The sequence below is a fragment of the Staurois parvus genome, unplaced genomic scaffold, assembly GCF_062004578.1.
Source record: "Staurois parvus isolate SC_StPar_1 unplaced genomic scaffold, SC_StPar_1.0 ptg000291l, whole genome shotgun sequence".
In the NCBI taxonomy this organism is placed as follows: domain Eukaryota; kingdom Metazoa; phylum Chordata; class Amphibia; order Anura; family Ranidae; genus Staurois; species Staurois parvus.
Genome location: NW_028318087.1, coordinates 8,626,067 through 8,770,245, shown reverse-complemented (window position 1 = coordinate 8,770,245; position 144,179 = coordinate 8,626,067). Strand labels below are relative to the sequence as shown.

At 42.6% G+C, this 144,179-nt stretch overlaps 2 protein-coding genes across 2 annotated transcripts; one reads left to right on the top strand and one right to left on the bottom strand.

The window, feature by feature from the left end:
- Positions 1–48,667: 48,667 nt before the first annotated feature.
- On the top strand, positions 48,668–81,179 carry VDAC2 (voltage dependent anion channel 2). The gene is made up of 9 exons (XM_089682575.1): positions 48,668–48,778; positions 62,887–62,958; positions 64,643–64,692; positions 71,395–71,547; positions 72,372–72,424; positions 72,527–72,754; positions 74,010–74,160; positions 79,532–79,589; positions 80,564–81,179. Exons 2-9 carry the CDS (start codon positions 62,892–62,894, stop codon positions 80,653–80,655), a joined length of 852 nt encoding a protein of 283 aa, XP_089538701.1. The 5' UTR covers positions 48,668–48,778; positions 62,887–62,891; the 3' UTR covers positions 80,656–81,179.
- A 7,731-nt stretch (positions 81,180–88,910) lies between these two features.
- Positions 88,911–125,342, bottom strand: COMTD1 (catechol-O-methyltransferase domain containing 1). The gene is made up of 7 exons (XM_089682573.1): positions 125,200–125,342; positions 118,699–118,826; positions 112,948–113,047; positions 111,453–111,571; positions 102,021–102,075; positions 100,078–100,214; positions 88,911–93,939 (listed from the first exon to the last, which is right to left on the bottom strand). The coding sequence occupies exons 1-7, from the start codon at positions 125,282–125,284 to the stop codon at positions 93,787–93,789; spliced, it is 777 nt and encodes a 258-aa protein (XP_089538699.1). The 5' UTR covers positions 125,285–125,342; the 3' UTR covers positions 88,911–93,786.
- Between the last annotated feature and the right edge of the window lie 18,837 nt (positions 125,343–144,179).

The following is a 144,179-nucleotide window of genomic DNA, read 5'->3' as shown; positions in this document are numbered from 1 at the left end:
GATTTCTGGCTCTCACAGACCTGCACCTTCTTCTTTAAGAGGCTCCTCTGTCCTGCACTCATTACCTGTATCAATGGCACCTGTTTTAACTTATTAGTATAAAAGACACCTGTCCACAACCTCAAACAGTCACACTCCAAACTCCACTATGGTGAAGATCAAAGAGCTGTTGAAGGACACCAGAAACTAAATTGTAGACCTGCACCAGGCTGGGAAGACTGAATCTGCAATAGGCAAGCAGCTTGGTGTGAACAAATCAACTGTGGGAGCAATAATTAGAAAATGGAAGACATACAAGACCACTGATAATCTCCCTCAATCTGGGGCTCCACGCAAGATCTCACCCCGTGGGGTCAAAATGATCACAAGAACGGTGAGCAAAAATTCCAGGACCACACGGGGGACCTAGTGAATGACCTGCAGAGAGCTGGGACCAAAGTAACAAAGGCTACCATCAGTAACACACTACGCCACCAGGGACTCAGATCCTGCAGTGCCAGACGTGTCCCCCTGCTTAAGCCAGTACATGTCCGGGCCCGTCTGAAGTTTGCTAGAGAGCATTTGGATAATCCAGAAGAGGATTGGGAGAATGTCATATGGTCAGATGAAACCAAAATAGAACTGTTTGGTAGAAACACAACTCGTCGTGTTTGGAGGAGAGAGAATGCTGAGTTGCATCCAAAGAACACCATACCTACTGTGAAGCATGGGGGTGGCAACATCATGCTTTGGGGCTGTTTCTCCACAAAGGGACCAGGACGACTGATCCATTTACAGGACAGAATGAATGGGGCCATGTATCATGAGATTTTGAGTGCAAATCTCCTTCCATCAGCAAGGGCATTGAAGATGAAACGTGGCTGGGTCTTCCAACATGACAATGATCCCAAACATACCGCCTGGGCAATGAAGGAGTGGCTTCGTAAGAAGCATTTCAAGGTCCTGGAGTGGCCTAGCCAGTCTCCAGATCTCAACCCCATAGAAAACCTTTGGAGGGAGTTGAAAGTCTGTGTTGCCCAGCAACAGCCCCAAAACATCATTGCTCTAGAGGAGATCTGCATGGAGGAATGGGCCAACATACCAGCAACAGTGTGTGCCAACCTTGTGAAGACTTGCAGGAAATGTTTGACCTCTGTCATTGCCAACAAAGGATATATAACAAAGTATTGAGATGAACTTTTGATATTGACCAAATACTTATTTTCCACCATAATTTGCAAATAAATTCTTTCCAAATCAGCCAATGTGATTGTCTGGATTTTTTTTCTCCTTTTGTCTCTCATAGTTGAGGTCTACCTATGATGCCAATTACAGGTTCTCTCATCTTTTTAAGTGGGAGAACTTGCACAATTGGTGGCTGACTAAATACTTTTTTGCCCCACTGTATATATATTTCACAATTTTGGAGACAGTATCACAAGGTATATAAAGTTTTTGATATATAGTTTTATATGGGAGCGCGGCACTATTGGTTTAATTATTTTGAGTCACAAAACACTATTTAATGAGTTGGTGTGAGGGCCAGCGAACCACATGTGTGTTTATTTATGTAATAAATTAATTATAGTCACCATTACCATAGTAGCTCACAAGTATATATATAATTTTTTTGAAGGAAGAGAAGAGAGCTGAGCTTAAGATGGGACAGTGCTGGATAAAGGGAGGAGTTGGGAAAATGTTTAGGAAAGGGGGGGCACAAGTGATGGGACGTTTTTTACCTTAAGGTGATACTATGCAGAGAAGTTTTTATTGCCATAATTCATTCACATAAATCATACAGTATAAATCATGCCACTGTTTTTTTTTCTTTTTAAATCCTCTATGTAATTTATTCCTGCAGTGCTGTTATGTTGTCACATGATCTTCCCCTGTTCTTTGGCATCTGCAGGGAAAGATCCTTGGGAGGGCTTCTATTACTACAGTGTGAGTCTGTCTGCACAGCCCTGATTGGTACTGTGCCAATCACAACTAAAAAAAAAAAAAAAAAAAAAAAAAACTTTCAGAAGATTTTAATTTAAATGATAAATATCAAAAACTGTTATATAGCTCACTATAAATCTTTATTGAACATCAAATGTGTATTTTTGTCCATTAACATGGTGTAGGAGGAGTCACAGATGATTGACACTAGCTATCTCTTTGTTCAGACGGTATCTGTATTCAAGGCTCTTTTTTTACTTTGCATGTATTAGCAATTATATGTGATATATTTGTTACTGATTTATATTAAAACTAAGCATTTTTGTGAGTTTCTTAGTGAATGTAATCAATCAGAAAACTATATCCCACCCCCATAGTGTTTAGCAATAGGGGGACATGGAGGAGGGAGGAAGGGGAGTGTCATTTCCACTGTGTATATGCCCAGATGTGTGACTTTATAGTCACATGGGCTGCACAGATAAGAAAAAGGAGAAAATGAACAGCTTCTAACTGAGCATGCTCAGTAGAGGACACTAGCTGGTCTATACAACCTCAGCGTGCAGTGGGGACACAGAGAAGATGGGAGGGACAGCTGAAGGCAGGATCAACCAGGTATATTTCACTGTACACATAACGAATGCTTTAGTGGCTTTGTGAGTATGAACACTCTGTTATATAGCATGTAATGAGAGTTTTTCATAGTCTGGGTTTTATGACACTTTAATGCAGAGAAAAGATTAAGATAAAAAAATGTTTTAACTTTAGAACCACGTTAATAACTATGCCCATAAAGTGAAAAAGTACCAAATAGATCTTCACATAATTTTTTTTTTTGTGTTTGTACACAAGAGACAACCTCCATTTATAAAGCACATACCAGGCCTCTTCGGAGAACATTTTTTCAAGGAAACCTACTTGTCTTTAGCTAGCAGCCTGTTTTGCTGCATATTTGTTCTAGGGGAATTCAATCTAGAAGCTGATTGGCTCCTGTGTACAACAGCTTTTCTTTATGACACTTTTACAATACAAGTCTTACTGTTGTTTCTAAATACCAAACTGGGAGCTGCTGCCGTATATTTTCCAAGACTTTAAATTGCTGCTCTTGGAGTCTTAAGAGAATGTTATATTTTATGGAGCATTAATATACCACTGAAAACCTTTGTTGCCTTTTTTTTTTTTTTTAAGTGTCTAGGGCAGAGGGGAAGTGCTGTCGAGATGTGTATATACTGCTGGGGATGGGGTGGAAAGGCTAACTATATTTTAGCCAATGTTACATGTTAGACCCATATTTAGGGTGTAACATGTTTGCATTGGTTCCCCTGGGCCAGCTGTCACTGTTGAATTTATCACAGCTGTGAAACACTTTGCCTGCATAGCCATATCATTCATTCACAGTCTGTGAATAAACGTCCCATCTGTCATTGCAGTAGATGGTCTTGTAAACCATAATGGAACACACGTACGGTGATTACCGCATTCATAGTCCATTGACACTTCCTCCAGCTCAGTAACTGAAAGTCCATACCTCAGCGTGGACAGGGAATTCGAGGAGCCTATTGTGGTTGGTTGTAATGCTTTGCAGGCTCATTTGCAAAAAAAAAAAAAATTAGCAAAAGGCGAAATTAGCCTTTAAGCGGGCTACACTGAGAGGCTGGGATGCTGCACACAAGCGGCTTTTTTAACATCTGGTTCAGAACACAGAACTGTAAGAACTAGCATTCCTAGGCCAGCACAGAGCTGGGACCGATTGTATTCTGCCTCTCAATGTACCCTAACATCACGTAGCTGTACGCTGGCCACATGAAGTTACATCCTTCTATTAAAAAAAAAACTAATATATATATATATATACACACACACACACACATATAATAACCCTTTACAGCAGCCCTCAAAATTTCCACTTGCCCGATCACATTGGACGAGTGGAAATAAGTTGGGGGCAAGCAGCACCGGGTCTAGGGATATGTGGGAGGAGCAGCAGTGAAAGACATACAGGAGATCGCTGCTTGGCACTGCCCCCACTGCTGCACTGATCGTCTCCAATCATTCCTTTTATTTCCTGTGCCCCCTCCCTCACTGTGTGCTCCTCAGTGCCCAGCCCCTCCCCCATCCTCCACACCAATAGAAGAAGAGGGGAGAGAGGCTGGATCTGCTCTGCTTCCCCCTGTGCCCACCCACACTCCAGGTAAGTTCTGATGCTTCTGACTGAGTATGTGAATCTGAACTACCTTCCTTCCACCCACCCAGCCCTCCCTCCCTTCCACCTTCCTCCCTTCCACCTTCCTTTACACCATACTGGTGTGCAGTGGTGTTATTTTGTTGGTAGCTTTGCCCTGAAAGAGTAAAACACAGTTTTGCTTTAAAGGCCTCAGGAAAGCTTCTTTAAAGTGTATTTCCACTTTTACAGTCCAAATGTGAGAAACCCCCACTATAAATTCCCATATACACAGCATTTTAAAAAATATTTTTTACTTTTATGTTTTTTAGGAGAAGGCCTCCTGGTGAATTGCAAACCTTTCTGGACAGTTTCTCTGTCCCCAACACAGACCAGGGACTTACTGAGCATTTCCTCATTAACATACACTGCGGGAGGCAAGCCCCTTTGATAGGACGGACAGCCCTGGGGGGACCAGAGAAACGCATTAAACTTCAGTTTTAACACCAATCTTTCATCTAACAGTTGAGTCTAATACCACCCCTTCCACCTTCCAAACTTTGTTGGTCAGTCAGGCTAAGCATCATGTTGAAGGCCCAATAGGTAGGTGAAGGGCTAGTCATCTTTTGCTGAAATAAAGCTGTGTTTAAAGGGTTAAAAAAAATAAAAATACCTCTAAAAGCTAAATTATTCTGCCTGTGGGAATGAGGCCTAAATGGAAAAGGTAATATTTGCATATAAATTCAGCTTTGTATATCTCTGGATCTACTAATCATTTTGTCATGCATTTATGCATTTATCACTGAAGTTATTTCTGCTCAGGGCTTTTGTCATCATAATCATCTTATGTACTGTATTTCGCGCTCCATAAGACGCACCTAGATTTTAGAGGTGGAAAACAAGAAAAAAAATATTCTGAACCAATGGACTGCACACATAGTACAAGAAATGACCAGAGACTGCGGACACGGTACGGGGGATGACCCGAGACTGCGGACACGGTACGGGGGATGACCCGAGACTGCGGACACGGTACGGGGGATGACCAGAGACTGCGGACACAGTACGGTGAATGACCAGAGACTGCGGACATAGTACAGGGAAAATACCAGGGACATAGTACAGATGACCAGAGACTGCTGACTTTTGGGAAGGGAGGTGGAGCGGGTACCTGAATTTGACAGGTACCCGCTCCCATTTCTGCGGAGTTGTCCTTCCCTCTTCTTCCCGTTCCGGCTTCTGTGACAGCCGGGTGCCCACTGCGCATGCGATAGAAGCGCTGCGGTTTATGAATGGCCCAGCGCCTTCTGGGACCTGTCATGTGTCCCAGAAGACACCGGATCATTCACAAAGCGCAGCGCTTCTCGCGCATGCGCAGTGGGCCCCCGGCTGTCACAGAAGCCGGCACGGGAAGACTACAGTGCTGGAGCGAGGAACAGGTAAGGTCCTGCAGGAGAGAAGGATTTGGGGTTTTCATGAGCTGTAAGCCATAATCATCACAATTATGACAAATCACGGCTTGAACTATCTTGCTTTGCATGTAATGAGTCCATCTCATATCTCCTAGATTGTAAGCTCGAAAGAGTAGGGCCCTCTAACCCCTTGTGTACTGTTGTTGTTGCTGTTCTGTTTCTTGTATTGTCCCCCCCCCCCTCTATTGTACAGCGCTGAGTAAACCCTTTGGCGCTATATAAACTCGATATAATAATAATAATATATTAGTTTCACCTTTTAAGTTGCATTACTGAAATAAATGAACTTTTGCACGATATTCTAATTTTTTGAGTTTCACCTGTAATATACCAAACAATTTGTATTAAAGTGAGCCGTCCGAATATGTGCTCCATGTTTATGTAGTTATGTCCTATTTAAAGATATAAAATTATATGGAAAAGTGAGTTTTTAAATGTACATCTGTTTTTACGACTACCTGGAATGTCTTTGAGGCTCCGTGAGGGCTTGGTTTATGGTTTTTACGATCGCTTCTCCAGCAAGAGTCTCGCAGACATAGGGGCACCAGCTAGTGAGGTTTATAGCCATGATGCCCTCCCAATGAGTTTGCTGCCTGTGATCTCTGTCATCAAACAGACCACGTCACTCAACAGAGAGGGAGGGGGGATATTGGAGGAATCTGATTTGGGAGAGAGATACAAGATGGAGGAGTTTGTAGCAAAATGGATGACCGCGTCCATCTCTGTGTGCATTATTGCTACAACACCCTATTGTCCGCAATTACAGCGGTCATATTGGTGTGGTTCCGACTTGGTCAGAGCCGCACCGATTTCTAAAGTAGTGCATGCACTACGTTTGGTGCGATTTGCATAGACATCTGTGTCAGATGCCTTGCAAATCACACCTCAAATCGGCATGTCATTCGACTTTGAAATTGTGCGACTTCACTGTAAGTTGCACGATTTCAAAGTCGGGATCAGTGTGACCAGGGTGTTACATAGTTAGTCTGGCTGAAAAAAAACAAAAGTCCATCCAGTTCAACCATTAAAAAAAAAAAGTTAAAATACTATACCCACAGTTGATCCAGAGAAAGGCAAAAAAAACCCAGCAATGCATGATCCAATTTGCTCCTGCTGGGAAAAAAAATCCTTCTTGATCCCCCGAGAGGCAATCGGATATTCCCTGGATCAACTTTACCTATAAATGTTACTATCCAGTTATATTCTGTGGATCCAAGAAAGAATCCAGGACTTTTTTAAAGCAATCCACTGAGCTGGCCAGAACCAACTCTTCAGGGAGTCTATTCCACATTTTCACAGCTCTTACTGTGAAGAAACCTTTCCATGTTTGGAGATTAAATTTATTTTCCTCCAGACGTGTTAGGGAAACGAATCGTTATAGTGCAAAAAGCAACCAATTAACTCTAAAAAACAAAGCCTAGCTAAAAAGTTCATTATATCCTCATTATGTACATCAATGCAGCTAGTTTCAAATTTCTGCAGCTTCTCAGCAGAAAGCAGGAATATCTGTAGTATCACAAAGAAACAAAGGAGGGCGTGATCTAAGTGGAGCAAATTATGTAATTTTATTATTAAAAAAAAAAATTAGGCGTTATAGCTCAAGGCTACAGAAAGAGGCGTTACCACCTCGAAATGCGTAGCCACACCTCCCCACCTTTGATGTCACAAGCTCTGGTCCCATGCTGTCAAATCGGCTGCTCTGTATGTTAGTACTTTGGTGCTGGCAGATGTGTCTGTATATGGACCAGGGGCAGACTGACCATGTGGAAACTCAAGCACTGCCAGAAGGCCCGGGGTCAGTAGGGGGCCCCATGAGATGCCCCTGGTACCTTTTTCATAGGCTTTTTTGAGTTTGGGCAAGGACACAGGGGCCCCATGATCCCCTATTGCCCGGGGGCCCCATGAGTTATCAGTCCGCCCCTGATATGGACTGCACTCTTGTTCCACTACTCGTGATTCAATTGATGACAGCCTTTGAGCATATTACCTGCGCTTTTTACCCTGCTACATGTGAGTACATAATTTAGTTATTACCAGTAAAGTACATAATTTGCTGCACTTTGATTGCACCTGCTTGTGTTTCTTTTTGTTATCTCCACTTGGGTAGCCTGGGTTTGTGACAGATTTGCTTTGGGTCACAAACTAGTAGAATTATTGCACAGCTTTCCCTTCCTGCGTTTCATGCTTGAACAATACATTTCTGTATTAACCACTGGGAAGCCATCTTCTTGTCTTCTTTTATTAAATACTTTTCTGCTTGATTGTTTTGGGTTTGCACAATGCACTCCAGTCCAGGATCAGGCTATAAATGTGATATACACATCCCATTTCAAAGTCCCAGAACTATGGCTCCTTTCGCAAAGGACAGCCAGAAGGCAGTAAAAACAGGTGCTTGATCCCCTTTTTTACCTCCCACCTACAAGCGGACATCATGTCACTCAGATGAGTACACATTTCCGCTGCCATGATGCTTTGCATTACGGTGCGGTGATTTAAATTTTACGTCATGTTTGACAGGTGGCACCACCTGTCAAAATGTAGCACGTAAGTGAATGGGGCCACAGCACAACCAAATGTTTGGCTTACAGTTGTGGCGTAGTTCCACAATACAAAATTTCTGCTCAGCAATAAAAAAGTAAAAGCAAAAAAAGTCATCAGGAGGTGGCAGCATTGCCTCCTGAATGCCTGCAACCTGCCTTTCATAGTTCTAAAGACTGCTGCTAGTGTGAAAGAGAGCCATAGCACAAAGCCCAGGCTTTTGCAGAGGAAGTGTAAATCTCTGGTATTGCTATTGTTTTCCTTTGGCAGAGGCCAAGACCGGGTATATGTCTAAGCACCATGCCATCCCAATTTTATGCACAATTATGCATATGTTTTAAACATTGCTTGGTGGCCTGAACAAGCATGCTGCAGATGCTGAACTGTCAATGTTTGTACAATAATACAAAAAATAGGTGTAGCGCTCTCTAACAAAACAGTGACTAGAATCCCCGGTAGGGAATAATAATGTGAAAAATAATGGAACAACCAACCAAAAAAAAAGTGATCCAATAATGAATAAATAACACAAGTGAATAACCACAATGCAATGTATTGATATATAGTGAAAATACACCTGTGATCCCAGCACTGGGAGATAAATCCTGCACAAAAAAGTGACAAACCAGTGCTCTGTGTCTAAACACTCAAATCAAATAACAAATATAAAAATATAAACCCCTAAAATATAATTGTTCCGATTATTATACAAAATAGTGAAAAAAATGTGTGTATATATATATATAAAATCTAAAAATATATAAATCTATCCTGACAATACGTGACACCAGTGTCCACAAAAATAAGTAGAAAACATGCAGGTGATTCTTGTCCGTTGTAGCCTCTGGTGATGATTCCACATCTATGGATAGACCTTAAAAGAGCAGTGCGTGACAGACAGCCCAGAAATCTCAAAGAACTGGAAGACTTTTGTAAGGAAGAATGGGCAAAGATACCTCAAACAAGAATTGAAAGACTCTTGGCTGGCTACAAAAAGCGTTTACAAGCTGTGATACTTGCCAAAGGGGGCAGTACAAGATATTAACTCTGCAGGGTGCCCAAATTTTTGCAGACGCCATTTTTTTGTTTTCTGTTATTTTGAAAGTGTAAATGATGGAAATAAAATCTAACTTTTGTTGACATATTATAAGAATGTCTAATCTGTAATTTGGTGCCTTTTGGAGATTTTTCCATCTTTCCTTGGCTTCTTTATGCACATTAATACAAATTTTTAGCTGGGGTGCCCAAACTTTCGATCCCCACTGTATATATATATATATATATATATATATACACACACACACACACACACTTTCTCACTATTTTATATAATATTGGAAAAATTATATTTTAGGGGTTTATATTTTTATATTTGTTATTTGATTTTGAGTGTTTAGACACGAAGCACTGGTTTGTCATTTTTTGTGCAGGATTTTTCTCCCAGTGCTGGGATCACAGGTGTGTTTTCACTATATATCAATACATTGCATTGTGGTTATTCACTTGTGTTATTTATTCATTATTGGATCACTTTTTCTTTTGGTTGTTTGTTCCATTATTTTTCACATTATTCCCTACCAAGGATTCTAGTCACTGTTTTGTTGTTTGTTCCACTATTTTTTCACATAATTATTCCCTACCGGGGATTCTAGTCACTGTTTTGTTAGAGAGTGCTACACCTATTTTTTGTATTTTTGCTTTTTTCACTTTTAGGTAATAAGGTGCAGGTGTTAGCAGCCTTTATAGTTATATTAGGTTCTGAGCGCAGGAGGTCCTCTTTACATAATGTTTGTACATTATTATAGGGCAGTAAGGTGGCCATCATGTACAGATTGTAAGCTCCTTAGGGCAGGGACTGATGTAAATGCACAGGATAGAAAGCGTTGCATAAATTGTAGGCACCATATAAATGCCTGAAATAAATCAATAAACAAAATCTGTGGAAAGTAGCTAGCTAGACATCATGATTAATGTACCCATCAGAGATTACTTGTTTCCAATCAGGTTCTAATTTGCAAAATTCAAATAAAAATAAAACTAAATTATACATATAACAGTGGGTGACTCTTCGTTTTGAATTTACTTCCAGTTTGGTAGTTTTGTAATACAAACATTCCTAAATCACTTTGTACAATTTTCCAGTCTGTCACACCCATGGAATTTGAATGAGTCTCTCTCTCTCTCTCTCTCTCTCTCAATTAGGACAGAATGGCACAGCTTTGTGTGAGGGGTAGAAAGTGCCTAGCCAACGATCATCATAAATACGCTTTACAGATTTAAAGGTTGTCATTTCTAGTTATGATATTATGTGATCATTTTGGTGCAAAGATCTTTAGTTATGAATTCCACCATAACATAAAGGTAAATCACATTGCAACGACTCATTGGTTAGATCTATAAATATATTCATCTTATCCCATGAAATCTCCACTCTAGCCAGCTACAAAAGATGCAAAACATATACTGACCAGCTGTAAGTTTATAACTACCTAATATTGAGTAGGCCCCCCCTATTTCCACCAAAGCATCACTGACCCATGGCAGCATGTACACCACTAGACCTCTGAAGCTATGCTGCTGTATCTGGGACCAAGCAGTCAGTAGCAGATCCTTTAGGTCCTGCGAGTGGTGAGGTGGGACCTCCATGCATTGGACTTGTTTTTTCAGCACATCCCACAGTTAATGGCTTGAGATCTGGAGAATTTGGAGGCCACATCATCACCTCAAACTTGTGTTCCTCAAACCATTCTCCAACCATTTTTGCAATGTGGCAGAGCACATCCTCCTGAAATAATCCACTGCTATCAGGGAATAGCATTTCCATGAATGGTGTATTTGGTCACCAACAGTGGTTAGCTAGGTGGTACATGTCAAAGCAACATCCACATGAACGGCAGTAGCCAAGGTTTCCCTACAGAGCATTTCACAAAACATGACACTGCCTCTGCTGGCTTGCCTTCTTCCCATCCAATAATGCATCCTGGTGCAATCTCTTTCCCAGGTAAGACACATATACACACATGATGTAAAAGAAAATGTGATTCATCAGACCAGGCCACCTTTCTCCACTGCTTTGTGGTCCAGTTCTGATGCTCACATGCCCATTGTAGTCACTTTTGGCTGTTGACACGGGTCAGCATGGGCACCCTAACTGGACATCTGCTACGCAGCCCCATACATAAATTGCGATGGCAATTTTTTCAGCTTTCAACACATGAACTCCGGGGACAATATGTTTTCCTGCTGCCTAATATATCCCACCACCTTTCAGATGCCATTGTAACAAGATAATGTGTGTCATACACTTAAGCTGTCCCTGATAAAGTTGTAGCTGGTTGGTGTATACTTGTAATACAACCTTTTTTTTAAATTTTTGAATATGTCGTTCTCTACATGACATGGAGCTGCTCAGATCGGCTCTGTACGTAGTGCCTGTAAACAAAGCTGTCCGAGCACGGCATGGGCAAAACGGCCCGATGGTCTTTTACAAATGGCATTTGGTAAATAACTGCCCACCACTTCGCCATTTTAACATGTACAACTGTACAAAAGTGGATAATTAGACTCAAAAAGGTAACTGTATGTAAACAAGCCAAACTGACAGATGAAATTACAATTAGGTTAAAGCTGAATTCGAGGCTAAACAAATCTTGTTTAAACTACAAAAGCCACATATATTCTTAAGCTGGCTGAACAAATAAAAAATCTAAAAAATTCCTTCATCATTACTATAAAGCATAGATAGTCCAATCGCACCAGCAGCTATCAGAACAGCTGAACAGCAGCTGCGTCTGACTGCATGCAGTCATCAATCTGCCGACATTTTTCCAGTTGGAGGATGTCAGGTGGGAGGATAAAGACCGTGCCACCCATGGAGTGAATTTATTTCTTTCCTTCTATACATCTCATTTTCTTTCTCTCTCTGTCTCTTCCTTCCTTCCTTCCTTCCTTCCTTCCTCTCTCTTTCTCTCCTTTCCTTCCTTCTTTCTCTCCTTCCTTTCTTCTCTCCCACAAAAAAATGTAAAAAAATATAAAATTGTAAAAAATTAAATAAAAAAAAAAACCTCCTGACACTAGTGTGCTGCCAGCAGGTTCGGAGGAAAGGGTCCCCGAGCTTTGGGCTGCTCAGTCAAGGTAGGTGTCAGGGTTAGTGGCAGTGTGTTAGTGTCCGTGCCAGTTAGTGGCAGTGCAAGGGGCAGTTAGTGGTAGCGTTAGTGTCAGCGAGTTTTAGGTAAAAAAAAAAAAAAAAAAAAAAAAAAAAAAGGGGGTCAGTGCTAATGTTAGTGTCAGTGTGCTTAAGTAGGAACAAAAATCTATTGTTTCTTGGCCCTACTATGGGTACAAAGAACAAATTGCACACGTGTGGTATCACGGCAGTTGTCAAAAGTAGGATCATATATTTAGCATTTTTTTGGGTGGTGGTAAGACAGTATTTTCCGGTGTATAAGACGACTGGGCGTATAAGACGACCCCCTACTTTTCCTGTTAAAATATAGGGTTTGGGCTATACTCGCCGTATAAGACTACCCCTCTTCCAACACACACCAAATAAAAATTAAACATCAGATTTGATTTCAATATGGTATGGTATTTCAGTATGGTATTCCAATGATGGGGTGCTATTCCTTGCTCTGACACCAATGATGGGGCACTATTCCTCCCACTGACACCAATGATGGGGCACTATTCCTCCCACTGACATCTATGATGGGACACTATTCCTCCTATTGACACCAATGATGGTGCCCCATCATTAGTGTCAGTGTGTGAGGAATAGTGCCCCATCATTGGTATCAGTGGGAGGAATAGTGCCCCATCATTGGTATCAGTGGGAGGAATAGTGTCCCATCATTGGTGTCAGTGGGAGGAATAGTGTCCCATCATTGGTGTCAGTGGGAAAAATGGTGCCCCATCCAGGGGCGCGCACTGACCATTTGAAAACTGGGCACTGCCGAGGGCCTGGAGTCGGTAGGGGGCCCCATGACATGCCCCTGGTACCTTTTTCATAGGCTTTTTTGAGTTTGGGCAAGGACACAGGGGCCCCATGATCCCCTATTGCCAGGTGGCCCCCATGAGTTGTCAGTCCGCCCCTGGCCCCATCATTGGTGTCAGAGCGAGGAATCGTGCCCCATCATTGGTGTCAGTGGGGGGAATAGTGCCCCATCATTGGTGTCAGTGGGAGGAATAGTGTCCCGTCATTGGTGTCAGAGCGAGGAATCGTGGCCCGTCATTGGTGTCAGTGGGAGGAATAGTGCCCCGTCATTGGTGTCAGTAGGAGGAATAGTGTCCCAACATTGGTGTCAGTGGGAGGAATAGTACCCCATCAGTGGGGGAAGGAATAGTGTTCCATCATTGGTGTAGGTGGGGGGGTAGAATAGTGCCCCATTGTTGGTGTCAGTGGGGGGAGGAATAGTGCCCCATCGTTGGTGTCAGTGGGGGGGGAGGAATAGTGCCCCATCGTTGGTGTCAGTGGGGGGGGGGGATTGGTGCCCCATAGTTGGTGTCAGTGGGGGGGAGGATTGGTGCCTCATCCTTGGTGTCAGTGGGGGGGAGGAATGGTGCCCCATCGTTGGTGTCAGTGGGGGGGAGGTATGGTGCCCCATCGGTGTCAGTGGGGGGGGAGGAATGGTGCCCCATCGGTGTCAGTGGGGGGGAGGAATGGTGCCTCCTTGGTGTCAGTGGGGGGGAGGAATGGTGCCCCATCGTTGGTGTCAGTGGGGGGGAGGAATGGTGCCCCATCGTTGGTGTCACAACTCCGATACCCTTGATCAATGAGAGTAGCAGCATCCACACGACCAAGGTAGGCAATCAGGAGGTAGAAGTTAGGTAATATCATATTGACACATATCAAATTTTAGAAATATAACCAAGATAATTAGGACTATAGCACAATAAATAATAAAGTGCAGTATGAGCAATGTATAGTCCCAAGGAGATGCTAAAAGGTGAAGGTGAAGAGGGGATACAAAGGGGGGACCACCAGGTCAACCCCGGCATAGTCCCTCCTCTTCAAGGAACATAGAAGTCACTCGCCATTCACTTTAATCAAGCACAGTATTATCTCTAGCACTAGTAGTAGAGGGAGAGTCAGATATCCCAGACTTTAAGGAACTTTTGGGGGTGACTCAGGAGAGATATGTCAATTTATACAATGGGACCGCTAAATTGACCAGTTTCTTCCAGCTCTCTAAAGTAGGCGTCCATCTGATTTCCACACCAGAACAATAGTTTTTCTAGCATTGAACAGAAGTAGACCCAAAAGCAGGGGCAGACTGACAACTCATGGGGCCCCTGTGTCCTTGCCCAAACTCAACAAAGCCTATAAAAAAGGTACCAGGGGCATCTCATGGGGCCCCCTACTGACCCTGGGCCCTCGAGTTTCCAAATGGTCAGTCCGCCCCTGCCAAAAAGTGTTCTAGAGGCCCTAAAAAAGGCTAGATTGTTGACCAAGCCCAGGAGACAACTGGCCGGGACTTGGGCTGTTTAACTTCCCTTGGGACCTATCTAGTAAGATGCTGGGTGTAAGCTAGAGGGGACACTGGCTGGTGTACAGAAAAGCAATTGTCCACTAAGTCTGCATATCTACTTTTCTCCATTCTTATACAGTCTGTTACACAGTTCCACTTTGAGAAAACTGTCCTCAATTGTGTATAGTTTGATTTGGAATATCCTACTCTATCCCTACCCTATCCCAGTTCTAAAAAAAAAAATAAAACAACAAAAAACTACAACCCCTAGACTGCTCATTGGAGTAACGAGCAGAAGTTATGTGTACCTGATTGAAAAAATGCAGCGTGTTTGGCTGCAGGAGGAAATCTAGGGGAAGGCCTGGGCAAGACACAAGCGGCTCCTGTGGGGGTGGCGTTACATAAGTATATTTAAATGTGAACATAAATTGTATCTCCAACATGCCTAGAGTATAGTCCAAAAATTATTTCCACCTCTAAGGCCCCTCTCACACGGCCATTCTGATCAGGTCCACCTATCAGTTTTTCAGGCAGACCTGATTAAAAGGTCTGTTCATCCCTATGATCACAAGGCCATTTACTTCTGCCTACCTCCGCTCACCAAAAAAAAAAATGGAAGGGGATCTGCCCCCCTTCCATTTAGGTGGAGTAGATCAGAGGGTAGCTGGGTATAAATGGACAGTGGAGTCTGTTTAGTCCCAGCCACTTGTATAGTTCTATCCATGTTCGTTCTGCAGAAACTGAGTGGACACTGATGTGTTTTCCTCCCGCTCTACTCTGATCAGCAGGTAAACTGTGCTTTTTGGAATGGAATTTGCCCTATGTGAAAGGGACCTTACAAAATTGTTGACTTGAGTGTAACACCCTGCATTATTACTGGTTGTGGGATGTTAAGTGAACACAAGATGGCAGTGCTCTGCGGTTTACTTATGCAAACTCTATTGAAGCATAGCCTTGTTTGCTCATAGCAGGATTTCTGTGCCCAGTCAAGGAGTGAACAGACTATATTTCCCAGAGACCTGGCAAAGAGGTTGGAGCGTGTATGATGAGAAGCCTAGGAACTTTACAGGTAGGAAGTGGATGCTAAGAGGGGAAGGATGGGTGTGTGTGGAAAAGGAGGGGTGGTAAAATGCACCTATAAAGACAGACTCCAGCACTCCATGTACCAGACTCTGTACACAATTCACCCCCTTGTTTCCCTCTATTGCTGGTTTGCCGTCTCTCCTCCCCCACAACTGCGCCACTTCTATTCTGTCGGCCTGCTGTTCCATCACTGTCTGGGCACCAGCTGTGCTAGGGCTCTCTGCAGGATCAGAGCACTCCTGTCAGGACTCCATTCCATCCCCAGCTAGCAGTGGCAGTGAGAACTGGAGGGAAGAGAGTCAGGACAAAGGGCAGCCGGCCAAAAGTGCGGCATGATACAGGGAACCGGGGCTGGTGCAATGGAAGACCTACATGCAAGTCCTTTTCAGATTAACCTCCTTGGCGGTATTCCCGAGTGTAGCTCGGGGTAACATTTCAGTACCAAAAGCGGTAACCCCGAGCTACACTCGGGCTTACCATGCGGCGCTGCTCCGGCATGTGTTCTTCACTTACCTTACCCTGCGCTCCCACGATGTGTCCCCTGCAGCGTCCCCGGCCATCTCCTCCGGCCGATGCCGGCATCCGGCTTCTGTGTCCTGTCCCTGTGACGTCGGGACGTACGGGCGCCGCCGCCGCCGGCGGCGGGAAATTTAAAAATTTTAAAAAATGTCATTTTTTTTTTTTTTTTCATTTTACACAGTAAAACATTGCTGTTTCAACCTATTTCACATACATATTGTCCCTAGTGCTTTGTCCTGCGCCCTGCCTGCATTTTGTCTGTTCTTTCTGCCTGGAAACTGAGAAATGTCCATGGCGTCCAAAAAGTGTCCCTTTAGGTCAAAAGCGGTTTAGACCAGCTAGAGAACAGCGATAGTAAATCAGAACCACTTGCAGAATTGAGTGATAATGATTCGTGGGGGAAATTCGTCATCAGAAACTGAAAACGATTTTGCGACTGAGCTCAGCGATGTGCGAACTTGGCGCTCTATTCACATTTCAGTGTTTTTGGTTTGATTATATTATTGAATTAAATTTTTTATTATTTTTATATTATTTTTATGATTATTTATTAAATTATAATTTATGATTTTGTGTTTCAAATTTTATCATACCCGGGATGTTTACTAGACTCTTGTTCGGACAGATTTCAGTGAGTTTTTCCTAAAAATTACAGCCTACAATAAAAAAAATACATATTTCCATGCAAAAAAATGGTACCGCTTTCAGCACCAAAAATCTGAAATAATCATACCGCCAGGGAGGTTAAAAAAAAAAAAGTGCATTCATTATATTTTTTTATTAGGACCCTGTAAAGCATTGCACCACGATCAGCAGATCACAGGTGCAATCTCATTCTCTTGCAGACTGTCAGTGTAAGCTGTCCGCTCATACTTCTGATACAGGCAGGCAGTTACACAATTACAGGACTTAAGAGTGCCCTGGTAGTTCACTGAGAACTACAAGCTGACAGCTGCAAAGGCTGTTGGTACTTACAGTTCTCACATTCACAGAACTCTTCCTTTTTTTTTTAAATTGTGACAGTGGGTGCGGGGAGAGGATCTTCTGCCCACTGTCACAATGGGGGATCAGGGGGGGTGATAGGCTGCTGCAACAGTAACATGTTACATCCTGAATACGGATGTAACATGTTACAAAAAATTAGCTTATCCTTTAACAAAACTAATCAGTTTTACTTGCCATTATCAGTACAACTATGAGTTCAAGAACTGAAAACAAAAAAATTATATGACTACAGTGCACTATTAATCACGGGCTTGCTGATTGTGTTAGGTTTTAAAAATGGCACCTGATGTGGAAATGTTTGCTGACCCCTGGTCCAGAAACTATGATATATATATATATATATGAAAATTGATCAATTCTGATATACTGTCAGCCGGTCTCATTTCTTGAGCCCCTATAATGCCAGAACAATACAACAACCCCCCCAAATGTCCCCTTTTTGGAAAGTAAACAATCCAAGGTATTTAGTAAGAGGCATGGCAAGTTTCTTAAAGTAATTGTTTGTCAATTTTTGGAATGTAGAAATTAAATTTTAAAAAAACAAAAAAAATAAATAAATTTTGTTTTTTGACAGTGCAGTACAGTGTCATCATATCACTAATGTAGCAGTGATCAGGAATACTAACTTGTGACAGTATGGAAAAATTACTGTTGGCTGGTTGGCAAGTGGTTCAATGTGCAAGAAAATATAAACCAAACACGTATGATAGATACAATGATGGTGAATACAAGTAGATGTCAGCACCAGGTACAGCAGCAGTAGGCGTGGCACGTGTTCGGAGCATGCATGCTCCTTCATCAGGCCATTTTTAGCAAAAAGTATGTAAAACACCAAATAATGCTAACAATAGCTCAATGGGGCTTTCAGGATGCTGCAATAATTACCTTAGACTCCAAAAACATATAGAATAGACTTTGCTATTTGTTAAAAATGCTTAAAAGTATAAAGACGTACAGCCACTTTCTGTCCATTAACCCGGGATGTATCATATATAGTATAATACATTCATAATTACAGTTTCCTCCCTAAAAGAACTTCCCCTGGTGTTTAAGCCCTTATTGTGTACATTATGTATGACCAGTAGTCCAGAGGTTTAAATCTGGCCACCAGTGGAAGTCTATTTTCACTCAAATTTTTGCACATACTATATAGCTTTTTCAGGAAAACAGGTGGAGGAGTGCTGCCAGGTGGAAGCGCTAACCATTTAGCCGCTGTGCGGCAGTTTGAGCAGTGGGGGACACCAGACCAGACCTTTTCCATCTTAAAGAGACCTCCAAGTTACTGAGAGTGTTATCTCTAAATGTGCTCTTTGATTGCGCATCTGGTGAGTGCGCAGTCTTTACATGTTTGGCCACATCACCACCGTACAGGTTAAGATCACCAGATACTGAAGATCATCATGATCTCCTATGCACTTCACTTTGGACTATATGAGGATCATTGATTGATTTCTTGGCACCTTACACACCATTGGTCACTACAAAGTGACGTAATTTATCACTATTCAGTCACTTTATTTCATTGTCAGCACTTTACCACTGGTACTACTTTTATGTATTTATTTGCTTTATTATATGTACATATATGCATATTAATGTTTGAGAGTGACACTATTCTATGATACCACAGTGTCACTTTATTGCAACCAGCACTTTGTCACCGATTATTTTATGATCTCATTATTATGGTCTGCATATGATAACTATTTTAGCGCTACACTCTATTTTTTGTTTATATTACTTTTTTGATTTTGGGAGTTTTGATACGTTTCAAGTGGCATTCTGCAGCAAAGGTTCAATTCTACTGTCAGACCAGTGTTTCCTAGGGTGCCAATTATACTCTTCAGGGATAGCAGTGGGGGTATGTCGGTTTTACCCTTCTGCCTGCGTACACAGTCCCTACATTTTACTGACTAGACATGTGCAAGCCGGAAATTTTTGTTTCGTTACAGATGCACTCATTCATTGAAGAATTTCGTTTCATCATATTCGGTATGTTGAACCAATTTGTTTTTGGCATTCGTTTTGTATCTTCAGCATTCGTTTCGTATTTTCGTTAGTCTGGGTTGATTCAAAAAATTTTGCAGTTTTTCCAAAAGCTTGCCATATATCTGATATATTATCGAATCGGATGAATTTGAAATCGGAAGGATTTAATATTCTCTGACAGTAGTCTAACCCAAGAGAGCATGAGCTGATCGGACAGTATCGACTGGCCTCATGTGCATTCGAATTAACAAAGAGAATTAAATTTGGATCCATTCATTATCAGAATTTTACTTTTAAAACAAATTTGAAAATGTAATTAATTTCCCCCTGGGACCGAACTACTATCGCATCATGTGACATCATCCGAATGAAACTAATGCATTTGTTAATTTCCGTAACTTTTTTTTTTGATTATTTATTTCAGGTGCTTATATAGCGCTGTCAATTTACACAGTGCTTTTACATATATATATTTTGTACATTCACATCAGTCCCTAACCCTCAAGGGGCGTACAATGTATGGTCCCTAATGTGCATTCATACATACACATACTAGGTCCAATTTAGACAGGAACCAATTAAGCTACCAGCATGTCTTGTGGCAGGAAAACGGAGTACCCGGAGGAAACCCATGCAGGCACAGGGAGAACATGCAAACTCCAGGTAGGTGGTGCCGTGGTTGGGATTCAAACCAACGACCCTAGTACTGCCAGGCAGAAGTGCTAACCATTTAGCCACTATGAAATAAAAAAGTCAGCACACGCATAAAAAAATTATTAAATAGTGAATACAATATCCCTTCAAGTCGTGTCACTATCCTTCCCCTGAAGTACCAAAATAATAATATATCAAATGACTTAAATACACTCAAAATCCACAAAAGAAAATAAAAGAAAAAAATTGTCCAAAATCTCAAGCAAAATGTCCAAAAATAAAGTCCAAATCTTGATAGATAAGTGCTCACTAATCCAAAGTGAAGATGAATGCCAGAAGTTCTTCATATACCTCAAAAAAGAAGAAAAAATCCAGACATAGTGTATTATCTTAGGTAACAAAAATAGTGCCACATGTGCAGCATGCAAAAACACTATGGTGTCAAAGCAATCGTGTCAGGATTATACCCAATGTATATCACTGCAAACCATATCCAAAGTGCATAATTACCCTAATTCCAGTATTAACAGCATGTAGACTAAATAGGCATGGAGTATCCTCTTGTTCAGCCACTTCCCTTAGACCTCACAAATAGACCAAGGATCAGTATATGAATCAAAGTAAAAAATAGATTTTATTATATCCACTTACATTAAAAACTAGTACAGCCGGCTTCCTGGTCCTGATGATATGTACACAGCCATTTTGTGGTAAACTGATCTATCCCAGCACTGGTCTTTTAGCTTGAAAAGCACTAGGGGTGCACTAAGAGTCCCAGTACAGCCAAACAACATGCGCTCCAGACTCCAAAATGGCCGCCACGGCACTTCCGGGAACGACAATTCGTCACTTATGTCGCGTGCCCTGGACGCGTTTCGTCACTTCCAGACTTTGTCAACAAGGATACGGATGTATGGTTCCAGCTCCTTAAATACCCACTAATAACCGGGCGGAAAATTCGTAGCGGCCATATTACAAAGTGGAAACTACAATGTACTTCATCATACTCATATACAATACTACATTATAGAAAAGGGCAACAATACTACCCTACACCTATACATCTAAATCTCAGAAAATACAATTTCTGTCCTGAAAAATGAATTGAAACAAAACACACGTCTATTTCTGACTATATATTTAAAGGCTCCATTTTTAAAGAAGAACTCCGGGATAGGCAAACAAAAAAAATCACCCATTAGCACGCCCCCTACACAAAACACTGAACAGTTAATACAATTTTGAAAATCCTTACCATTTAGGAGAAAAGTCTAATTTAATTTTTATGACTTCATCTCTAGAATTCTTCTCTGCTCTGCCAAGGAGGAGGTGTCACAGTGGGGATTACATCATATCATCTCCTCTCTGCAGTAAGAGGAAACTACAGTTCCCATCAAACACAGGCAATTGTAGTGAATGTGGGCGTGTACACTAGGCCTGTACATCTTGAATGTGTTTTGAGAGTCTCGGTCAACCCACCACTGCAAGTGGGGCTGAATTACATCACTGCTTCCTGGAGAAAGAACTACAGAAGGGGTGTGCCAAGACCAGTGGCTGGGGAAATAGGAGGCATAACAGCCACCGGTCTTACAAACAGGAAACCAAAGAGAATTAACAGTTTGATTTGAAAATGAATAGGCTATTTCAGAGCAACTACTGTGATGATGGATGACATATTCAGTGAAGGTAGGAAATCAGCAACAAGGACATGTAAAGTCATTTTTGCTCAGAGTCTTGCTTTAACCTCCCTTGCGGTAATTCCGAGTATGTCTCAGGGTTAATTTTCAGTACCAAATGCGGTAAACCCGAGCCACATTTGGGATTACACTGTGTGTGTGTAGTGTAACTTACCTTGTCCCTATGATCCCCCCGATGTCCTCCCACTGTGTCCTTCAGCCGATGTCCTCCCACTGTGTCCTCCGGCCAATGCCAGCATCCCTCTTCCAGGTTCCCTTCCCTGTGAGCGCCACGATGCAGGGGGGTGGAACCGGCAGGAGATTCAAAGAAGTTCATGAGAACATCCATGGCATCCAAAAAACATCGTTTTAGGTCAAAAGCGGTTTTAGTCCAGCTAGAGAACAGCGATAGTGAATTAGAATCACTTGCAGAATTGAGCGATAATGATTTGTGGGGAAATTTGTCATCAGACACTAAAAGTGACGACAGAGACGATTCTGTGCTCAGTGATGTGTGAACTTGGTGCTCTATTTCAAATTCTGTGTTTTTGGTTTGATTACATTATTGAATTAAATTTATTATTATTATTTTTTAGAATTATTTATTATAATATAATTTATGATTTTGTGTTTCAAACTTTACCATACCCGGGATGTTTACTAGACTCTTGATTGGACATATTTAAGTGAGTTATTCCTAAGAATTACAGGCCTATGATATAAAACAACAAACTTCCATGCAGAACAATGTACCGCTTTGACATTCAAAAATATTATATTATAGGTGACTCCACTCTGGCCACCTCATCTCCACGCAGACAATGTTCTCCTACCTTGAATTCACTTATTACTTCATCTGAGTTGTTTGATGTCTGATACTATTATCACGGATCTGAACGCGATTACACATTTTTTTTGTTGCTCATCACATATACTCCAGGACTAATATGTTCCTCACTGATAAATGGTCCTTACCGCAGATTTACTCATTCACAATAGAAACCATAACATGGTCCGACCATGCACCCATAAGGATCAGTATCGCTGATGTCATTGTTCCCACTCCATCACCTATTTGGAAACTTATTACGTTCTCTCTGATCCTGGCTATGCTCTATAGGCCCAGGAAGAAATACGTACCGTAATTTTTTTTTGGAACAAACGACTCCCCAAATATTAATTGTTATACCCTCACAAACTCTCACAAAGCTTGCATTCAAGGTATTTTTTTTTTTTCAATCTAGCGGCCCATGCTAAAAAACAGCATACAGACAAACCTGATCAACTTCTACATTCTATACACACTAAGGAGAAACGTAATAAACAACAGCCCAATACTAACAAACTTCTCAAAGATAGACACTCCCAATGTCGATTCACTTACCAATATGAAAAATATCTAAAAATCCTTAAATTTGACGCTTATGTACTGCACAGTAAGGCGTGGCCCTATCTGTGAAAAGAGGTAAAAATAGATGAATCAAACACAAAATCCCCTTCCCTAATGACCCTAGTACTGGCAACAAAGTAACTGGCCCTACAAGTATAAACGAGACGTTTAGGAAGTTCTATGCCTCTCTGTATGCCTTCTTACAGCCCCTAACCCTCTGGAAACTAGTTGACCATCATGTAAAGTCACTTCTGAAGAAGCATCCAAGATTATAGATATACTTCCCATGGCCAGATCTCCAGGTTTAGACGGCCTTTCCAGTTAATATTACCAACTCTCTAAAGATACTCTGCTCCCTTACCTAACCAAAGTTTTTAAATAAAGCCATAATGTCAGGATCTTTCAAACAGAAATGCTCCAGGCCATGATAATCACTTTTACAAAACCTGAAAAAGACCCTTCGGCCCTGGGTAATTACAAACTGCTATCCTTATTAAATCCAGGTATCGAAATATATGTGAAGGCCATTTCACAGAGACCTATAGACATAATTCCCCTTCCTGTTGACGTGGACCAAGTGGGTTTTGTCAAAAGGATGCCAGGCACCTGATACTACTAGACATCTCCTCAATATTATCAGATATGTTGAGGACCACAAACTCCCTACCCTCCTACTTTCCCAGTAAGCCGAGCTCTCTCATGTACTAAGCTCAAAGTGGCGATCCATCTCTGTTCCATGGACTCCCTTCTTTAATTTACTTTGCAGCTTTGTTTACAGCCTTGTCTTTTAGTGGATATTCACAATATACATCATCTGATGAGGAATTTGGCTGTTAAATCTTTTTTTCAGCCCTGAGAGAGGAATAAATACATAAACTTCCCCACCACATTTGTTACAGACCCAACCAGGACAGGGGCTTTTGGAGGGGACTAGGGGCTAGCCTTCTACCCACTGATTATAGCCCATGGCGGAGGGATTTTGTCTGCTTCTTCCAGTCAGAGCATGGAAAAGTGCTCTGTTCAGCCTCTGATCCCATGAAGAGAGCAGATCATTCTCTAATGATGGACAACAATGTGCTGAATACTGAGAGCGAGGCTTGGATTAATTCTCTGAATAAAGACAAAAAAGCTTCCCTTCTGGAGTGAATGGAAAGGTGCAATATTAATCTTGTACAGGTTAAATGGTCAGATGAAATATGGTGGCCCTCCTGCAGACTGGGTTGGACAAACTTGTCAACTTGAGACAGAAATATTTATCAACAATCTCCCTCAAGAACTCTATGAAGATAAATTAATTCCATTTTTTTCAGACTACTCGAATATTGTATTAGTTTTGTGTTATAATGACTTTTCCAGTGGACAGATTAAACAAGTGCAAGGCAAACACTTGAAAGACAGCATGTGTAATGTACTTTGTGTATCCAGGGCTGTGGACTTGTCGCCAGACTGTCTGGAGTGGGCTCCCTAACTAATCAAAGCTGGTCTAGGTATCTGGTTGTTGATTAGCTTACTGGTAATTAGATTACTGTTTAATTAGGTTACTGTTAGCTGCTCATTAGGTGTACTGTTAGATGTACTGATGATATTACAGTTTAAAGTTTGCATTGTTTAGGATAATATGATCAAGCTCTTGTGATTTTGTGTGGTATAAATTCTGTGTGAATTTTCAATAAAGTAGTTCCTATTAGCACCTACACTAGTGTCGTTTAATTCTTGGGTGCATTTCCCAGCTATAATATGTTGTTCCTGTGTTCCAGCGGTGAGGAAGTAGTTCTCTGGCAGAAGCACCCATGTGGGGTTCCAAGAGTCCGTCAAAATGTTTATTTTGTGTATCTACAAATTCAGCATCTTCTCCAGTAACACAAACTCCCTCGGTTCTACCAGATTGATGCTGATTTTTTCAAGTTTTACACCTCGCCTTTTACATCTAAGGGAATGTCACTATTTTATAATAAACTAAGTAATAAGACAAAGTTTTCGAAACCTCCCACCATTACAAAATGGGAACGTGACATGGGGAAAACATACACATATCATGTCTGACACCAAGCTATCCAATCTAATAAAGCTACCCATTGTGCAAATCACTGGGAACTCATGCAAAAAAAATCACACACCACTGGTATTTGATTTGTCAACCAGTCTTCTCTATGCTGGAGAGACTGTAGTTCCACTGCTTCCCTAAGTTACATATTCTGCTACTGCAAGTCAATCACATCTGTTTGGACCCAGATTTTCAGGATAATCTCTGATGGTATTAATCAATATATACAGTATCTCACAGAAGTGAGTACACCCCTTACATTTTTGTACATTTTTTTTAGATCTTTTCATGTGACAACACTGAAGAAATTACACTTTGCTACAATGTAAACTAGTGAGTGTACAGCTTGTATAACAATGTAAATTTTCTGTCCCCTGAAAATAACTCAACATGCACAAAGCCATTAATGTCTAAACCACTGGCAACAAAAGTGAGTACACCCCTAAGTGAAAATGTCCAAATTGGGCCCCATTAGCCATTTTCCCTCCCCGGTGTCATGTGACTTGTTGGTGTTACAAGGTCTCAGGTGTGAATGGGGAGCAAGTATGTTAAATTTGGTGTTCTCACTCTCTCATACTGGTCATTGGAAGTTCAACATGGCACCTCATAGCAAAAAAAAACTCTCTGAGGCTATAAAAAGATTGCCAAGACCCTGAAACTGAGCTGTAGCATGGTGGCAAAGACAATACAGCGGTTTAACAGGACAGGTTCCACTCAGAACAGGCCTCGCCATGGTCGAACAAAGAAGTTGAGTGCACGTGCTCAGCGTCATATCCAGAGGTTGTCTTTGGGAAACAGACATATGAGTGCTGTCAGCATTGCTGCAGAGGTTGAAGGGGTGGGGGGTCAGCTTGTCAGTGCTCAGACCTATCGTCCTAGAACGAAGCCTCTTCTAAAGATGATGCACAAGAAAGCTGCAAAGAGTTTGCTGATAACAAGCAGACTAAGTACATGGATTACTGGAACCATGTCCTGTGGTTTTGATGAGACGAAGATAAACTTATTTGGTTCAGATGGTATCAAGCGTGTGTGGAAGCAACCAGGTGATGAGTACAAAGACAAGTGTGTCTTGCCTACAGTCAAGCATGGTGGTGGGAGTATCATGGTCTGGGGCTGCATGAGTGCTGCCGGCACTGGGGAGCTACAGTTCATTGAGGGAACCATGAATGCCAACATGTACTGTGACATACTGAAGCAGAGCATGATCCCCCCCCCCTTCAGAGACTGGGCCGCAGAGCAGTATTCCAACATGATAATGACCCCAAACACACCTCCAAGATGACCACTGCCTTGCAAAAGAAGCAAAGGGTAAAGGTGATGGACTGGCCAAGCATGTCTCCAAACCTAAACCCTATTGAGCATCTGTGGGGCATCATCAAATGGAGGGTGGAGGACCGCAAGGTCTCTAACATCCACCAGCTCTGTGTCATGTCATCATGAAGGAGTGGCAACCTGTGAAGATCTGGTGAACTCCATGCCCAAGAGGGTTAAGGCAGTGCTGGAAAATAATGGTGATCACACAAAATATTGACACTTTGGGCACAATTTGGACATTTTCACTTAGGGATGTACTCACTTTTGTTGCCAACGGTTTAGACATTAATGGCTGTGGAGTTATTTTGAGGGGACAGCAAATTTACAGTTATACAAGCTGTACACTCACTACTTTATATTGCAGAAAAGTGTCATTTCTTCAGTGTTGTCACATGAAAAGTTATAATAAAATATTTACAAAAATGTGAGGGGTGTACTCACTTCTGGGAGATACTGTAACTCCATCTCTTGAATTAGAGATTCTACATCCGGTGAAATATCGCACAATTGTCCTACAAATCCTAATTACAGCCAAATTACATACAGCCTGCAATTGACGTTCACCAGATCCAGTTATTAGAGATGTTAACCGTCATTGCACCTTTGAACGCATTTTTGCACACAAAAGTATTACCCTCCCTAGGTTCCTCCGTTCTTGACAAAAATGGCCTAATCACCCTATATGTTTATTATGATACCCTACCCACACTTATGGTTGAATTGATTTCTTGATTTTAATTGTTTGGCTGGCTACACACTTGTTTATGTCCACAGAGCTAAGTGGCCCCACTTTTTGTCTTTTGGTATAAAATGTAGTACCTTCTCTAAGGCTTATGGTCAGTTATTAAGACGATGTGTAACAGTATGTAACATAAACCAAAAATACCCCAAAATCAAGATGGGACTTTAAAAGGCAACTGAGATATTAGCTGAAGTAAAATCTAAAAACGCTTTATTACAACATTGTAAAACATACAAAAAAAAAATGAAAAAAGACATACAGTGAAGGAAATAAGTATTTGATCTTCTGCTGATTTTGAATGTTTGCCCACTTACAAAGAAATGATCAGTCTAAAAAGCGAATGGTAGGTGTATTGTAACACTGAGAGACAGAATAGCAACAAAAAATTCAAAATAAATGCATGTCTAACAAATTAGGCACTGATTTGCATGTTTATGAGGGAAATAAGTATTTGATCCCCTATCATTCAGCAGGATTTCTGGCTACCAGGTGTCTTTCATACAGGTAACAAGCTGAGATTAGAAGCAGTCTCTTAAAGGGAGTGCTGCTAATCTCATTTTGTTACCTGTGTAAAAGACACCTATCCACAGGAGCAATCAAACAATCAGATTCCAAACTCTCCACCATGGCAAAGACCAAAGAGCTGTCCAAGGATGTTGGACAAGATTGTAGACCTACACAAGGCTACAAGCAGCTTGGTGAGAAGGTGACAACAGTTGGTTCAATCATTCACAAATGGAAGAAACACAAAACAGCTGTCAGTCTCCCTAGGTCTGGTGCACCATGCAAGATCTCACCTCGTGGAGTGTCAATAATCATGAGAACAGTGAGGAATCATCCCAGAACTACACGTGAGGATCTTGTCAATGATCTCCAGGCAGCTGGGACCACAGTCACCAAGAAAACAATTGGTAACACACTACACCCACAAGGTCCCTCTGCTCAAGAAAGCACATGTCCAGGCCCATCTGAAGTTTGCCACTGAACATCTGAATGATGCAGAGGAGGACTGGTTGAAAGTGTTATAGTCAGATGAGACCAAAATCAAGCTCTTTGGCATCAACTCAACTCGCCGTGTTTGGTGGAGGAGGAATGCTGCCTATGACCCCAAGAACACCATCTCAACTGTCAAACATGGTGGTGGAAAAATTCTGCTTTGGGGGTGTTTTTCTGCTAAGGGGACAAGACAACTGCACCACATCAAAGGTATGATGGACAGGGCAATGTACCATCAAATCCCTCATTGAAAATGGGTCATGGATGGGTGTTCCAGCATGACAATAAACCCAAAACACACGGCCACGGAAACAAAGCAGTGGCTCAAGAAGAAGCACATTAAGGTCTTGGAGTGGCCTAGCCAGTCTCCAGACCTTAATGGGATTGAAAATCTGTGGAGGGAGCTGAAAGTTCGAGTTGCAAAACGTCAGTCACCAAACCTTAAGGACTTGGAGAGGATCTGATGCCAAGAGGAGTGGGCCAAAATCCCTCCTGAGATGTGTGCAAACCTGGTGGCCAACTACAGGAAATGTCTGACCTCTGTGATTGCCAACAAGGGATTTGCCAGCAAGTACTAAGTCATGTTTTGTCAAGGGGATCAAATACTTATTTCCCTCATGAACATGCAAATAAGTACATAATTTGTTAGACATGCATTTCTTTTGTATTTTGTTACAATACACCTACCATTCGATTTTTTAACTGATCATTTCTTTGTGAGTGGGCAAACATTCAAAATCAGCAGAGGATCAAATACTTATTTCCTTCACTGTATTATAAAAACAAATAATGACAGCTATGTAATCTGTATGTAAACAAATACTTGGTGTTGTTAGGCATCCTCTTCCTCCTGATAGTGCATGCCAAGAGGGAATGTTTCTTCAGTGGGATACCCAACGCATTTTAGAAAAACAGTTTATTTCATCGAGGTAGACTAAAGTGGAGGATGGCCGGATAGAACTCTACAATGTAATGAGTAACAATGAGAATCTGTACAAACCAAATTATAAACATGGAACATTCTGTATTCAATAAAGTCCATACCATCCAAGGCAAATGCAAATATACTAAGAACAGCCGTATCAAGTTAAAATCAGCTTGTCATCATTTGTTGACACCACCAAATTGACTGCCACCATAAATCCCCCAGGGGGTGGTTCAAAATATCCCACCCTGAGGTCACCCTAACCCAACCACAGCCAGACTGAAAAACTGAACCAAAACTAAAAAAAAAACTAAAAATGTATATTAAAAAAATATTTAAACAAATGATTGAGTAAGTATAAGGGCACCTAAGGCCCCTTTCAGACAGAGCAGACTCTGTCAAACAGATCTTCCTGCTCAGAGGGGGTCTCTCCGATGATCACCGCTGAGCAGGCAGATGACAGGCCCGTGTCTGTTCTGCATAATGCAGGGCAGACACAGACACAGCCCACTGTTCTTTATGGGGCAGTTGGATAGAAACGGACCGCCTGTCCATTTCCATCTGACTGTCATCCGATACGCAAGATGGATAGGGAATGGATCCCCATCTGTCTGTTTTTAGTGAACAGGATCGAATCGAATGCTGGCTGGTGTTAGCGGACACATGTCCGCTGCCATCTGCCACTCCATAGAGAGCTATGGATTGTCTGATCGGGTCCACATAAAAAACTGACAGGTGGACTGGATCAGTCTGTCAGTGTGAAAGGGACCTTAGTGTAGATTGTCAGCAAATTGCCCATAGGGGCTCCATTTTGTTTCAGTTCACCATGGAGGGGAATAATAAATGTATAAATCTAATAACTAAAACCAAGAATATGATAATAACAATAAAAAATACATTTTCACTCTCAATAACAAACCTGGGGTTGATATCGCCTCTGTATATGCTGGAAAAGATAGAGGACTAATAGCTCTGGAGTATTATATACACTGGGTAAACCATGAGGCCTACCCTGAAATACATATAATAAATAGGGGGTAGTCAGTACAAGAATATTCTCAGTCAATCTCCCCACCCAACTGGTCATAAAAATTAAATAACCAAATAGATCCTCACCAAATCTTCAACTCCATTTGCAGAAATGCAACCCCAAACTTGCAAGGAACCTTCACCATGCTTTACTGTTGCCTGTAGACACTCATTATTGTACCGCTCTCCATCCCTTTGGCAAAGAAACTGCTTTGGCACAACATGAAACTCAATAAAGTACAAATATCTATCTGGCCATCATAACCTCTCACTCAAAACTAGTCTCAGACAGGTGACTACAAGACCTCACTTGCAATTCAATTATCAGCCTTCAAACCTGAACTGGGGCTTCCATAACCCTTAACAAAATCTTGGTATTTTGGATCTTGAGAACTATAGTAACTACAGCTAAGAAATTCTTATGACACAAAATTGTATCTTATGAATTCTTTTGTGCCAACTTACCAAGCAGAGTTTAATAGAGCACATAAATACATTCACTTTAGTGCTTCTCCTTTTATATAAAGCTTGCAATCTAAGCCTCCAACTTACTCACATGTACTCTAGAAGTAGTTTGGAAGGCAGCCCGTTGCCTCTCTTGAGTTACACAAACATACCTGTTGATCCTGCCAGAAATCCAGTAAGCTTATAACTTTCTGTGCTCTCTGTTGAGCTACAATCTTAAACAGTGTTATCAGTCATTACAGTAAAATATTTGTGAGCACACACAAAGAAAGAAGCAGCTGTGCACCAGGTAACCAAAAACCTGTAAATAGACAATGTAAAATAGGCAGTGCAGCGCTAAAAAGAAATCACACTATATATACAAATATATAAATATATAGACACCATTAATAGTACAGTTCATTGAGTGACTTGAAGTGCTCTTGTATAACTGTATTCTCCTATGGGTAAAGTGCTGTGAGATTACGTGCGGAAAGAATGCGCACTCACCAGAACACACAATTTAATGAGCGTTTAGAATATATATTCTGATGTCATCTGCCAGATCCGGAGAGTGGCTGCAACCCAGTGAGTTTCCTCCTATGGTCATGAGAGATCCACTGACAGGAACTAGAAACCTGCTGGTGGTACTGTGGTCCCAGACTTTAATGGTGTAGTTCCACTGTCCACCAATGGGTCTTATCAGTCATGCCCAGTCATCCCTATGTTGTAGAGATGAGCAGAGGGTGAGGTGTTCTGCACACCAAATTAGGAGTGAGCAGCCTAAGGTGACAACTCAGCTTCTTCACAGATACAGTACAATGAATGTGTTACTGGCAGGATCAACAGATGAAAGGAAAAGGGAAAAATATCTAATGCAGTGACATCTATGGACTGCTAAGCTAAGTTTCTTCTTGGGTGTAGATAAACTCAGTTGTTCATCTTGTTATGCAATGGAAGCCATAGAAAATTCAAACCCAGAGCTTCAAGGTAAGAGCTCACCCACCATGTACAGTATGCTCTACAGTAGGCAAGAATTTATAGCAAATGTGTGTTACATCAGCATGGGTATTTGGGGTACAAAGGTAAGAGGAAAAAGAACAAAACGTTTACTGAACTTTTTATTTATTTTGCTGAGCATTTCATTTGCAGACCATCAACAAATAAAACACTAGAACCTTTTATTCTTGGGGTGGGAGATGCACATGAATTTGTTCCACTTAAAAAGAGAATTGGAAAAAAAATCCAAAAGATAATGCCTGGTATATTTGGCAAGTTCTGCAAATCTGGTGTATGCCCAGGCATAAAGTTGGTTTGTGAACATTTATTAAAAGGCAGTTTTGGGATCCCCTTTCCCCTCAATCTAGTCCCAAATGTCATTGATTAATCCTATCCTATAAGATTCATATGGTCCTTCCACATACTAAAATTATCAGTAAAAGCACAAACAAATTAAGTCATTTAAATTCTTACTTGTTTTCAATTCCATGTTTTGCTGTCATTCCCTTGCATATGTGCCTTTGAACGTTCTAGAAAATGTGACTCTCTCAGGAAGAGTCAATCCCCTAGTGTTGCCCCAATGTCATAACCCTCTGCTCTTCTAAGAGTGACTAATAACTCTCTGCTGGACCAGCTTTTCCACACCCCTCTAGATCAACTTTTATATAACTGTTGGAAAACAAGAAAACAGGAATGCTATTTGAAGCATCCTTTCTCAGCCTTTTGTTTAATAAGTTTGTATTGCAGATTTCCAATACAGAATGCAATAAACATACAGAAATCTCAGAGTGATCATGTATTAACTGAGTACAGCAAGTAATGCACAGGGCCATAATCGCTTCCCAATCACCCTATAGCAGAAATACTGCTACAGGGAGGCATGGGTGCGCATAATCACATATATATATATACAGTATACTTTATTTTGCATTTCCGGGTAGTGGGCATGTGCGCCCTACCCGCGCCACCGTTCTCGGCTGTCAATCACTGGGACTCGGCTGCAGATTACTCGCCGGCGCCTGGTGATTTCTGAGGATCTCCGACGGGGAGAACAGTTTTGTTTACTAACAGTTCTCCTCCCAGTTAGCTCGGACACACTGCTTTGGATGGCTGTGCACAGCACAGCCATCCAAAGCAGTGTGATTTCAGTGAAGCACAGACACCGACCCCTAGTAAAACACTCTCTGCACACAGTTAACCCTTTGATCACCCCTCATGTTAACCCCTTCCTACCCAGTGCCATGAGTACAGTGTCAGTGCTTTTTTTTTAGCACTGATCACTGTATTGGCATCACTGGGGATGCCAGTGACACCAAGTCAGTTCCCCCTAGTGTCAGAATGTCCGCTGTAGTCCCACTATAAGTCGCTGATCGCTGCCATTACTAGTAAAAATAAAAAATCCCAGTATATATACCGCCATTTGAAAACATTATAACTTTCATGTAAACCAATTAATTTACACATATTGGGATTTTTTTTTAACAAAGATATGTAGAGTCCATTTTGGTGTAAATTTATGATGGAATTTGATTTTCAACTTTTTCTACTGGACATGTTTAATAGCAAAAAGTAAAAAATATAGTCTTTTTTTCTCAGAATTGTCGGCCTTTTTTTTTTTTCAACTTGTTCCTGACCGCGTTATAGCCGAAGGATAGCTACAGTGCGGTCTTGTAATCCCAGGATGACGTTCCTGGATGTCATTTAGGGAACGCACTCCCCGCGCACCACCTGGGGAGCACACATGGGAGTGCCTGTGATCGCTGTGTCCCTTGGACACAGCGCATCACAGATTGAGGTAAAGGGCCAATCACAGCCCTTTACCACATGATCAGTGTCTCTAAAGACACGTGAAAACTATGTGTAAAACATTGCAGGTCATCGGGGGGGTTGACAGCTCTCCTGCCCACACTGCCAAGTATCAGTACTGCCTCATCAGTGCCAACTATCAGTGTTCCCTCATCCATACCAACTATTAGTGCTGTTTATCAGTGCCAACTATCAGTGTTCCCTCAGCAGTGCCAACTATTAGCGCTGTTTATCAGTGCCAACTATCAGTGTTCCCTCACCAGTGCCAACTATCAGTGTTCCCTCACCAGTGCCAACTATCAGTGTTCCCTCACCAGTGCCAACTATCAGTGTTTCCTCATCAATACCAACTATTAGTGCTGTTTATCAGTGCCAACTATCAGTGCTCCCTCACCAGTGCCAACTATCAGTGCTCCCTCACCAGTGCCAACTATCAGTGCTCCCTCACCAGTGCCAACTATTAGTGCTCCCTCACCAGTGCCAACTATCAGTGCTGTTTATCAGTGCCAACTATCAGTGTTCCCTCATCAGTGCCAACTATCAGTGCTGTTTATCAGTGTTCCCTCATCAGTGGCAACTATCAGTGTTCCCTCATCAATGCCAATTATTAGTGCTGTTTATCAGTGGTCCCTCATCAGTGCCAATATTAGTGCTGTTTATCAGTGCCAACTATCAGTGTCCCCTCATCAGTGCCAACTATCAGCGCCAACTATTAGTGCTGCCTCATCAGTACTCTCTCATCAGTGCCAACTATCAGTGCTCCCTCATCAGTGGAACCCATCAGTGCTACCTAATCAGTGCAAGACTTTCTCCTCAGTGCCCCTTAGTGCCGCTTATTAGTGCTGACTGTTCAGTGGAGCCTCATCAGCACCCATCAGTGCACATCAGTATAGCTGAGCAGTGCCACCCCATCTGTGCAGCTGCAACTGTGCAGCTTCATCCGTGCCCATAAGTGCAGCCTGATCAGAATCCATTAGCATCCTTCAGTGCACCCATCTGTGTAGCCGCATCAGCACCCATCTCTGCAGCCACATCAGCACCCATCTGTGCAGCTGCATCACCAACCATCACATCAGTGTAGCTGATCAGTGCCGCCCCATCTGTGCAGTCGCATCAGCACCCATCAGTGCAGCCACATCTCACCGAGTGCCCCCATCACAGAAGTGTGTCACCACAGCCCACAGTCCCCAGTATGGCTAAACAATAATTTGCCTGTGAGGAAGCCTATCAAATTCTATCTTTGACCGATGAGAGCAGCGGGGAGCTCTCTGTGTCAGATTCTGATTACGAGCCAGTGCCAAGTAGTGGAACTGAAATGGAATCAGAGGAGGAAGAAAGTTTGCCCTACAAACAAAGGTGTTCTGGGGAAGAGCAGGCTACCACTAGTCATGCAGCGGTATCCACCAGTAGTGCAGTGGCATCCACCTCTAGCTCAGCGGCATCCACCAGGAACGGAGTACCTCAGCAAGAAAGGCCAGGGATTAGTGGGGTGTCACATCAGCCCCAAAGGGTTAGAGCTCATGCTAATCTACCAGATGCCATTGAAAACCCTTTATGGCTTCCTCCTAAATCAGGAGCAGCTAATATTCTCCCTTTTACTGGTCAGCCTGGAGTCCAGGCCAACACAGAAAATTTTGCAACTATAGATTTTTTCAATTTATTTTTCACGGATGAAATATTACATTCGATTGTGGACCAGTGTAACCTCTACGCCCAACAATTTATAGCTAACAATCCAACTTCCAGTTATTCCCATTCCTATGAATGGAAACCGGTAACAGTGCAGAAGTTCAAGATCTTTTTGGGCCTCATGTTAAATATGGGACTGACAAAAAAAAAATGAAGTCCAATCCTATTGGGCAACCCACTCCCATTTACTCATCAGTTATGTGAAGAACACGATACCTGATGATCATGCGGTTCCTTCACCTTAGTGATAACACTCAGTGCCCCCTACGAAATGACCTCGCATATGAAAAGCTATATAAAATTTGTACCCTTCTCAATTTTTTTTCAGAAAAATTTGCCCAATTATATATCACAGACAAAAACATCTGTGTGGATCAATCACTTGTTCACTTTACTGGCAGGCTGAGCTTCAAGCAGTTCATCCCCAGCAAAAGGGCCTGATATGGGGTGAAACTGTATAAGTTGTGTGAGAGCCACAGGGTATGTGTATTCATTCCGTGTGTATGAAGGAAAGGACACCCAGCTGCATCCCCTTCAATGCCCAGATTATATTGGATTATATTGGAACCAGTGGGAAAATGTTCTTTCCACATTTTCCATAGACTTTTGAAAAAAAAATACATGTTCAAATTACTTATCATGCCTCCTAGAATATACCTTGGGGTGTTTGCTTTCCAAAATGTGGTCAGTATTTCTACTTTCCTGGTATGTTAGGGCCTCCAGAAATGAGGTAGACTGTCAGTACATCAGGTGTGATTAATTTTCATTACCACAGCCTGTAGACTCTGCAGGCCATAGACGGGTCGAAAATCGGCCGATTTTTCAGCTAATAAAAAAAAAAAAAAAAAAAAAAAAAAAAAAATCGGCTGATTTTTGCACCGCTAGTGGGTTAATTGGTCACCCGTTTTTCGGGGTTTTGCCACTTTTTTTTTTACCGGTAAAGTTAGAAAAAAAATCGGCCGATTTTGCTGATCGGCCGATTTTCCCGGCAATGATGGGCAAATCGGCTGATTGTTTTGCCGATAAAAAAAATCTGCGCATGAGCCGTGACCTGGAAAAAGAAAAAAGAAGAAGAATTTATATTTGAGATGAAAAAGTATTGCGGTTGCAACAATGTATGTATTTGTATCCAAATAAAACCATCTGTATCCAAAATGGATACAAATGGATACATTGTTGCAACTACAATACTTTTTCATGTCAAATATAATAGCGGAGCTCTCTGCAAGGGACAGAAGTAATTAAATGCTAGCTGTAGACGGGACAAAAATTGGCTGATACTTCTTTTTACCATTGGTGGTAACGTCGACCTATTGAACAACCGATTTATAAATTTTTTTTTTATAAAACGGATGGTTTTCGACCTGTCTATGGCCTGCATTACTTTCACATAGACTACATAATATGCACTGATTTGGGTTATTTTTTTACCAAGGAAATGTAGCAGTTTAAATTTTGTCCTAAATTTATGTAGAAAAATGAATTATTTGCAAAATGTAAAAATGGAAACGATGAAAAATGCATTTTTTTAAAAAAAAAAAAGACGGTATTTTTAAAATTATATCTAAAAAAATAACCCAGTGGTAAATAAATACCACCAAAAGAAAGCTCTAATTGTGTGAAAAAAATGATAAAAATTTTGTTTGGGTACAATGTGGCATAGTAATCGTAATTTAAAGAGCGAGAGCACTGAAAGCTAAAATTGTCCTGGGCAGGAAGGTATAAGTGCCCTGTATTGAAGTGGTTAATAGCGTAAAAAATTAAAACCGCACAGGAGATCAAATAGCACTGAAAGAAAGCTCAATTTGTGGGAAAATAAGGACGTAAATTTCATTTGGGTGCAGAGTTGCATGACAGCACAATTGTCAGTTAAATTAACGCAGCACTGTAACGCAAAAAATGGCCTGGTCAGGAAGGGAGGTAAATCCTTTAGAGGGAAAGTGGTTAAGCAAAATGCAAAACATGCAGTCTATGTCAACAAGCTGTGGGAAACCCACCAAGATCTCTATTTCACTACATAAATCTAAATATTCATTCAGATACACGTTTATAAAAAGAAAAAGATATATGGTGAAAAAAGAACAGGAAAAGTGGAGGAAAAAAAACATGAGGGAAAACAATACAAGTGGTGAGAAGGATGGGAGAAGGGGAGGGAAATTGATGACAGGTGGTAATGTTCCAACATTGATGTCATAAGAAAAGAGTATGGCATATCTATTTTATGACTTAGGGGGTTAATTCTCTAAAGGTTACTGCATGCGATATGAAGGCCACATGACTCATTTTTGAGATAATAAAAGAGTCAATTTATCAAAGTAAAATATCGAATGTGAGGTAAATACCACACATTTGTTAAAATAGTGAGATAAATACCGCAAAAAAAAACATGCGATAAATCATTAAAAGACACACACATTTGTTATTTATCACCTGGTATTTGCTGGCCGTATTTTAGAAATGTACAAAATAACAATTAGAGGAAGTCTACACAAAGTGAAAAGTATACATTGTATCAATGTGAAAATGTTCTCCTCCGAGCTCAGGAATGAAAATAAATTGTAACATTTCATCAGAGGGAGATCACTTTGAAACTATGAATTAATTGTAGTGTGCTTTCATTCACAAAGTATTGCTGTGTGCATTCTGGTGCAATGTTAGCCTGCAAAAAAAAAAAGTGAAACAACATAAAAAATAATGCAAAATTTAATTGCTAAATATTGCAAAACATAAATATTTAACACATTCGGTAAATAACACATGTTTTTTAGTCAGTTGACTACTTTTGAAATAAATACCGTATGAGTTATTTTAACTAAAAAATTCAAGTGGTATTTATCTCTTAGTGAATTGAGTCATATAAAACAGTTTTAAACTTGAACCAACAGGCCCATATCTTGGTATGATGAGTGACTAATCCTCTAGCAATATGTGTAGGCACTTCCAAGAGGCAGGGACGTACTTACTGCAATGCAAAAAAAAGGTGTTTGCCTTGGGCAGCATTTTCCGGGGGGGGGGGGGTGGGGGGCAGCGTCACCCCCCAGAAGAAGGAACACATGTGGCAGCACACGCTTGTCTCCGGGCTGCACAGGGTCCACAGTCACCAATCTCCTAAATGGTACACTGATTTCTTAGTTGGCCACAATGATATGATCGGCGCTGAGAGTTCAGAAGGCCTGCTGTGCCTGCACACAAGTGAGAAGGGTCAGGAAGGCATAGATGAAGCGGCTGACAGTTGGGGTTCCTCTGTACCTGCCGGAGGTCACTACTAGGCCCCTGTACAGCTGCAGGTGAGATCAGGTCACAGCACTGCTAGACTCAGGAGAGATGAATGCTGGGGGGAAGGGGGGGTCAGGGGCAGTGCAGGTATTCGTGCAGCTGAGAAGAGCTGCCTGCAATGTATACAACCTATAGTCCTCACCCACCCATAATTCACAGGCCTCTCTAACCTCTGTCTCTGGATCCTAGGAGCTCCCAGCACAGTCCACATCCCAACATGCCATCTACTAACACAAAAATCCTTGCACCGGCCCTGAATAGAGATCATTCTGCCTTGGAGTATTAAACTCATAGAGATTGTGTCAAATGACTTTAGTGAATAGGAGTTTCTATGGTACAATTGTAGGGCAATGCTGACAATTCATTTGACATTCATGACATTTGAAATTTTTTCATTACTATCACAAAAAAATTAAAAACCCAGTGGTGATCAAATATCACCAAAAGAAAGCTCTATTTGTGTGAAAATAAGGACATAAATTTTGTTTGGTCACAGCGTTGCATGACCGTGCAATTACCAGTTGAAATAGGGCAGTGCTGAATAGCAAAAAATGGTCTGGTCAGGAAAGAGGGTAAATCTTCCAGAGAGCAAGTGGTTAATAAGATGGCTTCTCCCAAAAGAGCAAGAGTAGAAGATTAGCCCACATGTCCAATTCTTTACCGACCTTATTTATCAATGGTGCGTAATCAAAGCATACAGTGAAGACGTCATCATACCAGTCTATCCCTAGATATGTGATATATTTCTTCGTTACCACAAAAGGAGTATGCTTTTCCTATTTTCAATGGCATATAGTTGTAATTGATAATATCTCATTTTAGTTAACATTTATACGCAAACCTGAAAATCTACTATATTGTTCAATTGTTTTTTGTATCTCTTGAATATCGTGTTCCAGCTATCATGAAAAAATTAACACATCATCTGCAAATAATGCAGTCTCAATTTCTATTTTTTACTATTTTTATTCCCGTCTATGATGACTCAAAATGAGGATATCTAGATATCTAAAGGAAGAGTAAATAAAATTGATGAAAGCAGGCACCCTTGATGGGTGCCCTTCATTGGTTGAATCAGTTGTAATAAATAATTCATTATTATTATACAGGATTTATATAGCGCTAACAGTTTGCGCAGCGCTTTACAATATAAGGGAGACAGTCCAATTACAATACATTTCAGTACAGAAGGAATAGGAGGGTCCTGCTCGTGGAGCTTAAAATCTAAAGGAGGGGGGAGATGATACACAAGGTGATAGCTCCGGGGGATGATCTGGTGGAGGTGATTCAAGTACAGGTCTTAGGTGGAGGTGGGGTAGGCTTCCCTGAAGAAGTGAGTTTTCAAAGATCGCCTAAAGGCAGACAGGGTGGGGGCTGACCGGACATGCTGTGGTAGGGAGTTCCAGAGGATGGGAGAGGCTCTAGAGAAGTCCTGGAGGTGAGCGTGGGAGGAGGTGATGAGGGAGCTAGAAAGGAAGATATGGGAGGAGCGGAGTGGGCGATTTGGGCGGTATCTGTGGATGAGGTTGGCGATGTAGCTAGGGGCAGTGTTGTGGATGGCTTTGTAAGCTGTGGTTAGTATTTTGAATTTTATACGTTGAGTTAGTGGAAGCCAGTGAAGGGATTGGCAGAGAGAGGCAGCAGTCGCTGATCGGTTGGTAAGGTGTGTGTCTAGCAGCAGCATCCATAATAGACTGAAGGGGGTACAGCCTGTGTAACTGTAGACCAGTGAGGAGGGAGTTGTAGTAATCAAGGCGGGATATAATCATGGGATGAATAAGTTTTGTGGTGTCATTGGTCAGAAAGGGGCGGATTTTGGAAATGTTCCGGAGGTTGAGGAGGCAGGATTTAGCCAGTGAGTTGATGTGGGGCCCAAAGGAGAGGTCCGAGTCTAGGATTACGTCTAGCACCCTGGCATGAGGGAAAGGACCAACGGTTGTGCTGTTGATCTTAATGGTAAAGTTGTGAGTGGGGCATCGGGGGAGAGGAAATATTACAAGCTCAGTTTTTGAAAGATTGAGTTTAACCATTAGCCTACAGGGCACTTATACCCCCTTCCTGCCCAGGCCAATTTCCAGCTCTCAACGCTGTCACACTTTGAATGACAATTGCGCGGTCATGCAACACTGTACCCATATGAAATTTTATAATTTTTTTGTGACAGATAGAGCTTTATTTTGGTTGTATTTAATCACCTCTGTTTTTTTTTATTTTTGCTTAAACAAACCAAAAACCACTGAAAATTTTGAAAAATAAAGTTTTTTCTGAGTTTGTGGTATAAAATTTTGTTAATAAGTGATTTTTCTCCTTCACTGATGGACACTAATGAGGCTGTAGTGATGGGCACTGATAGGATGCCCTGATGGACACTGATGGGCATTGACAGGCATCACTGATGGGCACTGAAAGGCAGCACTGATATATAGCACTGATATATGGCACTGAAAGGCGGCACTGACTGGCACTGTTAGGTGGCACTGATAGGCGGCACTGACTGGCACTGATAGGTGGCACTGATTGGCATCACTGATAGGTGGCACTGATGGGTGACAATGAAGGGCAGCTCAGATGGGCACAGATTTTTGGCATTGATGTGCACTGGTATGCACCGATATGTGGCATTGTGGCACTGTTCAGCTGGCACTGATGGACTCTGAGAGGTGGCACTTCTGGGGCCACACTGATCATCAGTGCCCCCGATGATCAGTGTACATGTCCCCTCCGCGGAAAGCCGATTACCGGCTCTCCTCTCCTCGCGAGCTGTCAGCGTGAGGACAGTTCTGAGGATTTGGATCTATATGGGATTCTCCCCCCCTGCATGCTGATGCTGGTCCTGGTGGAATGACTAAGGATGCACCCAGACCGAGGACATCTAGTGGCCGACCTGTAGATGACATCTGCCTGGTTATCACAAGTCCAGAGCACCAGGAGCAGGTCTTAAATGCTCCATGCGCTATATATGCGCTATCTGGTTAGTGCATCGTTTGTACATTTACAAGTACACAAAAGTCACCATTATCTCTGACCGTGGATCGCTGTAACATCTGCACTTAATCACCTCTACACCACTACTCTAAAGACTAAGCTAGCATATGTGTTCACATATGATATTATACCACTTATGGTTTTGATTTACCTGTACTTATCCATATTAGCGCTGCATATTTTATTTGTTTAGTGATGTGAAATCAATGCTGATATGTCGCTTAGTAGATTTGTGATATGTGAGGAGATTGAGGGGGTGAGCTGGGGAGTGGATAGATCTGGGTGTCAGCAGCATAGAGGTGGTTTTGGAAGCCATGGGAGTTAATCAGTTGGCCCAGGGAGGAGGTATAGAGAGAGAAAAGGAGGGGCCCAAGAACAGAACCTTGGGGCACCCCAACAGAAAGAGGAAGAGGGGCAGAGGAGGAGTTGTATGTGACACTGAAAGTGCGCTGAGAAAGGTAAGAGGAGAACCAGGAAAGAGCAGAGTCACAGAGGCCGATGGAGTGGAGTTTACTGAGATGGAGCGGGTGGTCAACTGTGTCAAAGGCAGCAGAAAGGTCAAGGAGTATGAGTATGGAGTAATGGCCGTTGGTTTTAGCAGTTAGTAGGTCATTAGTGAGTTTTAGTAGGGCAGTTTCTGTGGAATGTTGAGGGCGGAAGCCAGACTATCAGGGATCAAGAAGGTTGTTGTCGGTGAGGTAGCAGTTCATACGGTTGTGAACAAGGCGCTCGAGAAGCTTGGAGGCAAATGGAAGCAGGGAGATGGGTCTTAAGTTATTCAAACAGGTGAGGTCCAGCGAGGGTTTTTTGAGAATGGGGGTAACCAGTGCATGTTTGAGTGCGGAGGGAAAGGTGCCCATGGAGAGTGAGAGGTTGAAGATGTGGGTTAGAGAGTTTAGGATAGAGCAGGAAGGAGGCTGCAACAGTCCTGAGGGGACAGGATCCAGGGGACAGGTGGTGAAGTGGGCCTTGGAAAGGAGTTCGGTAACTTCCTTGGTGGTAACAGGATCGAAGGAGGAGAGTGTTGAGTTTGGTGTTGGGCCTGGTATGTTGGTTAGAGGAGGAAGCTTGACACTGGAGATCTCATCACGAATTGTGTCGATCTTCTTCTTGGGGAAAAATAATTCATAGTACAAAATCTAGCTGAGGGGGAATATTACATTTTTGAATAAAATCTAAAAATATACCAGAGAAGCCCATATCAACCAACTTGAAGCAACCATTTAAAAGAAATATTGTCAAAAGCTTTCTCTGTGTCTAAAGATATAACCACTACATCTTCCCTAGGATGAATCTTAGCATATTCTAGGACAGCAATAACTTTACAGATATTCCACAAACCAGAGCTCCCTTTAACAAACTCTGATTGAGGTGACTCTATAAGAGTTTGAAGTAGATCTAACATGCATGCAGCTACATTTCTAAAAGGATTGTAACAACCACATTTAATAATGAGATCCTTTTTTTGGAATACGTCTTATACTGAACCAGAATGGAAATATGAACTTTCTCTCCCACATGGAGCTATACAAAATAGTAAGGTTTTGAACACTATTTTCCTGAGTCATCTTAACCAGTTAAGGACTGCCCTATAGCAGATGTACAGCTCTGTGCAAATTCACGTATATACTGTATGTGCTTTTGTACTTTCAAGTTGGAGGGACCTTCCTGGTTTGTCACAGCAGAAGCCTATCAGTGTGTGTCGGCCAATGGATGACCGCGGGCACATGCTGATTGGCAAGGAGACAGAACACAGCTCCGCCTATGTAAACAAGGCAAAGCTCTGTTCTGTCAGCAGCGATGTGCTGGATTTTGTTTCCCTGCAAAGCAGACGATAAAATCCAGCATGTTACATAGTAAAAACACACATAGTAAACACATACCAATTAGGCACACAGTTAACCCTTTGATCGCCCTGGATGTTTAACCCCTTCCCAGCCAGTGTCATTAGCACAGTGACAGTGTACATTTTTAGCACTGATCACTGTATTAGTGTTACTGGTACCCACAAAGTGTCAGTTAGTGTCAGCTTGTGTGCTGAAATATCGCAGTCCCGCCTTAAGTCTCTGATCACCGCCATTACTAGTATAAAAAATAAAAAAAAATTCCACTATATATATATATATATATATATATAGTGGGGATCGAAAGTTTGGGCACCCCAGCTAAAAATTTGTATTAATATGCATAAAGAAGCCAAGGAAAGATGGAAAAATCTCCAAAAGGCATCAAATTACAGATTAGACATTCTTATAATATGTCAACAAAAGTTAGATTTTGTTTCCATCATTTACACTTTCAAAATAACAGAAAACAAAAAAATGGCGTCTGCAAAAGTTTGGGCACCCTGCAGAATTTATAGCATGCACTGCCCCCTTTGCCAAGCTGAGACCTGCCAGTGTCATGGATTGTTCTCAGTCATCGTCTGGGAAGACCAGGTGATGTCAAGCTCAAAGGTTTTAAATGCCCAGACTCATCTGACCTTGCCCCAACAATCAGCACCATGGGTTCTTCTAAGCAGTTGTCTAGAAAACTGAAACTGAAAATAGTTGACGCTCCCAAAGCTGGAGAAGGCTATAAGAAGATAGCAAAGCGTTTTCAGATGTCAATATCCTCTGTTCGGAATGTAATTAAGAAATGGCAGTCATCAGGAATAGTGGAAGTTAAAGCAAGATCTGGAAGACCAAGAAAAATATCAGACAGAACAGCTCACAGGATTGTGAGAAAAACAATTCAAAACCCACGTTTGACTGCACGATCCCTCCAGAAACATCTGGCAGACACTGGAGTTGTGGTACACTATTCCACTATAAAGAGATACTTGTACAAATATGGTCTTCATGGAAGAGTCATCAGAAGAAAACCTCTTCTACGTCCTCACCACAAAAATCATCGTTTGAACTTTGCAAATGAACATATAGACAAGCCTGATGCATTTTGGAAACAAGTTCTGTGGACCGATGAGGTTAAAATGGAACTTTTTTGCCGGAATGAGCAAAGGTACGTTTGGAGAAGAAGGGGCACAGAGTTTAATGAAAAGAACCTCTGTCCAACTGTTAAGCATGGGGTTGGATCAATCATGCTTTGGGGTTGTGTTGCAGCCAGTGGCACAGGGAACATCTCACGAGTAGAAAGAAAAATGGATTCAATAAAATTTCAACAAATTTTGGATGGTAACTTGATGCCATCTGTGAAAAAGCTGAAGTTAAAGAGAGGATGGCTTCTACAAATGGATAATGATCCTAAACACACCTCGAAATCCACGGGGGATTACATCAAGAGGCGTAAACTGAAGGTTTTGCCATGGCCTTCACAATCTCCTGACCTCAACATAATTGAAAATCTATGGATAGACCTTAAAAGAGCAGTGCGTGACAGACAGCCCAGAAATCTCAAAGAACTGGAAGACTTTTGTAAGGAAGAATGGGCAAAGATACCTCAAACAAGAATTGAAAGACTCTTGGCTGGCTACAAAAAGCGTTTACAAGCTGTGATACTTGCCAAAGGGGGCAGTACCGGCCCCCGTTGCCAGTATCATGTGACCTGCTGTGACCAATCACAGCAGGTCACATGACAGTTGTATACAATGGATGGCTTCATTCATGCCATCCATTGTATACTAGTGCCTAGCTGTGAATGGTCACAGCAGGTCACATGCACATGTCATGTGATTAGCTGTGGCCACATCACAGCTAAGCACAAAAAAAAAAACAAAAAAAAAAAAAAAAACATGAATGAATCGATTTCATTCAGGTAAATGCTTGCTTATAGCAAAGTAATTCTTTGCTATAAGCAAATTGTGTAAAAAAAAAAAAAATACTGATCACTTCCCCAAAGTAGTACAATGTTACTATGGTAACATTGTACTACTTTGGTCATAGTAAAATATGAAAAAAAATCTTAAAAAAAATGTAATAAAAAATTAAAATAAAAAAAATATATATTTTTTTTTCACACTGTCACCAGTCAGTGTCCCTGTTCACCACCATGCCAGTTATATGATGACGCTGTACTGCACTGGTGACAGTATGTAAAAAAAAAAAAGTGAAAATAATTGTTTTAATTTTTTCATTTTCCGAAAAATGACAAAAAAAATACAACTTCAAAAAACTCGCCATGCCTCTTATGAAGTACGTCGGACTGTCTACTCTGCAAAAAGGGGTCATTTGGGGGATATCTGTACTGTTCTGACATTCTTGGACCTCAAGAAATTAGATTGGCCGTCAGTACTTCAGGATTGATCAATATTCAGATATATACCATAGTTTGTGAACTCTATAACTTTCCTACAAACTAAATAATACATCCTAATTTGGGTTATTTTCACCAAAGACATGTAGCAGAATACATTTTGGCCTAAATTTATGAAGAACAATTATTTATTTGTAAACTTTTATAACAGAAACAAAGAAAAACGTGTTTTTTTTTCAACATTTTTGGTCTTTTTTTGTTAATTTAGCAAAAAATAAAAACCCCAGCGGTGATTAAATACCACCAAAAGAAAGCTCTAGTTGTGTGAAGAAAATGATAAAATTTTAGTTTGGGTACAATGTTGTATGACCGCGCAATTGTCATTCAAAGTGTGAGAGCGCTGAAACATGAAAAATGGCCTGGGCAGGAAGGTGTAAAATTGCCCGGTATTGAAATGGTTAACCCCTTATTAACCCTTAGTTTACTCCAACCAGCCCTAATTAACTCTTTATTCCCCATATCCATTCAATTATTAGTTTCCTGCTGATTATTTTTCTTTTCTATTTTATTAACCATTAATATTTAAATTTTTGTTTGTTAATATTTTTACACCTTTGACATATATTTTAAAAAAAGTGCAAAATTAAAAAAAAAAAAAAAAACTATTTCATTTATAAATAACTTTACATTGCTTTGTACCAGAATCATCATTTTAAACAGAACAAAATTACAGAATAGAATGCACACTTTATACCTGCAGTAACTATTTATTTTGAAACTAACACTGCTTTGAAAAAAAGTGCATCCGTTTGCCATTTGTGCCCATTAGGGAGATTCACCCTATTTCATATGTTTACTACTATCAATGAAAGTGAAATAAAATCCCAGATTCTGTGTTGTCACCAGAACAGGACTAGAGGGAAAATCTTCCAATAGAGACACTAGTTCTGGTGACAACCAAGTATTCCCTCACTTTGGAGGGATTTCCTCTCACTTCCTCTTTTGGCTAAGGGACAGGAAGTGAAATCTCCCTAATAGGACAGAGATAGCAGGAAAAAACTTGACGTGGGTCATACCCTCCCTTACACTATCCAAAACTGTTTTACTCTACAACATGGCTTCTCTGCCTTTTGGCTAAGATTAAGTGTAGTGTATATATCTTTTCACTGGCATTTGTTGTCCATCAGTAATTCCTGATGTAATAGGGTGGGTATGGTGGACAGGTTCTTTTCCTCCAGGGTTGAACCTGGCCTGGTTCTCTGGGCTTGTCCCTGGTTGAAGGCAGAGCTCTCCCTAAGTACTAACACCTTTCTGATAGGAATAGTGCTGCATTTCTCTGGCTAGGAACTGGACTGGGAAAAGCCTGCTTGTATGCATGGAGTGGCAGTACATGGGTGGATAAAAGTCATGGTGGGGTGGCTCACTTTGTGTTCAGTATAGTACCTTGGTCACATCACCCATTGCATGCTTTGTTTTCACACCGGCTCCCTGGGTTGGGTCCTTTGGCTGGTATCGGAGGAATTTTTGTACTGATTGGAAGGCCAGCTGTTGCAGTGCACATTGGTACCATGAAATACGTTTCCTTTATCCCCTTCCCTTTTAATGTCTGTATGTTTTTGCACAGCATGATGCAACTTTAACAAATAAATATGGTGGATTTGCCCTGAAAGTCTTGGGGGGGCCCATGGCCTTTTAATCAGGTTCTCCCTATCCTATGGGATCCCCCACCTACTGCTTGGGAAACTTTGACCCAGCAGGTCCCCTGAAAAATCCAGTCAATCTGGTTCTGGCTGGGTGCACCACAAGTACCCCAGTCCCTTTGCCAGTGCACAGCCACCATTTATTTTTCTCCTTCACATTTTGTCACTTTCACTGCTGTGTTTTTCACTGGATGGAGGGTGTGGGTCCTCAGGCCTACCCTGAAGTCTAGGGGGGGGGGGGGGGCATGGCCTCCTCTGAACATGGGGGGGGTCTCTCTTTGGGATAGCTCCTTGACCTAGTACTTGGTGGTTGGCTTTGGGTGACCATGAGGTGAGGGGGGCACTAGATCTTTTGGCTAGGTGGACCAAGTTTGTAACCCTGTGTCTGTCAGGAGCCCTGCACCCTGGGGATTCAGGGTAAGGTCCTACCCACTGGGGGGTGTAGTCTAGGGAAGGGGGGGGAGGCATGGCCATTCAGTTCCTTCCTCCCCTGAACATGGGGGAGGGGTCTCTTCAGATTAGCTCCTTGACCTAGTACTTGGTGGTTGGCTTCGGGTGACCATGAGGTGAGGGGGGCACCAGGCCTTTTGGCTAGGTGGACCAAGTTTGTAACCTTGTCCCTGTCAGAAGCCCTGCACCCCGGGGGTTCATTGTAAGGTCCTACCCACTTGGGGGTGGACAAGGAAGCACATACTTACGTGCACTTTTTTTCCGTTTGCACCTTTATTTTTTACACTTATGAGTTTTTGCGTACCAAAGAGTACCCCAGTCCCTGTCAGGAGCACCCCAGGACAAGGAATACACCCTTCTACTGAGAGTTAGTTGGGAGTGTGACACTGCTCGAGGGGCGGACTGACCATTCGAACACTGCCCGAGGGCCCGGGGTCAGTAGGGGGCCCCATGAAATGCCCCTGGTACCTTTTTTTTTATAGGCTTTTTTGAGCGTGGGCAAGGACACAGGGGCCCCATGAGTTGTCAGTCCGCCCCTACACTGCAGAGCTGAAAGACGGAAACGACCAGCATGGTTCACTACAGGACACCTTCCTTCCGGCCGCAGCTATGATGGAGGGGCTCGGCCACTGAAAAGCCCCATTGTCACCCGTCAGCCCGCCGCCCATACCTCACACACCATGCAGCGCACTGTGGATGGACATATACAATTACATAGCACACAAATCTTCCAGCTACAGGCCTCCTGTATGCCCATAGGCAGCCATGACTCCAGCCCTCACTGAGATTAATGTCTGCTTATCATAAACTAGCATTTCCGCCTGCACATAACAGGTCCTCTTCAGCGTCCTCCTCCCCCCAGATAGCACTCATTGTCTGCGGATAGATGGCGTTCCCTCATCCAGGGGAATTCCAAACTAGTCCCGGCGCCCCCTGCCGGCCCTCCCTCTCAGGTTACCTCCAGTATTACAGGCGCTTGCGCCAGCCGCTCTCCCGCCCTATGAAGGACCCCAACCGTGAGAGGCCGCAACCAACTCTGCCAGCTGGAAAATATCATAGGAATATGCATTGAAAGGCTTATCTATAATGTCGCCGTCAGTCCAAACAGGCTTCCAGCGGACTCTCGTGTGATATGAGTGCTGTACGGCACACTGCGCCGGCTGGAAGGCGCGCTCCTCTGTACAGGCACAATCCAGGCAGCAGGAGGCGGGACTGGGCGGGTCCTGTGGGCGGGGCTGGGTAGTGACAGGCTCTGGGTCTCCTTCACTTCGCCCTCCAGCTGCACGCACCGGCCAGGCCGCACACAGCTCTATACAGGTGAGGAGAGGGGACGTGGCCGGCCTGGGGGAGGGGAGGATGGGGGAGCTGGAGTGGGGGGCTAGGAACCTCATAAAGACCCATTACCTGACCACAGCGGCCTGACAGCCGGCTTCTTCCACTCACATTCGCCGGGGATGGCTCCCCTGCCTCTCCCACACATCCCATCACCAGTACAGGGGGCTTCTTCATTGGGTGGCACCAGCCTGGGGAGACTGCACTCTGGAGGGGTGATGATGAGAGTTGTCTATAATTGGAAGGTCACAGACTGATGGATGCTGGCAGTTGTAGTTTGAGGATTGGTAGGGGATGCTGGGAGTTGTAGTCCCCCCTCACCTGGACGGTCAAAGATTGGGGGATGTTGGAGAATGCTGGGATTTGTAGTCCCCCCTCAGCTGGAAGGTGCAGATTGGTGGCTGGTAGGGAAAACTGAGAGATGTAGACCCCCCCTTAGCTGGAAGATCACAGATGGGGGAAAGCTGGGAGATGTAGACCCCCCTTAGCTGGAAGATCACAGATGGGGGAAAGCTGGGAGATGTAGACCCCCCTTAGCTGGAAGATCACAGATGGGGAAAGCTGGGAGATGTAGACCCCCTTAGCTGGAAGATCACAGATGGGGAAAGCTGGGAGATGTAGACCCCCTTAGCTGGAAGATCACTGATGGGGAATGCTGGGAGATGTAGACCCCGCCCCCCCTCAGCTGGAAGGTGACAGATAGGGAATGCTGGGAGTTGTATCCCCCCCCCCTCAGCTGGAAGGTGACAGATGGGGAATGCTGGGAGTTGTATCCCCCCCCCTCAGCTGGAAGATCACAGATGGGGAATGCTGGGACTTGTAGTCCCCCCTCCTTCAGATGGAAGATGACAGATGGGGAATGCTTGGAGTTGTAGCCCCCCACCCCTAGCTGGAAGATCACATATGGGAAATGCTGGGAGTTGTAGTCCCCCCCCCCCTTCTCAGCTGAAAGATCACAGATGGGGAATGCTGAGAGATGTAGACCCCCAGCTGGAAGATCACAGATGGGGAATGCTGGGAGTTGTAGTTCCCTTTCAGCTGGGCAGAGACTGCAGTAGATGGGTGCCCCCCCCCCCCCGATCTATGTGTGATGTGATGGGCACTCTCCATCCAGACACGAGCAGTCAGTAATCAGGATGGACTTCCCTCCTTTGTCTGACATGACGGCTCCCTATGTATACTCCTGAATTCTGATCCCGGCCTGGAGATCATTCCCTGTGTAGCTGGGTGTACACCAGGATGGGTATTTCAGCCATGTGACTGTATGTTCACCCTTCATTGTCCTCCCCAGAATGAACTGTCACTTGTCTAGTAATGAGGATCATTATTCTGGTGTTCGGAGTCTCTTCTCTGAGATCAGTGTTCCTAGCTTTTCCAGGAATGGAGAGGATGAGACGGCTTTATTCACATGAGAGACGAGCATGCTGGCAAGATGGCCGCCCCCAGCCCCGGCTGCATGCTGTGTAGTCCTTACTATAAATAGGACGCCAGTGTGTGACTTCCAATTCCATTTTGACCTTAGTGTGGATGTCCCGTCTCCGGAGACCCTCTGTGACCTCCTTCTTTACTGCACCTTTATAGCTTTTTCTGCTCAGAACTGGCTGCAGCAAGAATGTGTTTTATGGACTGCATATTTCACATTCACTGACACACGGGACTTACTGAAGTCACTGAGCCTTTGTAAGAAACCCAAACCCGTTATTTCATAACAAAGGGCAATATTGGCCTTCAGTTTAATGGACGGTTTCCTCCAAAGTGCTGCTGGTAGAAAATATTGATGTCATTGAAATGTGCGTCTCACTTCTCCCGATCACATGGTGGGTCAGGGCCAGTGACCTCGCTCTGTGAATGTAATGATAAGGATTCATCACCCATATCTTGTATGCACTGACCAGGGTGGGAATGGCCTTCTACCAGATACATCCTGGACCGTTGTCTTCCTTCATCATATTTCCCTGGGGCCGGGATCACTCTTCCATTGCATGAAAGCATTCCATTCATTAATGTAGTCTTTCTGTCATCCTGATGTTGTACTGCTATGTTATTATTCAGTTTCATTTTATTGTTTTAGGAACCCTAGATTATAATACACCATCAATTTGACGTGGAGAGAAATAAAAATTCTTTTGGCTAGTGCTAATAACCGGGGGCAATTTTACAAAGCTCTCCACGGATCAGATTTCTGTATATAGATCCTTTCGCTTTCAGATACAGTAACCTCTTAGTAGGCGGTTGAGTTGTCTTTGCAGTCAGATGGAGGCTGTAGTTCTGACTCCTGGGCTGCATAGAAATCCTAGGGGGATATAGTGGGACTTGCTGAGCCTTCCAAGAACAAGCATGTATATAGTACCATCAGTGGCTCTTCTCACAGGATTTTTCTGTTGTGAGACTATAGTTGCTATTGTGTAAATGGTGAGTTCCACCTCCTTGCTTGGGGAAGTTATTCAGAAAAAAAACTTGATACCCTAAATTCATTTGTGTCTGCCCACCCCCTCCTACACATCATGCTGGCTGATAGCACAGCTTACATCAGCCTTTCTCAACCTTTTCAACACAGAGGAGCCCTTGAAATAACTTTCTGGTCTTAGGGAACCCCTGCTAAAATGACTATATCTACAACTGATGATACATTAGTGTGATGGTCAATGGAAAGAATGTTCCTTACACTTGGGGTCATTAGGAAGAATTTCCCTTTACAGGTAGTTGGAAAGATCAATGGTGTCAGTGGGAACTTATTTTTAACGCTCGGCAAAGGCCGCAAGTGCGGTTTAGCGGCGGTTGCTAGGCGTTTGCCGAGCGTTAAAAACACCCCACAAATGCCTATAATGAAGTTTGAATGGTGTTACCGCTCCGCAACCGCGTCGCAACGTTTGCAGAACGGCACCATAGAGTAGAATAGGAGGCTTCAACGCCTCCTGATTCGACCAGAGGCGTCCGTTTTGCCGCAATGCTAACACTCCCGTTAGAACAGCACCATGTGCTGCAATGTGCAGAATTGTCCGAGGTGTTTGGGAAGTGGTAAAAAACGCTTCCCAAACGCCTCTCTGCCGCCTGCACACAACACTAGTGTGTACGTAGCCTAAAACCAACCTGATGATTTGCAGGTTCAAAGTGTCTAATACAGCCTTTCTCAACCTTTTCACTCCATAGGATCCCTTTAGGTAATTTTCAGGTCTCGAGGAACCCCTGCTAACAATTCTAACTACATCTTATGGTAAATAAGCATGATTAGTAAGTTGTAGATGCTGTAATTATGACCAAAACAGAAAAACAGGAAATGCAGTCTTACATTGGTGGGTAGTGAAGGCCACCCCCCCTTATATTGGTGGGTAGTGAAGGCCACCCCCCCTTATATTGGTGGGTAGTGATGGCCACCCCCCCTTAGATTGGTGGGTAGTGACGGCCACCCCCCCCCCTTAGATTGGTGGGTAGTGATGGCCACCCCCCCCTTAGATTGGTGGGTATTGACGGCCACCCCCCCCCCCTTAGATTGGTGGGTATTGACAGCCACCCCCCCCCTTAGATTGGTGGGTATTGACGGCCACCCCCCCCTTAGATTGGTGGGTATTGACGGCCACCCCCCCCCCTTAGATTGGTGGGTATTGACGGCCACCCCCCCCCCTTAGATTGGTGGGTATTGACGGCCACCCCCCCCCCCCTTAGATTGGTGGGTATTGACGGCCACCCCCCCCCCTTAGATTGGTGGGTATTGACGGCCACCCCCCCCCCCCTTAGATTGGTGGGTATTGACGGCCACCCCCCCCCCCCTTAGATTGGTGGGTATTGACGGCCACCCCCCCCCTTAGATTGGTGGGTATTGACGGCCACCCCCCCCTTAGATTGGTGGGTATTGACGGCCACCCCCCCCTTAGATTGGTGGGTATTGACGGCCACCCCCCCCCCTTAGATTGGTGGGTAGTGACGGCCACCCCCCCCTAGATTGGTGGGTAGTGAAGGCCACCCCTCCTTAGATTGATGTGTAGAAGGCCACCCCCTTCTGATTGATGTGCAGGACACCCCCCTTAGTTTGATGGGTAGTGAAGGAGGACACCCCCCTTAGTTTGAAGGGTAGTGGAAAAGGACACACCCCTTAGATTGATGGGTAGTGGAAAAGGACACACCCCTTAGATTGATGGGTAGTGAAGGACACACCCCTTAGATTGATGGGTAGTGGAGAAGGACACACCCCTTAGGTTGATGGGTAGTGGAGAAGGACACCCCCCCTTAGGTTGATGGGTAGTGGAGAAGGACACCCCCCCTTAGGTTGATGGGTAGTGGAGAAGGACACCCCCCCTTAGGTTGATGGGTAGTGGAGAAGGACACTCCCCCTTAGGTTGATGGGTAGTGGAGAAGGACACCCCCCCTTAGGTTGATGGGTAGTGGAGAAGGACACCCCCCCTTAGGTTGATGGGTAGTGGAGAAGGACACCCCCCCTTAGGTTGATGGGTAGTGGAGAAGGACACCCCCCCTTAGGTTGATGGGTAGTGGAGAAGGACACCCCCCCTTAGGTTGATGGGTAGTGGAGAAGGACACCCCCCCTTAGGTTGATGGGTAGTGGAGAAGGACACCCCCCCTTAGGTTGATGGGTAGTGGAGAAGGACACCCCCCCTTAGGTTGATGGGTAGTGGAGAAGGACACCCCCCCTTAGGTTGATGGGTAGTGGAGAAGGACACCCCCCCTTAGGTTGATGGGTAGTGGAGAAGGACACCCCCCCTTAGGTTGATGGGTAGTGGAGAAGGACACCCCCCCTTAGGTTGATGGGTAGTGGAGAAGGACACCCCCCCTTAGGTTGATGGGTAGTGGAGAAGGACACCCCCCCTTAGGTTGATGGGTAGTGGAGAAGGACACCCCCCCTTAGGTTGATGGGTAGTGGAGAAGGACACCCCCCCTTAGGTTGATGGGTAGTGGAGAAGGACACCCCCCCCCTTAGGTTGATGGGTAGTGGAGAAGGACACCCCCCCTTAGGTTGATGGGTAGTGGAGAAGGACACCCCCCCTTAGGTTGATGGGTAGTGGAGAAGGACACCCCCCCTTAGGTTGATGGGTAGTGGAGAAGGACACCCCCCCTTAGGTTGATGGGTAGTGGAGAAGGACACCCCCCCTTAGGTTGATGGGTAGTGGAGAAGGACACCCCCCCTTAGGTTGATGGGTAGTGGAGAAGGACACCCCCCCTTAGGTTGATGGGTAGTGGAGAAGGACACCCCCCCTTAGGTTGATGGGTAGTGGAGAAGGACACCCCCCCTTAGGTTGATGGGTAGTGGAGAAGGACACCCCCCCTTAGGTTGATGGGTAGTGGAGAAGGACACCCCCCCTTAGGTTGATGGGTAGTGGAGAAGGACACCCCCCCTTAGGTTGATGGGTAGTGGAGAAGGACACCCCCCCTTAGGTTGATGGGTAGTGGAGAAGGACACCCCCCCTTAGGTTGATGGGTAGTGGAGAAGGACACCCCCCCTTAGGTTGATGGGTAGTGGAGAAGGACACCCCCCCTTAGGTTGATGGGTAGTGAAGGACACCCCCCCTTAGGTTGATGGGTAGTGAAGGACACCCCCCCTTAGGTTGATGGGTAGTGAAGGACACCCCCCCTTAGGTTGATGGGTAGTGAAGGACACCCCCCCTTAGGTTGATGGGTAGTGAAGGACACCCCCCCTTAGGTTGATGGGTAGTGAAGGACACCCCCCCTTAGGTTGATGGGTAGTGAAGGACACCCCCCCTTAGGTTGATGGGTAGTGAAGGACACCCCCCCTTAGGTTGATGGGTAGTGAAGGACACCCCCCCTTAGGTTGATGGGTAGTGGAGAAGGACACCCCCCCTTAGGTTGATGGGTAGTGGAGAAGGACACCCCCCCTTAGGTTGATGGGTAGTGGAGAAGGACACCCCCCCTTAGGTTGATGGGTAGTGGAGAAGGACACCCCCCCTTAGGTTGATGGGTAGTGGAGAAGGACACCCCCCCTTAGGTTGATGGGTAGTGGAGAAGGACACCCCCCCTTAGGTTGATGGGTAGTGGAGAAGGACACCCCCCCTTAGGTTGATGGGTAGTGGAGAAGGACACCCCCCCTTAGGTTGATGGGTAGTGGAGAAGGACACCCCCCCTTAGGTTGATGGGTAGTGGAGAAGGACACCCCCCCTTAGGTTGATGGGTAGTGGAGAAGGACACCCCCCTTAGGTTGATGGGTAGTGGAGAAGGACACCCCCCCTTAGGTTGATGGGTAGTGGAGAAGGACACCCCCCCCCCCTTAGGTTGATGGGTAGTGGAGAAGGACACCCCCCCCCCTTAGGTTGATGGGTAGTGGAGAAGGACACCCCCCCCCCTTAGGTTGATGGGTAGTGGAGAAGGACACCCCCCCCTTAGGTTGATGGGTAGTGGAGAAGGACACCCCCCCCCCTTAGGTTGATGGGTAGTGGAGAAGGACACCCCCCCCCCTTAGGTTGATGGGTAGTGGAGAAGGACACCCCCCCCCTTAGGTTGATGGGTAGTGGAGAAGGACACCCCCCCCCCTTAGGTTGATGGGTAGTGAAGGCCACCCCCCCCCCCCCTTAGGTTGATGGGTAGTGGAGAAGGCCACCCCCCCCTTAGGTTGATGGGTAGTGGAGAAGGCCACCCCCCCCCCCCTTAGGTTGATGGGTAGTGGAGAAGGCCACCCCCCCCCCCCCTTAGGTTGATGGGTAGTGGAGAAGGCCACCCCCCCCTTAGGTTGATGGGTAGTGGAGAAGGCCACCCCCCCCTTAGGTTGATGGGTAGTGGAGAAGGCCACCCCCCCCTTAGGTTGATGGGTAGTGGAGAAGGCCACCCCCCCTTAGGTTGGTGGGTAGTGGAGAAGGCCACCCCCCCTTAGGTTGGTGGGTAGTGGAGAAGGCCACCCCCCTTCAGGTTGGTGGGTAGTGGAGAAGGCCACCTCCCTTAGGTTGATGGGTAGTGGTGGAGAAGGCCACCCCCCACCACCACCACCTTATGTTGGTGGTCAGTAGAAAGTGTCCCCCACGTTGGAGAGGGAAGAAAGGTCTCCCCTACATTTATGGTCAGGGGACAAGAGATAACATTGTGGGCAGTTGACAGAATAATGTCCTTTTATATTAGTGGAGTCATCTCATTGCTCCTTCACATTGGTGGCTAGTGGAGAAGGTCAACTTCTAAAATTGTAAGAAAAATAACGAGAAATGGTAATATGGGATAAATACAAAATTACAAAAAGTTTTTTAGTACTAAAAACAGGATGGATACCCGCAGATTAAAAATTTCCACTGTGTAATTAAAATGACAATGTTGTCAACCCCTTTTAAATATCACACATGGATCCATATACAGTCAGGGAAACACAACAGCGTACGCCACTGTCATAGATTGGTGTATCAACAAAGCATATCATCATGGAACATCCTGAAAGATGTAGTAAATATAGCCCATGTGAGCAGCTATGGAGGAGCAGAGACTAGAACCAGCAGCTGAATGTCTGTATGTAAAGGCAAACCAAACTGATGGAGTAAAGCCAAGTTGATACAATGTTGCCTGAAGGCTGAATCAAGTGCACATGTAGCCTGCAAGACTTGCAGGTCACAAATGTATCCAATGCTGTGCACAAAAGTCCTGTATCTGTCTTTACAAGAATGTAGCTCACTGTGCAAAAATTCAAGCTCTACAATAGGTCTTCAGTAGTAATGTGTACCCCCCATATTGATGGACAGTGAAGAAGGGCCAACTTTAAATTTATGGTCCGGGGACAGAAGATACCCTTGTGGACTGTTGGAGGAAGAATGTCCTTTAGTGATTAGTGGAGTAAGCTCTTGTGTTTTACATTGGTGGTCAGTGGAAAAAGTGGCCCTTTACATTTATAGTTATTGGTACAAGAGCCCTCAGATTGGATACAGACAGTTGGAAGAAGAATGTCCTTTCCTTTAGTGATTAGTGAAGTAAGCTCTCATGTTTTACATTGGTGATCAGTGAGAAAAGTGTCCCTTTACATTTATAGTTATTGGGACACGAGCCCTCAGATTAGATACAGACAGTTGGAAGAAGAATGTCCTTTCCTTTAGTGATTAGTGGAGTAAGCTCTCGTGTTTTACATTGGTGGTCAGTGGAAAAAGTGGCCCTTTACATTTATAGTTGGTGGGACAAGAGCCTTCAGATTTGATACAGACAGTTGGAAGAAGAATGTCCTTTACATTTTCTGGTTATGTTTGTGGTTAGCCAAGGAACCCTAGAGTTCTATTGAGACAGGCTGGTGTAGTAAATGTGGCTGGTCCTTCTGAATTGATAAGTTGTAGCTGTATTTTATTTTATTATTTATTTAGGTAACATGAGGAGTAGCCACAAAAAGCCACAGAGTAAGCCACACATGCTTATTTATAGGAACATGTCCTAACTTCCCAGTGTTCGTTCTGTGTTGCCAGTTTAGGGGCTGATAGCCCTTAGTGGTGGTCTTCTGTGACTGACAGATGTGACCTTCCTGGCCTCTTAGCGGTGAGCTCCTTTTACAGCTCCTTGCAGTTCTTGTAAAGGATATTTCATCAGAGAATGAAGCTGACATATCATCCTCATTGTGACATTTCTCATTCATGGCCCTGCAGTATGGCATGTCGATAATGACTTTCCACATTCATTTTCACATGTGCATGCATTAATTTGTCTAAATTCCTTTTTTTTTTTTTTCCTCTCATGCATTATGCAAAGTGAGAGTGGAGCATTGAAAGGGAAAAAATATTCATAGTTCTGCTGTAATGAGAAATGCCATTTATTTAACTGGGTCTATTGAACGGATATGTTTGAAATTGGGCTATACTGCAGTATAATGGAAGTGAACAAGTTCCCTTGAGCTCTTGTCACCACACCACTTATTTGCACAACTAGTCCATAAGCCTGTATGTGCATTTCACATATTGTAGGCATGTTCTCTACCTTTACAAATTTCCCTTGTGTGGACGTACAAAAGCCTGAGTACTGATGCTGGGTGCCAACATTTTGGATGTGATGTCATCAGCCCCAGCAGACTTGAGCTTTCATTAAAGTGATACTCTAAATCAGGGATAGACAACATTGGCACTCCAGTTGTGGTGAAACTACAAATCCCATCATTCCTCCGGCAGCCAGTCTTGCAGTGTTTTCTGGGACTTGTAGTTACACAACAGCTGGAGTGCCAAGGTTGCTTATTCCTTCTCTATAGTATTTCCCCTTTGTTCCTCCCCATGGGTGCTACTTTAGCCACACGTTCAAATTAATTAGAGATGTGCTTTTGCTGCAAATGACCTTCTGATGCTCTTTGCTGCTCACAAACTGTGAATAAAATGTCACTTTCACCTATTGCTGCTGATTCACTTCTTGCTAGATGACAGTGCCATCTAACCTTTTCATTAGTGGCTTCCCTGGGGGCCATTATTTAGGTGACACTAATGGTGGGCATTACATTGAGCGATCTGAAGAATGGATTAATAACGCCCATTACTTATAATAGACACATGTCCTAGCAGCGAAGAGCCACTGAGTGGTCTGCTGTGACCACTGCTAGGATAGCAGCTCTTAAGAGAGGTATGGCCAAAGCTCCTTTGGCCATACTTCCCCTGCAGATCACAAGAGTGCACTTGTGCTCTCCTGTGATCCAGGATCAGCCAACAGCAGGTTAAGATCCACTGTCAGCTGATGTCAGCATTTCTCCAGGCTCTAGAAGGATCCCAGAAATATTGTCAGGATCCACCCAGATGCGCGATTGTCAGCTGGCTCTGCTAGTCAACACGTGGCTGAGAGCTGGAAGCCAGCTGCTGCTGCTGTTCAGTGCTCCATTGAGTGCTGGAGGGGCAGAGCAGAGAGTAGTGACTGACAGTCATCGCTCTCTTCTCAGAGCTGACGAACTGTGCAATCAGCATTCATGTGATCACTCAGTTCTCAGGCTTAGAGCTAGTGGGGGAAAGCTGCAACATCAGACTGATGCAGCAGCATGGAGGTGAGTATAAAGGTTTATTTTTCTTAACCCCAAATGTCTCCTTTTAATTTTTTTAAAGCATTCTCTGACCAAATGCTTTGAAAATGGCAATTGCCAAAGCAAGGGGAATTACTCCAAGCAGATAATCTGCCCTTGCAAAGTCTATACGTCTGCCCCTCTGCAGCAGCTACTGCAATGAGCACTGAGACACGTACGCCCGGAAGAGCTGAGCAGGTCAGGGTTGCTGCAATGCCCTGCCTACTACCTGACCAGGGTAAAGCTTGCAGTGCAGGAGTTGGTGAGCGGGTCCCTTTAAATGTATTAGTGTGCCCTAAATTCAATCTGCTGCTGTTGGCAGCAGATCTGTCATGTCATGTCATGTCAGGAATGTTCACAATGAGTCTGTCATAGTGTATTCCTACACCCTTTCTAAAACTGCATCATTGTAGAACCGTGGTGGTATAAACTATTAACATTTGTGTGTTGTAGAGACTCTCATATGTGGGTACATGTGACACACGGAGTGCTCGGAATGTAGTTACACACCTTTTAGTGTTTGTCCTTCCTGATACCAAACTGTCAGGGTGTGTTGGGGAGTGGCCAAGGAAGTATGCAGACTATTGGAGCTCTGAAGATTTTTTTTTTCTTTTCTTTGAAATCAAGTGACTATTAATTTTCCAGATGCTAACGCCTAACATTTCCTGTGACATGCTAAGGAGCGTGGATAACCAAACCCATACCATTGTATTTTGAATCCACTTGTAGCAAGCAGTCTGAAATTGCAAGGTAAAAATAGTGCATGCATACTAGCAAAATGGTGTGTCCTGTGACTTTTCCAGAAGGTCCCTCGGCTTCTATGCAGGCAACAGTGCTGGACCTGGAATTCTCTGCCATGTTGGCTTCAGCTAGTAAGATTTACAGCCCAGAGGTCACAGGCTTTCCTCCCTGATATTTGTAGAAGGGGAAGAGACCATCACTGCACAGAACAGGTTGACTGCTCCCAGTCCTGTCCTCTCCCTTCTCATTTAGTGGCAGATGCATTTTTCTTAAAACAAATATCTGGCTTAAAGAGTGGGAGACTGAACTGGTTTGGGATAGAAGTGCCATGTTACATACACAGATCCTGGCAAAGAATAAAAACAATTGTTCCTGCAGAGATCTTCCCTTGAGGGCTTGTTCACACGATATGCTTTGACCTGTGGTTTTCTGCAGAAGAACAAGGCAGGTCTTCATTAGGGTTCCTCCTTCACATCACAACTCAGCAGAGATATGTGGAGTTGTGCAAAAAATGCAGACGTGCTGCATTTTTCCACTGCACAACTCGCTTCACTACGTGTCACTGCAGTTCTGCTTTAAGGAAGTTTCATTTTGTGTGCAACACACCATCAATCCTTCACCACCTGGAAAAACTGACCCCAGCCCACTCACACAAATGCTGCAGGCTGGTGTGAATGCAACATAAGGAAATGGATTAGATCACATCCCTCAGATGGCAGGACCCCTTCATCACCTCACACTAAGACTGATGAACCCTTTTATATACCGTATTTTTCGCTCCATAAGACGCACCTGACCATAAGACGCACCTAGGTTTTAGAGGCAGAAAACAGGAAAAAAAAATTCTGAACTAATGGACTGTGGACATGGTACAGGAGATGACCAGAGACTGTGGACATGGTACAGGAGATGACCAGAGACTGCGGACACGGTACAGGAAACGACCAGAGACTGCGGACACGGTACAGGAAACGACCAGAGACTGCGGACACGGTACAGGAAACGACCAGAGACTGCGGACACGGTACAGGAGACGACCAGAGACTGCGGACACGGTACAGGAGACGACCAGAGACTGCGGACACGGTACAGGAGACGACCAGAGACTGCGGACACGGTACAGGAGACGACCAGAGACTGCGGACACGGTACAGGAGACGACCAGAGACTGCGGACACGGTACAGGAGACGACCAGAGACTGCGGACACGGTACAGGAGACGACCAGAGACTGCGGACACGGTACAGGAGACGACCAGAGACTGCGGACACGGTACAGGAGACGACCAGAGACTGCGGACACGGTACAGGAGATGACTGCTGACCTTTGGGGAGGGAGGGGGAGCGGGTACCTGAATTTGACAGGTACCCGCTCTTACTTCCGCGGAGTTGTTCTTTGACCTTACCTGTTCCTCTATTCAGCCGCGCGCTGTCTACCCGGCTTCTGTAGTGTGGGCACTCGGCGGACAGCCGGATGCCCAGTGTGCATGAGCGAGAAGCGCTGCGCTTTGTGATTGGTTCGGCGGCTTCTGGGATCTGTCATGTGTCCCGGGTACCGCCTTACCATTCACAAAGAGCACCGCTTCTTGCGCATGCGCACTTGGCACCCGGCTGTCAAGCACACTACAGAAGCCGGGAAGACAGCGCGCCGCTGGATAGAGGAACAGGTAAGGTCCCACTGCAGAGCTGAGCGACCGGCCTGGTATTCTGACACTGCGGCGGTGGAAATACCGGAGCGGCTGCTCCATATTCGCTCCATAAGACGCACTGACATTTTTCCTCCCTTTTTTTGGGGGGAAAAAAGTGCGTCTTATGGAGCGAAAAATACGGTACTTTTAATAGTAGTGTCTTGTGTGTTACTCCTTGGGGCACCTCAAAAGTCCATATGTAGAGTTTCTGCACTAATGTTGACCTCTGGTGTCCCAAATAAATGTTTTCTAGGGTTATTTATAAATTCAGCCCCGGGAGCAAAGGTAATGGGTATGGAAGTCATAATTATTGAAAGTACCCAATAATAATCTTTTACAGTGGAAGTTTAAATAAAAAAATAAGCAGCTTTAGTCACATCACTTATTTGTAATGAAGGATGTCTCCCATTGTGCAGGCACCTGGGTCCTGGAGAAATCTTCACTGCAGGGCTGCCTGCCCTCTTCCTGTCTCTTGAACTTCCTGGTCTTCAGGCAGAACCGCAGTAGAGATGTCCAATAAGAGGCACACTCCTACTTCCTCATCCATTGAGAAATTTCTTTAAATGATTACACTGCCTGTAACATGATCTGTGAATAGGGGAGAGAATCCTGTGACTGATCTCACTCTTCCTCCTTCACAAATCATGTCACTGGTAGTGTAATCTGTGAAAGAGGAGGAGTGTCCTTAATGGATCATCTGTACTGCTGTTTTGCCTTAAGAACCAAAGCTTTTAATCCTTGCAGCGCTAGACGTTCAGAGCCAGGAAGAGGACAGGCATTCTTGCAGTGAAGATTTCTCTAGAATCCAGCTGCCTGCACAAGATGGGACATGCTGCATAACAGGTAAATAGTTTAGCTAAACTTATTATTATTTATTTTATTTCAGGTACTTATATAGCACCATCAATTTACATGGCGCTTTACATATATATTGTACATTCACATCAGTCCCTAAGCCTCAAGGGGCGTACCATCTAAGGTCCCTAACTCACATTCATATACAAGGGCCAATTTTGACAAGATCCAGTTAACCTACCAGCATGTCTTTGGAGTGTGGGAGGAAACCAGAGTACCCAGAGGAAACCCATGCCGGCACAGGGAGAACATGCAAACTCCAGGCAGGAAGTGCTGTGGTTGGGATTCGAACCAACAACCCTAGTACCGCCAGGCAGAAGTGCTAACCATTTAGCCACTGTTCAGCTTTAATTGATCTAATTTTATTAAGTCTATATAGTTATGCAAGTGTGGGCTTTGATTTACCAGTTGTATGCTGAAGTCAAATAGATTCAACAGTTATTTAGGTTTTTATAGATTTAGGTAGGCTTTGAACCTCAGATTAGCTGTTGCTATTTGTGTCTTGATTGGGGAGCTTCCCTCCCTGTCTTGGTTACCACTTTCACAGAGAGAGGTAGTGAGTATAAATCTTTCCAATGGGGACACAGCAAAGCAACCTGACCATTCAACACCCTACTAGAAAAGTGTATTTATTACTGCCTGTGTTCCTGTTAACAGGTTTCTTTTCAATTCTGTCATCATCATTTTGAGATGGGAAGTAAAAGAAATCTCTCCCATGGGGGCTCAGTCTGCAATGCAAGTCACAGTGTTTTTGAATGTTGATCAACCTATCTTAAAAAAAAAAATTTTGGGCTGAAGTTTTACTCTGTTTTTGCCATTTAATTTACTATTAACACTTGCTTAAAATATTAACTTTTTTTTTTGCAGTCAAGATGGCCGTTCCTCCTGCCTATGCTGACCTTGGCAAATCTGCTAGAGATATCTTCAACAAAGGATATGGTAAGTCCTTGATGAGCTAAGGGAAATCCATCATTTCGTATGGTTCAAAAAAATGTATATCCATATTTACATTGTGCAGCATTTACTGTATTCTAAAGCGTATCCTTATTGGGAGTAACAGAAGCGGCTGTTGGAATTTTGAGGGCATCCGTATTTACGGAGGATATTGGGCAACCTTGCCCAAAAGTATTGTCATTGTGGCAGCATGTTTGACCTTTTCCCAGCCTTACTGAAATCTTCACATTTCTATGAGGAATACCAACATTGTTATTATTTATTATTATTATTATTATTATTATAATACAGGATTTATATAGCGCCAACAGTTTTCTCAGCGCTTTACCATAGCTTACAAATGGTGTTCAGCTTATTTTCTTGGCGATCTACAAAAAAAAAAATACAGGGTGGGAGAGGTTTTGGTAGTAGAGAGATAACTCTGTGCCCAGCTCCAGCTAAAACAAGAAATTTAATATTTGGTGGAGTATGTATTGTACTATGTTATTCAATATGCATACAGAATTCTAAATAAATAGTTGATATTTGTGTGAATTGTTTACCTGTCTTAAGCAGGCCATACATTTTGAAGGAAAGGAAATTGCTTGATTTCCCCATCAAAAGTCAGTGAGTGTCACTCCTTTACACAATGCTACTGTGTTCTGCTGGTGGGGGAACGGTCCTTGCCGGCAGAACACAATGATCACTGCTGGTGGCTATAGCCACCCTACAGGCTGGTTGATGGATGGATCGACTTAAGTACAACCAGCCTGTCCATGGATTGATCAAATCGCAGCCAGTCCCCGCTGAAGCGGTCAAGATACGCTCCATCTATGGCTGGCTTACATATTTATACTTTTGCTCAACCACAATTGTGACTTGTACTCTCCTGCCATATTGCATTGTCCGGAAGAAGTACTATTCACTCATGCAACTTCCCTTGATGCGCCGCAAAGTCTAAACTGCCCACTAGTCTGATCACCCTTCCCCCAGTGCTCTCATTTTTCTGTAAGCCTGCCCAAACATTTAGAAATATCTGCACCAAAAAAATAAATGTCCAATCAGGTTTGCGGGATATTTTTTTTTTTTCTTTGATCGTCCTCTGGACTGCGTAAAAATAACTTTTTTTTTTTTTTTTTTTTTAACTTGGTTACATATCACAGCTCCTGGTGTTTTGCTTCCAACAGAGGCAATTCCATGGTCAGCCTAAATTGATGTGAGCAGGTGATTGTGGGGAACAGGGCTAAGTATTCACTTGCCAAACTATATACTGGTAGCATTTTCCTGGTGTTTGGTAAGCATTTAGTAAATAGTTTATGTCTGTTGGGTATTCCAAATGCTAACTAAAAACAGAAAATTAAGAAATGTTAGAGGAAGATGGTTTAAAACATGAAAATAATTGATTTCTTCTATTAGGTAAATAGGGGACATTTGAGGTGAACACAAGTGGCAGATGGCCATGAAATGCTACATTCCACTGACTTTCCCATTCATTTGCAATTTTAGACTTGAAGCTGCACGCTCAGCAGCCAGCACCATTCTTTCTTATCCAGAATTAATATGTAGTAAAGATAGACTGCACATGCACATTATTTTTTTTTTCTGCGTACAATGTACCGGTTTGTCAATTTGCGATAAGCTTTAAAAGATGTTTGATATTAATAAAGGCGTGTGCTTTTGTGGTTTTCAGGCTTTGGGCAGGTGAAACTTGATGTCAAGACCAAGTCTGCAAGTGGAGTGGTGAGTTTTGTGCCCTTATACCTGCTTACTATATAAAAAGGTTGACATAACTGGGCTTTATTCCCTCAATGCCTTCAGATAGTGTTAGAACTTGTTTCGTTTGTACAGCTTCACTTTATCTGTCCATCAGCTGTAACTGGCAGGGGAGATAATAGATGATGACACAAGAAGTGAGGTCCATCAGTTCCAGGTCCTATCAAAGCTCAGAATATTTCAGTGGGAGACTTGGTAACAAATGCAAAAGTCTATTCTACTCCTGTATCCTTCTTGGGAAATCCCTATGATAATCATTTCCTTCAGGAATGGAGAAATGTATCAAGTGCCTGGTAGGCCATCAAGCGTTCCACAAAAGGCACTGCTCAGATTTTCATGCAAATTGGATGTGATGTTGGTTAGCCTATTCCTACAAGGACATCAATCCACAGACCAAGTTCTATCTCGAATGTTTCCACTGCCCATAGCCACCTTCAGCCTCTTTCTTTAGTCTTTTCCACTCAGCTTAAAAAAAAAAAAAAAAAAATAATGAAAATTTTAAAGGATGACTGGATGTTGCCCAGATGAGACATAGCTTGTCTTGGGCATTCTTTAATCCCCCCCCCCCCCAAATGCATCACATAAATATTGTCCCATAGACCTAAGAAAACCAAAGTCATTGCTACAAAATAGTGAGTTCAAATACACTCTATGCAGCGCTGTGTGTACAATTTATTATATTTTATCTAATTGTATCAAAGTATAAACCTAAATAAAGTGATACATTCACACCACTCAGTGAAGCGTAATATAAACGTCATAAATTAAATAGTTCAAAAAATTACGACGATAAAAAATTCATAGAACATATAATTGTTCCAATATATGCACAGTTCCCAGTGTCCTCCTGTGAAAACACTCCACAAAGGTCCTCGGTTTGTGCTCCGTGCCTTCCACCTTGCAGATAGACAATCACCAGATAACAATGCCTTTCTTAGAACAGATCAGCATGTAATATTTTAGATCAGTAATGATTCATTCTTCCAGACTCCCTCTCCCTCAGGCTGTGCTTTTCTCCTCCTTTCTCCTCCACAGATAATCCACAAACCAAGCATGGAATAGAGTAATCCAATGGTGTAAATATGTTTAAAATAAAACTTTTAAATAAATATTACTCACAAAAATGGGCATATAGTATGGGCACAGAAGATTACTACATGCAAAACACGCACTGGACTTGTTCCATAGGACATAGCACAGAGCTTGTAGCCGAACGCTCTGCAAACTGCTTGTTTCTCACTAGCTAGGTCAGGATTCACAGCTGTCACACCCACCGCTAAACCATGATCCTACATTTTTGTTTTTGGGGCATTTAGTGTGACAGCAGTGTAGTTTGATTTAAAATTGCAAGTTTGTTACACAGTTTGTGTTTTGTAATTGTTGAGAAGTTCCTAGCTGTTTGGATTAGGGGTTGGTTTGTTACACCAAAGTCATTGTCATAGTATGGAACTTTACCCCACGTTGCTGGTAACCCTAGAACTCATTTTGTAAATTCAAACTGAATAAGTGATGAAAAATGCATAACAGACTTCAAGTCTACAACTTGGTCTGGTGATGGATGGCTAGTTTGAATTTTGATATGTTTTCACTGGTAATAGTGCAGGGGATCAAATACTTATTTGTGTGTGTGTGTGTCTAAAAAGTTAAAATGTCAGGTTTCTGTGATGTAAATAAAATGAGACAAAGAGAAATCCTTGCAGGACTTTTTTCACCTTTAATGTAAACTGTACAACTCAGTTGAACAACAAACTGAAATCTTTTAGGTGGAGGGAAGTAAAAATAAAAACCTAAACTATGGTTGCATAAGTGTGCACACCCTTAAACTAATACTTTGTTGAAGTACCTTTTTGATTTTATTCCAGCACTCAGTCTTTTTGCATATGAGTCTATCAGTATGGCACATCTTGACTGGGCAATATTTGCCCACTCTTCCTTGCAAAAACACTCCAAATCTGTCTGATTGCAAGGGCATCTCCTATGCACAGCCCTCTTCAAATCACCCCACAGATTTTCGATGAGATTCAGGTCTGGGTTCTTCTTCTTCTGGTGAAGCCATTCCTTTGTTGATTTGGATGTATGCTTTGAGTCATTGTCATGCTGATAGACAAAGTTCGTCTTCATGTTTGGCTTTCTAGCAGAAGCCTGAAGGTTTTTTGCCAATATTGATTGGTATTTGGAACTATTCATAATTCCCTCTACCTTGACTAAGGCCCCGGTTCCAGCTGAAGAAAACTGCCCCAAAGCATGATGCTGCCACCACCATGCTTCACTGTGGGTAAGGTGTTCTCTTGGTGGTGTGTAATGTTGTTTTTGCACCAAACATATCTTGAAACTAAGGCTGAACTTTTTGGCCATAATTCCATCAGACCATAACACATTTTCCCACATGCTTTTGGGAGACTTCAGATGTGTTTTTTGCAAAATTTAGCCGAGCTTGGATGTTTTTATTTGCAAGAAAAGGCTTCCATCTTGTCACTCTACCCCATAGCCCAGACATATGCAGAACATGGGAGATTGTTGTCACATGTACCACACAGCCAGTACTTGCCAGATATTCCTGCAGCTCTTTTATTGTTGCTGTAGGCCTCTTGGCAGCCTCCCAGACCAGTTTTCTTCTCGTCTTTTCATCAATTTTGAAGGGACGTCCAGTCCATTTCACTGTTGCACCATAATTTCTTCACTTGATGACGGTCTTCACTGTGTTCCATGGTATACCTAATGCCTTGGAAGCTCTTTTGTACCCTTCTCTTGACTGATACCTTTTAACAATGAGATTGCTCTGATGCTTTGGAAGCTCTCTGTGGACCATGGCTTTTGCTGTAGGATGCAACTAAGAAAATGTCAGGAAAGATCTACTAGAACAGCTGAAGTTTATTTGGGGTTAATCAGAGGCACTTTAAATGATGACACACACACACACACACACACACACACACACACACACACACACACACACACACACACACACACACACACACACACACACACACACACACACACACACACACACACACACACACACACACACACACACACACACACACACACACACACACACACACACACACACACACACACACACACACGGCATCACTAACCTGATCAATCACTGTTTTTGGTAGAAATTATATTTCTACATGGCAAATAATTTACTAGCAGGTATAGTAGAGTAATAGAAACCCAACAGTCATGACATGCATACTGCTGATTCTGTGTAATTGAATCACTAATTGAAAGGGGCTTGTTCAAAATAATAGCAGTGTGGAATTCTATTAGTGAGGTCATTCATTCTTTGAAAAACAGGTGGCAATTATTGCTCTTATTTGAGGAAGGAAGGCAGCAAATGTTGTACATGCTGGTTACAGTGCATTTCTCTCTGAAATTCTGAGGGAAAATAGGTTGTTCCAGACATTGTTCAGAAGAACAGCGTACCTTGATTAAAAAGTTGATTGGAGAGGGGAAAACATATAAATAAGTGCAGAAAAGGATAGGCTGCTCAGCTAAAATGATCGCAGATGCTTTAAAATGGCAACCAAAACCTGAAAGACGTGGAAGAAAGCGAAAAACTACCATTCGAATGGATAGAAGAATAGCCAAAACGGCAAGGACTCAGCCAACAATCAGCTCCAGGAAGATCAAAGAAGGTCTAAAGCAGTGGTTCTTAACCTTGTTGGAGGTACTGAACCCCACCAGTTTCATATGCGCATTCACCGAACCCTTCTTAATTGGAAAAATAAAATATGATTTTTAAAATTCAAAACATAGGTATATATTTATACATAGGTGCACAAAATGAACAAAACCGTAAAGAACAAAACCATTAAAACATGATTTTCACACAAAAACAAAAACATAATAATGAATATTTACTGCACGAATCATATGAGTCAGGTGTGGGTCTTCACCTCTGCCGAACCCGCGAGACTGACTCACTGAACCCCTGGGGTTCGATCGAACCCAGGTTAAGAACCACTGTTTTATAGTAATTCATCCCCCATACAGTAATTCATCCCCCATACAGTAATTCATCCCCCATAGTAATTCATCCCCCATATAGTAATTCATCCCCCATATAGTAATTCATCAGGAGCTGTCAAAAGCGTGTAAAGAGCCGCATGTGGCTCGCGAGCCGCGGCTTGCCGACCACTGGGCTAAGCGATGTTGCGTGACCACCTGCAGCCAATGATGGACAAGCGGGGCATGTCATCACAAATCATATGAGTCAGGTGTGGGTCTTCACCTCCGCCGAACAGGCGAGACTGACTCACCGAACCCCTGGGGTTCGATCGAACCCAGGTTAAGAACCACTGGTCTAAAGTTACCTGTGAGTACTGTTACAATTAGAAGACGCCTATGTGAAGCCAAGCTATCTGCAAGAAGCCCCTGCAAAGTCCCACTGTTGAAAAAAAGACATGCTGAAGAGGTTACAATTTGCCAAAGAGCTCATTGACTGGCCTAAAGAGAAATGGCGCAACATTTTGTGGACTGATGAAAGTAAGATTGTTCTTTTTGGGTCTAGTGGCCGGAGACAGTTTGTCAGACGACCACCAAACACTGAATTCAAGCCACAGTACACTGTAAAGACAGTGAAGCATGGTTGCACAAGCATCATGATATGGGGATGTTTTTCATACTACGGTGTTGGGCCTATTTATCACATACCAGGGATCATGGATCAGTTTGAATACATCAGAATACTTGAAGAGGTCATGCTGCCTTATGCTGAAGAGGAAATGCCCTTGAAATGGGTGTTCGAACAAGACAACGACCCCAAACACACCAGTAAACGTGCAACATCTTGGTTCCAGACCAACAAGATTGACGTTATGGAGTGGCCAGCCCAATCCCCGGATCTTAATCCAATAGAAAACTTGTGGGGTGACATCAAAAATGCAGTTTCTGAGGCAAAACCAAGAAATAGAGAAGAACTGTGGAATGTAGTCCAATCATCCTGGGCTGGAATACCTGTTCACAGGTGCCAGAAGTTGGTTGAATCCATGCAACACAGATGTACAGCAGTTCTCAGAAACAGTGCTTATACAACTAAATATTAAGTGATTCAAAGGAAAGCAAAATCTTCAAACATTTTTCAGTTTATATAGTGAATGTTTGAGTTTGTAAAGAAGAATACAAACACTGCTATTTTTTTAGAGGAACAACACAAATTTGATATATTTTTCTTCATGTTTTGATTTGGAATAGAATGTGTAGTGTTCCCAATGCATTTGTGTGTATGGAAATAAAAGCTATTAGAAGGATTTTGAGCTTTATCCACTTTTTCCAACCCACTGCTATTAGTGTGTGTGTGTGTATTTAATATACCTCTCTCTACTGAATATATACTTTCTTGTTTACAAAATAACTATTCTTACTTGATTCCAAACATCGTAATGAAATTTACAATTGGCAAAGTGAAGGAAATAACGCTTTGGGCCAATCACGCTCCTGAGCTTTCAGATTTCTAGATGATGGGTAGAATAGCCCAGATTAAACTAAATCTCCTTGAGCTGTTGAGATTGTTTTGTTTGTATCATTCTTGGTACATTAGAGTTCTGTGTTATTATGTAGCAATATTGTTACTCGTCTGCTACTGTAAATGATCTGTCAGCAGCGTCCACTGACATTTCCTTGCAGATTGTCTTGCTACAACCCAAATAAGTAAAAATCACAGCTATTGACAGTGTTGTAACATTGCCTTCTAATCATCTGAGCAGAGTCTAATACAGCTGTAGTGTTTATGGATCCAGTCCAACACACATGCAGTATAATCCTGTATCCCAAATTGACATTATGGACTCCATCCAGAGGACGTTCTTTAAAATGTAACATATGGCATTGCATGCAAAATAAACAAGTTCCATGAAAGGAATATATAAGATTGTATATAAATCACATTGTCAATGGTGACAAAAGGTTTTGGATATCAAATCGTATGTGTGGGTTTTTTCTTTTTTTTTTGGTCAGTCATTGAAGTAAGTAAGATTTTATTTTGTCTGATGTCTGAGAAAATCAATCTTCAAACTAACCAGAAAATTCAAGGTCAGCTACAATTCTATAACCACAGATAATTAAAGTGGAACTGAAGGTAAGTAATAAACTGCAAGCAGGCAGCTCTTTATGGCAGAGGCCACGTTCTTGTCTCTTCTGCAATGACACTTGCACATGCACAGCTCAGTGTGTATTCTTTGCACACTCCAGATGTATTGGAAAAATGAACTGTCATTGCATGGATGACATGATTTTGCCAGTGGCCAATAAAAGCTTGAAAACATGGTACTGGGAAATAGCTGGGAAGAAGATGACATGGGGCGCCGAGGGATTTAACTACTACACTGCAGGAAGGAGGAGGTGAGTGAGCATTTCTTTCAGTTTTAGTTCCATTTAAGTTGAAATGTATACTCTTGCTGACAGTGTTATCATTCTCAAAGTATGGCATGCTCTTCCAGCACCAGAAATGTTGGTAACTTGGGATAAGTCAAACTATTTGTTTGAAAAACCTGAGGAATGCATGATCTGAACTCTGTAGCATCCCCTTACCAATGTCCTACTGGCCTTTTAGTAACACCATTGGATTATTGATAACTATGTGCAAGAATTATAGAATGTAAACATGATAATCCGTGTGATAAAAATAATGCTTACCACTAACCTTGTCTGATTTTCTGCCAGGAATTCACTACATCAGGCTCATCAAACACAGATTCTGGCAAAGTAAACGGCAGCTTAGAGACCAAATACAAATGGGGAGAATACGGCCTGACTTTCACAGAGAAATGGAACACTGACAACACCTTGGGGACTGAAATTGCCATTGAAGACCAGGTATTTGTTTATATTTTATATTATACATTTTAATTTGTTTTTTAATTGGTTAACTGACCAATTCTGGGCTCTCAGTGTAGCAGAAATGTGTGATCTCCTATGACAGAGGGAGTCTCACTAAGCCCTTCCCACTATTCGTGGTTTATGAGTCCTTATTACTTTTGTACCGGTGCACCTTAAAGTGTAGGTTCACCTATACTACTCAGAAAATGGGGAAAAATGTTCCATATATGCATGATATTTCAATTTTATTAAATATGTCCATATTTTATATGTTTTTTGTGTCGGGTTAGGGTGGTTCAAGCAGCCATTTTAGCTGCTTTGATAGTGGCTATGAGAATGTACAGATTACCCACTTACAAGAATGAGATAAAGGAGCTATTAATTACAAACCACTTGATGCAGTGTTATAATAAATGGCTCTATTATATCAGGCTGTATCTGTACTATAAACCAGCAATTTGGATCCATAATTGGCTCAGGGGCATAAAATAATAATTTGCATAGCCCCACCCACTATACTAAAGTGAGGAGTAAATCCCTTATTTTTGTATCTCTGATAGAAGGTAGACCTGCATATACTTGCTTTTTAAAAAGGCTTTACTGTGTTTTGCACTGATTAGCTGGGGGCTTTTTGGTTCCATTTAGTACCCTGCATAATCTAGATGTGCAATATGCAGTTTACTGTTAGCTCTACTGTGTTTCAGTTACTGCAGTTCATGGAGTATATTTAGATGTTGGATTGCAGTTTGTATTATAATTAAAACTTTTGGTGATTTAGTAATCTTTTTGAAGGTGGTATAACTTATGCATATCTTCTGCAGATTGCAAAAGGCCTTAAGCTAACATTTGACACAACCTTTTCACCAAACACAGGGTGAGTAACTGTCTTGCGCCCCTCCAAGTCTTCCTTGCTTGTTTAGTGTAAATTGCATAGATCCAAAGCCCACCAATTCCAATGTTTGCTTTCTTTTATTAGCAAGAAGAGTGGTAAGGTTAAGGCTGCTTACAAACGCGAGTATGTAAACCTAGGCTGCGATGTGGACTTTGATTTTGCTGGTCCTGCCATTCATGGCTCAGCGGTAGTAGGTTATGAAGGTTGGCTAGCCGGTTATCAGATGACCTTTGACAGTGCCAAATCCAAGCTGACCAAGAATAACTTTGCAGTTGGTTACAAGACAGGAGACTTCCAGCTGCATACTAATGTGTGAGTATATACTTTCATTTTATATCAATATGTGTAACTTTTTTTTTTTGCCTTTTTTCCTTCACATACTTTCTGACCTTTGATTGTACGCCCCTCGAGGGTTGAATGTACAATATGCATGTAAAGCACTGCGTAAATTGACGGCGCTATAGAAGTACCTGAAATAGATATAGTTCTGCAAGAAAAGTTGTTGATTACGCATTTCACAGGACAAAGGGTTTATAGAGGGTTTAGCGCTGTTTTGTAGTGGCCCTAAAATGAGTGTTTCCATAACTATGCCCACCACTCTGTGCATTCCTATACAACCATACCAGAACAAAAGCACAAAAAAAGTGGAGGTTTGCAGATGCACTGCACCCTGCATAAAAGGCTTACTTGCATCAAAGTGATCTCTTATTACGTATAGTCTCTGTAATTACAAGCAGCCCTTCAGTACTTGTGTGGCCCTTGGACCCCATCAGTTTGCAGTTGAAGAGGGAGCATTGATTTTTAAAGGGCCAATAGCAGTAATCTACCAGCCTTATGTGACATGTTCCCAGTCTCTCACTCTTATGCATCATGTCTACATCCAAACCTGTAGCATGTCCACAGCCTCTGACTATAATTCCTTCAATTTATTTGCAGCCTGACAGCCATTTGAATGTGCAGCCCTTTGGTTATGTCAGGACACCCCAATACCTCCTATAAAGAGATCCTCAGGTTCTCTTTATTAGCCTCTCCAGACTTCTGGTCTAAGACCTGCCATATTACCCCATCAGAATATATTCAGGATGGTAAGATGCTTACACAGTTGAGCCCCCCTCCCCTGTGTGTTGGGGCAATAAAGTAGTTCTCTATTCTGTTTACACATTTTAAAACTGTGAAGCAGATGTAGCAAAATCCCAGGAAAAAACATCTGTGCACCTCTGATTAAGTTTTCACTTTGATACTGGGGCCTGGCTTCTGCCTAAAGCCATTACCCTTTGTCCGGTGAAGGAACTTCAGTGGCCATAGAGGTCTCAGTTATTGGGCAGAATGTACATGACCGTGCTTTAGCCCATTAGTTGCTAGTAGAAAGATTAAACTAAATCAGTAGACCGTGTGTGTGTGAGTGTTTTTCCTGTTATACTGGTATGTGTGTAATAAAATTTATATATATAAAAATATTTTTTTCCCCTTTTTTATAGTGTGTGTGCATGTATATAAGTGTGTGTGCATGTATATTTGATCCTATTTTTTTTTTTTTTTTTTTTTTTTTTATTTTCCCCCCCTTCAGTAATGACGGATCAGAATTTGCTGGCTCTATCTACCAGAAAGTCAGTGACAAACTCGAGACAGCAGTTAACTTGGCCTGGACAGCTGGCAACAATAGCACCCGCTTTGGCATTGCTACCAAATATCAGCTGGATTCTAATGCATCCATCTCTGTGAGTATTACAGGGAAATAAGAAATTGATATCTCCATCGCTTGCTGGATTTACTTTTTTTTTATTTTTTTTCTATCCTCCTAATGTCCAAAAAAACGCTACATATTTGAAAAACTGTGTTTTGCTTTTGAGAGCTATGTGCGGTGAAAAACAACTTGGCACATTAGGTCTCATTAAGAAGCATAGTAGTAGGGATACGGGTTATATCATGGCTGAGCAACCAGTTAGTAACTAGTTTTTACAAGCAAAACCAGCTCTACCTCTTATGTGCTATTGTGCAGGCTTATTTAACCACTTCCAGTCTGGACACTTTTACCCCCTTCCTGACCAGGGCAATTTTTAGCTTTCAGCGCTATCACACTTTGAATGACAATTGCGCGGTCATGCAACACTGTACCTATATGAATTTTTTACCATTTTTTTGAGACAGATAAAACTTTATTTTGGTGGCGTTTATTCACCGCTGGGATTTTTTTTTTTTTTTTTGCTACGTAAATGAAAATGTCCAAAAATTTTGAAAAAAAGTGTTTTTCTTATAAAATTTTGCAAATAAATATTTCATCAAACATTTATTTTATTTTTTTTTTTTTACATACTGGCACCCTAGCAGTACAGTGATTGCTTTTACACCCATATAGGATGTAAAAGCAATCATTTCTCTTTCTCTCTGTCTGCATTCTTGCAGCCATTGAGAACTGCTGAGTGAGATGTGATTGGTCACAGCTTGTCACATGGTACAAAGCTGTTGTGAATAGCCTTGTACCATGTAACCTCTGTGATCATTCACAGATTTCACTCGTAGTAAGCAATGATGTCAGAAGTGACATCTTGCTTACTACTTTGCATGTGATCACTGATTGGCCAATAAGTGATCACATGATCAGGACTTGGTACAGAGGTCCCGTCCGACGATCTGTGTTTCACTGTGTCCGGAGGACACAGCGGGCACCGGATCGCGGTGCTGCACGCTCCAGGGGAGCACCCACAAGCAGGGTGTGGGGAGGCCTTTTATAAACGGCCACCCGACCCTGCAGTGCCACCGTCGGGCCGTTTATATACAATGGCCGGTCGGGAAGTGGTTAAAAATCCTAGTTTTATAAAAAAAAAAATTTTTCTACTTTTGTAGAATATACTATTCTAGTTATACTAATATATGTTGATGGTTACATTTAAGCTGTTGCCCTGATGACAGTAATGCATTACTTTGCATAACGCATAAAAAAATAAACATGCAGCAACATCATGTATTTCTGAATTGTATGTGAGAGGATCCTAAATATGAGTTAGGTGTACTTAATGTCTAGTTTAGAAAACTCAACCAGTCGTGTGCTACTTTGAGATTTGCAGAAAAATTGAGGAACAGGTCTGAATGTTGAAGACATCATTGTCATTCATTTTCCACTTTTGTATTTAATAACCTAAACTAGGCCTACAGTAGAGACTATAGTAGGTGAAGCCTTGGGTGCAATCCCAGGGTGCATACTATCTTTGAGGCTGTGTAGCTGAAACTGAGCTTTGTTGTTGATGCCAGCTCAGGAGTCCAAGAATGTTAGCACCCATCCTAAGGTTTCCCACGGAGGCCTTTTTTTTTTTTTTTTTTTTTTTTTTTTTTTTTTCTCTTTTAGGTTCGTTGAAGTGGGTTACAACTTCTGATACCCTTTTTGGAGATTCATCTTCACTATCTGTTCTGGTGACCATTGTTATAGGGACAGTCGTTTTCATCAGGATAGGCGTGGAGGGAAGATCTTTTAGTGGGAAGAACCATTCCTCTGACTTTTGTCACATATGGGATCTCCACTCATTTTGGGGCAATTCTCTCTTATTCCTGTCCTGGAGCCTTAAAGTGTTATTAAACCCAAAATATATAAAAATGTATTACATTGAAGATTACCAGTTATTAGATGTGATGTATACATTATTTTTTTCTTTACCAGACCAAGCTGTAATAGTTGGTGTTGAGACAAACCATTTAACACTGACCGAGGTGCTGACAATGGTCAGCATTTATTAATTTGTGTAAAACCTTTATTCATCGCTTCATTAAGGCAGCCCATACTTTATTCAATTATTTTTTGTTCAACCAGTGGGCTAAACAAAAAAAAAAAACCTGATTGCTCCATCCACACATTCAGTGTGGATGGGGGAGTTTTGTATTCTGACAGCAGGGAGACTTCGCCACCATCATAATACAACGAATACATACAGCTTTAACCAGCAGCACTCATTCATTGGAAAAAATGTGACAGGGTGGTTGTATAGAAGTCTATTGATAATCTTAATACATGGAATGAAATTCAGCCAGTCCCTGCTGGAACGGCCAAATTTCAATCCATATATTGCTGGCTTAACTGTTTTAAAAAGTGTTAGTTTCATTTGTTAAGTCAAGTCCATCTAAATATACAAGTGCATCTACCAGTACCCTCTTTCCAGACTGAAAATGCTAATGTCCAAAGATGTCTCCATTGCTCCACATACAGTGGGGATGCTCAGAGGATATATTCACACCAGATGCGGTGGGACTGCAGCACAGTGAGAAGCAATCCACTGGTTTGTGCTGCAGAGCCAGTAATTGAATTTTATGAGATGTGTTTGTGACATCTCAATAAAGTTTGTTTTAAAAACTGCAATCCGCCAAGCTCCGAGCATAATCCCTGTGCTTAGCTCAGCGAAATTGCACTGCACTCCAGCCGCTCTGCTGCAATGATGTGAGCCAGCACTTCTAAGACTAGAAGTGTTACTGGCAGTATCACCAAGTGAAAAAAAGGAGAGGGGAGAGCCTAAAAGAAAACTAATGCAGCCACCAAATTTAAGGATCGATAACCAGCATTATATTACTCCTTCTTTTTTCTCTTTTTTTTTTTGTTAAATACTGCTTTAATAGACACTGTCCTGAAGCATTGTCCATTCCCTTGTGAAAGAAATAAATTTGGTTAAAAAAAACCCAAAAAGACAGTGAAATGAGCAAATTGTAATCAAAGCCAAAAATAAAACAAAAACATACCTGCGCACATTAATTTACACAGTATAGATATAACCCCTATGCACACACTAAGTATTTCATTTTCACAACCACTGGAAAATTATTTTTGGGGGTATCATTTTTGTTTTATGCTAAATAGATGTAGTAAACGCTTTTTCAGTGTAAGCGGTGTGTGGTTTTCATACCATATTAGTATTCTTAATAATTATTATTCATTATTTTGTTTTTTCACTGTTTAACCGCTGCCCGCCCATCTGCCTGCAATGTACTTTGGCAGTGCAGCAGCTACAGGCAAAGCGACCTACTCGTACATCGCTCTGACTGTCCAGCGGAATGAAGATCCCGGTGAACGGGACCCGGTGATCACATGATCACAATGTAAGCAAAGCTGTTATGAATCAATCTCATTCATAACCGCTTTGCTCCTCTTCTTCGTAAGCTGTGATTGGCCCACAGCTGTCACATGATACATGGGGCCAATTACAGAACCTGTACCATGTGACCAGCTCCAGCCAATCGCAGATCACTATCCTGAGCTGTCAAAACTTAACTCCGTCATGACAGTTTATGAATGAGTTGGGTTCATGACAGCAAGCTTTGCATACCCCCCCCCCCCACAGTAGTACAATGTTACTATGGTAATATTGTACTATTCTGATAAAAATATTTAAAAAAAAAAGTTAAAGGGAAAAAAAAATACTAATTTGAGATTTTTTTTTTCTTTGCTAAGAGGCATGGTGAGTGTTTTGCAGATCTCAATTGTTGCCACGTTTTTGGAAAATGAAGAAAGAATACAAAAAATGTTTTTCTTTTTCAAAACCCTGTGACAAAAATGATATCTGTAAAATACGCACCATGCCTCTTATCAAATTCCTTGGGGTGTCTACTTTCCAAAAAGGGGTCATTTTGGGGGGGTGGGTGTTTGTACTTTCCTGGAATTTTAGAGCCCCTGAAACTGTGATAGGTAGTGGGGAAGTGATATGAGGAAATATGCCATTTGAAAGCATGGAGGTGGTCACTGGATTTTGGAGGCTTGTATGTAGATAGGCTGCCAAAAATTCTCTCACATGTGGTACCCCCATACTCGGCAGATGTAGGAGAATGTGTTTTGGGGTGTTATTCCACATATACCCATGTCATGTGTGAGCAATATACAATTTAACTGACAAGTTTGTGGAAAAAAAAAAAAAAGTCATATTCAAAAAATTTGTGGCAAAAAATAAAATGTTCCATGGACTCAACATGCCTCTGCAAAATCCTTGGAGTGTCTACTTTCCAAAAAGGGGTAATTTGGGGCAGTCAAAGTAAAAGCTGCGTAAACTCCAATATATATACCATAGTTTGTAGACGCTATAACTTTAACACAAACCAATTAATATACATGTAGTGAGATTTGTTTTTACCAAAGACATGCAGCAGAATACATTTTAGCCTAAATTTATGACTAACTTTGAGTTTATTGGATATTTTTTATAACCAAAAGTGAAAAATATTGTTTTTTCTAAATTTTCGGTCTTTTTTGTTTATAGCCCAAACAATAAAAAAACAGCAAAAGTGATCAAATACCACCAAAAGAAAGCCCTGTTTGTGTGAAAAAAGACATAAATGTTGTTTGGGTGCAGCATCGCATGACCGCGCAATTACCAGTTGAAATAGCGCAGTTCCGAACAGCAAAAAAATGGCCTCGTCAGGAAGGGGGTAAATCCTCTTGAGGGCAAGTGGTTTTAATAGAATTTTTTTTTTTTTTTTTTTTTTTTTTTACAACTGAAATCCAGGAAATTTTTTTGCTTTAAATGTTATTTATATGTAATAGGAATTTTTACTAACAATTGTTTTATTTTTTTTTTGCAAAAAAAAATTTCTTTGATTAAAGCTTTCTACAACCAACTTTGGATGTGCAAAATCAACAGGAGTAGTATTTACTTCTGTAGGTCCTTGGTATTCAAAAAAATATTTAGGTGTTTCTTCTGGAAGCTCTCAGGTCTATATTATGCATGTGAAAATGGGAAACTTGGCTCAACAACCTGGTGTAAAATTGGAGGCAGTAAAAGGTCTGGACTGCATCTTTTTGTTTGCCCCACGTCTTTAATTTCAGGCAGGATAATAGTCACATTTTATATGGATACTACGCTATTGAAAGCTGACTTGAGGTTCCCAAACCCTTCTATATGCTCATCACAATGTGGTGTTGCCTATAGAAAGTTTTAACGTTATAATATTTGTTCACTCTGGGAATCTGGTTCCCTGGGTTGTATAAAAAAAAATGTACATAACTGCAAAAAAAAAACTAGTTGTCTGCATTGTAGGTAATCTAAGGTATTTTTATTTCCAGCTAGTGCACTTTATAGTGAAAACTATTCTGACAACAAACCTTTTGTTTTTTGTATTTAGGCAAAGGTGAACAATGCCAGTCTTATTGGTGTAGGCTACACCCAGACCCTCAGGCCAGGTAAGTGCTTCAACCACAAGTCAAAAATAAAGGATCGCCCAATACTTTCCTTGTCTCTGCAGTCATTGTTAGATCAATAAATTATTCATTACTAATACTAACTTGCACTTGGGTGCGCCCCCCCCCCCTCTTTATTTTTTTTCTCCAATTCCTCAAAGATACATGGTATAAAATAAGGCTTAATACCAGATTTTACCTGTAAGGTATGACATGCATATGGAAATCCTAATTCACTCCGATAACACGACTTGTCTCCAAATTCTGATGACATAGTTCTTTGCCATGGAAACTGTACTCTGAAATTGTCAATATAACATTTGGGAGATATTGTGTTAGAAATAATTTGATCGTCTTTATTAACAGACTGTTTCTATAGGGACAATTGTGTGAATTTGAAGGGCCCTAAATGATGGGTCTCTGGCATTTACTCCAGATTTGGAAAGCAAAAGCACACTGTATTGAGCCCATGTAAAACGTTTACAAGGAATATGTTATGAATTCTGTCTACTGTAATGTTTCCCAATAGGGCATGAATATGAAAACCCTTTTTTGTATTCAAATAACCGCTATAAGAATGCCTCAGACTTGGTTAGATTTTACTATGAATAAGGTTGGGATATCTCTTTTGTTCATCTCCAACCTTCTGCTCAGCTAGAAGGACAGAGATTCAAATGACATGTTGCACATACCTGCTCTGTCCTAAGATTGCATGGCACTACTGGGCACACATTTGCAGCCACAGAAGCATAAATACCCATTTGACACGGAACAATTACCTATAACCATTAATATACTCTTTTATGGTTTATCCCGTAATTATTTGTTGTTCTGTAATTATTTATTTTTTGTTAAACACATGTGAAATGGGAGGAAAAGGAGAAGTGGAGATGTTGCCCATAGACACCAGCTTTTGCTCCTTAGTTCTATGTTTTTGTATGGCATCTGACTGTTTTTTTTTTCATTTGTTTAATCAGGGGTGAAATTGACGCTCTCTGCGCTGGTAGATGGAAAGAACATTAATGCTGGTGGCCACAAACTTGGCTTGGGTCTGGAATTAGAGGCTTAGGCACCTTCTTTCTACTGCCTGCAAGCAGCGCCAAGGGATATCCAGGAAATCGGCCTTACCTACATATTTGTTTTCAGTACCATAACCAGCAATGCTTATTATTTGCCTCCCTCTGTTTGTCCCCAATCCACTTCAGACATAGGACAGGAGCTGTTTCAAGGTAGCAGTTGATGAAATCTGGATGAGCCTAGTTACATTTGCCTGGTAACCCTCCTCTATGGGATCCTACAGAGAAGCACTCCCCTTACACGTTATTTAAATGTGTATTTAAATATTTTTGTAGTGCTTCCCATCATGGTGACCTAGACCTCTGATTTAAGGGAAACACAAAATGTACATGTGTATGCATGTTTGTTTTTATGTTCCTTTTTAACATTTGATAAAGCAAAGTTCTCAGCAGTATCGGAGTCATAGATCAGATCACCCAGAGGGACAGCAGTTTTCAGTAAATCACCTTTATTTTGTGAGGATTTTTGATATCCCATACTGTAAGAATCCATGAATAAAAACAAAACTTACATGTGCGAGTTGTTCTGGTGGTTTTTGTACTTTCAAAAACATATGGTCTGAGTTATTTTAAAAGCTACATAAAAGTAATATGACTTCCATCATGTTCTCATCATGGCATTTGCAGTTTCTCCCTTTGCATGGCTGTCTGTATATCCGACAATGCAATTTTGTATTTTTGCTAAAATGCTATGAAAAAGTCAATATCAAATTAAAGAATATATTGTGAGCAATGAAACATTATGGAGTCGGTCTAGGAACACTCTGAAATAATAGCAGTAGTAGTGTGCTGGACAGCTAAGGAGGGAGCACCGTGCATAAATGTAAAGGCAAATCTATAGCTAACCCAGTCTACATGTGCAGTTGTTACTTACATGCCAAATAAATATTTTACTAGGCTTATAACAGCACATTCATATTCAAGAAAAAAGGCTGTTTAACCCCCTCCTGTTCACCATATAAGGAAATGACGGATGGGAGCTGGTTCTCTCATTCTGGGAGGACGTCATATGATGTCCTCCCACTCTAACCGCGCCAGCGCGGCAATCAGTGGCGTGCTGTATCCCGGGGACATAGCTGATCACCGATCAGCGGAAAGAGCCAATGACTTCAGCTCAGTCATGTGATCAGCTGTGTCCAATCACAGCTGATCACATGTAAATAAGGAAATGCCAGTTATCGGCATTCCTCTCCTCACCAGCTGTCACGCAGACAACTCGTGAGGAGAGGAGAGCTGGTAATCTGCATTCCTCAGAGGGGACATCTACACTGATCATCAGGGCATCAGTAACCATCAGTGCCACCTGTCAGTGTCTACCAGTGCACATCTGAGTTGTCTTTCAGTGCCAACTTTCAGTGCCACCTGCCTGTCAATGCCCACGAGTGTTGCCTATCAGTGCCCAATACTGCAGCCTCATTTAGCGCACATCAGGGAAGGAGAAAAATTACTAATTTACAAAATATTATAACAAACTAAGAATTTTTTTTTTCAAAAATTTTCAGTTGTTTTTGGTTTGTTTAGCAAAAAGTAAAAAAACCCAGTGGTGATTGAATACCACCAAAAGAAAGCTCTATCAAAAAAATTATAAAAATTTCATATGGGTACAGTGTTGCATGACCGCGCAATTGTCATTCAAAGTGCGGCAGCGCTGAAAGCTGAAAATTGGCCTAGGCAGGAAGGGGTTGAACGTGCTCGGCAGACAAGTGGTTATGTGCCTGTCTTGCACCAAGTAACTTCACATTTGTTTTGTCTAGCTGGTTATACATCTTTTGTGGAGACAGAGGTTTAAAGCCCAGTTGTAGTTGCTTCAACATCCCCTGCCTTATCAACACTACAAGGCGGCAATCTGCAACATTCATGCTTCCTGCTTATTGCAATGCTGTAGTGGTGATGAGGGGGGGTGGGGGTTTGTACTGTTACACTCACACACTTTCCTGCAGAGGAAGCACTATAAGAAGAATAAACAGTAGAACAAGAACCAAGCTGACCTAATTTTTATAGATTTTAAAGAAACATTCAGTTGGTCTTTTAATTTTGTAAGAGTAGAATACATGTATTTTTGATGTTGGGCATTTACTATTGCGCAGACTAAGCACATTAATTTTTTATTTTTTTTTTCTGGATATTCTTAACAAGCAGTTAAAGCGCTTTTAAAACTAGCCATCACTTACTTCTCTAGCTACTTGTACTGTGAAATAATTACTCCTCAAAGGACAGCTGGGATTTCTGTTCTTGTGAAATTTGAAAATGATTTTCCCACAATACCTATAGTTACAGGGCTTGTTTTAAAGAACTTTTACTGCTTGTTGAGAAAGATGGAAATGCTTCTACTGTGGCTGGACAAAGGTTCACTTTTACTGGAAAGACGCAGGAAAAAGTAGAATAAATAAAATGCATACTCCTGTAAAATAAAATGCGTACCCTTGTAACAAATGAAAGTTAGAAAAGTGTTTAAATATTAAAATCAATTCGACTTCAGAAGCTCTTTCCTCTTACTGATTGAATTGAGAACACAACCTGGCTGATGGAGAGATTGGGCCCAGAAGGGTAGACCCTAATTGCTCGCTCTTTTATACCCCAGAATGGTGCCTTTTTTTAATGCTAATCAGGACACACACCTGCAAATTGGTTTGTGCAGATCATTTGGGTAACACTAAGGCCGACCATACATGAGTCGAAATTCGACCGATTTTTCATTCAAATATCGGACCTAAGAATAATCAGCCAATTTTCGCTCTGTTAGTGGGTCAATGGTACCAGCCAATTTTCGTGATTCCTCCCCTTTTCGGTGATCGGGCATGTTGGAAAATTCGTGAAAAACGACCGATTTTTGACTCGATAATGGTCAAATCGTACGATCGGAGTTCTGCCAAGAATATGCGCTTGAGCCGTGATCTGGAAGGAACAGAAGTTTTGCCTGTTATATGGGGTGAACTTTATGACTTGGTTGGCTTATTTTCAAAAGTATTCATGGCACAATCAGATTACCGATTTTTGGACGAAAAATCGTTCGGAATTCGAACTACAGTCAGGTCCATAAATATTGGGACATGGACACAATTCTAACATTGTTGGCTCTATACACCACCACAATGGATTTGAAATGAAACGAACAAGATGTGCTTTAACTGCAGACTGTCAGCTTTAATTTGAGGGCATTTACATCCAAATCAGGTGAACGGTGTAGGAATTACAACAGTTTGCATATGTGCCTCCCACTTATTAAGGAACCAAAAGTAATGGGACAGAATAATAATCATAAATCAAACTTTCACTTTTTAATACTTGGTTGCAAATCCTTTGCAGTCAATTACAGCCTGAAGTCTGGAACGCATAGACATCACCAGGCGCTGGGTTTCATCTCTGGTGATGCTCTGCCAGGCCTCTACTGCAACTGTCTTCAGTTCCTGCTTGTTCTTGAGGCATTTTCCCTTCAGTTTTGTCTTCAGCAAGTGAAATGCATGCTTAATCGGATTCAGGTCAGGTGATTGACTTGGCCATTGCATAACATTCCACTTCTTTCCCTTATAAAAACTCTTTGGTTGCTTTTGCAGTATGCTTTGGGTCATTGTCCATCTGTACTGTGAAGCCGTGTCCAATGAGTTCTGAAGCATTTGGCTGAATATGAGCAGATAATATTGCCCGAAACACTTCAGATTTCATCCTGCTGCTTTTGTCAGCAGTCACATCATCAATAAATACAAGAGAACCAGTTCCAATGGCAGCCATACATGCCCACGCCATGACACTACCACCACCATGCTTCACTGATGAGGTGGTATGCTTAGGATCATGAGCAGTTCCTTTCCTTCTCCATACTCTTCTCTTCCCATCACTCTGGTACAAGTTGATCTTGGTCTCATCTGGCCATAGGATGTTGTTCCAGAACTTTGAAGGCTTTTTTAGATGTCGTTTGGCAAACTCTAATCTGGCCTTCCTGTTTTTGAGGCTCAACAATGGTTTACATCTTGTGGTGAACCCTCTGTATTTACTCTGGTGAAGTCTTCTCTTGATTGTTGACTTTGACACACATACACCTACCTCCTGGAGAGTGTTCTTGATCTGGCCAACTGTTGTGAAGGGTGTTTTCTTCACCAGGGAAAGAATTCTTCGGTCACCCACCACAGTTGTTTTCCGTGGTCTTCCGGGTCTTTTGGTGTTGCTGAGCTCACCGGTGCGTTCCTTCTTTTTAAGAATGTTCCAAACAGTTGTTTTGGCCATGCCTAATGTTTTTGCTATCTCTCTGATGGGTTTGTTTTGTTTTTTCAGCCTAATGATGGCTTGCTTCATTGATAGTGACAGCTCTTTGGATCTCATCTTGAGAGTTGACAGCAACAGATTCCAAATGCAAATAGCACACTTGAAATGAACTCTGGACCTTTTATCTGCTCATTGTAATTGGGATAATGAGGAAATAACACACACCTGGCCATGGAACGGCTGAGAAGCCAATTGTCCCATTACTTTTGGTCCCTTAACAAGTGGGAGGCACATATGCAAACTGTTGTAATTCCTACACCGTTCACCTGATTTGGATGTAAATACCCTCAAATTAAAGCTGACAGTCTGCAGTTAAAGCACATCTTGTTCGTTTCATTTCAAATCCATTGTGGTGGTGTATAGAGCCAAAAATGTTAGAATTGTGTCGATGTCCCAATATTTATGGACCTGACTGTATGTATGGCCTGCATAAGGAGGCAATTTAAAACAGAGTGGATATTATCTAATGTTTGTTGGACATTGCATTAATTCCACACTACAGCTTACATTTTATTCACAGCCATACCACTACCTTTTCAATGGAGCCCCAAAAGTCTGGTTTGTACAGGCCACAATTGGTGCGATTGTTGCACAAGGCTGTGATTTCATAAATGCTGAATGATATGTAGTGGACATGTTAGCTGGAGCAGTGGTTCTCAATAGTCTTAAGACCAAGGCCTGGTAAATTCTTCCAAAACATTTTTATACTTCTACACAAAAAGAAAAGTTAATATTTTTATAATAAAGTATGGAAATGCAAACTGTATTTATATGTACTAAAAGGCAGTAATCAGTTTGAAAATAGGAGCTAATGTAATTTAAATACACAACAAAAAAAAAATGTTCTGTTTAAAGGAGTACAGCCAAAGCTCGTTTGGCTGTAATTCTCCTGTGGATCACCAGAGTGCAGTTCGTGACCCAATGTGACCCATTTTCAGTGGACAGTGGGCTAAAGGCCGCTGTTTGCTGATGTCACTCAGCCATTCCAGGCTGGGGATCAATGACCATATGGGTGGGATTCACACTGGAGTCTGGACTGGCAACTGGCCGGTTGCTCCTGCTCCCTCAACAGCCCAGTGCTCCAGTGAGCCCTGGGGGAGGGGGGGCAGAGCAGACAGCGCTTAGTTCTCAGCCTTCTAGCTGGCGGGGGACAGATGCAGCATCAGACAAACGTTGCATCCACCTAGGTAAGTATAAAAAAAACCCAACTTTCTCTTTTTTAAAGCTCATTCTTACATAGTCTGGCTGAAAAAAAAAGACGAAAGTCCATCCAGTTCAACCATTAAAAAAAAAAAAAAAAGTTCTAACCCTACTCCCACAGTTGATACAAAGGAAGGCAAACCCCCCCCCCCCCCCCCCGCAAAGCATGATCTAATTTGCTCCTGCAGGGGAAAAAAAAATTCCTTCCTGATCCCCACGAGAGGCAATCGGATATTCCCTGGATCAACTTTACCTATAAATGTTAGTATCCAGTTATATTCTGTGTATCCAGACCTTTTGTAAAGCAATCCACTGAGCTGGCCAGAACCGACTCTTGAGGAAGTCTATTCCACATTTTCACAGCTCTCACTGTTATTGCTTGTTTTCTTTCCCGCATCTTTTATATTTTTTCTCCTTTCTAAATGCCTGCTTTTTTTTTGTTTTACTCTCTCTTCTCCCTGTTGGTCTGTCCTTCCACACCTTTGTTGTTGCACACAGGCGATAGGTTTGCACCAAGTGGTGTATATGCAAAGAATGATGCTTTAATAGTCCATATAAACCATATTCTACTCCAAAGACATGCTGGTAGGTTAATTGGATCCTGTCTAAATTGGCCTTAGTATGTGTATGTATGAATGCGAGTTAGGGACCTTAGATTGTACGCCCCTTGAGGGTTAGGAACTGATGTGAATGTACAATATATATGTGTAAAGTGCTACGTAAACGGACAGCGCTATATAAGTTCCTATAATCAATAATAACTAAATATTGTGGAGGTATAAAAATGCTATGTATTCTCTTGGACTGCCAGCAGATGGCAATGTTACAACACATAAAAGGCAAGCATTTTGAAACCCTTATTGAGGCTCTGCACATCTCTATGGCTATATAGGCTGGAAAGGAGGGAGGCAGCTGGTTAGGACTGAGCTAGTGTCAAATGAGGCCCTCCAGCTGTTGTAGAACTACAAATCCCATGAGGCATTGCAACGCTGAGAGTTTCAAGCATAACTCCCACTGCCAGAAGTATGATGGGCCTTGTAGTTCTGCAACAGCTGGAGGTCCGTCAGTTTGACACCCCTGGGTGCATTTGTTGAGGCATGGAAAGATCATTCTTGTCTCTTGACAATTTTTTTTTTTCCTTGAGGGAGCTGAATCCAGCCCCCATGCACCTTAGCAGCAACAGCCTTTTCAGAATAGTGATTTATGGTTTGGTAGTATCAAAAACATTACTCCAGTATTGCACTAAGACCTTCCTAGCAAGAGAAAGGCAGTGCAGAGCTGGAAAGGTTCTGTACAGATGACTGCTGGATCTTTGGAGGAATGCTGAGCTGTCAATAGGATTTCCAATGAAGCATTTTTTTTTTATTGTACAACAGAGTGTATTGGGGCTCCATTTAAACCAACATTCATGTAGTCTGGACTAACTTCAATTTAATGAAAGAAAAGTGCATTTTTAGATAATTCTGTAGGACATGCATATGAGCGGTGTTGTATTTAGGTTTCATGCTGCCCTAGGTAACACCAAAATTGGCTCCCCCACATAGAGGGACCCTGACACTGACAAACACCCCCCTCACCCACAATAAGAATCTGACATTCACCGACAACACTCCACCTGAGAGAGCCTTCCACTACCACCGCCCCATACACACTGGCAACCCCCCACCCCAGTGAGAGAGAAGACACTCACCTTCACAGCTCTGGACGTCCCCGAGAACAAGAGTCAGGCTCTGCATACACCATCAAACAGCCTGCAGCCTCTCTCAGATCCCACCTGGTCCCCATGCTGCGTGTATTCTTTCTTCCATCTCTTCTTTTGTGGGGGGGGGAGCTGCCCCCCCCCCCCCTGAAAAAATGTCACCCTAAGAAAATGCCTTGTTTGCCCCTGCATATGAGGTCAGCAAACTGGCAGAACCCATACATCTGACAGCAGCAATTGCTTCTTTTCTGAGGTGACATTCTTGTAGGCAGTATTCAGTGCCAACAGTTAATCCCATTCAGCTTCAGAGGACGATTTTAAAACAGGTTATTCTTCAGTGGAGATGTGCTGAATAGTATTTCAGTGGTGAATGCATTGGGTATGTTATCCTAGCAGCTGTTTTGCTTAAAGCAGAAATTTTACTCTATAAAGATACTTTTTCTTTTGTTTTTACCCCCCTCCCTTCTTACACAAATGTGAAGAAAAATGATAGCTTTTACCTATTTGTATTGATTTTTGTGCTGTAAAACAGCACTTTCTGCTTTCGGGCCTAGGCCAGGCCCCAATGTCTACTGGGATAGGTGTGATGTAGCATACCCATCAGGGAGTGAGTTACCAAAGGTGTGTGCACAGAACAGAAGCACGGTAGCCATTGCCATATGCGCCCTCAGACACCTGTTGATGCCTAATGCTAGGAGAGCTACTTTTGGGCTTTTCAGGCATTCTCATTGATATGTATGGGACAAAGAAACATTATCCCTCAACTCAAGTTTTTACATCTTTTGCCTGTAGGAACTGGTTTTCTCCCCCATTGTTCTCCATTGGCTAAAACAAAAATGCCTGAGGTTTGTATAAACTCTTCCAATGAACTTGCATACATGCGTGAAAATGAAAAAAAAAAACAAAACAAAACCCCCAGAAAAAGCCTGACATTCACTCTAAGTTGAGAATGCAACCTTAGAAACCTCCAAAGAAACCCTAGTTGAGGAAAGCTGTTCCAGAGCATTGTTTGTCAAAAAAGGTGAGAAATGTTGTAAATGCAATTCAATAAACAAATACCAGAATAGGGAAAAGGAAGAAAAAAAGCTATTTTGGTCTTAAAAGCATTCATTTTATTGATTTATATTCAATCTGCAGTCTATTTTTACTGTCATAATAAAGTCTTCCAATAAATAAAAATGTACAGTATTTCTGGCTAATCCAAGAGATCAGCACCTAGGAAATGCAAATTCTACCTGCTTAGAATCCACATTCATTTGATCCACAGGATCTCCTCAAAGCATAAAGTGTAAGATGCAAGTAAGGACGGGCAAACTGAAACCTATTCTGTAGTCTGCAGTACGGTCGGGGTTGATGATGCATGCAAGTGACAGGACCTTCGTGTATGTGTATATAGGGAATTATCTGATCTGAAGGAAGGTCTTTATCCAAGGCTCAGGTTTATTTTAGAAATGCCCTCAGATTTGGTCATATTGAAGTATATGTAAGGTCCCTTTCACATGAGCGGACTGATCAGGCCTGCCTGTCTGTTTTTCAAGCGGACCCGATCAGAAGCGCCACTGCTTTCTATGGAGCAGCGGGTGTAACCGGACATGTGTCCGTTTGCACCCACCTGCATCCGATTTGATCCTGTCTGCTAAAAATAGACAGATGGGGATCTATTTCCCATCCATCTGGCTGATCGGATTAATGACATTTGGATGGAAACAGACAGGTGGTCCATTTTCCATTCCATAGAGGACAGTGTCCGTGTCTGCCCTGCATAAGTGGAGTGGACACGGACCTGTCATCCACTTACTCAGCAGGTCCACCCAATGTGAAAGGGGCCTAAACCCTAACATTGTAAAACAACCCATCCAGTTTAAAATAGAAAAGAAAGGCAAAACATTTGTGTATAGATATATGGTCAGTTTTTAACAGGAAAGCAGAGGGACTGGCAGGGACACCAGGGATTTCACACACACAAAGCAATACAAAGAGGACAGGATGCTTTTTCATACAAGTATATGGTACAGCAGGCACATGTCAGGAATATGAAATGTTGGGTTTACACATTCTTTAACTGCTTCCTTGCCACCCTGTAGCACAAATACTGCTACAGGGCAGCAGGGCTGCGCAAAATCACGTATGTATACGCAATTTTGCATTTCTGGGTAGGGGAAGTGCGAGCCACGTGAGAGCCCTACCCACGCCACCATTGGCGGCCTCGGCTGTCGCTGAGTATCACTAAAGGGGGAGAGACCTGCATGTAAACAATACAGATCTCTCCCGTCAGCTCCTGCACACTGCTTTGTATGGCTCTGCATAACAGAGTCATGCAAAGCAGCGTGCTTACAGTGAAACACACACAGCAAAACAGCACACAGTTAACCCTTTCATCACTCCAGATGTTAACCCCTTAATGCCCAGTGTCATTAGTACAGTGTCAGTGCTTTTTATTAGCACTAATCGCTGTATTGGTGTCACTGGGGAAGTCAGTTCCCTCCTGTGTCAGAATGCCTGCCGCAGTCCCGCTACAAGTTGCTGATCGCCACCATTATTAGTACAAAAAAAAAAAAAAATTACAGTATATATACACCATTTGTAGATGCTATAACTTTCACGTAAACCAATTAATTTACACATATTGTGATTTTTTTTTTTAGCAAAGACATGTAGCAGAATACATTTTGGCCTACATTTATTATGAAATTTGATTTTTCAAATTTTTTTTACTGGACATGTTTTATAGTAAAGAGTCAAAAATATAGCTTTTTTTTTCTCAAAATAGTCGGACCTTTTTTTTTTTGTTTATAGCACAAAAAATAAATAATGCACAGGCAATCATACACCAAAAGAAAGAAAGTTCCATTTGTGGGAAAAAAGGACATAAATTTCATTTGCATAGCCACGCAATTGTCAGTTAAAGTAACGCAGCGCCGTATCGCAAAAAATTTCCTGGTCAGGAAGAGGGGTAAATCCTCTGGAGGGCAAGTGGTTAACTGGGTGTTAACAGCACTGACTATTCCTAATTGTGTCAACCCTTTATCTGTGTACGTATTAAAGCGATAGTAAAGACTGAGGGGAAAAATAAATCTTCCCCTTGCAAGTCAATGGCATAATGTACTAGTACACATCACATGCTAGCATATTATGAAAGACCTAAAAACGAAGCCCTCCAGCAGCATGCTGACAGGGTTTCCATCTTCGCCCAGTCTTCCAGGTTTGCGGGCTCTGGACATTTAAATGGCCAAGCTGCGATGATGTCCCTCCTGCACATGCGGAGGAGAGGCACGATCGTATGTCATCCATTCTGGGCGCAGTGCAAATATGCTGGTGATGTCACCTGCTGCAGAAATAGAGAATATATCCTAAACGGTGCACATTTAGGAGATATTCCTTGTATCTACAGGTAATCTTTATTATAACCTTACCTGTAGGTTTATATCACCAAGCAGTGTTTACTACCGCTTCAAGGCAGACTTAAAAAGGTATCTAATAATAAAGATGTTATATATTGCAGGTTACTAGTCCTTAGATGTGGTCACTGTATTTGTTTTTATTGTTCAGGCTTTCCCCCCCTTTATCTTTACCTAGTAATCCTGTGAATAACATGCTTCATTTCCCTGGTTGGCTACACTCACTCCTCTGCTGTATCTAAGGAGGGAGCCATGGTTGTTATCTAGGCGGAATTGTTTTTGCTTCCAGTTTCTCTCACAGGAATTGACAAGGACACTTAATTTCCAGCAAGATCAACAGGTATTTTCTGTACTTGCTACAAACATTCCTAGCCTGACAATAAAAATGCAGCCACCACATCCAAGGAACAGTAAGTGGCAATATACACTGCTCAAAAAATTAAAGAAGCACTTTGAAAACACATCAGACCTTAATGGGGAAAAATGTTATGCTGGATATCTATACGGATATGGACTGGGTAATGCGTTAGGAATGTAAGGATGCCCCATCGTTTGATGGAAATTAAAATGATCAACCTACAGAGGACTGAATTCAAAGACACTCCAAAAATCAAAGTGAAAAAATGATGCAAGCAAGCTATTCCATTTTCATTGCAGCAACTCAAAATGGTACTCAGTAGTCTGTATGGCCCCACGTGCTTGTATGCATGCTTGACAACATCGGGGCATGCTCCTAATGAGATGACGAATGGTGTCCTGGGGTATTTCCTCCCAGATCTGGACCAGGGCATCACTGAGTTCCTGGACAGTCTGAGGTGCAACATGGAGGCGTCAGATGGACCGAAACATGATATCCCAGAGGTGTTCTATTGGGTTTAGGTCAGGCAACCGTGGGGGCCATTTAATGGTATCAATTCCTTTAACCTCCAGGAACTGCCTGTATGCTCTGCCCACGGGACTGGGCATTGTCATGTACCAGGAGGAACCCAGGATCCACTGCACCAGTGTAGAGTCTGACAATGGATCCAAGGATTTTATCACGATACCCAATGGCAGTCAGGGTGCCATTGTCTAGCCTGTAGAGGTCTGTGCATCCCTCCATGGATATGCCTTCCCAGACCATCACTGACCCACCACCAAAACGGTCAAGCTGAGCCATGTTACAGGCAGCAAATCGTTCTCCACAGCTTCTCCAGACCCTTTCACGTCCATCACATGTGCTCAGGATGAACCTGCTCTCATCTATGAAAAGCACAGGGCACCAGTGGTAGACCTGCCAATTCTGGTGTTCAATGGCAAATGCCAATCGAGCTCTGTGGTGCCAGGGAAGTGAGCAAAGGGCTCACTACAGGATGTCGGGCCCTCAGGCCACCCTTATGAAGTCTCTTTCTGATTGCTTGGTCAGAGACGTTCACACCAGTGGCCTGTTGGAGATCATTTTGTAGGGCTCTGGCAGTGCTCATCCTGTTCCTCCTTGCACAAAGGAGCAGATACCGGTCTTGCTGATGGGTTAAGGACATTCTACGGCCCTGTCCAGTTCTCCTAGAGTAACTGCCTGTCTCCTGGAATCTCCTTCATGCTTTTGAGACTGATACGGCAAACCTTCTGGCAATGGCACGTATTGATGTGTCATCCTGGAGGAGTTGGACTGCATGTGCAACCTCTGTAGGGTCCAGGTATTGCCTCATGCTTCCAGTAGTGACACTGACCCTAGCCAAAAACAGTGAGAAAAGATGAGTAGGGAAAAAAATGTCACTGTCAATGTAAAACCATTCCTGTTTTGGGGGTTGTCTCATTGTTGGCCACCTAGTGCACCTGTTGTTAATCTCATCAACACCAAAGCAGCTGAAACTGATTAACAACCCCCTCTGCTACTTAACTGACCAGATCAATATCCCAGAAGTTTAACTGACTTGATGCTATACTCTGATTAAAAAGTGTTCCTTTAATTTTTTGAGCATTGTATTACATATTTGTATTTGGGTTTAGGTACGCTTTAAAACTTAAAGTGTAAATCCAGCCAAAACGTTTTTGTGTCTTGGATCGAGTGGGGACGTAATTAAACATAGAACCCCTGTTGGGTTTTTACTACTTTCCAGGGCTCTCACTTTTGGTCAGTGCAACAGCGACTTCACTAGACAGGAAGGAAAATTCTGCAACAGTAAGTGAGGGGTAATCTCTCTAATGAAGCCCCACATAGTAGTAAAAACATGTTTAGGGCTAACAATTATCTACCTTAACAGACAGTATAAATAAACTAAGCATTATTGATGATTGATTTCTGTACTTATTCTGTCTGTTTAGGTAGAGATTTTTAGTATGTTTTTCACTTCTTTTGCTTCCTTGAACCAGCTTCAGTGAAATTTTCCATCGTGCTGGTTATGTTACTTACTGGTGATTCCCACTGCTAGATTATTGCTCATTCATTGACTTATACAAATTCCACTTCTTCCCATTGAAGCTCATTATAATCACAGTAGGTGGCTGGCACATCATTAAAACTTTCAAATTAAATATATTAAGTACATACAGCATCTAGTTTGAGGTGATAAAAAATAAACTTTGGGTCAAAGTTTAAAACATAACATCAGTCCATCGGCAAGAGGTAGGATACTTAAAAATATGCGAGCGTCCCTTAAGATGGCTTCATTCAGCTGATTCATTCCCTGTACACTCTCATCCTTAGGGCTCATTCTCAGTACGGCTCCACTGCACAGAACCTGCATAATAGTAGAAAAGACTTTCAATTAACAGACAAATTCCCAGTAAGAAAAAAAGTAAGTTCAAGGAATATTGCTGCTACGCCAAATTGATGTTTAAAACAGTTTCCCCATGATCCCTAGCAGCCAAATTGATCATGGCTTTTAGAGTACTTCTAAGAAGGATCACAGGCTCTTGGAAGCGATTCTTTGCAATCTTCCTACCTTAGCATTTGTAGCTGCCCATGCATGTATAATTCAATACACATGCAGATTAGAATAGATTCCCCCCACCCATGGTTTCAGACTGGCAGAGTGGAGAACTTGGGGCAGTTTAAGCAGCTCATTTTCAGGCTAAAGATAACAGGCAGAACCTGAAGAATAGGTTACAAGTGACCACAGGGATTTGCAGGGTGAGTAGACTGAAGTGCAGAATGTGTCAGGAAGAAAATTAGAGGAACTAGAGAATGAATGCTATGTTCTTCATGTCTATATACAGTGGGGATCGAAAGTTTGGGCACCCCAGCTAAAAATTTGTATTAATGTGCATAAAGAAGCCAAGGAAAGATGGAAAAATCTCCAAAAGGCATCAAATTACAGATTAGACATTCTTATAATATGTCAACAAAAGTTAGATTTTATTTCCATCATTTACACTTTCAAAATAACAGAAAACGAAAAAATGGCGTCTGCAAAAGTTTGGGCACCCTGCAGAATTTATAGCATGCACTGCCCCCTTTGCAAAGCTGAGACCTGCCAGTGTCATGGATTGTTCTCAATCATCATCTGGGAAGACCAGATGATGTCAATCTCAAAGATTTTAAATGCCCAGACTCATCTGACCTTGCCCCAACAATCAGCACCATGGGTTCTTCTAAGCAGTTGTCTAGAAAACTGAAACTGAAAATAGTTGACGCTCACAAAGCTGGAGAAGGCTATAAAAAGATAGGAAAGCGTTTTCAAATGTCAATATCCTCTGTTTGGAATGTAATTAAGAAATGGTAGTCATCAGGAACAGTGGAAGTTAAAGCAAGATCTGGAAGACCAAGAAAAATATCAGACAGAACAGCTCGCAGGATTGTGAGAAAAACAATTCAAAACCCATGTTTGACTGCACGATCCCTCCAGAAAGATCTGGCAGACACTGGAGTTGTGGTACACTATTCCACTATAAAGGGATACTTGTACAAATATGGTCTTCATGGAAGAGTCATCAGAAGAAAACCTCTTCTACGTCCTCACCACAAAAATCATCGTTTGAACTTTGCAAATGAACATATAGACAAGCCTGATGCATTTTGGAAACAAGTTCTGTGGACCGATGAGGTTAAAATTGAACTTTTTGGCCGGAATGAGCAAAGGTACGTTTGGAGAAGAAAGGGCACAGAATTTAATGAAAAGAACCTCTGTCCAACTGTTAAGCATGGGGTTGGATCAATCATGCTTTGGGGTTGTGTTGCAGCCAGTGGCACAGGGAACATCTCACGAGTAGAAGGAAAAATGGATTCAATAAAATTTCAGCAAATTTTGGATGGTAACTTGATGCCATCTGTGAAAAAGCTGAAGTTAAAGAGAGGATGGCTTCTACAAATGGATAATGATCCTAAACACACCTCGAAATCCACGGGGGATTACATCAAGAGGCGTAAACTGAAGGTTTTGCCATGGCCTTTACAATCTCCTGACCTCAACATAATTGAAAATCTATGGATAGACCTTAAACGAGCAGTGCGTGACAGACAGCCCAGAAATCTCAAAGAACTGGAAGACTTTTGTAAGGAAGAATGGGCAAAGATACCTCAAACAAGAATTGAAAGACTCTTGGCTGGCTACAAAAAGTGTTTACAAGCTGTGATACTTGCCAAAGGGGGCAGTGCAAGTAATTAACTCTGCAGGGTGCCCAAACTTTTGCAGACGCCATTTTTTGGTTTTCTGATATTTTGAAAGTGTAAATGATGGAAATAAAATCTAACTTTTGTTGACATATACGAATGTCTAATTTGTAATTTGATGCCTTTTGGAGATTTTTCCATCTTTCCTTGGCTTCTTTATGCACGTTAATACAAATTTTTAGCTGGGGTGCCCAAACTTTCGATCCCCACTGTACATGGCAAATCTTCATGTTTAAAGAAGAAGTGTGGGCTACTTAGAAAAAACAAACCTACATACGCACTTATATGGCTGCAGTATCAGTGTGATGCTGCAGCTGTGCCTCGCTGGCTCCAACACTGAGAACTGAGCAATCACATGACCACTGACCACTCAGTTCTCAGTCCTCTCTGAGAAGATAGGCGACTGTTAGTCATTGCTCTCTGTTCTGTGCCTCCAGTGCTCCCAAGAGCACGGGGCTGGAGACAGGAGGGAGCATTTGGCTCAGCTTCTCAGCAGCGTGCCAAGAGACTGAGCCAGCTGCCCATCAAGCATCTGGCTGGATCCTGACATCATTGTTGTAATCCTTCCAAAGCCTAGAGCAGCTCTGTGACCTAGAAGAGAAGTTGCCAAAAAAAAAAAAAAACTTTGGCCATACTTCTCTTTTCAACTGATGTGTGTTGTTGTTGTTATTCTTATACAGGATTTATATAGCAGCAACAGTTTGCACAGCGCTCACGTGTACCAAGCAATTATGTCTGTTGCACTGCAATTGCAGAGCAAAGCAGTAGTAGTGTCAATATACACAATATTCAGAAAAACTGCATTAACTACTGTATGTACAGATAGATATAAATATTAGCAGACACATATGCAAATGTAAATACTGATTTTAGTACTAGTTCACAGCGGATGCAGTTCAGTGCCCTTTTTTTCTGCATCAAAAATGCATGCACAGTGTTTTCCATATATTCCAATGGCCCTGGTTCACACTAATGCAGTCAGTTCCAGTCAGTTTCCGGTGCAGAAAAAAAAGTAGAACATGCTACATTGTTTCTGCACAGAACCATACTGGAACATGTCAAACTGCATCAAAACTGCACCGGAACTGCGTGTGGTGTGAACTGTAAGCAAAAAACATATCCGGAATGCATCCGGAGTGCATTTTTGTAGTGTGAATTGGCCCTTATAGGATTTAGATCAGACATTCAAAATAATTATATATAATACCAAATGTAATTATCAACACATGCAATGAATCAGCTTAAATATGAACCAGGACTGACCCTGTCAGCACTACCTGGCTCAACAAAATTTGATTTAAAGCCGAGATTTAATTGGATTCCTCAGAAATCTTCACTGCAGGGACTCCTGTCCTCTTCTTGTCTCTGAACTTCTGACATTGCAGTGGTTAATAACTTTGCCTCTTTATGCAGAACAGCAGTACAGATGGTCCGAAAGGGAAATACGACCTCCCTCCTCCTCCACTGAGAAAAGTTCTTTCACATTGATTAAAATCTGTGAATGGGAGAGAGAATTCTGTGACTGATCAGACTCTTCCCCATTGACAGATCGTGTTACAGGCTGTGTAATCAGTGAAATAATAGGCTATCTGTACTGCTGTTTTGCCCAATGACCCAAAGATGTTAAACATTGCAGTGCTAGACGTTCCGAGACAGGAACAGGACAGGCATCCATGCAGTGAGGATTTCTGCAGGATCTAGCTGCTGGGAAGGATATGGGACACCCCTCGTTACAGGTAAGCAATGTGACTAAAGCTGTAGAGAGATGTTTTGTTTTAGCTAAACTTCAGCTTTAAAAATTGACTGAGCCAGATGGAACAGTAACTGCACCTTAATAGATTTTAGGTATTAAGGGCCCTTTCACACCAAATGAGCGTCCAAAATCCAGACTATCCTATGGGCATAGTTCATACCATTGCAGTGCAGTACAGCGCAGTGCAAGAAAAAAAAAAAAAGTACAGCATGTTACATTTGGCAGCTGCGGGTGTGGCTGCCTGAATACAATAGCTAGCAGTGGAGATGCCTCTATGCATGCTGTTTATGCAGGTTGAATGAAAGAAATCTAACTGTGTAAGGCTAGCATTCCCTAAACCCTCAGCTCCAGATATTAACTGGTAAGATCTACACCTGTCCACTCAGGCTTTCTAGTTTCTTTTCAACTGCAAACTCTACATAAAACTCTACATAAAAGGATGTGAAAGAGGGCTCCATAAGTTTGGTAATTAACTGCTAAACAAGGCTGAAGGATTATAGTGGAGCTTCTTCTACTATCATTTCCACCCAATATGTTTGTCTGTGAAGTTTCAGGCACATATCAATGAATCCCTGCACTGCGGTGTCTAGGGAGATGTGTTTCCTCTTTCCCCCAACTGTCAACCAGCCCTGAGCAAGCTGCACATATCCTTTTTACGGATTAAGGCCTCAATGCCAGGCAACAAGATGGCGTCACCAAACAGCTGCTTAAAACATATATGAAACCCAAAAAATTGATCTGAGAGTGACAAAAAGTAACTTGGCGTGCCCACAAGCCTATGATCAGGGGAGGTGTCTCCAAACTTATCTATGCAAAAGAAAACAACACTAAGACATGACACCTATGATAGACTACCACAAAGCATTTATTGAAATATAAATAATGCAAAGAACATGAAAACATGCAAAGACTCCAGTAGGGAAGCCAGATAATCCCCACCTTGGTGTCCTCCTTCCCTCAGCCCCCCACAATCCCTAACTCCCACTGTCTCACCTGAACCCCCGCTAACCTCACTAATGGAACCACAGAGCTTCTCAAGATGGAAAAAGCCCTGGGAATCACATATGCCAGCTAAGAACTCTGTGTACTGTAAGGACTATTCTTTTCTGGAAGTAGGACATCAACATTCAGACAACCAACCCCTCTATCTACAGCTAAATTGGAAACCAGGGTAACATTAAGGGTCCATTCACACCAAGTGCAGTGGGACTGTGTTGAGTGGATATTCCAGCGCACCCCCACCACAAGACAAGGCAAAATGCTTTGTTTCTGGTGTGGCTGGTTCACACTATTGTGTTGCGATGGTGTGCACCAAAGAAAAAGGACTGAGTAAGAGTACTTTTTTTCCAGCGCAGTGCAGGTCACTGCATGCTGGCTCATAGAACTCTGTGTAATGTTGCTGTGGGATCAATTTACTAAAATTGGAGAGTGCAATATCTGATGCAGCTCTGCATAGAATACAATTAGCTTCCGGATTTTTTTGTCAAAGCTTAATTTAGAAGCTGATTGGCTACCATGCACATCTGCACCAGATTTTACACTCTCCAACTTTAGTAAATCACCCCGTGTGAAATTACAATAAAATTTTTTTGAAAAAAAAAAAAAAAAAAGAGTGGACAGTGTGTTGTGCCGCTATCAGTGCATCAGCACTGCATTGGTCTGGCCATACCGCACCTCACACCAGCCACTATGTTGCAATGTAGTAGCTGGTGTGAATGAGCCCTAGGAGCTATCCGAAGACTCTCTAATCTTGACCATCTATCACAGGTTGCCATGCTGGAAGGTTTAAAACTCAGCCCTGAAGCAAAAGAAACTTGCAAGTCCCTCAACTACAGCTACCATGACACCAAACCTTACTACAACCTACCTGTGGCCTGAAGGCCCTCCTGCCATCATACTGGTAGATTAAACACCTGAAGCTGTTGCTTCTCCAAAACTATCGTTCACGCCACCCATTAAGCTCCAGCTTCACACTCAATTGTGGGGGTCATGGCCCTCCGTCATATTCCCATGAACCTTTGCCTCCTGTCAACCACAATCCTTGTCCTACAGAACCCACAAAGGTATGCAATCAAAACATTCTGCTTACCCATTGACTGCCTTTGCCTAACTGAGATAGTCCTCTGCAAATAGACAACTGAAAAAGATTGGACAGGTGTGGATCCTGTTCCATAATAGCTGAGGCATCTTGTTGCCTCTCTCACATTTCAGAAATATTTCAAAAACAAATATGAGGAAAAGAACATTTATTTTTTGTAAAACCTTCAGAGTGGGAATAAACATAACGTGTGCCCTATTTTGAACTTTTGGCTTCAGTGAAGTTAATCAATGTGGGCTTGCCTGGTGTTTTCCAAACAAAGCTGAATAGTTCAAGACTGGATGAATAGTAACCCTAAGAACAGTGATACTGTTTTTGTTGCTTTAAAGTTGAACTTCCGCCATCTTCTGGGATTAACACTCTTACTAATCAAAATTATAATGTGTACTCTTGTAGGACCGGTACTTTAAACATACCCCATCTATGGCTAGTATTCCTCCACTCCTCAAGAGACGCAGACATTTTTCATAGCATTTTCTGCAATTCTGTTGATGAGCCATATTCATGGAAATTAAGTCAAATGTACCAGCTTGTCCAGTAGAGAACAGGTCATCTATACACAAAAAAAACAAACATTTTGAGCACTAAAACCATGAAACACCACATTTACAAACTCACCTGATTTGTTTTAACTAGACAAACTTGTATGACATTATAGGATCTTACTCACGCGAACAATTTCTGAATAACGAGGTATTCATGAAATGATGATGAGTTTTACAACTCACAAAATTCTCAATAATCATATGTGTGACAATTGCTATACAATCCAGTTTTACTGCAGCTGCCATAAAATTCTAGATGGCTTTGCTGAATATGTGACAGAGTACACCTTCAAAGTAGTCACTTGTCAAGTGAGAAATATGGGGATGACCTTTCCTTTAGAAAATGTTAGTGTTCTGGCTGTTCTGTTGATGTTTTGGCTTTAATACTTTCTAGTCACTGGCCCAGAAAAAGTATTGAGATAAGGAATTCCATATTTTCTCCGATTTTCATTTGCTTATTAGTTTATTACTGGGATTTGGCCCAGAAGGGTTAAAACTAAACAAAGCTGTGCTGCTATCATTTTAAGATGAAAGGCAGCAATGGAAACACACCTATCACTCTCGATAGGTGCACCTTAACTGAAAAGTGTTTCCCGTTGGAGAGATGAAGAAATACAAGGTTTCATTATGGAATCAGTACCCCATTTTTAAGTTAAGGATAGCTCAGTCTGTGCAAAAAGGTCAGTTACTGATAACCCTGTTGCAGCTACTACAAAAATAGTTCATGTTGGCTGGGGTTGGAGATCAAAGGCAACAGAAACATCACCCCCTCTGTCATGTGACAATGCTGTGGCTTAGCAACTGGCCACTGGGCCCAAACAAGCCATTATGGGAGAAGGTCGCTTGCATCACCATACCTGGAAGCATTACGTACTTTGCTATGGCAGCCACAAAAGGAGAGGTGGGTGACTGCAAGAGAGGTGAGCATGTAGTTGGTTGGTTAAGGGGGGAGATTATATTGTTTTTTTCTCAGACAATGCCACTGCACCCTGGATGGCCAAGGTTATGAGGTCTACTTAAAGTAGAGAAACCCTAGACATACTAGGGTAAGAATATTTCAATCTAGCTGCAGAAATGGACAGACAGCTATAATAAAACAATAATACTTTGTTTCCATTGCACCCCTGAGGGGGCAGTACTAGAGTTAGATGGACAGGATTACCAAGGATTCTGTAAGAGCTCCAGACACCTAACTCTTACCTTATTCTATTGGGGGTCAGCCGAAAAACAATATTTTAGAATTGGATCCTACAAGAGCTCCCTTCTCCACATCAATTCCAACATACCTTTTAAATGAAACAGGCAAAGGTCGTGCTAAATGAATAAACCCTTAAAAAATCCTTTTTTGAAGCACAGGAAACCTACATGTTCAGATACCAGACTATCTGCAAAAATAATTTTCAGGTGAACAATTAGATGGTCCATGTATCCTTATGGACTGGCGGGTGTAAACGGACTTGTGTCCATGTACACACACCTACCTCCAATCTGATCCGGTCCACAAAAAAAATACGATACGTCTAAGCGTATCGGAGGGCAGTCAGGTGTAAACAGATAGTGGTGCCTGTTTAAAAAAACCCAGCCATCCAAAAAGCAGAGCAGGCTCTGTCCATGTCCACTCTGCATAAACCGAGAGGACACTGACCTGTCATCCGCCTGCTCTGCTCAGTAGCAGATCTGTGAGTGGATTCCCTGCTGATCCGAACAGAGTCCGCCCCGTGTAAAAGGGCCTTCAACTTGAATTACCAATGTACCAGAATAAAAATAATTGAAAGAGCATTATTAACATTTAGTCATCGTAGTAAAATAATTACCCAGTGTCTGTTCTTCAGGCTGTAATTTAACATCAATTTTACTGTCCACACCGGCCTTTGAAAAAAAGAAAAAAGGAAATGTGATTTCCAGGTACTTGAGAAGTTGCAGATTAGAAATTTCAAGGAAAATGGATGAGTCAATTTTATTCCTATTATTCTGAGTTAGGATATTTTAAACTAAACATTTGTATTGTTTAATATCTTTATTCGACTCATATACATAAAGCAGGGTGAACCCATGACATGGCTTTTGTAGATCCTTCTAAGTTTTCTAAACAGGATGCAGCAGTAGCTTTAGGATGGTCTCTCTCTAATGTAATCTCCTTCTAAACAGGACAGGCAGAGGGAAAGGGGAGGTGGGGTGGGGAGGTAGTCAATTCAGCTGTCTATGTGATATGAGATTCAACTCTTCATCTTTCTAAACAGGATTTTTTAGCAAAGTTAGAGCTGCAATTCCAGATTTACAAATATTGTCTAAGTACATCATAGTCATGAGTATCCCGATTTGAATCTTGGTGTGTTTTTTTTTTTTATTCCTTCCAGATCTGTGAAGTAACCCAATGTGAAGCATTCCTCTGTGTAGAAGCTTCTTGTAATAAACACAGATCTCTCTTCTTGCAGGATGACTGGTTCTCTTTCCTCCCCATCTGGTAGGTTTCTGCAGGCAGCCAGTTGTGGGTGGAGCCAACTGGGCCCCACCCACGGCTCAGATCTCTGCACAGGCTATGTGCAGCATAGTGATGATGTCAATGCTATTTTTACAAGTTAATATCCAGGTTTGCAAAGGCATTTGGTGCACACAAAGTAGATTTATATTCTTGGCAGCTACTGATAAATGAATTCAAATGAGGTCAGTAAAGGGACATTAGCTGATTTAATCACTTACCAAGTATGCAAACTTCTTTGTCTTTTAATCCTTGCCTATGTTCCTTTATAAGCCGGTGCCATGACCACTGCCCCAGGTTTTCTATTTCAAGGTGGCAATTTTCTCTTGCTATGTTGTATAGAGACACCCTTGCATGCTGAGCTAGAGCTATCTCTCCCCACACTGAGTGCATCAATAAAAACACACAGCCCCACAGCCTAGGATAGCAAGGCACTCCCCAGCTTGTTCCTCCTTGTCCTCTCTCGTCTTCTACAAGCTAACAGACTGACTGGAAACTTCACTGTTCCTGGTTAATGCTGCACTGTGAAGACCGGAAGTTCAGGGAAGCAGCACAGAGACAGCAGCATTGAAAGCTGAAAACTGCAAGTGCTGGAGTAAAAATTTTAACAAGTAGTTTACGGAGGGATGCTTATTGTATTGTGCTCGATGTCCTAAGCCACGATAGCTGAGGGATTAATACTTCTTTAAGGTTATCCTGATGATGTGAAGAAATCTACCTGCATACTATAAATATTAATATATAAAATTATTATGCATTATTTCAAATGTACCCGATTTAAAACGTAAACAATATTTTATTAGCTAGGCCTAAGCATAATAAATGAAAAAATATATACAGTATATTAAAACTATAGCTCCCAAAACCTGTGGTGCCATTTCCTTTGATATAGCATGCTGACACTCAGCAGATGCACACACATTTGAGGGCATACTGAAGTCACATAGGGGAAGCACTTTATGAGACAATGCTATGAGGCTGCAGGACTTTTAAAGTGGTTGTAAACCTTACATATACCCAGTGAAGTGACTGGCCTCAGGTGATAAACAGAGATGAAACAAAATCCTCCTGCATAAGTTGTACCTGTTTATCTACAGTCCTGTTTCCCCCTACATCCATTCAAAGTGCAGAATTTACACAGCAGCTCTCAGCTCTGAAAAGCAGGGGGCGGGGAGCTGAAACTACATAATTGAGGAGAGCTCTGAGAGCTGATTGGAAGGAAGTGACACACACCTTCCCAGAGCATGCAGGTACAGACTTGAGGTTGTCAATCACAGGCTGTGCTCTTCCCTGTTACCATTTTTCTCTTGGTGTCAGGGAAACTTGTCAGAAATTATTCATACTGATAGCAGAGGAACAAGGCAGAAGCCAGAAATGACACTTAGTGCTCTGAATAGAGAAACGTACACATATAGAGGAATATGCTTTGTCCATATTTCAAGTCTGCGGTTTACAACCACTTTAAGCCCTGGTTCACACTGATGTGGTGCGGAATTCGCAGCGTTTTCTGTGCGAATTCCGTACCGCATTAGAATCGCACCCTGTTCATGCGAACCACTGCAGGTGTGTATGTTAACTTAACAACACCCTGAAAGCGGTCCGCAAAACGCGGTGCGATGTGCAGAATCGGATCGCACAGATGTGAATACCCATGTGATCAGATTCTAGTACGGACCAAAAAAAAGGTCCTGCACCTTTTTGGTGCAAGTGCGGTGTGATTAGAACCATACAAAATGTATGGCTCCAATTGCACCGTACACAAATCGCATTTGATTTGCACAGGAATGCGGTGCGGTTCCTGTGCGAATCACATGCGATACACAGCACCACATATATAAGAACCCAAGCTAAATCAAAGCACAGTTCCAAACTTGGAACACAAAGGCAGGATATTAACACAATATACAGTAGCTGTGAGACATGGGGGTTGTTTATCTCAGTATTAGATGGGTTTCAGCTATTCTTTTATTCAGCTTTATTAGATGAGTCCATGCCAGTAATTTTTTAATTCAGCTTTATTAGATGAGTCCATGTCAGTCTGAACTGTAGTTAAAGTGCTAGTAAAATCATTTGTATACAGGTGAAAATCGAAAAATTAGAATATCGTGCAAAAGTTCATTTATTTCTGTAATGCAACTTAAAAGGTGAAACTAATATATATGAGATAGACTCATTACATGCAAAGCAAGATAGTTCAAGTTGTGATTTGTCATAATTGTGATGATTATGGCTTACAGCTCATGAAAGCCCCAAATCCACAATCTCAGAAAATTAGAATATTACATGCAATCAATAAAACAAGGATTGTACATAGAACAATATCGGACCTGTGAAAAGTATAAGCATGCATATGTACTCAGTACTTGGTTTGGGCCCCTTTTGCAGCAATTACTGCCTCAGTGCGACGTGACATGGAAGCTATCAGCCTGTGGCACTGCTGAGGTGTAATGGAAGACCAGGATGCTTCAATAGCGGCCTTCAGCTCTTCTGCATTGTTCGGTCTCATGTCTCTCATCTTTCTCTTGGCAATGCCCCATAGATTCTCTATGGGGTTCAGGTGAGGCCAATCAAACACAGTAATCCCACGGTCATTGAACCAGGTTTTGGTGCTTTTGGCAGTGTGGGCAGGTGCCAAGTCCTGCTGGAAAATGAAGTCAGCATCCCCATAAAGCTCGTCTGTGGAAGGAAGCATAAAGTGCTCCAAAATCTCCTGGTAGACGGCTGCGTTGACCCTGGACCCTGGTTCAGCCATTCATGCAGCCGCAGCCCGTGAACCCAGAAGGAACATGGAAGCCTTCTGCAGCGATGACAGCGCGCCGCTGGAGGGTTTTGTTCTTAGGGAAGTCTTTCATAATGTGCTAGTATGCAATGCATACTAGCACATTATAATATGACCTTGAGGCAGTTTACTACCACTTTAAAAGCTTGCCAGCTCACTTTTATTAACCAGAATGAAAGTAAAGTTCCCAAAAATTGTTACCCAGTGGATTTTCACTATCAAAACAGGTAATGAAAATGCCAAGCCACCTGCCTTCTTCAGCAGCTCCACTGGTCTTGTCAGGATCCTTCAGATCCAGCACTCTGGCTTTTAGTTACAGCATCCACTCCTAGGCCTATTAATATGGGATCAACTGGCAACCTGGGCTCTCTCATTCCACAGATTCACAGACTCCCTCAATCCCCTGGACTAGCCTAGTTGTCTCAACTATCCCATTCCAGGCTCTCTGAGCTGTCCTGACTCTCCCAAATCCAGTGGGTAAGGGAACTCTCTAACATTGAGTCTCCTGAGTAGAGCACCTATCCTAATGGTAGTATGCCTGTCTCCTGGCTGGAGCACACACCTGTCTCTTGATAAGAGCGCTGAGCTATGGCCAGGCCTTGCTTTTAAAGAATGTGCACACCTGCACACTCACGCAACCTTCAGGTCTCCAGTAAGACCTGGACACCGTATTGGAGACTTCTTCCCACTGAAGTCTCTTTGAAGTTTCAAAGCTCCAGACCATGATCCAGGATTACCAAAGCCCAGGAACACTGGCAAGCCAGACTTTTCCGCTCAGAAACAGCACTCTGGAGCCCCTCAAGATGTAACTTTGATAATCCTGTGTACTCATACTTACATTGTGGCAGGGCCTAGCACTGTCTCAAGCTGAAAGTCATGAACGGAAAGATATTCAGAAAATTTGGGTGTCAAAAATAGAGTGCAGATTGGGTTCATATATAAAAATGATGATCAGAAAACACACCTTGTAAAACATGCCAATTAAACAATATATGTTTAAAAGTATCTCACAACTGCATTTGTTTTGCTAATCTAGGATTTTTGTACTCACGAAAAATCATTTTCTTCGAGCCTATTGAAGGACACACAAAGTAATAAAATGTGAGGTTATACTGCTGCTTACAGGAGGACTGGACAATGGCAAACAAAACAATTGCATGCCAGCCCAGGATAACTCCTCCAACTCCCAGAGATCCTCAGTTTGTAACAAAGCAGTACCAAGAGCATGATGATAAACACAGAGGGGTGGGACCTATATCCCTCAATTGATTCAAAGAAAAAGATTTTATAGTGAGTAAAACATCCAATTTTTCTTTCTCATCTATTGGAGAACACAGGAAGCCATAAACCATCAGAATATCCAAACGTCAAGCAGAGGGGTGGGCAACACAGCAAATAAAATGCTAATATGGCCACTAAAACAACACAACTAGGGGCTGCCTACAGCTCAAAGCATCCATCTGAAGAACCTTACACCCAAAGATGGAATCAGATGAGAGACTCTTACAGCCCAAACCACATCCAGACAATGGAGGAAATCTGCCTATGATGAACTGGAGCTGGACAGAGGGATGAAAGAACACTGTCCTGGTTGCAATTGAAGGTTGAAACTACCTTAGATAGAAAGGGAGTTCTAGGTCTCAATGCCATCTTGTCAGGCCAGAAAGAACCACTATACCACTGATGAAGTTGATCAGTGAAACATTTTAAAGGATGATAGAACTGGCATTTGTCATTGTTTTTCCTTTGTTAATCAGTGTTACAACATGCTGGTTTTATTTTTGTTTCATCGGACTGTGTATCAAGTTCTTATCCTATTTACTGGAGGAAAGGTGGAAAGTCCCAGACGAACTGAAGTTGTAATCCTGTTTTTCTGTGCTGGTATGGAGCTTAAGAGGTGGAAGAAAAGCAGCAGGAGGTAACTTCTGGTGCTGTTGGTAATTACCTGATGAACTGATGATCACGAGTGTGTGGCAGACCTTCAGAACTGCGTTTCCAGTGAGTCTGATGGGTAATTGTTTGCAACTGAAAGATGGCAGTTGGAGTAACATTATTGTTTCTGATGGAAGACATGGTAGAAAGAGTGGTTCTCACTGCCCAAACCCCATCCAGACAATGGCTGTAAATCTGCTTATGATGAAGTGGAGGTGGACAGAGATGGAAGAATGCTGTCCTAGTTGAGTTGGAAAGTCAAACATACCTGAGGTAGGAAGGAAGGTCTGGGTCCCAACAACACCTTGTGCAAGACCAGAAAGAGTCATTATGCGCCTGACTAAGTCGACTGATGAAACATTTCAAGGATCAAACATTTCAAAGAACTCTCCTTCTGATGAATGTGAACTGGACAGAGGAACAAAATAATGATGATTTGGTTTAGGTGGAAGGGAACATCACCTTGTCTGTACAAAACCAGAAAGGGTTTCTTTACAGGACAAGGCTGACAGCTCAGATACTCGCCTTACAGCGGTGACGGCTACAACCTTATGGGTAAGAATGGAAAGAGGAATACATTTAATTCAATAGAAAGCTTTTAAAGCACCGAGAAAACCACATTCAGATCCCACAGACTGACAAGGGAGTGAAAGGGGTATAAAGGTCTTGATCAAGGAATGAGAAGCCAGTGAGACAGCAGGAGCAGATACGTGACCCTTAATGTTCCTGATTTCCAAACGCTGGTTCAAAATTATCTGCAAAAAGGCAAGGATTTGTCCCACAGAGAACTTCTAGGCTGCAGACGTCAGCAATTTCACCAGGCATATTGCAAGCAGCTGGGGGCACCTGGTACAATGGTACTGTCCTCTTGTGTCTAGAATCAGACATGCTGCAACTATAAGGCAGATTAACAACAGATACTAAAGTAATAAAACAAAATTAGGATCCACTGCAAAAGGAAATATACATATATTGTAGCCGACTCACCCAAAATAAAGGGTGGTGTCCTCAGGACCCATAGTATACATAACAAAACACTGGCTTGTGGGTAGAGAACCCACAAAAAGAAGACCCAAAGAGAACAGATCTGCGGCTTAAAAATGTATATATTGAAAAATATCGGAATCTGAATGATACAATAACCCCTCCACAATAAAACAAAATGATAACGTCGCTATATCATAAAAACACCCGCCTGGGCACACATGCATACTCTCCAGGCACACAATATGACATTAACTTGTGGATGGAATAGTGGGGGCCCGAGAACCCTGTAGTTGTAGCTGATATAACTGGATCAATGATCGTGAATAATCTACAATAACAGTGCAATTGGATGATGTAGGGGTACTGGTCCCTCAACAGGTGCCAAGGATATATCACATGTCAACATGTATAATAATAGATTGTAATGGCACTCCATCAGTCCAAAAGGGATATATTCAATCAGTGCTGACAGGTTAGGAACCTGTAATGGATAGTTCCCATAGGCAGTCGAACCATGCTAGGTGTCACAATGATATCAGTACAGGTGACAGACGGACACATCACAGATCAACAGGGAGTCAATAGTGGTCACATAGAAGCAACAGTCTGAAATTCAGTGATCTGGATGAGGACTGGGATGAACCACAGCCGTGTGCTGCGTGCAGACAAGAGGAGACACCAGGTGTGTAAGGCTCAACAGAGCAATCAGAGTCCAGGGGATAACCCCTGATGCGTTCACAACCCGACCTAAATGTGATCAGCTCACCCCTCCAGGAACAGTCACTGGCTTCAATGGATCTCGACCCACTGTGTGGTACGGCTGGAGTCACCTTCCATATAATGATAGCTGTACATGGAACTGCAATGGCGTGTCCAGCGTGGAGCGGCGAGATGGCAAAGCCACGTGGAGGTGCCTTGGATGCGGGTGTCATGACACTGTGACGTCAACGCGTTTCACCCACCGAGTCACGTGAGCTTCTTCAGAATGCTGCGGTCAAGATATCAAGAGTTTATATAAAGTCCAACACTTCACTTCCTGATTTACCCAAAAGAATAACAACAGATGAGGATACAAGGCTAGGCCTCAGGTACTCACAAACCCAACCACCAATAGGTGTAAAGTCAGGCAGCCGGAAGTGACCAAGCCACTGCAGGTGCACAGTAGGAACCAACCGAGGATCGACATTTCACATGTCTCTTGCAAGCAGAAGCAACAATGGGGGGATACTTCAATTCTGAAGGGCATAAGGGACATTTCACCCAGCAGCTGACATCATGCTCTGTCTCTCGGCATAAATTACATCTTTAAAAACAGAAAGTGGGACATTTGAAAGCGTTCAGTGGACAAAATAACAAATCGCTCCTAGTGCTCAGCCTGAATGCCCTACTCACAAAGTGAGTCTTCTGAGACAAAACAAGCAGTGAGACAATGTCAATATATGTGGACCTGGAAAGCGTTCCACTTTTAGGTGTCTTAGGCTTTACCTTATGCCCACAGGTTTCAGACTAACTCCAAAATGTTGAGTTGTGGCACTACAAAGTTAAGCTGAGGAAAGAGCGATATGGATAGCTGCCATGTAGAGACCAGCTCATGAAGCAATGTAGTAAGAAATCCTAATAATCTAATTAAAAAAAAGCTAACTAGCAAAAAGGGTTGGACCTTTCATAGCAGAGCCGAAGAAAATTAAAATTCCATAATTCTAGGAAACTAGCTAACAGCTTGGAGTAGAAGGAATGCTTGCATTAGGAGGGTTTTTCTTGGGCTACAATTTTTTTCTTTTGCCAGTGCCCAGTGCTACTGTAGGAGGTAGTATAACTGACAGTCAATGACTTTTGGTGAGAAAGAAAACTAAAGCTACGGATGCACCGAAATTTCAGCCACCGAAACATATCGGCTGAAAATAGCTCTATCCTCATTCTGCCGATAGGTAACATTTAGCCGATACAGGTGCCAATACAGGGGACTGTGTGTACTGCAGACGTGAGGGGGAAGGGGGGGGGGGCGGAGAAAGGTAGAAGAGGAGCAGTGTATACAGTGACTGGCTGTCACTATATGTCAGTGCCGGTTTTTAAATACAATTGCCGGGTTTTTTTTTTCTCTTCACTATAGCTTAGAGAATCAGCTGTCACTTTCCCCGAGCTAAAATAAACAACGTTTTTTTCCTGAGCAAAAGCTCCGGGGAAAGTGATAGCTATGGTGAAGAAAAAAAGAAGCCGGCAATTGCATTTAAAAATCGGCACTGATATAGTGACAGCCAGTGAGGGAGCCTTTCTGTATACACTGCTACCTCACTGTATACACTGCTCCTCTCCTGCCCCCTCCCCTCTACAAAGAGGACCTGTCACTTATATGCTATCACATAGGGGACTATTGGACCTCTATGTGATAGCAATAAAATTGTAAGTTAAAAAAATAAATAAAAATCAACATGAAGGTAGAAAAAAAAAATTGGAGCCTTCCCACCCTCACATTATGCAGACATTTCAGTTTCGGTTTTATTTTCGGCCATATGCATGCTGAATTTTTGGTATTGGTTTTGTCACCAGAAAACCCTTAGATGAGGTGCCTGCATTAATTGTAATTTTTTAGGATTTCTCTTTTATTTTCAGGAGTGCAGTCATCCCAGCACACAGGCACTGTGCCAGAATGTACACAGACATGTTCAGCTCACTGTGCATTTTACAGAAGACTGTAAGCAGATGTTGTATGTCACTTCTGCAATAAAGAGCCTGCCTGCTCACAGGTTTTTTTTATTTCATTTTAGACCTTAGTTCCACGTTAAGGTTTGAAAATGAAAGCTATTGGCTGATTGGGTGCCATAAAAAGCTGCTCCAGATTCTGGCTGCTCCAGTCTTTGTAAACTCCAATCAAAGTGTTTTGGAACTACAGAACACCTCACCCTCTCTTCATCTCTATAAAATGGGAGATCAGCAATTTTTTACTGCAATGCTTTCAATGATACACTTAATAGTCCAAGGGGAGCACATAAGTATTCATTGTTAGGGTTTTTATACACCTTGATATTTTAAATGAACACTTTACTGACACAAGCAAGTACTGTTATGTACCTCAGTCCAGTATTCCTTTGCACTTCTGACATCCTCTGTGTCTCGCACGTTTGCAACAACCTTTCCATCAGATGGCAATACCAATGCCAAGATCAAAGGATTGTAACCATAGCTCCACCCTTAGTAAAACGAGAGACAGTGCTGCTTAGCAAAGAAATATACAAATATTACATGTACTTTATAGTAAAAAAACAAATACCTACATGAAGATGTTTGCAGTGTGGACAGTGCAAATATGTCATATACCAGTGTTTCTTAACTCCAGTTCTCAAGTACACCCAACAAGTCATGTTTCCAGAATTTCCTTCACCTTGTGTGCCTGCACCAGTGATGTAATTGGTATTGCTGGTTTGGTAGTTGTAAGGCCTCGTGCACACTTGAGCTTAAAAATGCTTGTTTTTCAGGCATTTGACTTTTTTTTTCTGCTTCTAAACACCCCCCCCCTCCCATGTCAACCTATGTGGCCATGCACATAGACATTTTGAAGCATACCAATTAAAAAATTATCAATTGTGCTTTCAGGAGAAAAGCAATTTGGCTGAACAAAATGATTGACACGTTTAGCGTTTGTTTTTTTATTTCAATGGCTGGAATAAATTAATATTCTGGCCAATTAAAAACTGCCAAGTACTTGAGGTGCCTAAATTCATTTGCATAATGCAGCTTAGGCGTGTTTTTGAAAATGCTCTCCTGCATTTACAAAAGCCCCAGTGTGCATGAGGCCTAAGAGCCATTTGATACAAGAGAAAGCCTCGTCACATCATTTGCGGGGGCTACTTGAACATTGCAGTTGGGAAACACCAGCATAGAGCGTGCAAGAGTGAAGAGGCTATGGAAAAAGGAATTGTAGCAATAAAATCCAAGAAAGTCAATACAATAATCTAGGGCAAACGATAATGTGTATTTGTTCTATACAGCATGTGACAGAGCCGATCAATATTACAACATAGGAAATGTGAATGGAATTTGTACTATCACAGATGGTATGTAGCAGAGAAAAACTACAATAATTATAGGAGGAAATACACAGTCAGGTCAAGGTAATTAATACAAGGGTACAAGTGAAACAGGCAGAATGACGGGGTAAAGAACTGAGAAGATCTGCGCTATAAGATAGCTTATCTGACATATGGAATCAACTCTGGGATCAAGGTACATAATAGGAAGGAAATGAGCACAAGGCAACACATAAAAACTGGCCATGCAAATAGATAAGCAAATTAGCACAGAAGAAATGAAAAGAAGAGGCTGATTTACTAAAATTCAGAATCGTCACAAAAAACATTGTGTGCTTTGTCACTTCGATTATTCAATAATGTGAAAAACAAATTCCAGTTTACGTATTTCATCTGCCCATGATTGGATAATTGAAGTGAATAGTCACACTATTTCTAAGAGTGAAGATCCTCAACTTAGTAAATCAGCTGTTACACGCCATAGATAAGTGTATGTGTTTGATTCATGTTTCTTCTGGCAATGTTCCATGCATCCTCACCCATATCTAAAATCTTCTTAGATTTAATTATTTTAGCCAGGTTTGCCAATAGTTGGATGGCATCGCTGCTTATATCCTGTGGAGTGATCCTTGAAAGATGCTGAAAACACAAGTCATCATTACTTTACAAAGCTATTTTTTACAGGAGAAAGCAGTCATACATTTTTCCAAGGTAACTCATTAAAAATTAAGAATGCTGATTAAACGCCTACCTGTGATGTGTCAAATACCATAGGTTGATGTCAGACAAGGGAGCTGACATTCAGCACTTCTTAACAGAGAAACACGGTGTGTCTAACTCCCACTGAGCTACATCAGCTTCCTACTGAAATACTGTAAATGGAGATTGCTCTCCCTTCAAGTAAATGTAAGCCACAACTGAATTTCATTCAGTTTGCTAAAGCGCTGTGTATCTCAAGCAATTGCCATTTTATTAAAAATAGGACACTTGTTTTCACCTTTTTTATTTTTTTGTTACATCTCAGTGCTGCAGATCTCCTCCTATCTACATGCAAGCACACCAATGAGGTCTACATGGCATTTTCAGGGCATGTTATGTGACAACCATGCCTGGCTTGTCTTATGATTGGGTGACAATTGGGAGGAGACAGAGCACTGTTATATTATGAACAAGCATGGCAGGATCACCAACTATTATTTTAATGAATAGTGCAGACTTAACATTTGAATGTCTTTAAAAATACTTTACAGTAATAAAGCTAAAACATGTAGGGTGTAACATGTAACAGCCCCCATCCCCCTTCCTCCTGTGACAGCAGGCAGGGGTTCCTATCCCACGCAGCCACTGTCACATTTTAAATCTGCGCATCAGTGTGGGGCTCCACCTGCACATCTGCACCATTTATTCACAGGGATCTGTGTTTCTATCTGCAAACATTATCCATTACTAGAAATAGGTGATGTTGAGACAAAGAACCAGCAAAGAACATACTTTCTCTGGCATGAACTCCGTTCAACAACTTTCAAAACCCCAATTCTGCTTTTGGACAATCAACATTTACAAATTCCATGGTGGTGGTGTAACCTACAAAATATCTTAAAAATTACAAAGCAAGTCAAGTTGAATGTAACCAACTACTACAACGTACTAGATACTTGCTACTTCCACCCATAGTACCTAGGCAAAAGTGATGTCCTCAATGAGATCCTTGCAGGAGACAATGGGAACTCAGAGGACTGCAATATTAGGTTTGCCCAGATGCTGCAGGCGGCAGAAGGGATAAGGTAAGTGTATTTTCTAAGGCTGGCCATAGATGGATCTTTTTTTTTTTGGTGGGATTGGCCAAGGGGCTGATCACAGGAAAAACAAATGGATTCCATGATCCAAACAAGCAAGGTGGATGGAGGAATTCTCACTGCCGTGCCATTGTATTCTAACAGTGGGACTCCTCCACTGTCAGAATATAATGATCAGAGGTTGCAGCCAGTGATTGACAAAGTTTTCCAACATTCCTATTCAACAGAAGCTGATCATTAGATTGACTTCTGTCGAATAGAAACGGCCATATATGGATCAAAATTTTCATCAGGGACCGGCCAAATTGCGATCCATCTATGGCCAACTTAACTTTTTTTCTATGACAGATGTTTAGTTTTTATAGTGGTAATGCGATGATTAGATAGGGAAAGGGGCCACTATAAAATAGACCTTGTCTTTTAGTGCACGGTATGCTTTACCGATGTGAAAGCACTGTTGAAGTTAAAGTATATGTAAACCCAGTCACTAATGTCCAATATAAACCTTCACATTACATCATTTTAAAAGGTATTTTTCAAGCTTAAACCTACAGCTTTCATTAAAAGAATCTCTAATAATTCTGCTATGAAGGTTCTTGTTAACATAATACATGTTCAAGGGTGACAACCGTCTCCCAATTCTTCTTCTCTTGCACTCCTCCATTGTTACCTAGCCACATGCACTACTGATGGAGAGCATAAGCGGCCCCATCCCAGCACATTGCCACTACCAGTAAACAGATCCAGAGTAATGGTGTGTGAGTAATGCTAGACTGAGTGGATGTCGTCAAAAAGCAGCTGAGAGGAGATCAGCAGCACTGAGATGCAAATAAGTTGAAAATATTATTTTATGGAAAAAAGTCATAGGAATAATTATTATATACAGTGCCTTAGCACAATAAATGTCATCTAGTTAGGGTTCAGGTTTACTTTAATAAAATAGGATTGAACTAAAGTTTTGTAGGTACAATAAAATAAATAAATATATCCATATTACAAGTCATCACAGAAAATGCTTACATAGCTTCACTAAGAAACATAGAAAAACAGAAAAAAAGGAAAAGTTTTACAAAACATCCTCCCAGTGATGCAGTACAATGAACATGGATTATACAGATGAGTATATTTGCTTTTCTTGGATGGACTACTTAGGCTCACAGGAAAGAGACATATACTCTGTGTGAGTTAAGTAACTCATGCAGTATTCCACAGGTCACATCAGAAGGATTTACAATATATCACTGTATAAGGATTAGGCCTACTTTAAAGTAGATCTGAAGGCAATATTTTTGCTTTTACAAAGAATTTTATTATACAATAGGTAACAGCAGAGATTTAGTCAAAAATAGATGCATTGACCGACAGGAAGGTATTCGATGAGTAATACAGAATATGTACTGATGCCAAGACATGAGAATAAACTCCGTACACAGGTGCCATATATATACAGTGGGGCAAAAAAGTATTTAGTCAGCCACCAATTGTGCAAGTTCTCCCACTTAAAAAGATGAGAGAGGCCTGTAATTGGCATCATAGGTAGACCTCAACTATGAGAGACAAAATGAGAAAAAAAATCCAGACAATCACATTGGCTGATTTGGAAAGAATTTATTTGCAAATTATGGTGGAAAATAAGTATTAGGTCACTATCAAAAGTTCATCTCAATACTTTGTTATATATCCTTTGTTGGCAATGACAGAGGTCAAATGTTTCCTGTAAGTCTTCACAAGGTTGGCACACACTGTTGCTGGTATGTTGGCCCATTCCTCCATACAGATCTCCTCTAGAGCAGTGATGTTTTGGGGCTGTCGCTGGGCAACACGGACTTTCAACTCCCTCCAAAGGTTTTCTATGGGGTTGAGATCTGGAGACTGGCTAGGCCACTCCAGGACCTTGAAATGCTTCTTATGAAGCCACTCCTTCATTGCCTGAGTGGTATGTTTGGGATCATTGTCATGTTGGAAGACCCAGCCACGTTTCATCTTCAATGCCCTTGCTGATGGAAGGAAGTTTGCACTCAAAATCTCACGATACATGGCCCCATTCATTCTGTCCTGTACATGGATCAGTCGTCCTGGTCCCTTTGAGGAGAAACAGCCCCAAAGCATGATGTTGCCACCCCCATGCTTCACAGTAGGTATGGTGTTTTTTGGATGCAACTCAGCATTCTCTCTCCTCCAAGCACGACAAGTTGTGTTTCTACCAAACAGTTCTATTTTGGTTTCATCTGACCATATGACATTCTCCCAGTCCTCTTCTGGATCATCCAAATGCTCTCTACAAACTTCAGACGGGCCCAGACATGTACTGGCTTAAGCAGGGGGACATGTCTGTCACTGCAGGATCTGAGTCCCTGGCGGCGTAGTGTGTTACTGATGGTAGCCTATGTTATGTTGGTCCCAGCTCTCTGTAGGTCATTCACTAGGTCCCTCCGTGTGTTCCTGGGATTTTTGCTCACCATTCTTGTGATCATTTTGACCCCACGGGGTGAGATCTTGCGTGGAGCCCCAGATTGAGGGAGATTATCAGTGGTCTTGTATGTCTTCTATTTTCTAATTATTGCTCCCACAGTTGATTTGTTCACACCAAGCTGCTTGCCTATTGCAGATTCAGTCTTCCCGGCCTGGTGCAGGTCTACAATTTTGTTTCTGGTGTCCTTCGACTGCTCTTTGGTCTTCACCATAGTGGAGTTTGGAGTGTGACTGTTTGAGGTTGTGGACAGGTGTCTTTTATACTGATAACAAGTTCAAACAGGTCACATTGATACAGGTAATGAGTGCAGGACAGAGGAGCCTCTTAAAGAAGAAGGTACAGGTCTGTGAGAGCCAGAAATCTTGCTTGTTTGTAGGTGACCAAATACTTATTTTCCACCATAATTTGAAAATAAATTCTTTCCAAATCAGCCAATGTGATTGTCTGGATTTTTTTTCTCATTTTGTCTCTCATAGTTGAGGTCTACCTATGATACCAATTACAGGCCTCTCTCATCTTTTTAAGTGGGAGAACTTGCACAATTGGTGGCTGACTAAATACAATAAGTTGCAAAAATGATGGACATTTAGAGACCAATGACATAATAAACTCGAAGGAAAAATTGTCAGTATATCAGCACACAGAAAGCGGGGAGAATGGGAGATGGAGCCTCTCTGAATGCGGATAGATACTCCATATTCAGGGCTCTCAAAGGAGTCCAGCATATGAATATAGTACTGCTGATATGGCACTCAAAGCAGAAATCACAATCAGCACAAATAGCATAAAAACAGACTAAACAAAAGGAAAGAGAGGAACGAAGAGAAAGGAGACAAGACAAAGAAAAGGGCTCCAGAGGGACCGCAGCAGAAAAAAAAAAGAAGAAAAATAAACTGATATGAAAATTTTAAATCGACAAAAGGGACTGGTCGAATCTCAACGGTAGAGCTATATCAAGCCAGGGACGCCATGTCTGCAGAAATTTTGTGTGGGTATCTAACAGTATAGCTGTCAGCTTTTCGTTAACCATTATAAAGTTCATCCATTTTTGACAGCCTCGAAGCTGAGGAGCGGAGTCTTTCATGCCTTCGTGATCGTCAGCTTGGTAGCCATGAATAGGTGCGATGCCAGCCGCTATTCAGGACGAAGTAGGCCCACTGTTGGTTTAAATAAAAGCGCTTCATACGGGTTGCGCTTAATGGCTGTGTGAAACATAGTGCGGAGAAGGGCATAAACTCTAATCCAGTCTGCAAACCTTGAAGGCAATATTTTTTCATTTTGGATAACGTGAAAGAGGATTCTTACCCATGTCAGGGTATTTTGATATCTGCGTTCCTATTTTTTCCACTGGTAAGCAAGTCCAGAAGTGAGAGGAAATCCCTCCAAATGGAGGGAAATTTCTGGTGGTCACCAGAACTAATGTCCTTATTGGAAGATTTCCCCTCTATTCCTGTTTTGACGACCACCCAAAGTTTGTGATGTTCACTTTCTGTGATAACGTTCACCAGAAGAAATACAGAGGGTGAATCTTCCTAACAGGGGCACAAACAGCAATAAAAACCTGACAGGTGTTCTAAATCCTTTTCCATTCTAATATTAAAAAAAGGTTGGCCTTCAGTTGGAATGGGGCTCTAAAGAGCCACTCCAACCTAATGCCTGCCAGCAACCCTGCTTCCCCCACACTGGAAAATGGCACAGGCGACTTAGTGGCATAAAACTTTGCTTCAGAAACTGTTCTGCCTGGAGATAGCCTTACATGTTTATATGCGGTACGATCCTTGCCTTTGTGCTCTTGTTGTAATAAAGTCTTCCACCAAGCTTGTCCAGATACTGATGGCTTGCAGCTCCTTCTAGTTTAGTATGCCGAGTATCTCCCACAAACATCTCAGATTTCAAGTGCCAGCATGCCGATCAGAACAGAAACTGCAGCTTAAGTGTTCATTCGCCTTACATCCTATCATCAAATTTCATTTTGCTTCAAATGAAGTATCTTTATTACAAAGCTATTAACCATTTCATACCTGTCTTAGCTTCTTCGCAGATGGGTGTTCTCTGAGGGAGAGGCGGAGCAAGTACGCTCTACGTGGGTCATCCTGTCCATCAAACATTTTCTGTGACTTTTTCCTTCTGTACATAAAATATTTTTTGCCTAGGAAAAAAAAACCACTTGGGTAAAAAAATGGTAAATTCCATTATCACAACGTTATATACTTTTACTTTTCTAAATTAGTCTTGATTGGTGACCATGGCATTTATAAGAAGAGTCTGTAGTGGTTGTGGCGTGGCCAATATTTAATCATTCTTTACAAGCAGCAACAAAATTTTAAAACAAACCTTGCTGTTGCTGCAGGCATTGGGGTTGACATGCAAAAACTGGAGAGTGCAAAATCTGGTGCAGATCTGCATAGAAACCAATCAGCTTCCAAGTTTTTTTTTGTCAAAGCTGAATTGAACAAGCTGAAGTTAGAAGCTGATTGGCTAGTTTTAGTAAATCAACCCCATTGTGTGGCCATATATCCTGAAAGTTTGCAGCCAATGCACAGGAAGAGGGGAGAGAGAACAGTCAGGATGCGCTATTCCTATCGCCCGGTGCCCGGGACATGCAGTTATGGGGGCCGGGAAGGTGGTTCCTTTTTAAATTTAGCCCAACGGGCAAGAAGTGGTATTTTTTTTTTTTGCCCCTTAACAGGGAGGACACCAGTGTAGCATGAAGATCTGTATCCCGTGACGAGCGGTAACTGCAGGGAATACAGATCTTCATGCTATACCGGGAACGGCGGGCGTCTGTGAGACCAGGTTGTGGTGGCTTTCCAGAAGGACCCGAGGACAGCGTGGACAGACCTACTGCTGGCACTGCATGAGGGGGAGTCCCAAAGAAGCTGGCAGTGTCGTGGGCAAATAGGTCGCCTGCCTTGTCAGATGGCTGACAAGTGTCATTGGAAGGGGGTGTGTGGGGGTTTAGCTGCCTACACACCAAGACATTGTCGAGAGAATGGAGACTGGTGTTGGTGGCGGTGGGGGGGTTGCGCTACCCACACCGCCATACATTTAGGAGGTGTGCAGAGGGGTCATACCTGTCCTCTCATAGGAGGTGGGGCGGAATGTCTGTCCTCTTATTGGAGGGGGGTGTCAAGTCTGTCCTTTTATAGGATGGAGGGGGGGTCATGTCTGTCCTCTTATAGGAGGAGGGACATGTCTGTTGTCTTGTTGGAGGGGGGTCATGTCTGTTCTGTTATAGGGGGAAGGGGTATTGTCTGCCCTCTTGTAGGGCCCTCCTACAAGGGGGTCATGTCTGTTCTCTTATGGGAGGAGGGGGTCATGTCTGTTCTCTTATAGGGGGAAGGGGCCATGTCTGCCCTCCTGTAGGGCCCTCCTACAAGGGGGTCATGTCTGTTCTCTTATGAGGGGAGGGGGGGTCAGTACAGTACTTAAAACTGAATGATTAGTTTCAAATAATTTGCCAATCTTTTAAAATCCCTTGGTAGGCTCATAGCAATTCAAAACTTTTTTCTGAGGGCCTTAGAGAGCTCTGTTGTTCTTGGCAGGATGACACCACACCTCAGTAGCCAAGAGAACACCAGACCCCAGATCTCTAGCAGGGTCCAAATTGCTCCAGCGGTTAAAAATAAATTCCTTCCTGACTCCCCGAATACATTTGGATTTTCCCTGGGTCAACAATCTGTGGTGCTATTACCTATAAATGTTCATATCCAGTTACAGTTTGTGCAACTCTTTTTAAAACAATGTACTAAACAGGCCGGAACTCATTCTTAAAGCGGAGTTCCAGCCGATTTGTGTTTATTAGGTCAGCAGCTACAAGAACTGATAAACACACACTTTCCTGTCCCAGAGTCCAGCGATGTTCTTACCCGCGCCGTCCCTTCTCTCCTCCATGGCGCTGGCATCTCAACTGTGGGCACCAGTCTGGTGCCCACTGCGCATGTGCCAGTTGCGCTGTGCCTCCTAATTGGTTGGGCAGTCTCCTGGGACCTGTGAAAGTTCCCAGGAGACTGCAGGAGAGAGGAGGGGGCAGAACGTCGGCTCACTTATCTGCGGCGAACTGATCCGGAAGTGGGAGTACCTGTCAAAAACAGATATCCACTACAACCTCCTCCACCAAAAGGTGCCAAATATGGCAGCGGAGGGGTGGTGGAGGCAAATAAGTGGAGCTTCTGCTTTTGAGTAGAACGCCACTTAAAGGAAATCTATTCCACGTTGTCAGAGCTCTTACTTTGAAGAAGCCTTTTTGTATGTGGAGTTTAAATTTCTTTTCTAGAGCTGTAACGAACGATTATTTTCATAATCCATTAGTTGGCCGATTTTTGCTTAGATTAATTGGATAAAAACCTCAAAAATGTTTGGTGTATAATTTAGTTAATCCAGTATGTAAAGTAATTTATTCTGGAATATCTATATGCAGTAGTAAATATAAATAACCACCTATAAGGCTGGGGACAAACATTTCTAATCCACTCTGAGAATAACAAACAGAAGAGATTTATATACTGTACTATTAGAAGTTGAATCTGCTACATATCCCCAGACTCCAAGATCAAAAGAAAAAACAAAAATGAAAAAAAAGCCTAAAATGCTGTTTTTGCAGATTTTCTCACAGGATTGTAATACTCTATTGTCATATATAGGTAAACTGATACAAACTACCTGCGCCTTCTGTCACTTATGCTGGCCATATACAAACACATTTTTGTTTTAAGACCATTCGTTCAAATTCATAATCGTTAGTGGGATCAAATCGACATTCATTTTCAACCACAGTGACAGGAAAATTTAGAGGAGCAGAATAGAAAACTCAGGGCAAAATTTTTGTTTTCCCATGCTGTGCCCACACTTCATTGGTTAACTGCTCGTTTTTGTCTAGGGCAGTCGTTTCCAAACTGCAGCCTGGGGGTCAGATGAGGCCCTTTGCTTGCCTTTATCTGGCCCTTGGGCACTATTACCTCCATCCACTGACACCAACAATGGGGTATAATTCCTGTCACTGACACCAATAATGGGGTACTATTCCTCCCACATACACCCACAAAAGAAAATAATTCCTCCCACTGACACCAATTATGGGGAACAATTCCTTTCATTGACATTAACGATTGGGCAGAATTATTTCTACTGATACCAACGATGGGCAACTATTCCTTTCCCTGACACCAGTAATGGGGCACTATTCCTCTCACTGATACCAATGAAAGGACACAATTCCTTCTACTGACACCAGCGATGAGGCATAATTCCTTCCACTGATACCAACGATGGGTCACTATTCCTCCCACTGATAGCCAATGATGAGGCACTATTCCTCCCACTGCCACCAATGATGTGGCACTATTCCTCCCACTGCCACCAATGATGTGGCACTATTCCTCCCATGGATACCAATGATGGGGCACTATTCCTCCCACTGACACCAAGGATGGGGCACTATTCCTCCCACTGACACTAAAGATGGGATACTATTCCTCCCTCTGACACTAAGGATGGGGCACTATTCCTCCCACTGATACCAATGACGAGGCACTATTCCTTCCACTGACACCAATGACGGGGCACTATTCCTCCCACTAATACCAATGATGAGGCACTATTCCTCCCACTGACACCAATGACGGGGCACTATTCCTCCCACTGTCACCAAGGATAGGGCATTGTACACTCTCACTAGACATCAGGCAAATTTCTACTCCCACTGGCCCCCCTAAAGTCTCAAGAACAGTAAACTAGCCCTTTGTTTAAAACTTTTGGGAGACCCCTGGTCTAGACGATTGCAGAGATATACTTACCTAATCCACCAATCCTCTATGTGCAAGACTGGTCCCTGTCGCTCATGCTTCCCCCGCATGCTAGTGGTCTTGTGAATGGACTGTTCCTGACATCATCGTGCCCATAGACTGACTTTGGATGTGTAGACGCCAGGAACAGTCCGCCGTTAAACATGGGGAGCACAGTTTTCCGGAGGATCGAAGGATTGGGTAAGTATAGCTTTAATTTGTGCCCATGGATAAAACGAGCTTCCCACTGCATGGGACAATAAACATTTTTCCTGGAGTTCTTTATTTGTACCTCCAGCCTATCGTTGTCCAGCTTCTCTGGATTCAGTTCAAGTTCTTAGGCACTTACTGACATGTAGGGATGGTGTACTGAGCTGTATGTGTGCTGCAATGTATTTTCTGATATGTAAACAAATAATGCATTCTGTATGCAGGCCAACTAATCGATTATGAAAATACTTGGCAACCATTTTCATAATCAATTATGTTGATTAGTTGTTTCAGCCTCTTTTCCTCCAAACGTATAGAGTACTCCCTTGTCCTCTGTAATGGCCTGAAAGTGAATAACTCCACACCAAGTTCACTATATGGACCATTTATGTATTTACAGTATACATGGAGAGCATATTCCCCCTTGAAGTGGTATTGAAGACAGTTTCCTAAAATCCACTGACAGGTAGGGCTTTTATAACGGAAGAGATCCTAATGGTCTCTTCTATCAAATTCCTTCCTCTGCCTGTCAGCAGTAATGTGATCTGAGCTGCACATGCACAGTTTAGATCACATTCATGGCAGCCGATCAGTGCCACAGTGATGTGACTCCTGTGCATGTGTGGGAGAGACGTCATCGCAGCCTGGCCATTGATGAGGCTGAACACAGAAGGAAGACTGAGTGAAGATGGAAACAGCCCTGCGACCTGCAGTAATGGTGACAGTGCAGAGGTGGAAGGCACATTATGGCAGGTAAGTCTGCCATATTGTGCTGGCATGCAGTGCGCACCAGAACATTATGGCATTACCCACCAAAAGGGCCATTTTTACACAAAATGTCCTCTAGGATGCATCACTAGAGGGTTCACCAGCAGGATGAAGGAGGTCCTGACTCCGCTATATAGATCTTTAGTTATACCTCATTTAGTCCAGTTCTGGAGACCTCACTCACAAAAAGATATTGAGAAGATAGAACGAGTCCAGAGATGGGTAACAAAAATGGTGAAAGGTCTGGGGGATAAAACATATCAAGAGAGACTTCAGGAACTTAACATGTACAGTCTGGAGGAAAGAAGGGAAAGGGGAGACATGACTGAAACCTTTAAATACATCAAGGGGGTGAATGAGGTTCAGGAGGGCAGTATTTTCAACGGAAACCAAAATCAGGAACACAGGGACATGACCTTAAATTAACTGGAGGAAAGTTCAAAACTAATCTCAGAAAGTATTATTTTACTGAAAGAGTAGTTGATGCTTGGAATAAACTTCCAGCAGAGGTAATGAGCCAGGCAACAGTAAATAGCTTCAAACACGCTTGGGACAAGCATAGATCTATACTCAGATAAAAAAAAGTTAATAAAAAAACAGAACAATAAAAAAAACAAACAAAGAAAAACCCAAGCACCCCACTCCCCCCCCCCCAAAAACCAGGAAGACTTGATGGACCACTCTGTCTTTTTCTGCCATCACTTTTATGTTACCGCTCTAATCACCTCTTCTTGAGAAATTATTTACGTAATTAATTTATTAGTGCTGTACTGCCGATTTCTACAAATTGATTCTATTCCCCATGTGACATCCGTTTAATCTGAAGCAGTGGAATCCCAAGGCAGGTGCTGGGGGTGCGCGCCGCACGGGGTGACACCGAACCCGCTCCACGAAAAGGTAAGTTGTAAAGCAAGCCGACGATCTCCACAGGATGGATCAGATCTGCGGATTGGGGAGCATAATGGATCGGACTCCGATCCATTATGCTCAATCCGCAGATCCGAACTATCCTTCGGGGATCGTCGGCATGCAACCTATACAGGGTGACACCGAACCAGCTCCACGAGAAGGTAAGTTGTAAAGCAAGCCGACGATCCCCGAAGGATGGATCTGATATGCGGATTAGGGAGCATAAAGTATCGGAGTCCGATCCATTATGCTCAATCCACAGATCCGAACCATCCTGCGGGCATGCAAGCTATACGGGGTGACACCAAACCCACTCCACGAAAGGTAAGTTGTAAAGAAAGCCGACGATCCCCGCAGAATGGATCAGATCTGCGGATTGGGAAGCATAATAGATCGGAGTCTGATCCATTATACTCAATCCGCAGATCCGATCCATTCTGCGGGGATCGTCGGAGGGGGTGTAACCAAGTGTTATCGCACCGGGTGACACCAACCCTAGGGACGCCCCTGGTCCGAAGGCATTGCCGGCTGTATTTTGGGATACCTATCTAGCTACACCAGGTTCATAAAAAGTGGAAACAAAACAACCAGAAACATATTGGTTCTAATGGATTTTGTTCTATCATTTCCCTCTTTTTTTTTCTAATAAAGAAAATAAAAATATATGTATCCAAATCCCATAAAAGAAATGCCAATCCCACCTAAAAAAAACAAAAACAAAACAGCTTTAATAATTGATAACTATAAACTGCAGCAGAAAAGTGTCTGCCATGTGCTCTGGCACACTAGGGGTTAAGGGTTGTGGAAGGTCCTGGGAGTGAAGAGGTTAATAGAGCAGTGCAGTGTACTCACCAATGTAGACCCCAGCCACAAAGGTGGCCCCCAGCACAGCTATCCCAGCCACAGCTGCCTGTCGGGTGTCTGCAGACAGGACCATGATGGCAGAGCCAGGAGCAGGTACAAAGGACAGCTACAATCAATGAACATTGCACATCCTCTGCCTGCTCTGCATTGGCTACGCCTGTCACGTGACCCCCCAAGCAGGAAGTAGAGACTCAGGAAATTACAACTGTGTGCGGCTTCAAAACAATGATTAGTGTCATGCTGCCATCTGGCGGTGCATTTGAGGTAATACATCTTTGCCAGGCGATGGTAGGCTTGTACAGTGTAAGCTTGCTTTTTTTTTTCAACCAATTCACAAAAAGAACATTGGGGAACTGGAGAAAGTACAGAGAAGGGCAACCAAACTGATAAGAAGCATGGAGGAGATCAGGAAAGAGGAACTGAATTTATTCTTTCTTGAGAAGAGGGGATTAAGGGAGGATATATCAACATGTATAAATACATCAGTGGTTCACCCTGAGGTCATCACAGAGGACAAGGGGGCACTCTTTACGTCTGGAGGAAAAGAAATTTAATCTCCAAACATGGAAAGGTTTCTTCACAGTGAGAGCTGTGAAAATGTGGAATAGACTCCCTCAAGAGTTGGTTCTGGCCAGCTCAGTGGATTGCTTTAAAAAAGTCCTGGATTCTTTCTTAGATACACAGAATATAACTGAATACTAACATTTATAGGTTAGGTTGATGCAGGGAATATCTGCATTGCCTCTCGTGGGATCAGGAAGGATTTTTTTCCCCACCAGGAGCAAATTGGATCATGCTTTGCTGGTTTTTTTGCCTTCCTCTGGATCAGCTGTAGGTATAGGATTATAACTTTTTTTTTTTTATGGTTGAACTGGATGGACTTTTGTCTTTTTTAAGCCACACTAACTATGTAACCCTTTTGACTTGGAGGAACCTGGAAATGAATTGATATCCTTTCTTGGGTACTATACAATTTTATAATGCCACTGGAAAGGACATAAAGAAGGTCCAGAAAGATTGCATGTTTAAAGTGTATCTAAACCCAAAAATGTAAAATGCATTATATTGCAGATTAGCAGTTCTTACAGTCCATTCACATGGGGTACTTGGCTGCCTCTCACAGACAAAAAAAGATTTCCCAGCAACACTTACCAGCCAGCCTGCAAAACAAACAATTTAGTCCCGCCTAAAGGTTTGCGTTAAAAACAGAGGGTTTTGTTTGCACACATTTTCAAATACATGCGTAAGCCATAGACCCGCATCAAGGGTCCTCTGTACACTGTGGACCTAACTAAAATTTCCAAAGCCTCCATAGTAGGAGCACATATATCAATGGATAGGTTACAGGCAGGTGTGCCTAGAGGAGCCCATCCCTCCTTAAAAGTAACCTATCCATTTATAGGTCCTCAGTATACAGAGGACCCTTGAAGCAGGACTGTGGCTTAAGCATGTATTTGCAAATGTGTGCGAACAAAACCCTCTGTTTTTAACGCAAACTGTTAGGGTTAAATTGATTGTTTTGCAGGCTGGCTGGTAAGTGTTGCTGGGAAATTCTTTGTTTATTCATGATGTGCATTGCCATGTGCACCTTACTGCTAAGGCTGGTTATATTATTATTATACAGTATTTATATAGCGCCAAAAAGTTTGCTCAGCGCTGTACAGAGTAGTGGGGGACAGTACATGAGACAATACAGTAACAAAACAGTATACGAGGTGTTCGAGGGCCCTGCTCTTTCGAGCTTACAATCTAGGAGGGAGGGGATAGTGGCACAGGAGGAAGTGGCTGTGGGGGATGGAGTGGTAGGAGGAGTGGATGAGAACGGCTGTTAGGTAAGGGTGGGGTAGGCTTCCCTGAAGAGATGGGTTTTCAGGGTGCGCCTGAAGGTGAGAAGGGTGGGTGACAGTCTGATGAATTGGGGTAGTGAGTTCCAGAGGATGGGGAAGTCCTTGAGAAGTCCTGCAGTCGGGCGTGGGAGGAGGAGACCAGGGAGCTAGAAAGTAGGAGGTCTTGTGAGGAGCGAAGAGTGCGGGTTGGGTGGTATTTGGGTATCAGGTCGGTGAGGTAGTTCGGGGCAGTGTTATGAATGGCTTTGTACATCAGTGTTAGTAGTTTGAATTTAATGCGTTGGGCAATCAGAAGCCAGTGGAGGGAATGACAGAGGGGGGTGGCAGATGCGGAGCAGTTGGTAAGGTGGATGAGTCTGGCCTCCAAGTTCAGGATAGACTGAAGTGGGGATAGCCTGTGTTGGGATAGGCCGGTGAGGAGGGAGTTGCAGTAGTCGAGTCGTGAGATAATAAGGGAGTGAATGAGTTGTTTAGTAGTGTCTGGGGTTAGGAACGAGTGTATTTTGGAGATGTTGCAGAGGTGGAGTCTGCATGAGTTTGCCAGCGATTGGACATGGGGTTGGAAGGACAGGTTTGAGTCTAGAGTGACACCTAGGACTTTGGCTTGCGGGGTGGGACTGATGGTGGCATTGTTGGTCGTGATGGAGAGGGTGGGGGCGTGGGCTGGGGGGAAAATTAGGAGCTCGGTTTTGGAAAGGTTTAATTTGAGGAAGTGGAGCGACATCCAGTCTGAAATGTCGTTCAGTAGATGGGTGATACGGACGGAGACTGAGGGGGTGAGGTGAGGGGTGGAGAGGTAGATTTGTGTGTCATCGGCGTAAAGGTGATAGTTGAAGCTGTGGGAGTGTATCAATTTGCCGAGGGAGGAGGTGTAGATGGAGAAGAGAAGGGGCCCGAGGACAGAGCCTTGGGGAACCCCAACAGAGAGGGGGAGAGAGCGGGAGGTGGTAGCTTTATAGGTAACGCTGAAGGAGTGTTGAGATAGATAGGAGGAGAGCCAGGAGAGAGCGGACTTTGATGCCAAGGGAGTGTAGTTTTGTTAAGGAGGAGGGGGTGGTCAACTGTGTCGAAGGCCGCGGAGAGGTCAAGGAGTAAGAGGACTGAGTAGTGGCCATTAGCTTTGGCGGTTAGCAGGTCATTAGTGATTTTGAGTAGGGCGGTTTCAGTGGAGTGTAGGGGACAGGCAGGTGTGCTTAGAGGAGCCCATCCCTCCTTAAAAGTAACCTATCCATTTATAGGTCCTCAGTATACAGAGGACCCTTGACGCAGGACTGTGACTTAAGCATGTATTTGCAAATGTGTGCGAACAAAACCCTCTGTTTTTAACGCAAACTGTTAGGGTCAAATTGATTGTTTTGCAGGCTGGCTGGTAAGTGTTGCTGGGAAATTCTTTGTTTATTCATGATGTGCATTGCCATGTGCACCTTACTGCTAAGGCTGGTTATATTATTATTATACAGTATTTATATAGCGCCAAAAAGTTTGCTCAGCGCTGTACAGAGTAGTGGGGGACAGTACATGAGACAATACAGTAACAAAACAGTATACGAGGTGTTCGAGGGCCCTGCTCTTTCGAGCTTACAATCTAGGAGGGAGGGGATAGTGGCACAGGAGGAAGTGGCTGTGGGGGATGGAGTGGTAGGAGGAGTGGATGAGAACGGCTGTTAGGTAAGGGTGGGGTAGGCTTCCCTGAAGAGATGGGTTTTCAGGATGCGCCTGAAGGTGAGAAGGGTGGGTGACAGTCTGATGAATTGGGGTAGTGAGTTCCAGAGGATGGGGAAGTCCTTGAGAAGTCCTGCAGTCGGAAGCCAGACTGTAGTGGATCGAGGAGGTTGTTGTCATTGAGGTGGGAGCTTAGGCGATTGTAGACTAAGCGCTCAAGGAGCTTAGATGTAAATGGCAGCAGGGAGATGGGTCTAAGGTTGCTCAGGTCGGAGGGGTCTAGGGAGGGTTTTTTGAGTATGGGGGTGATGTGCGCGTGCTTTAGGGGAGAGGGGAATGCGCCAGTGGAGAGGGAGAGATTGAAGATGTGGGTGAGGGAGCGTAGGATTGAGGAGGAGGGTGACCGGAGGAGTTGTGTGGGGACAGGGTCAAGGGGGCAAGTGGTGAGGCGGGCTTCTGAGAAGACCTTAGTGACCTCTTCGGTGGTAGCAAAGCTGAAGGAGTGGAGTGTTGGGGAGGCTTTAGTGTGCGGGATGTTAGGTGTGGTGGGGGTCAGGGCGATTGCAAGGTCAGAGGAGGGGAGAGTTGCGGGGGTTATATTGGGAGGGAGGCTAGGTGGGGAGGTAGATTGAGCATTGGCGATGTCCCTACGGATTGCGTCGATCTTGTTTTGGAAGTAATTGGTAATCTCGTGGTGCTGGGTGGATATGGGGGGGGGGGGGAGAGAGTAGAGAGTTTAAGGTAGAGAAGAGCTGGTGAGGATTGGAGGAGAGGGAGTTGATGAGGGTTACGAAGTAGGCTTGTTTGGTGGCATGGAGGGAGGAGGTGTAGGTGAGGAAGGCGGATTTGTAAAGGGTGTACGCTTGATTGGGACGTTTGCCATTTTTGTGTGCTTGGCTGCCTGTTTCATGAAGGTCTGTGTTTTCCTGACAATGGGACGCAGAAGTGTTGCATGCATTCCTCTGACAGCAGTCCATAGAGGTCTGTTGGGATATGCAGCTACTTGGACAGCACTGCTGTGTCCCCATATGCGAGTGTCGGCTTGCCACCTTATCCCTTTAAAACAGAACACATATGAATTACATCGGTTCTGAGGCTAACTTAAAGTGGAGCTCCACCCAAAAGGGCTTTAAGCCTTTGTCCCCACTACCCATTAAGGATTGGCACCTTTGGGGAGCGGGTACCCGAATTTGACAGGTACCCGAATTTGACAGGGTATCAGAAGCGGAAGTTGCCCTCCCTGTAGTCTTCTGGGACACGTGACAGGTCCCAGAAGACTACTGGGCCATTCACAAAGTGCAGCGCTTCTCCTGCATGCACAGTGGGAATCCCGCTGTGAAGCCGCAAGCTATCACAGCCGGGTGCCAACACTGAAGATGCTGGCACCAGGGAGAGAAGACAGCGGTGTAGTTAGCAGCTACAGTTTTAATCAACGTTTTCATGTGTAGGCACCCCAGCGCGTGCTTTTATGTTTGTGCGTGCGTACAAATGCAAGGGTGGGGGGGCCTTGAAAAATTTTTGGGAGGGTTATGTGCTTGGGTGTAACTTTTTTTTTTTTTTTTTTAGTCACACAGGGGACAAAAAGTCCCCTATGTGATGATTTTTTGGTCAAAGGTTCTCTTTTTTGAGACATCCAATGTAGTGCACATCGCACCGCATTACATTCTTTCCCAGCCTCAATGACCAGGAATCTGTCAAACAGGGACCCGGAAGTGATGTCACATCACTTCCGGGTCAGGACAAGAAGGGGAGGGTATGTGTACGCTCTTCTCCCTCCCCTATACCACATCCCGCCTGCACCCACTGAACCAGTCCCGGGCCCGCAGATGGGCAAGTGGAGCCAGGGACATATAGCGGGCAGGGGGGAGAGGCTGGCACTGTGGGCTGTGTGGAGGCAATCGAGCGGCAGCGCTGCCACCCGAAAGCTTCCACCTGAAAGGTGAGCCCTGCTACATGCAAGGCTAAAGACAAAAAAAAAAGCTACCTGCCCGGCGCCCAGAACTGCATGTCCTGGGCATCAGACGATATGAATTGCACATCACTGATATGGAACAAACACATCCAATCCTTGGATCAATCAGTGCTTCTATCCAGCCAGACAAAGCTCTCCGTGACATGGTGGATCTTCAGTGCCGGTTCACACTGCTGTGAATTCTATGCAGATCAGATGCGTTTAGAAAAGCATAGATTCGCATGTAATGTCAAAAACCGTTATTAAGGTTTGACATGTTGGATATCTATTTACTTAATGCAACCTCGTCTTTTATATTTTACAAGAAATTGGATAATTTATTGCTTTTTGTGCCCTAAATTAACTGTATATTTTTTACTGAAATTTTGCATTTCCTAGACCTTTGTGGTAATATCATGTGACATAAACAATTGAGTACTGTCCGTGATACTTACTGAAGTACTGAAACAAAGATTTAGCAGAATGTTAGAAGAGATGTAGGGGATGGGAAAAAAACAAAACAGAGATAAGACATAGCAAAAGCAAAGTCTGGGGGGGGGGGGGGGGGTAGGGGGAAGACAACACTAGCAGAGGCAGTCATGCTTGAGCTGATAGTCATAAAACTGTTGCATAATAATCTTTAACATTCTGCTAAATCTTTCTTTCAGTACTGCTTAGACCTGAAGAAGGGGACATTCCCCGAAAGCTTGTCCTCAAATTTGTATGTTAGTGCAAATAAAAAAAGTATCACGGACAGTACTCAATTGTTCCTGTCGCAAATGCACTAATACGGCTTCAATCACCTTAAGCACATGTGACATAAAAAATTGAAACTACAGTTATTTTATTCTCTAGGATCTCTGATTTCAGAAAATATATAATGTTTGGGAGTTTTGTGTCATCTTCAGGCCTTAAATGATTTTTTAAACGTGTGCAAAAAACGCAAAAACGGCTCTGGGAGTAATATGGATAAAGGATAAGCTGACACTCCTCTTTCCTGACAAGCACCCAGTTGGTGCTCATTACACTGCAAGGTTTCTCTCCTCCCTACTAGTCCCCGGGTGCAGTGCTGAAGAGAGGCAGGGAGGGGAGGAGGACATAAACAGCGCAATGTTAAAAATATTAAACGTTTAAGTCGCCATAGTGCCACTTTTTTTTTTAAAAGCCCCAGACATTACTTAAAGGAGATTTAAATACGGTTTTGGTTAAAATGTATGTTTTTGTTTATCAGGACAAGTAGATTGTCATGAGGGACAAGTAGATTGGGACACTACGGGGTTTATTTACTAAAGCTGGAGAGTCCAAAATCAGACTCCCTTCTGCATAGAAACCAATCAGCTTCCAGGTTTTATTGCCAAAGCTTCATTGAACAAGCTGAGGTTAGAAGCTGATTGGTTTCTATGCAGAAGGGAGTCTGATTTTGGACTCTCCAGCTTTAGTAAATAAACCCCTACTTGTCCCTGGACAGGTAGTGTTTTCAAAAATTTCCACACCCCTGCATATCATGGATATTTTGGCATTGAAGAGGTCTGGAATGAAATTGGGCAAAGGGAACTACCTTGAAGGACGGTGTAATTAAATTATATTTAGAACCCTCATGCAGAAGTGAATTAAACGGAGAGGTTTTGTTTTGGCCTGAGGGTCCTTGTGTCAGACCATAGGGAAACAACATGCTAGACTCAAGAAGATTTTAAAGCCCACAATCAATCTGTGCATGTATTGGAAAAGTCTTTCATGACCTAGGCAATTACTTGGAGAGTGTGGAGAGTCAGATGCTGAAAGGCAGAGACTATTGCACACCGCTTCAATTAATGTGTCCACAGTAGAAAGCATTTGTCATGAAGCCAAAGCTTGTACTTGCTTTGGTCGGCAGGCTGCATATTAGGACATTGCTTCTGAACAAGGAAACAACTATCACCTTGAGTGGTGGTTTGACTTTCCTGTAGATTGTCTGCAGAATGTGTGGTATTTTGGCTTCCTTGTGTCTGTGATCCAACATTGCTAAATGAAGGGATCCCCAGTGGGGTGCTCACAGAATAGAGGTCAGAATGGAAGGGGTTGTGCATATCTGGATACGTGAGTTTCTATAACCCAGGTGCTGACCGTGTTCCTGTGGCTGTGTGTTTTTTAGAAGATGGCAGCAGGAGTGCAGCAACAGCAGTGCCAAGAAATGTTAGTTACAAAATGGCAGGGGTTACTACAATTGAGTAACTTCCAAATTCTCTGTCAATAAAATCTCATTGTGTGCTACCCACTGCGGATTGTGTTATTAAAAGCCAGAAGCTGGTGCCAACATACATGGAAACCCTGGCTTACCTTATGAACAATGTTGGGCCTACTAAGGGTCCAGGCTTTGAATATCACAGTAAGCATACCCCTGTCACCCTGGTATACCTTTAAGGTCTGGGAACAACAGAGATGGACAATGGCCCTGGACTTGTATACCACTCTGTGACTAAGTACACATGTTGCAATATGTGTTGAAGCAAACATTAAAAGATGGCCTCACATAGTACAGTTCCCAAGTGTAGCACTACCCCCTTAGGAGTTGCTGAGATTTGGGCTCCCCTTAAGCTCTGCACAGTTAAGCAGCATGCATTTTTTCCACCCTTTGCACACTGAAGTCTAAGAACAGTCCTTGAGCTTGGTTTTGTAGTTTTATTAGGGGTATATGAGATACTTGAAGAACTGTAAACTTGAGGACAAACTCCTTAGCAACTATGTACAAAAATGTGGATAGCAATAGTCTTTTGGAGTCCAAGAGCTGTAGATTTAGAACAGTCCTGGATGAAGACTAGTTGGGTATTGCACCTGACTGTCCTCTCCCCTTATTTGGCCCTGGGGTGTAGGAGTACTCACTCCATCATTTTCTGGTTGCTTGGTGGGTCTCTGGCTGCCTCTGGCCTTATGCTGGGCTGGCTTCACAGGCTGTGCTCCCAAGGAGACGATGGGACAGAGGAGATCCTGCCTGCAGGTGGGCTCCCCTACTCGGGGCTCCCTCCAACCTTCCTCTCAGTCTATCTTCCACCCAACATTGACTCTGCTCCCAGGCTCTGTGATACTTAAGGGTTGTCTTGGTCACCATGCCCAGCCTTCTGCCAGGGGATTGGCCAAGGTCCCTCAAGCATGCAGATCTAAGCCTCCTCCCCTCCCCTGCCCTGCTTCAAAAAGCTCACAGGTTTCTGGAGAGGTGGGAGGGCTCAAGAAGCTCTGACCTTCAGAATCTTTCTAGCCTGTCCTGAGGACAACTCCTGCCTCACTCACAGGCTGACTCATCCCTAGGCTGCTACGCAGCCTCTGACTGACAAAAACTGCCTAACTAACCTGGAGGGGGTTACACAATGTAACATATCTGGAAACTGAAAGACAGTCCAGGCAGTTAGCAGTCAAGTCTTGACAGGAGCTTTGGAGAAATAAAAAGTATGGTGAACAAAAAAAATACTTCTCCAGAGGTGAACAGGTCCTTCACCTAAAGATACTATTAAAAAAATGAAGTGGGCAGGGTTATATTAGTATTAGGGGTAGTCCTAGCGAGTTTTTTGCCAGTGTCCAAACTTTTGAAGATAGCCTGCATTTAACCCATGGTCTATGAATACACGTCCTGTGTCCTCTACTGTTTGTTTTAATGTTCCTGTTTAACCACTTGTCGCCTGGTCTATGGTCAAATGATGGCCGGGCGAACACTTCGTCCCTCCTGGAGGGCATCATATGACATCCTACACGGATTGTGATTTGCGCGTGCCCGCAGGGCCGCACAGTGGTGAGACCTGTCACTGGCCGTGTACCTTGGACACGGGCGATGACAGATCTGTGTACCGGCCCCGTTGCCAGTACCATGTGACCTGCTGTGAGCAATCATGGCAGGTCACATGGCAGTTGTATACAATGGATGGTTTCCTTTCATTCCATCCATTGTATACAAGTGTATCTAGCTGTGAATGGTTACAGCGATCACATGCACAGGCTGGGCCAATCACAGCCCATCTGTGTCATGTGATTAGCCATGGCCAATCACAGCTAATCACAACAAAAAAACCTGAATGAATCTATTTCATTCAGTTAAATGCTTGCTTATATAAAAAAATTAGAACTACAAATTCGCCATGCCTCTTATAAAATACGTCAAACTGTCTACTTTTCAAAAAGGGGTCATTTGGGGGATATCTGTACTATTCTGACATTTTTGGGCCTCAAGAAATTAGATTGGCTATCAGTACTTCAGGACTGATCAATTTTCAGACATATCCCATAGTTTGTAAATTCTATAACTTTCCTACAGACTAAATAATAAATACTGATTTGGGTTATTTTCACAAAAGAAATGTAGCAGACTACATCTTGGCCTAAATTTATGAAGAACAATTATTTATTTGCAAACTTTTATAACAGAAACAAAGAAAAACGTGGGGTTTTTATTCAAACATTTCGGTCTTTTTATGTTAATTTAGCAAAAAATAATGATTAAATACCACCAAAAGAAAGCTCTAGTTGTGTGAACAAAATGATAACATTTTAGTGTTGCATGACCACGCAAGTGTCATTCAAAGTGTGAGAGCGCTGAAACATGAAAATTGGCCTGGGCAGGAAGGGGGTAAAATTGCTTGGTGTTGAAGTGGCTAACTTCTTATTAATCCGTTATCGATAATCATCACTAGTTACCACCTACCCTTCTCCCTTTTTAACTGTTCTATATTTTCTGCCATTCATTTACCACCTGTAAGTATAATGTCTATGGTGATAGGGAATTATTTTGCTTCTATTTTAATTTTGTGACAGCATCACGTTAATGCACCTATTTAAGGGCTCATTTACACCAGATGTGCCTTGTTGCATTTGCTCCATTTCCCAGTGCAAGCTAATTATATTGACATGAAGCAATGAGTCTTAGCACATGAGCATTATATATCATAAGCGCTGGGAAGTACATGCTGCATATGACGGACATGGTATACAATCGTTACTGGACACAAAATGACAGGAAGGGTGCAAAGCTCTACCTCTAATTACAAAAGAGTTGACAGTAGGAAGTTGTGTCATCATGAAATGCGTTCAATGTACCAATGTAGCATTATCAGAGGAACATCTGGGATCATTGCCTAGAATCATTGATTGGCATAATGTCTGTAATAAGTGAGCGACATTTTGTTTGTGTTAATTACATGAAGAGTTGACTGCATTAATTCATTGTAGTGTTTCAATAATTTGTTGTTTTTTTATTGACTGTTAATTAATTGAAGCACTGGGTGTTCATCTAAATTGGTTAATTGGATAACTGGGGTATTTTCCTAATGGAGTAGTGCCATGATAATTGTTCTCTTAATTGAAAATGGAGTTGTATTTACCCAGTGATTAAGTAATATGTGTGGCTGCGGAACTATGGAGAAATGCCTTTTGTTTTCACACGTGTTGGCATTTAAAAAAAAATGCTACAGATAGGGACATATTTATTAAGCAGCGAGACAGAGGTTCGCCTTACATTGACTGCAGGTGAGTCTTCCAGGTGCGTGTGTTTTAAAGCAGAAGTAAACTTGTTCGAAAAAAAAAAGTTTCCCCTTGCAAAGTAATATCATAATGTATGTAAGATCAAACTGTGCAAATCCCCAATCAACTGAAGTCACAAAGCTGCAAGTATATAAGAGGATATCGTCTCTGTGACAGTGATTGATTCACCACCAGTGAATGTTTACTGAAAGTCACATTTCCTATAAATAATCCTTATAATGGGCCTTGCCTGCATTCATTAGGCCTGATTTACTAAAACAAATAAACAGGAGCAGTGATAAACCATCATGGTACAATGAGATTGTAGGCCCACATGTGGGTGTATCTATTCACATGTAAAGTGACGATCTATGAGGATATCAACCTGATGGTTCGCTGTTGTTCAAAGCGTGTGGTGCCATGTGCATTGACCATGCAAATGTGTTTTTATTAGCTGCATCCCAAAATGCACATGGCAACAATTTCTTAAAAAATTATTTACAGTAAAAAAAAAAAAAATTGAACAGCTCACTAAGTAATTAAACAAGTATGAGCCAAGCTAAACGTCATTGGCACAAAAACATCTTGCATGCTATGCTGTTGTATGAAGACATCAGCATAAGTACAGGTATTTATCACTGAAATCTGACAAGTTCTTGAACCTCAGTGCATGCAGGATTAATTCAAAATATATTTCAAATATACTACAGGTGAAACTCGAAAAATTAGAATATCATGCAAAAGTTCATTTATTTCAGTAATGCAACTTAAGAGGTGATACTAATATATGAGATAGACTCATTACATGCAAAGCAAGATAGTTCAAGCCGTGATTTGTCATAATTGTGATGATTATGGCTTACAACTCATGAAAACCCCAAATCCACAATCTCAGAAAATTAGAATATTGTGAAAAGGTGCAATATTCTAGGCTCAAAGTGTCCCACTCTAATCAGCTAATTAAGCCATAAGCCTTTAAATGGTCTCTCAGTCTGGTTCAGTAGGAATCACAATCATGGGAAAGACTGCTGACCTGACAGTTGTGCAGAAAACCATCATTGACACCCTCCATAAGGAGGGAAAGCCTCAAAAGGTAATTGCAAAAGAAGTTGGATGTTCCCAAAGTGCTGTATCAAAGCACATTAATACGTAGTGCAAACAAACCAAACCTAAACTAATATAAATATATACAACAAAGTGCAAACAAAACCCAAACCTTAACTGATATAAATATGTATGGAGCACAAACATAGTCAGGCAGGCCGGGTCGGTAGCTAACGGGCAGACAAGGTACAAAAGGAGCAGGCAGAAGAGTGGTCAGGAATAGCCAGGGTCGGTACGGGCAGAGTTCAAGCAGTGTCAAAGTCCAGCAGGAGCAGCAGGCTACAGGGCACAAGGGAGCAATACACCAAGGCACTGACTGCAGGCCTGGTCCTGCTTTAATACACCTCCTGCAATCAGCCTCAGGTGATGGCCTGATTGCAGGAGTGAGACACTGGCTGCTAAGAGCACCCGCTTGTTAGCACTGGTACTGCAGCCCACAAGGCAGGTAAGCCCCAGCACTACCAGAGATAAGACCATTCCTGACAAGAGGAGTGAAAGAGAGCTAGAAATTCTGTGGAGGAGTTCAGAGGTTTTGTACCAGGCAGAGAATAATCTCTATCCAGTTTCTTGCGTATTCACATTTACCGATCCCTTATAGTTCACATATATATCCTGTAAACTGTACACACATATTTTCTCATAGTAAATTCTGTGAGCATTCAATCTGCATGTTCATGCTGGACTGAAGTGTCATAGTATGCACATATCCTTTAGTAAATCAATCCCACTGTCTACATGGCCAGGCTTTTAGCCTTCTCTATGCAATGTAAAATCAGAGTAGGCATTCTGGGGGTGGGGGCAGAAAGAGCCAACTTGAACAACTCCACTGCTTCTGCCATAGGTGTGTGGAGCCTATTATTATTATTATACAGGATTTATATAGCGTCAATAGTTTGCTCAGCACTTTATAAAGTGAAGGTTGACATTACAGTTACAATACAATTTTTTTTTTAACAACAATGGAGTGACCAAACAGACAATACAACATTGGTACAAAAACAACATGATGCAATACAAAACACAATCCACAGCAGAATGAAATAGAGAAAAACAATAGACACCGTTCATCCATATATTGTAACACCAAAAAGGAAATAAATTCGATTAGGATGTCACACATAAGCAGTGTATAGAACACATACAACAACCAAAAGCAATAGTGTAGCAATAGTGTAGCGGGGCCATTGCTGTTTCTCTTTTAAACAACTGTTTCCCTTTTAAGACTGCAAATTGTCAGAAAGGGTTTGCTTGGCTCAGCTCTCAGCAGTACTGGAGTGTTTGTGGGAATTGTAGTTTCATCACAGAGGCAGACAATGTAACTTTATACTGCACAGGACTACAGGACCAGGATACTTTGCAAGGAGGAAGGGGGTGGGTGAGCCATGTGTGTCTTTGCAGAGGACATGTGGGGTTAGAATGCAGCCCCTACTGTTGAAGTACACTGACACTGTTTCCAGAACAGCAGAGGTTGCTAAGGACAATGGTTATCTACAGCAGCTGAAGTCAGCAGCAACTGTGATCATTGGTACCAGTCACCAGCGACGGCAGTTACCGACAGCAATGACATCTCCCACCACAGAGAGAGGTCAGAGTGTTCGAAATCTCAGAGGAGGTGTGTGACCATCCCAGGTGAGGCACCTCAGAGACTGTGCACCGCTGACAATTGACAACAGAAAACAACAGAGCCCCATTCATCATCCCTTCAAGGAGTTAACCCCTGGAGACTGTTCTTTGTGGCGCTTCGCTGTGCTTAATGAATGGTCCTGTAGTCTTCTGGGGCCTGTCACGTGTCCCAGAAGACTACTGGGAGGGAAGGAGGGAGGACAACTTCGGTTTCCGATCACCTAGGCGGTCTGACTGCAATTGGGAGCTGGTACCTGTCAAATAAACTGAAAAATGTTTGAAGATTTTGCTTTCCTTTGAATCACTTAATTAATATTTAGTTGTATAAGCACTGTTTCTGAGAACTGCTGTACATCTGTGTTGCATGGAGTCACCCAACTTCTGGCACCTGTGAACAGGTATTCCAACCCAGGACGATTGGACTACATTCCACAGTTCTTCTCTGTTTCTTGGTTTTGCCTCAGAAACTGCATTTTTGATGTCACCCCACAAGTTTTCTATTGGATTAAGATCCGGGGATTGGGCTGGCCACTCCATAACGTCAATCTTGTTGGTCTAGAACCAAGATGTTGCACATTTACTGGTGTGTTTGGGGTCGTTGTCTTGTTGGAACACCCATTTCAAGGGCATTTCCTCTTCAGCATAAGGCAGCATGACCTCTTCAAATATTCTGATGTATTCAAACTGATCCATGATCCCTGGTATGCGATAAATAGGCCCAACACCGTAGTATGAGAAACATCCCCATATCATGATGCTTGCGCAACCATGCTTCACTGTCTTCACAGTGTACTGTGGCTTGAATTCAGTGTTTGGGGTCGTCTGACAAACTGTCTCCGGCCACTAGACCCAAAAAGAACAATCTTACTTTCATCAGTCCACAAAATGTTGCGCCATTTCTCTTTAGGCCAGTCAGTGTGCTCTTTGGCAAATTGTAACCTCTTCAGCACGTCTTTTTTTCAACAGTGGGACTTTGCGGGGGCTTCTAGCTTGGCTTGGCAGATAGCTTGGCTTCACATAGGCGTCTTCTAATTGTAACAGTACTCACAGGTAACTTTAGACCTTCTTTGATCTTCCTGGAGCTGATTGTTGGCTGAGTCCTTGCCATTTTGGCTATTCTTCTATCCATTCGAATGGTAGTTTTTCGCTTTCTTCCACGCCTTTCAGGTTTTTGTTGCCATTTTAAAGCATTTGCGATCATTTTAGCTGAGCAGCCTATCATTTTCTGCACTTCTTTATATGTTTTCCCCTCTCCAATCAATTTTTTAATCAAGGTACGCTGTTCTTCTGAACAATGTCTGGAACGACCCATTTTCCTCAGATTTTTAGAGAGAAATGCACTGTAACCAGCATGTACAACATTTGCTGCCTTCCTTCCTTAAATAAGGGCAATAATTGCCACCTGTTTTTCAAAGAATGAATGACCTCACTAATAGAACTCCACACTACTATTATTTTGAACATGCCCCTTTCAATTAGTGATTCAATTACACAGAATCAGCAGCATGCATGTCATGACTGTTGGGCCTGTTGGATTTCTATTACTCTACTACACCTGCTAGTAAATTATTTGCTATGTAGAAATATCATTTCTACCAAAAACAGTGATTGATCAGGTTAGTGATGTCTGAATGCTATTATTTTGAACACAACTGTACATGAATATTGTGTTTATTGATGTTATTGTGCCAATTCTAGAAAGTTTGTGTATTCAGTGCATTTAACTGCTATTTTCCAAGTTAATTTGCAGTCTATTTGCAGAGTTTTACCTGTCTTATTAAACCTGTTATAAAACTTCCCACAAGGTGTACTGCTGTGCTGTGGATCCAATATATGTATGGTTTATCACTGAAGTAAGGACAGAAGTGCCCGTTAATTCCAGCGGTTCCTTCTGGGGTGAGCGCTACAATGGCAAATCCCAAAAAAAGGAGAGAAAGAAAAGGAAAGGGAAAGGGGGGGGGGGGTAGGGGATAAAAGGGGGAAAAAGGAAAAGGAGGGGTTGGGGGGAAGGGGGGACACAGAGGAAGAGGAGAAAAAGCACTACCCAGCTAACCATGGAGACCACACCTTGGCATACTTCCAAGCACAACCCCGAATAATGTACGTAAGTCTATACATGGGTAAAGCGGCGTCCACCCATGGCTACAATACAATTTGGTACAAGAGGAAACAGTGGGCCCTGCTCGTTAGAGCATTAGGGTGCCATAAAGACTAAGACTGAGCGGGTCACAATCCTGCGCAATGTCCTTTTGTCTCTTTCTCTCAGTTGAGATCACAGAGACACCAGCTAAGCAACACCAACAATTTGCCCTCTTTGAAGCTCAGTAAGCTCTGACATGACTCCGTATTACTAGTAGCACACGCAGTGAATGACGAAAGTGAGGCTTCCCACCTGTTAGCCAGTGTCTCATCACACAGCAGAAGAAAAAGAATGTTACATCACTTCCGCTTTCAATGAGAAACATGTTGTCACTTTCACACCTGCAAATCCTTTTTTTGTCCAACCCCTGTATGTGAAAATAAATCGTTAAATACTTCATATGATCACTATCCTTAAATAAAAGACAGTTTTTTGGCATGATCAGCCATGTTTTCAATATCAATGCAGAATTTCTGTATATACTGTACATGTATATACAGTATATACATACAAATATACACACACACACACTTTTATAAATTAATGAAAACAAACATTTTAAAATGTATTAAAGGTTAAAGATAGGTTCACACTGTAGCGGGTGCTGCTGAGAAGAGCATGGTTGCCACTGATTCTTAGTGGAACCCCCATGCATCTAAACTTGCAGTGTGTTTGCATGTGTGGGAACTACAGAGAAAATCACATAGTGCAAAAGCACCATGTGGTTTCCCTGCAGCTGTGTTTTGAAAATAATGCAAGATCCTCTCCCTGCACAAAAAAAGTGCAGCCATGTGGCACATGATTCATTCACAGTTTCCTGTGAATGAATAGGCTACAAGTACCGTCAGCCATTGCAGCTGATGGCTTGTAATTCTCAATGAACTGCGAGGGCGCTGGAGAGCACAATCCTAGTCCATTGATCTTCCTGCTGTCAAGAAACTGCCTGCCCATATGGGAGGCATAGGCAGACAGCTATACTGGCGGTCTGTAGGAGCCTGGAATTGATCATGGGTGTAATGCTGTGCAGGCTCCTTAGAAAAAAAGTATAAATGCACATTTTTTTTACTCAGCGGACAGGGGGGAGAGGTGTTGGCTGGTGTGGGAGAAGAAGAGGAAACTGTGAGGGCAGCAGTGCCGATGGGGAGTAGAGAGAAGATAGCCCACAAGCCATCTGTATCTCCTCTGGGTCCCCAACTATTCGCAGTGGTGAGGGGGGAAGGAAAGAACATGGGAGACAGCTGAAACTAATGCGCACGGGGTAATAACCCAGTGTACACGCCTACAGCTTCTGCTATAGCCCAGGAAGATGAATTGTTCAATATTGCCTGCAGCTACAAAGGGTGACTCATGTGATGTGTTGCTGGCTACCACTAGGGTATCATGCACATTGAACATTTTCTTAACTCCCCTAGAAGCCTTTCCTCCTGGCAGCAGCATTTTGGCAAAAAATATTTCTGACGCTTGTAAATGTTTAATGTGTTTAGGCACGTTTAGCCACGTCAAGCATTTTGGGGGTAATTCATTTTATTGGCCAGAATACATTATTTATGAAAGAGTTAATGCTGAAGCGCTAAACGTGCCTAGTGTCAATGCACATTTAGATGTGTTTACACGCATCAAGCGTTTTTTTCTGCCAAAACTCTGCTGCTGCTGGACACACTGACAATGGGGTTTTTTTCCTGTTTCTAAACTCTCCTGCCATTAAACGCATCTAAAAGTTTATGTGTACGTGGACATGTAGGCTAACATGTAGGGGAGTTTAGAGGCAGGAACAAAAAACACCAAACTCCCCTATGAGCAGCTGTAAAAACGTCCAGTGTGCATGAGACCTAATTGTGACATCGAGATTACTTTGTGGCTGTCTGTCTCCTTTCAAGCCAGTGTTGGAAGGGTTAAAATCTGTTTATGTATGTGGATACATTAGGCAAAAGAAAGAAGTGCAATAGATGATATAGATGCTAATACCTTTGGTATGGTTTTGGTTTTTACAATGCTGGGAATTATGGATATACCATATTAGGCCCTACAAAGTCTATTATGACATATATCATATTCCTGATAAGTGAACCTGGACCTAAACAGTCTGGGCACAGAGGGGATATTGGGTACAGAGGGAGTAGATCACACTCAGAGAAGTTTTAAATATCTGATCACCTACAAGCTCTGCCAGTAAACACCTTAACATTATTTTCAGTTTAAAACACACCGAATTTCAGTTAAGTAGTATGCTGCCATCTAGTGGTGACATTCTATTAATACAGTTGCTGGTTTAGTGGCACACACCTTTGCTTATGATTTGTTCCTTTTTTCAGTATATCATTTATCTTAATAGTTAATTAAAAACATAATTTACTTACATTGTTTATATATATAAAAATAATCCATGCCAAACCACTAAGAACATAGCCTTATAAATCATACAGCAAAGCATGAAAAATGTATTAGGAGGGAAATGAAAGTAAAGTCCAAGGGGTGCTGGATTGCTGGACTATACTTATGCTCACTTAACTTCTGGACAATGTCCTCCTCCTTTTTTACATTTTTTTCTCCTTTTTTCTTGCCCTTTCTGGCTGCTTGGCTTGACTTTTGGTACATGGATGCCCCCTGTGCCTAGCAGGAATTATGGGGTCCCACAGGAGTCTCCACCTTGTGCATGCTCTTGTTTCAATTTACAAACTTATGTGTAGCAGTTCCCAGTATTCACAGTCTGTTGGCAGATGTTAGTGCCTCTGTAATTTTTGCCCCTCCTGGAGTGATGTAATGGGTGAAGTTGGGCCCTTTTATATATCTCTGCAGAGATGTAGTGCTGTGCTGGAGCTGACTTAAAGAGCCCTCTGCCTATAGTTCTACTTTAAGTGTTCTGCACTAGCAAGTTATGAAAACGAGGAGAGTGCTCTGCACTGTGAGCTGTTATCAGTGAGTCTGAACTGTTTATGTGCTGTAATGTTCCATTACCTGAAAAATTGTGCTGAAGTGAAGTTTATACAGTAAAACAGTGAAAATGCAACTTGTCTGGACATGTGTTTGTTCCGGTTAACAGACCTCAGGCCAAGAATATGTGTGAGCAGGCAGTCTTAGGAAGTTTTTTGCCAGTACTTGAAGGTAGCCTGTATATACAGTGGGGCAAAAAAGTATTTAGTCAGCCACCAATTGTGCAAGT

Coding starts and splice junctions, on each gene's coding strand:
- VDAC2 (XM_089682575.1), top strand. CDS start 62,892: ATGGCCGTTCCTCCTGCCTATGCTGACCTTGGCAAATCTGCTAGAGAT. Junction 72,425..72,526: donor ACCTTTTCACCAAACACAGG/GTGAGTAACTGT, acceptor TTCTTTTATTAG/CAAGAAGAGTGGTAAGGTTA. Junction 74,161..79,531: donor ATTCTAATGCATCCATCTCT/GTGAGTATTACA, acceptor TTTTGTATTTAG/GCAAAGGTGAACAATGCCAG.
- COMTD1 (XM_089682573.1), bottom strand. CDS start 125,284: ATGGTCCTGTCTGCAGACACCCGACAGGCAGCTGTGGCTGGGATAGCT. Junction 113,048..118,698: donor CTGCGAAGAAGCTAAGACAG/GTATGAAATGGT, acceptor TTGTGTTTTCAG/CATCTTTCAAGGATCACTCC. Junction 100,215..102,020: donor GCCTGAAGAACAGACACTGG/GTAATTATTTTA, acceptor TTTTGTGTATAG/ATGACCTGTTCTCTACTGGA.